The sequence below is a fragment of the Brienomyrus brachyistius genome, chromosome 11 (genome assembly GCF_023856365.1).
Source record: "Brienomyrus brachyistius isolate T26 chromosome 11, BBRACH_0.4, whole genome shotgun sequence".
Classification (NCBI taxonomy): Eukaryota; Metazoa; Chordata; class Actinopteri; order Osteoglossiformes; family Mormyridae; genus Brienomyrus; species Brienomyrus brachyistius.
This window is the reverse complement of record NC_064543.1, coordinates 27,045,825-27,189,442: the sequence shown is the minus strand read 5'-3', so window position 1 is coordinate 27,189,442 and position 143,618 is coordinate 27,045,825. Positions and strand designations below refer to the sequence as shown.

Sequence of the window (143,618 nt, the reverse complement as noted above, 5' to 3'; positions counted from 1 at the left end):
CACTTTGTCAAGTTATTACATAATACAACATTATTATGTAATGCGTTGTAACACAAGTACAGAAAAAGGATGATGAATGGATGATGGATGGATGATGTAGGGTTCTGCTAGGGAGAAAAACACGTGAGCACAGATGTTACAGGTATTTATTATTCAAACCAAGACAGACGTGCTTCTTCCTGTGGCTGTCAAGGAGCTGACAACGAGTCATTCTGCTCATCGAGCTATAAAATAACATTATACACAGACTCATCACAGGCATCTGCCATTTCCCTTCAAAACCACAGTTGAGTTCTTCCCTGAAAATTACTACAACTGCAGCAAGTTGCTGGTTTATTTGGAAAAAGAGGGAGAGTTTACAAAGCTTTCTCATTTTATATAGGTTGCCACATTAAACACTGCAACGTCGAGGGGGGAGCAGTGTGAGTAGTTGTTAACTAACATCATGCTTTTGAAGAGGCCCTTTAATGTTGAATGGTATTCGAAAGGAATCAGCCTTTATGCTCAAGCTACAGATGTGTAAGACATATGTACTTTATGTTATCTGTTTTAAGAAGCAGGGGGTAGAGGTCTGCAGCCCATCCCAGGCAGTAGTGTTAGGGACACTCTCAGGACAGGACACCGGTCTATTACAGGTCACTCTCAGGACAGGACACCGGTCTATTACAGGTCACTCTCAGCACAGGACACCAGTTTATCACCGGACACTCTTTGGATAGGACACCGGTCTATTACAGGTCACTCTCAGGACAGGACACCAGTCTATCACCGGACACTCTTTGGATAGGACATCGGTCTATCACCGAACACTCTCAGAACAGGACACCAGTCTATCACCGGACACTCTCAGCACAGGACACCAGTTTATCACCGGACACTCTTTGGATAGGACACCGGTCTATCACCGGACACTCTCAGGACAGGACACAGGTCTATTACAGGTCACTCTTAGCACAGGACACCAGTTTATCACCGGACACTCTTTGGATAAGACACCGGTCTATCACTGGACACTCTTTGGATAGGACACCGGTCTATCACCGGACACTCTCAGGACAGGACACCGGTCTATTACAGGTCACTCTCAGGACAGGACACCAGTCTATCACCGGACACTCTTTGGATAGGACACCGGTCTATCACAGGACACTCTCAGGACAGGACACCAGTCTATCACAGGACACTCTCAGGACAGGACACCGGTCTATCACAGGTCACTCTCAGGACAGGACACCAGTCTATCACCGGACACTCTTTGGATAGGACACCGGTCTATCACAGGACACTCTCAGGACAGGACACCAGTCTATCACAGGACACTCTCAGGACAGGACACCGGTCTATCACAGGTCACTCTCAGGACAGGACACCAGTTTATCACCGGACACTCTCAGGACAGGACACCGGTCTATTACAGGTCACTCTCAGCACAGGACACCAGTTTATCACCGGACACTCTTTGGATAGGACATCGGTTTATCAACCCATCAAGATGTAATTATTTATAATGCAAAGGTTTTTAAAGTAATCATAAATAACCTTTTATCCTTCAACCTTTAATCATAAATAACCTTAATGACTTCAAAGTCGGGGGCGGCATGGTGGTGCAGTGGTTAGCACTGTCGCCTCACACCTCTGGGACCCGGGTTCGAGTCTCCGCCTGGGTCACATGTGTGCGGAGTTTGCATGTTCTCCCCGTGTCGTCGTGGGGTTTCCTCCGGGTATACCGGTTTCCCCCCACAGTTCAAAAACATGCTGAGGCTAATTGGAGTTGCTAAATTGCCCGTAGGCGTGCATGTGTGAGTGAATGGTGTGTGAGTGTGCCCTGCGATGGGCTGGCCCCCCATCCTGGGTTGTTCCCTGCCTCGTGCCCATTGATTCCGGGATAGGCTCCGGACCCCCCGCGACCCAATAGGATAAGCGGTTTGGAAAATGGATGGATGGATGGACTTCAAAGTCAATGTAGTAAAATGTTGAACTTCTGCAAAACCGAAAATCTTACTTTGTTGGCCATTCTACTTTTGATTTTAATTACAATTTACTTGCTTTCTAAAACACTTGCAACCATATAATAATAATATAATAAGTATATTAATAAAATAAGTAAAGCTCTCAGACTGTCTTTACCAATCAAGGTCAATCTCAATTTGGAATTTATATTTTCTGGTGGAACAGCCGGAATGGACTAGACAGTTTTTTTTGTTAAGTGCCAAATGGTTATTGAAACGATGTCTCTGCATAGTGTCCTATCCTTCTCTAGAAGCCCATTTGTCCCTACAGCCACAAGACGTACACCCCCACAAGGGATATGCATGGAGACAAAAAGGTCAGGGAGATTTCCTCTGGCATCTCCAGTCTTGGAGTTCAGCTGTGCAGAGGAACTTATAATTACCTAGAAATCAGCAGCCCAGCACAAATGTTGTCCTAACCAGAGGAAAATGTCTTTTTTGTACCCTTCTGTGGTTTTGGCTTTGAAGAGTCTGAAGCTGTAATATCCGGACATGGGCCTGGGGTTGTGTTCTGAAAATGTCCACCTATTAATTCCCTGCAGAGAAGCCAGAGTCTCCATCACATGATCCATCAGTGACAAAACAAAATGACTGACACTAGGCACCCAATCGACTTCTTTGTTGACTTGAAGTGCAGTCCCTGAATGAACCGGCTCTTTGTGAACTGTACATGAATGTCAGTGCAGCATTTTGACCTTCAAGATGGAAAATCTCTGCCGTATAGTCATTCTCCATTGGCTCCGCTTTTGCTAGCAGCCCTTCAGCTCTGCCTCCCCAGCCTGCTTCCTATTTGTCATTTCCGAGATCTGTGGGTATTCATGTGGCTGGGGGGGGGGGGGCAGTTAATTTATAGGCAGTTAATGTCATGATATGACCAATTATTGGAAACTCTCAATACTGATCTAATATCTGGGAATATTATTTTTTAGCAGTCTACATTTAATTTTTCTTGGGCCTGACTGTCAGAGTAACATAATTGTCTGTTTGCTGCTTTCTTTATATGTTTCACCCCAGCCTAGAATTCCTTTGTGGGAGGGGGGCTGGGCTGCCAGCTAATGGAAGACCACCCCAAGTCCACCAACATCATTGACCTCTAGGTCCTTGGCTAAAGAAAGCATGGGACAGAGAGCCCTACTGATTTGCCTGATAGCTCGGAATGTTCTGGAAGAGACGATAAAAGAAGCCATTTCCAATTAACCGGTAATAAGAGTCATGCTCCTGCTGTAATTGGAAGGCAGCAGCTTGCAAATGGATGCATTCCTCCACTGGCTTTTGAAATAATGGTCCCCCAGTATTTGGCCTGCAAGCACGCAAGTGTTCTGACCTTTCACTGCCATACCTCTGTTTGTCTCTCTCAGTAAACCTGATGGTATATTTGTTAAATGTCTGCAGAAGGACTACAGGAACAGACCAAAGAGGTCAATGAACACAGTGCCGGATTTTAACAGGAGTTACAATAATATCCCGTTACAATACTTGTAAATAAACGTGAAGTATGCCCTGTGTTTCTGCATAGACTAAAGAAGGATTGTACACAGTTGATTTAACAGGTTAAAATCACTGAATGTGTTATTCTGTAACCAAGCAGCTTGTGAACTGCTTCAGTGATTGCATTTTTCAAACATTATGCTTTTGTCATTTTAGCATTCAAACAGCATAATGTGTATATATCTGTGAATCAGATGGTACAGAAGGTAGGCTATTCATAGGGCAAAAATCTAGCACCTTTCAGGAGGCTTTATAAAGACTTCTGTGCTGCTTCCTCTAGTTTTATTGCATTGCATTAAACACAATGTGTCAAACACATGTAGGACATAGGGAAGGTCAGCGTATTCCTCAGAATGCTTATGGAAAGCATCTCTTAATAACTAGACCTCCAATAAGTCGCATTGTGGTGGAGTTTACCTTTCCAATGTTTTATATATTAGATATTTAAAAAGACTATGGCGCACTTTGTACTTGCAGTTGGTTAATAAGGATGAATTACTGTAGAACGTAATGGAGAGGCAGAGAGAAGTTCAGAGACGGCTGAGAAAGTTTCACTGTGGTATATGGTTGTCTATTCTCAGTGTTTTAATTAATGTTAAAAAGTTATGTGCCTTAAATGTCTGCTTTCTTCAGAATCCGTGATTCTTTTTTGCTGTTGATGTAACACCATGAGTGACCTCCTGAATTCAAACGGCACCGCAGACACTCTGCTCCAACAGGCACTGTGTGTGTGCTGGATGTAAAGTCATACAGAGCAGGAGAGCAGGAGAGTATCGCTGGGCAGAGCCATAGTGGATGCAAAGTACCGTTGATCCTCCTGTTCAGGTACAAGTGACTTCAATTAGAGCTACGTGCTGAGCTGACTGTGGCAGGGGTCAGGAGGATGGGGGGTGGGGGGGCTGATCTTCAAAGTAACAAACAAGTTTCAGGGTCTGCTTCTCCACGTGTTTGATGGTGGAAAAACATGTTATTTACATTCTCGCATCTAGCATGCCCTAGGTGCCAATATTTTGCACGTTTAAAAGCTTACAAAACAACTCCAAAGCCATTTGATATTTACAAAGCTTGTTTTTTTTGGTGAAAGAAGGGATGGGGGGTCAGTTATAGCACTCACAGTTTCATGCGGAAATGATCGGGAGTTAATGGAGATCAAAGGAGGTTCTGAAATTTCATGCAAATTCTCTTACATTAATGTAGGTCTGTGCATTCATGGGCACCTTAAGCGTGCTTTCCAAGACTCAGGGCAGGAGTCCAGACACAAGAAAAGGTATTATGCAAAACACTGGCAAGGAATCCTTTTGTAGCCTTCGCTAAATTATTTATCTCGACATGTTTATACTTTTGGAAGGCATTTTGAAAATTGGTGACCGAGTTGCTAAAAAATGCTGGGGCTGTCAGTGAGATATTTCATCTTCTGTGTTTACCATTTCACTCCACACAAAGGTCATTTTCAATCACTGTTTTACGAAATTATGTCATAGTGTTACTTGCGAACTATTCTCCCTCTCTAGTTCTGAAATTACGCAGCTGTCGACCATTGTTATTTCAGGGAAATTTCTCATAAAGCATTGAGTTCTTTTTTTCTTATTAACAGAGTTAAATATCCCCGAGGGAGATACTTTTTAAAGATTTACCGAGACACAATTGATGATTGTGCGACAACAGAGGACGGCCACATCCCCTAATAAAACATCTCAGAAACTCTCTGACTTCATCCAGCTGCCCTCCCAACCCTAATGCTTCCAGCCCACATCCTCTTCTGTGAAAATTAAAACATACTTTTCAGCGTTACTCAATGGCTCAAGCGCCATGTCAGCCAAATAATCAAGGAGTCACGGGGCCATGCAGAAAAAAGGTCAGGAAGAATCGATTCTCCTTGGCGTGTTCTGACTTCCGCAGGTTGAGGGGTGTAGTTTGGTGAGGGGGAGCTCCTGTGAGAGGACTTGGGCTGCCCCGGGATCACATGTCCTCTTCATATCCACCCTTGATCACTCTTTGAGACATTTCACAGTTTGAGGATTCTGAGATTTCAGGTGTTTATATTTAAATGCCTACTGCAGTTGCGGAAATGGACCTGCCCGTTACGGGAAATGTACGTTCATGTTCTAAGTACGTGACTCATTTATTTCACATTTTAGTATAGAGCATGAGTATGTTTAGGTTCCGTTCCTTAAAGAGATGACATGCAGTGAAGCATGTCATCTCAAACTATGGTAATAGCATTAATGGAAATGAAAAATTAGTCTAACACAAGCATAGCTACTGTGAAATGTTGAAGATTAAATGCCATGTACATACTATATCAGTCCTCTAAACGCCTGGAGCCTAACCCAGGCGGGGTTACAACGTTGGGGTCCACCCTGGATGTAATGCAGGGTGAATATGAATATGGCTACACAGAGCGTTTGGGTCTTTTTTGTACCCTTCTTCCATTTTCCATTTTCTTGATGCAACTCCCCCCCCCCCCCCCCCGACCCCCCATTTTTATACTTCATACAGCCTAGCGTGTCGTATCCCATCTAAGCCCTGACATTTGGTTCTGCTTTGAGCCGGATATGGTAGTAAGACAGACCTCCTCCTTGATAATCGAAATACTGATTCAAAATTAAAGTTTACAATCAACACAAAAAAGAAGACATTTCCTTTTTGGCAACACTTTGAATACAATGTGATAATACTGTCAGCATGACTTTATAATCTTATATTTCAAAGTAGATAATGGTATGTTTCAGTTAGTATTACTAAATTAGAGTTATTTTCTAGAAAAAAAATATTTTCATGTTTACGGAAGAGGTGCTAGTTTTTCAAACTAATTTTTAACCATTATGCGAAATTTACTCTTATTGTATTAAATTATATAAATGTGTTCAAACATATACATGAACACAAAGGTTATGGAAGCAAACTCCTTGAAATTTTTATAGGTTTTTATGAACGGATTTTGCAAGATAAAGGAGCTACATCTTTGGGGGAGTGCAGCTCTATACTATTAACAGACAAGCCCTAACAGCACTTCTGCTGACAACATGCCCTGAACTGTAGGGGGCCCCAACAAAGAGCCAGTTAGCAATATTCCATTTTTGAAATTGATCAATACATGCTTAATTTGCTTCTCCAGATTAAAACAGTAGAGTAAGGATGAAACATGGACCAAATCTTAATCCCAACATGCCTGACTAACACTTGACCTGTGCCCACTGTGTAACTGAGCCAGCTAGCAGCTGACACGCGCCTACATCGTAAAACCATCAGTATTATTGCCTGGAGGTTTGGATGTAAATCTATCCCACACCATACCCAAAAGGACTTTGGATGCCTTTGGCCACATAACATGGGTATAGACATAAATCCAGACTTTAAAATTCATGCCACAGCAGCAGGGCTGACAAAGGGGATAAAGCTGATAAGGATTAAAACGCGCATGCAGGGCTGAGAGGCCCTGAGACAGGCCGCGCTACGGAGTCAGGGCCACTGGCTGTGAGCCAATCAGAGCTTGTGACCAAAATTTAAAGGTAGGAACTATAAGTCAGGCCAGAGGCGTAACAAACGCACTCTTATGCTTCATGCCTGAAATTCATGCGCTCTGCCCCACCGTCACTGATTGAATTACGCCTAATTGCTTAATTAACATCACATGGGCCACCAGCCCCACATAGTGCAGACTCTGTTATTTTCCAATAATGTCTTTCTGAATAAAATTCAGGGCATGTTTAGACATAGCAGAGGTAGGCCCAGGGTAAGACACTGGTTACAAAAAGTGAAGATTGCAGGTGTATTTGATAGTGTAATATCATTATAGTGAAACTGGCCATTTGGTCTAATACAGTGAGAGAATAAGCTGCTATGTGACACTGCAGCCTGTCCATGTTTAAAACCAGCTGAGCCCTGCCCTTGGGGGGCTTGTCCAAACCCACCAACGAAAACCCCCTTTTCCCGGCAGTATAACTAAGCTCGCCCAGCATTGCCGGCCTTAAAGTGGTAAAAATCTCAGCAGCTCTGACTGCCATTGAGACCCCCAAGATTATCTGCTTGGCAATAAAACCATACAGTCAATAAATTCAGCTTTTATCAGCTGAGACCCACTTTCAAGACATGGCAGTTGAAGTGAGTTAATGTGGCTCTTGGTGCGATCTTTTACAGTGCCTCACGCCTGGAGAAAAAACAATTATCAGAAGCCAACAAATGGGATGTTTTACAGTCCCTCTTGATCTGTTTACAGCTCTGGGCGGTGGCTGGGCACCCTGTTCATGTGGGGATCTTTCATGTAAGGCTGTCAATAAAGACTCAGTGCCCAGACCCAGGTCGTTAACTGGCCCAGATGCCCCTCGAAAAGCAGCCTCATGCCAACCCTGCCACTCCAGAGGGACTGCAGCGCAAGCCGCCAGGGGGAGAGGGAGTGCGGCTAGAGGAAATGGAGTCTGGCATGTTTACTCTGGGATAAATCCCCTCGGACCCTTTTGTGGGCTGTCATTAAAGTTTAATTGCCCGTACGTCTGGGAGTCCTCACAGCTCTCACCGGCGGAGCGGAATAAGTACGACCGCTTGGGACAGTTGACTACTAAGGAGAAGTCATTGAGCTTTTCTGCTTCTTTGAGCGGCCTGGCAATTCCGTGCATCCTGTACCGACTGCGTGCAAACCAGGCGACGTCCGTGGAGAGCTGAGAATATAATACTGCACTGGGCAGAGAATGAGAGCCTCTGACTAGTGTCAACGTGGCCAGGAAACCACAAGGCCAAATCCATCTACTGTACGCTGAAAAATATAGTGATGCTAAACAGCAGGCCTAGATTTCCTCCCAGAAAACACAAGTGTATCTGAGATTTGTTTCCGAGCCATTTGCATAATGCATTCTGATGGGTGGGTATTATTTTGAACATGTCTTCCCGTCTTTGTTGCACAGGATCCCAATGGGAATGGGCCCAGCTCTGAGCGGGCTTCCAGAGGGGGCAGGGGGGGGGGGGGGGGGGGGCTTTCAAAGGGAGATGATGGCCCTTTCAAGTCAGGACACTTCGATTGTGTTACAGATTGGTTCCAGGTGAGGCGGCTTTGGGGAAGCTCAGCAAGAGGAAAATTGCCCTCCGCGGAGAGCTGGCCGGAGTTGGGGAGGCTTCATGGTTGGGATGGCAGGCCAGGATTCCAGAACTGCGCACGTACTGCAGGATTTAGAGGGATGGAGGCCTCGCCTTGGACTGCTTGCGATGGTGGATCACGGTTAGGGGCTGAGGCTGTTTTGCATGAATGGTTAATATTTGGTGGGTATTTGGAAATCACAGCAAAACTGCTCTGCACAGTCTTCTAAGAAAATTGACTGTATTATTGTAATTTCACATTGGTCCCTTAAAAACAGTCATTCTTAGGTAAAGATATTGTTTGTTGAGGTAACATTTTCCATCCATTACAAAAGTTTTTTTTCTGTCTTCATTCCTCTCTGACCTTGTTAGCCTGTTGTGTACTGTGATATGAAACTTATTCCATTAAATACAGCTAAGAAGTTGTACTTAATTAACATCATTTAACAGAATCGTGCACAGAATTAGCGTAACTAAACACCTCAAATAGCAAGAAACGGATGATAGTTATAGTTACCCATGCAGCATGTTTTGAGTTATGGCTTTTCTCAAATTCCGCATCCCTCGGTCAGGTATCCAGGCAGCCAGGAAATTGACCATTTTTCCATTTATATAATTTAAATTAGCAATGATTACCTTTGTCTTGAATCTGTCAGCAGCCAGAAACTAAGTAAATCTTACTCACTATTGTGTAGCTAACAATTGTTTACGTAAACCTAGCAAATCCATGGTTAGTGAAATTTAAGTAAAAGTTTACCATAAGCAATGGAAGACTTAATGGAAGTAACACCTATCCCTGTTGTACATAAATCTGATTTAAGTAAATTATTTGACACAAATGTTGCAATTTATCTTGCTATGTTCGCGGGCACAACTGATGTGTTACTGGTGATGTCTTGCTTGGGTCAAGTTCCATTTTTAAGGGTGGTTCTGAGGAATAACTTCAGTTATAAAATATCAATGGCTTGTATTTTCACGGGTCTCAGTGGGTAAGATGAGCAGAGCAGTGATGCCTATGGGAAGAGTGAGGTCACAGTCGTAATGTCTGGCCTGGTGTCTCAGCGTTTACTGCCGGTTTACATGCATTGGAAGAGGGATCCCCTTTTCCTCCGAAGTCCAGGCCGCGTAACGAGACGAACAGTGCTGGTCTCAGCGCCTCCACAAGGTATGCTGTTATTCCACTCATGTTTGGATGGACTGTGTGGGGATCTGCCCCTTAATGAAAAGAAAACAGGGGCGACATTCCCATGACAGATCATGAATACCAAAACGGGACAAAACACCACCTTAGAGTTCACACTTCCAGCCCCAGAACAGCTTTCCTCTTACTCCTGCTACAGAATCTGATCTGGTACATGGCAGTGTGGTTTATACCTCCTGTGGATTTTGTTCAATTCTTCTCAACCCTTATAGTTTTGTGTCATTAGACAAACATAGTGATTTGCCTTGTACCCTGAGCCTATTTTCTGGATTAGGCCTATATAACTCATAGTGTCTCTTTTCTATATACAGTAGTGGCATTGTCCTCCATTCATTTGTATGTGATATGGTTTCAATAAACAGGAGGTTTTTCTTTCAAGGGCAAATTTAAGATTAGATAAACAAAAGAAATGATCGTTACTACTTATGAAAGGTGGCATAAGGTAAATTGTGTGTCTTGTACCAACAATCACAGTTAAATATAAGATAGGATAAGATAAGATAAGATAAAATAGGCTTTGTTGATCCCACATTGAGGAGATTTACTTGCTACAACAGGATACTATAACAATAAAATACATAACAAAATGAAAACATTATGAAACATTATGAAAAATTGTGCACATAATTGCACATGTTACACACATGCAGAGGACAATTGCACAGATGTTATGACATATATACAGATATATAGTAGATATAAACTGATTGTGTGATTGAAGGATGCACATTCATACAGGTTAAACAGTGAATATTGAAGCTGACCTCAGAATGCCTCAGGTCCAATGGCGATGGTTCTGAAGCGTGGAAGCTGAAGATCCCCGGACGGCCTGTGCCGCTGAAGGGAGATGCTCCAAGGTCAGGGGGCCCCACCATGTGTCTCTGGCCAGGGAGGAAGTGCAGTGTTTACATGGCATTCAGCCTCCTTTCTCCGGTTTCAAGGGAAACAGGCCTGCTTTCCCATCACATGCCCCCCCCCCACTCAACAGAGAGTGTAGCTTGTTTCTATTTTTACATCCACAGGGTGGGTTTTTATCTGCCATAGGACCCCCAGAGCGTGTCATATATATGTTCTGCTTTCTTTAACAAGACAGCCCCATGTAGTCTTTTTCACAAGATTTAATTTAAAACGTGTGACCCGTCCATAAATCCCAGGACGCACAGGCCACGGGCAGGGGACAGGCAGAATGACAAGCTAGTCCAGGCAGGACACACTCAGACACACAGCGCCTCTTCACTGAACGCTGGGAGGAATCCTACCTTATCACAGGAAGACGTACATGTGTACAGAGGCATGTACCAGACACACAATCCAGGAGGTTACAGTGCTGCCCACTGAACCAGTGTACTAGCAGGAGTGTCTTTTCTTAAAATAAAGTAATTATTATTCACTTATGGTTTAAACCTGGAATATTGGGAAAATGACAGTAAAGACAAAGTGACCTTTCATTGTGGGAGCTGGGAATTTGATTGCTGATGTAATGTTAGACTCAACATGTATGTATATATTGTCTTACGCAGGACAAATATCAACAAACATATGAGAAGAGCATGGATTGCTAGGGATGATTTATTTAAACTTAAAATTAATTAAAATATTTGCTGCATAAAAGTCAGAGTGCCCAGGACCTAGCGGGAACCACAATTGACTTCCCATTTCTTAGGCTTGACCAAAACACGTTCCTTTTCATCTCAACTTTAAGATTGTTTTGACATCTTACATAATACAATATTGCAAAATAATAACACTGCGGTCATTCTGTCACAGATAACATCCCCCATAATGGGTTTATAACTGTACTTTATGGTTTAGTCAAGGAGTGTAATATGATTCTTACAAGACTATGTACTATAACCCTACATATGATGCCACAGTTTGTGAAGTGAAGACCTTCTGAGTGGCTTCTGAGTTCTGTTTGCTGGACGTCAGAAAGATCTTCTCCATTTTCAGCACGTATTATAATATATTATGACTTTAAATTTCACTCAGTTGGAAGGTTTGCTTAGTGAAACGTTACAATAATTTACAGATCAACTTAAAGGGTTCAAAGATTAATTGGTAACACTTTGCTGTTTATAATGCTTTATTAATGGATTATAATGCATTATGAATCTCTTTATAAATGACTAAAACCATGGCCTTAAGTAATGTGTTACAGATTATTTATTTGTTTCAGTACCATAAATTCAGCTAAAAAAATGACACATCTGTTACCAGTTTAGTGGTTCTTCACTGTGGTTCAGGGATATTTATAACAAATTATTAATTAATTACAAATTAAATGGAAATTAGAATATAGTCCAGTAATTGTAGTGTAACATCCTTTGTTTACAGTACAATTAAACTCAGTAAAATGAAATTACAGGTAATCTTTATGTTTAATGGCAGATTCCGGGTCCTAGGAGAACAGAAGATATTTGTCATTTGTAAACAATCACACCATTTTCCCCACACCTTGCATCCATCCCACACAGTGACCATGGACAATGATCTGTAAGTGCATTGTGCCCTGGCATGCCCGACACGGCGACCGGTGCATTGTACCATTGCCATGCCCACCACAGTGAGCGGTGAATTATGGCACGGCAGGCCTACCGCAGTGAACATAATGCATTATGGCATGCCACATAAAACAGCATAGGATATATAGCATGTGTAATCTGTACACAAAACAGACATATGTGTGAGTTTTTTTTACTGTTCTGTAACCTCACTTTTGTCACACTGTGTGGTTTTCTCTTAGTTTGTTCTATAAATCTGAATTAATGATATGAGCCTGAGATAGAAAAGCACATTAATATGTGCCGTGCTGCTTCCTGGTGCCTGCTATGTTATTGGTTTATGTTTGTGAATTAACGCAGGGATGATTCTGTCACACCTTCTGAGGACATGTGAGCATCTAGAGCAGGCTTCGTCATTCGTAAGACGTACGTGCATGGGCCAAAGAGGGGCGGTGCCAGGCCTGTCTGCCATGCCCCCCCCCTGCGCAGGCCCACAGCTCCTGTGCATGTCAGGGAGCAGAACTGCCCTCCACCTCCGCCAGTATAACTCCTGCCACTCCCTCCAGTTTCAGGTCTGATTTAAGGACTGGCCACAGATGAACACAGTGGCCCCGGCTGGCCTGTCCAGCCTGCGGCTGCCCGCAGCCGGGTCTCCGGGCAGTCACTCCCCAGCCACCCTGTGGGAAAGCACCAGTCTCCTTCAGAGCAGTACAACAAAGACCTTTTGTTTTCTTCTGTAGTTTGTTCCATTGTAATTTTGCAAGATGATATGCTGAGACATTTGGCTGGAGTAGAAGGAGAGACGTTAGGGAAGATTTCAAAGAATACGTACTCATTTGGAGTTTTAAGTACACGTCTCACTATCTCCTTTGATGTATTTTACGGCCTGTTGTAAATTTTTATAATAATATCAAGAATAATATTACAAATCAACTCACTATTCCGCCTGGGTGCATCGTAAAGCTGCTAAAGATTCTGTGGAGGTAGTTTGACCTTCATTGGAAATTCCAACACACTGTCTTGGGACAGGAGTCAAAGTAACAATTTTTATTTGTGATTTAAACTCCAGAATTATGACTGCCCTTCTCTACTAATTGTCCAGAGAAAAGTAAAACAATTGGAATGAGTATGACATAGGAATGCTGTGTACATGGTCATCTTATGTATGTGTAACCCATTGTAGTTTTATACATTTATTGAAAGTTTGGCATCTTTTATTGTGTAATCTTATAAGTAGTTAGACGGCTTCTATCAACAGGAATAAAACATCCGTCAGCTGTGCTTCTTATTTAATGTAATGCTTGCTGAAATATTTGTTTTGGTTATATGATGTTCAGTTTTTGTTTCAAATGAGGTAACATTCTAGAATGCTAATAGACAAGCATTGACCTATAATGCAAGCAAGCCTATGCCAAGTCATGCAACTGGGGGTTCAGAATCAATCCCATCTGAGTTTAAAGTAAACACAACAGATTCCGTTTAGTTTACATAGACAAGAGAAACTTCATCCAAACCGTGATTGTTTTAAAGTAACGTGTTATGGAATTCTGATCCAGGTGACTGGGATTTAGGAATCTTTTCTTTTCTTTTTGCGTTTCCATCCTATCTAACTGCCCACTATAAATGGACAGAGACTGGCTCAGTGGTAGAGTTTTCTCCTATTGCTTTTAATTAATGAGGTTTGATTGGGATTGTGTAGGAACTGGCTGCCACTCCCACAACCAATTTAAAGTTCATATGTAAAAATTGGGGTAAAATGATCCAAGAAAAACAGCATGTAAAGGTTGTCCAGGAATCCTCACTTAACTGACAAAAAATGTATGATCAGGATAAAATGTTTTATAAGAGTTGCACCCATTGTTATGTTGGTGCCATTAGCCAGATTGGGTTCATGTGTGAATGTAAAACAATTTTAGTAATTGGTAACCAATTAATGTTTCATATACCATAAAGAGTTAAAGTAATTGAATAATTACTGGTATTTATAGTGTTTTGTTTACTAATATTAAAAATAAAAAAAACAAACTAAAACAAATACACCCAGAAAAAAATTGGTAACACTTTAATTGAGGGGGTAGAAGTAAGCTAGTAACTGAGTGTACAAATGTAGTAACTGCATGATATATATGAAGCATTTTGATTGATTAATAACAAAAGTGGGATCAGTGTGAAACTAAGTTTCTAGTTAAATTAATACATTAAGTAAGAGTGCACAATTACATTATTCGTGTCCATTCAAGTAATGTGTTACCAAAAAATGTATTTGGAATAATCGTGGGATATATCTATCAGCCATAATGAATGACTGTAGTATTGTGTGTAATTAAGAGTGCAGCTGGAATGAAACCAGCAGGCAGATACTGGTCCCCAGGAGACTCGGCCTGAATTCTCCTGAAGTGTAGAAGCGTTTGTGGCAGATCCGGGACAGGGCTTCCGAAGTGTGGGGTGACGCTGAGGCGATGTGCAACATCGGCCCGTATGATGTGTGACGGTGCTGCCTGATGTCTCCTGCACATTGGCTCAGCTGTGAGTCCCTGCTGATGTGAGGGATGATGGAATCTCCTCCATTCGCTTCTACCAGAAGAGCAGGACAGGAGGTGAAGTTAAACTCCTTCGATTTCTCATTGCCGCTATTCGCCCATGACTGATTGCGTGTCCTCTGTGTGCTTTTAGAGTGGCATTGATCAAAAGATTATTCTCTCCGTTTCACATGCTGCCTGGATTTCCACCTTCCAGTTGCCATATGTGTCACTGAAATTGTTTATGATTTTAACAGGTGTTCTGACTTCAAACTTGTTTTCTAAAGACTTCAGCAGATGGATACGTGTTGCATTCAGATGTGCTGCTTAAAGTGAAGGACAGGAGTCATTCAGAATTTGCAGCAATTACCATTTTTTCTGTAAGGTAGAAGAGGAGTATAATGTGAAGTATGATTCCCCAACAACCATGAAATTTAAATACATCCGTTTATTGAACATTGTAAGGGACATAAAGTTTGAAAGTTTGACAATGGAAGTCTGGAATGATTTAAATCATTATGCACTTCCTGATCGATTTAAAATTTTGTGACTATTAGCTATTGTGATGCTAATAATTTTCATTTGACAGTGAAATAGATTGACTTTGAATGTCAATTTGTCGAAAATTCCCAGGTCCAAACTTGACAATCGTGGTTTCCTTTCAATAAAGAGTCAGACTAGCTAATGTTTTTTGGGGAGGGGTGCAGATAAGATCGGCGTGCACAGGCTCTTAATGCTGACCGAGGTGGGTTGACGTGACCCCCACTGCTGGAGCCATGCCTCAGGTCTGTAACCCTTAACGACCGTCAGTCACGCAAGACAGGAACAGGAACACAGGGTCAAAGGCTACATTTCCTTTCCCATTAGCATCATTTATATAATTCTCCATCTATGCTGAACATGGAGCAAAGACTTGGTTGCTCATAGCACATACATAAGAACATAAGAAATTTACAAAGGAGAGGAAGCCATTCAGCCCATCAAGCTTGTTTGGGGAGAACTTAACTAATAGCTGAAAGTTGTTAAAATCTTATCTAGCTCTGATGTAAAGGAACCCAGTGTTTTAACTTGTGCTACACTAGCAGGAAGACTATTCCATACTCTAACTACACGCTGTGTAAAGAAATGCTTCCTCAAATTTGTTTTAAAATGTGAATTCCCACTTATGGCCACGAGTGCTAGTATTTAAACTAATACTGAAATAGCCATTTGGCTGAGCAGCATCCAAACCTGTTAGAATCTTATATACCTGGATCATGTCCCCCCTTAGTCTCCTTTCCTCGAGGCTAAACAGATTCAGCTCAGCTAACCTCTCCTCATAAGACATTCCTCTAAGACCAGGAATCATTCTTATAGCCCTATGTTGCAATGTCCTTCTTAAGGTATGGTGAGCAAACCTGCACACAATATTCTAGGTGGGGTCTTATTATTATATTATATTTAATAATCGTGGTGGGCATGGCAATGCCATTATTGTCACGCCCACAGGGGCGGAGCCCACCAGGTGCGTCGCAGCGATCCTCATTAACCAGCAGTCAAAAGACACAGACAAACCGGAGGACGCTGCGAAGTATTGTGCCAATGTCATTGAGCCTTGCTCAGCGTTTTCTTGTCTCTTGTCTCCCTGATTTCCCGTACCTGTTCCGTCCACCCTGTGTGTTTACCTTGCCTTCTCCTCGTCCTCTTCCCAGACCCATTCCCGAACCTGACCTGTCTCCCCAACTGAGTCCGGCACGTCCTGTTACCGCTTCCCCGTGTGCTCCTGTCCCGTGTCTCCGTGTTGGATGGATTCCCCGGCTTCTGGCCCCCGCTTTCGGACCACGACCATTCTCTCTGCCCATTCCCTTTAGAGCTAGCGCTTCAGTGCTTACATTAAATCTCGCTGCAGCTCGCATTTCTGGATCCCTGTCCTTCTTCCTCGGCCGGTGTCACAATTATTATATTATATAATCATAGCATCAGTTTCCTTGATTTAAACTCCACACACCTAGAAATGTAACCCAACATTCTATTGGCCTTTTTTATTGCTTCCACACAGAGGTCTTTCTCATAATCAGCTACCTTTACTTCAATACCTATATTTCTGCTCTCTGCATGGATTACCTTACATTTATTTATGTTAAATTTCATTTGCCAGGTATCAGCCCTCTACGCTGCTAGATCAGTATCTGCTACACCAACCACCTTGGTGTCGTTTGCAAATATAACCAGTTTACTGTATGTATTGGTGTTAATATCATTAATGTAAATTAGGAGCAATAGTGGTCCTAAAATTGAACCCTGCGGTACCCCACTATGAACGCAGGCCAACTGTGACATTGTGCCTCTAATAACTACTCGCTGCTTCCTGTCTGTTAACCAATTTTGGTCCAAGCTGCTACAGTTCCTAAAATTCCTGCAGCCTTGAGCTTAAGCAAGAGCCATTTGTGGGGGGACACATTCTTACAGAATGAAATTTTAAGATTCCATCTGCCCATTTATCTAGTCTGGCTTGTAGTGGGTATGGGCATATGTGCACATAGGGAGAGCATGCATACTCCACACAGACAGATAAGGGGTAGGGATGAAATTCATGATCTGTGAGGCAACACATCTAACCAAAGAACTCTTTATTTGGTTATCTTTAGCTTAGCTTTCCTCTGTGATGAATTGCTACATTCTTGGGGCTTCTGTGGTAGCAAAAGCCCAAAATGATTTTTAAAGAATGTCTCACCCCACACTCAAATGGAGATGGATGCAGCACTTCACAGATTGAGGTGACTGCTTTGTATTGGCTACAGCCTAAAGAGGCCCCTTTAAAGGGGGGGCCTGTCTGTTCCACCAGGAGTGAGAGGGAATGCAGGCAATATGTGAGAGAGACAGGTCCATCAATTTAAAGGCTGAAGGGCCCAGCTGCCGCAGAATTCTGAGCGGCTTAGCTCAGAGGCTGCGGGTGGCAAGCGCGAAGGGAGATGGGTGCTGAGGCAAGGCACCAGCATTTAGCAAATCGCATGAGTATGAATTGATTCTATGGATCTGATTGATCTGATTGACCATCTTCAATGCTTCAACTATGTGGAAAGCCATTTGTAATCTAATCAAATGCACTGGATACGTAAGCATTGCAGAGCTACACAGCTGAGAGTTAATTGCAGTTTTCTGAAAGCACTAGAGATGCCTAATTAATACTAGTTAATATCTTACATATTCAGAACTGTTAGTTTCTTCCTTAAGCAGTGCAGTTAGTCATGATGTATTCTTAATTTCTGAGGACACTTAGCAGTGATAAAAACCACCCAACCATCAAATCACATGAGAGAAAAGACCTGGCTTTGTGTTTTGGGAGCCCTTTAGTTATTTTGTCAACACAGAGTGAGTGCATGTCAGACAGTTCCTCAGGAGATTTGGTCACTTTTTTATTATTTAGAGTTTTCTTGTTTCAAATAGCAGCTCTGAATTTGGTGGCCTGGGATACTGAAGGTATGACACACACGATGATTTAACTGCATCCAAACCACAAGTCGTCTCTCTTATCCTGTCCTGCGCTGCCTCTTCATTACGGTCTGAACATTAACTTAAGGTTTTCCAAGTAGGTCTGACTTGCAAGTGGACCTCAGATGGGAGATCTTTTCATCACTGGTTTGGCTCTGTAGCTCTTACAGTGATGTGATCTGAAGTGCATGATCTTTAACTAAATGAAAGGAACATGTCCATTTTCTTGAGTTTCTACTCTTATTATACAAAAATCAATGTCGTTGTCAAGAGTAGTGTAGTGTAATAATGACATACTGAGTCTTGTGTGGCTTCTCAAGGTTTGTTGTTAAGGAGCAAAAGAGCAGCTTTCTCTGGACAGATGGCAAATTGGATCTGGACACCTGCCTCAGCACCCAGGGTGTCTTCTTCTCACTCCCTGAGGAAAGCAATGTACAGGAAGGCCCTGGGTTACGAGCGAGATGCATCGGAGGCTTTATGACTGTCTTTTCGAGCTGTACACAATCTTAACAGGAGGCTTCCTGTACAGTGAGACCCCTGCATCCATATAATTGGGCCACTGGTGGCCTAATGGTTAGGGAAGCATACTTTGCTGGTTTGAACCCCCAACCAGTGAGGTGCCCTGAACAAGAAACTAAGCACTACTCTGCAGGTACTGGATTAGCTGCCCCCCTGCTATGTCATGATGCCTCATATGGGTTAAATGCAGAGGACACATCTCATTGTTGTGGTCTGTGGTATGACAATTAAGCACTTTCACTTTTATCTACAGTTTCACTAACTGTGGTTTCAGTTTTCCACAGTTTACTATGGTCCAAAAAAACTGGAAATTCCAGAAATAAACAGTTCATAAGTTTCAAACTGCACACCAAAGTGAGTAAAACTGTACCATGATAAAAATCCACCAGCCCAATTGTGCCCAGTTCATGACTCATTACCCTTCGTCTCCATACCAAGGCTTCCTCACAGAACTCTCTTCCAGTCTGCCTCTAGCATTCTCACTGATCGCATTCACCCCCACATTGTGTCGTAGTATCCGTTATAAAAATGTATAAAAAGCATGATTCTCATTGCTCTATCATCTGTATCGTCTCCTGAGAATTAGGCTAAATTGTCAAAATCCTTTTCATTGGAAAGAACACAATATTGTACTTTATTATTACTGCATTTAACATTGGTACGGTGTTACTGTGCATTTATCAATTATCATATATTACTATTTGAACATCACATATATATGGGGTCTGTGGTTGGTTCACTGTTATCTGTGGGTTTGGCTGTCTAGGGTAGGTCTTAGAATGTATCACCCGTGGATGCAGGGACTGCTGTAATTAGTTTCAGTGTACCACAAAACGGTTCACTCATCACTAAGAAAGAGGAAGGCTGTGTGTTTCGTGAATGTCCTTGCTGTCCCAGAATGCACTTTTGCACTGCTGGACAGTGTAATTATAAGCATGTCTGTCAATGTCCACGGCTAAAGCAAAAAACCTACAGCAGAAGATCATGTCCTGCCTATAGTTTAAAACCATCATGAGGAATATCCTTTAGCTTTGGCATTTTGTTGGACACATAATGATTATTATAGCTGGAAAATACTTAAATTCATTTTGGAATAGTTCACACCCCAGAGACACATTATCTTAGTCTGCCACAGCACCTTAAAGCAAGGAACCTAAATTACCTCAATAAAACTTTCGTTTTACAATGTAAATTTTGCAAAACAGAAAGAAAAAATGTACAACACACATGATGTACTGTTTCTCTTAATCATGGAACGATATTTTATTTTTAATGTGAATCATGCACTTAATAAACAAGTTACATAAATTATTCAACATGAACCAGACCTTTCAAATTCAAGCAAAGCATCTCCTTTCCTAGCAAACTGTTGCTGCTTGTTTATCTGTTGTTTTTTCCAACATACTAGTATAGTGAGCAAAATTCTTAGGCAGTCAAAGAAAATATTTAAAGCTATTTAACAATGGAAATATGGTTAAATACTTGGTTTGTGATTGTAAAGTTTTTCTCAGAAAAAAAGGCAATTAAACATTAGAACAAATGCAAAAGAATAGTAACTTAATACAAACTAAGAAGAATTTCTTCTTTTCTCCAGAAATTTATTGATATCTTAGTTTAATTAATTAGTTTATAAAAGTCAGTGAGGCTCTGATTAGCAATACAAGGTCTGCTAGTGGTTGAGTGAAAAAAATACATTGATGTATTGAATGGTTGCTGTAAAAACGGGTTTTAAAACAGCTAAGTTGACACACTTTTAAAGGCGTAATGTAGTTTCAGACGAATGTAAAGAACATTTAAATTTTTTCTTTAACTGTGTAAGACTTTGCAAGACTCTCCAGGGGTTGTGTAGATGAAGGCAGTTCCAGAAAGAGAGAGAGAGAGAGAGCACTACAGGAGGGGTGTGTGGTGAGAAGGAGAGGCAAAAGGCAAGCTATCATGTCAGAAGTGGAGAACGATGAGGAGAGAAAATTGAGGAAAACGAGAAGATGGGCAGAAAGTGAAGTGTAAAGTTACAAAAGATTTCAGAGAAGAGGAGAGATGGAGGGAAAGTGAGAAACGCAATGAGCTTATTATAAAGTGTGGTTGATGGAAGTGTTCAGGACCTAAAACATCAGGACTGGCTCACTGATGCTCATAGTTATCGAGCGCATGATTTAAAGGGGCACTCATTCTGCAGAGGGCATACATTTGTCAAAACTATATCTGCAGATATTTGCCTCAGCTATATCTGCGGTGTAACCTCATATTATATCCTCTGAATATCCCTACTGAAGGCAACATCATCATCCAAAGCTTTCGACTTGTTTAAATCAGATGTACCTGACACACGTTCATTCTTTTTAAAACAGAATGATCCGCATTACACAACAAAAACTATTGAAGGGGGTTCACCTCAATCCTTAGTTTTTAGATACTTAAGTCTCCACAGATTAGTGACGGGGGTTCCCTAACTCTAGTCTGTTTTCATCTCGAGGTCCCTGCTATGATGGCCAGTGTAATCACTTTGATGGCCTCCAGTTTAGCAGAAATGAGCACCACCTGCTGATCACTGTAAAAATTACAACAGATCGCAGGCCATTGAGGTTTTCTTCAGGACATTTCCTTCATTTTCCGTAAGTGCAATTAGCTCATTCTTTTTCCATGGATATTCATCGAAGGCTGATGATGCGAAAAGAGATATTCCAGGCATGTCTTTTCACAAGAACAAAATTACCAGTTGTACACACTGCAGGCACTGTAAAGATGACAAGAGACACAGCGGGCTATATTTGGTCCTTACGTGAGCTATGCCTGTTCAGTGCTGCATCTGCGCTGACTTTTAGCCCCACGTCTATAGTGCATGGGAGTAAAAGCAGACCTTGCTCAGTAGTTTACATGACTACTTGGATGAATATGAAAATATCAGAGTACCTTAAAGCTAATTACCTCTAGCAGTAGCTATTTTTTGGCATTTCAATTCCAGAACTGGTCATTATATATATATGTATTTTCCATGCTTGGTGGAGGGTGATCCAATCATCAGTTTAGACGACATGGTGGCTATATCGTGTGATAACTTAAGCACCCCCTCCCACCCATAGGAAGCTGGTATTAGGGAAGTAATACATATTGCTGTCTGTACGACAGACTCTGCACACATCACTCAAACTCAGTGTCGCCGAACCCGGCGGTATGAGAAAAACAGTGTATCTCAGTGCCACTGAGCCCAGTAGTATGCAAAGGCCACCGGGTGTCAGTGTCGCTGAGCCTGATGCTATGCAAAGATCAGCGTGTCTCAGTGTCGCTGAGCCTGGCCGTATGCGAAGACCAGCGTGTCTCAGTGTCGCTGAGCCCAGCCGTATACAAAGACCAGCGTATCTCAGTGTGGCTGAGCCCGGCCGTATGCAAAGACCAGCGTATCTCAGAGTGACTGAGCCCAGCCGTATGCAAAGACCAGCGTATCTCAGTGTGGCTGAGCCCGGCTGTATGCAAAGACCAGCGTATCTAAGTGTGGCTGAGCCCAGCCGTATGCAAAGACCAGCGTATCTCAGTGTGGCTGAGCCCGACCAGCGTGTCTCAGTGTCGCTGAACCCGGCCGTATGCGAAGACCAGCGTGTCTCAGTGTGGCTGAGCCCAGCCGTATGCAAAGACCAGCGTATCTCAGTGTGGCTGAGCCCGGCCGTATGCAAAGACCAGCGTATCTCAGTGTGGCTGAGCCCGACCAGCGTGTCTCAGTGTCGCTGAACCTGGCCGTATACAAAGACCAGCGTATCTCAGTGTGGCTGAACCCGGCCGTATGCAAAGACCAGCGTATCTCAGTGTCGCTGAGCCCGGCCGTATGCAAAGACCAGCGTATCTCAGTGTGGCTGAACCCGACCAGCGTGTCTCAGTGTCGCTGAACCCGGCCGTATGCAAAGACCAGCGTATCTCAGTGTGACTGAGCCCGGCCGTATGCAAAGACCAGCGTATCTCAGTGTGGCTGAGCCCAGCCGTATGCAAAGACCAGTGTATCTCAGTGTCGCTGAACCCGGCCGTATGCAAAGACCAGTGTATCTCAGTGTCGCTGAGCCCGGCCGTATGTAAAGACCAGCGTATCTCAGTGTGGCTGAGCCCAGCCGTATGCAAAGACCAGCGTATCTCAGTGTGGCTGAGCCCAGCCGTATGCAAAGACCAGTGTATCTCAGTGTCGCTGAACCCGGCCGTATGCGAAGACCAGCGTGTCTCAGTGCGGCTGAGCCCAGCCGTATACAAAGACCAGCGTATCTCAGTGTGACTGAGCCCAGCCGTATGCAAAGACCAGCGTATCTCAGTGTGACTGAGCCCAGCCGTATGCAAAGACCAGCGTATCTCAGTGTGACTGAGCCAAGCCGTATGCAAAGACCAGCGTATCTCAGTGTGGCTGAGCCCGGCCTTATGCAAAGACCAGTGTGTCTCAGTGTCGCTGAGCCGAGCGGTATGCAAAGACTAGCGTATCTCAGTGTGGCTGAACCCAGCTGTATGCAAAGACCAGCGTATCTCAGTGTGACTGAGCCCAGCCGTATGCAAAGACCAGCGTATCTCAGTGTGACTGAGCCAAGCCGTATGCAAAGACCAGCGTATCTCAGTGTGGCTGAGCCCGGCCGTATGCAAAGACCAGCGTATCTCAGTGTGGCTGAGCCCGGCCGTATGCAAAGACCAGCGTATCTCAGTGTGACTGAGCCTAGCCGTATGCAAAGACCAGCGTATCTCAGTGTGGCTGAGCCCAGCCGTATGCAAAGACCAGCGTATCTCAGTGTGACTGAGCCCAGCCGTATGCAAAGACCAGCGTATCTCAGTGTGACTGAGCCAAGCCGTATGCAAAGACCAGCGTATCTCAGTGTGGCTGAGCCCGGCCTTATGCAAAGACAAGCGTATCTCAGTGAGGCTGAGCCCGGCCATATGCAAAGACCAGTGTGTCTCAGTGTCGCTGAGCCGAGCCGTATGCAAAGACTAGCGTATCTCAGTGTGGCTGAGCCCGGCGGTATGCAAAGACCAGCGTATCTCAGTGTGGCTGAGCCCGGCGGTATGCAAAGACCAGTGTGTCTTAGTGTTGCTGAGCCGAGTGGTATGCAAATACCAGCGTATCTCAGTGAGGCTGAGGCTGGCCGTATGCGAAGACCAGCGTAACTCAGTGTCGCTGAGCCCGGCCGTATGCAAAGACCAGCGTATCTCAGCGTGGCTGAGCCCGGCGGTATGCAAAGACCAGCGTATCTCAGTGAGGCTGAGCCTGGCCGTATGCAAAGACCAGCGTATCTCAGTGTGGCTGAGCCCGGCGGTATGCAAAGACCAGCGTATCTCAGTGAGGCTGAGCCTGGCCGTATGCAAAGACCAGCGTATCTCAGTGTCGCTGAGCCTGGCCGTATGCAAAGACCAGCGTATCTCAGTGTGGCTGAGCCCGGCGGTATGCAAATACCAGTGTGTCTTAGTGTTGCTGAGCCGAGTGGTATGCAAATACCAGCGTATCTCAGTGAGGCTGAGGCTGGCCGTATGCGAAGACCAGCGTAACTCAGTGTCGCTGAGCCCGGCCGTATGCAAAGACCAGCGTATCTCAGCGTGGCTGAGCCCGGCGGTATGCAAAGACCAGCGTATCTCAGTGAGGCTGAGCCTGGCCGTATGCAAAGACCAGCGTATCTCAGTGAGGCTGAGCCTGGCCATATGCAAAGACCAGCGTATCCCAGTGTCGCTGAACCCGGCCATATGCAAGGACAGGATGCCAGTTCAGTGCACACCGTGGACACTGGGGAAATTTAGAGATGCTAATTTGAATGGCTTTGGATTGTAGGAGGAAACCTACAGAAAATAGGGAGAATATGTGGACACCAAACATACACAGTGCAAGGGCTGGATTCAAGCCCACAACCCTGTAGGTACTACTACCACACCCGAATGACAGACAGAGATATCTGCAGAGTGCACATGCTGTATTGAAGTGTGAATGCTTGGGGCAGACCTGCTGGGGTATGTCCACCTTTCTTTGGTCATCCTAATTATTTGGAAACTTGATAAATCCCAGATACTGTTTAGTGACAAACCCACCTACCCTGCTTGCTGCTTTCAGGAAGCACAGTTTCTCTCACAATATACTTAAACACCTCATGGGGGCAAAGACATCGTAGACCCAGACAGAATGATATTTTCTCCCATGTAAACAACTGTGTTTGTAGAGGTCCTGTGTAATGGGATTATGGGATAATGATGGGAAGTGGCAGCTGGAGGCACACACATAGGAGCTGACAGATGCTGAAAATGCTCTTCAAAGGCATTTCCCTTGATGAGTACAAAGGTAAGGCAATAGATGTAATATGAGCATCCTTTAAACCTGCAGAAAAACATCTTGATCAAATTTTCAGCTTTTCTACTTCATAAATTTGACTTTGTCCAGCTTGCTTCTTTACCTTTTTTTCCTTTACACAATGAATGCTATAAATAGCCCAGCTGGCAAAAGCTGTCTTTTGATATATATTTTTTGTAAGCCCTTCAAATTCCTACACACTAAAGCTGTACACTGATCAGCCATAACATTAAAACCACCTGCCTGATATTGTGTAGGTCTTTCTTGTGCCTCCGAAACAGGTCTGACATGTCGAGGAATGGTCTCCGCAACACCTCTGTAAGTGGTGCCTCCATGGATTGAGTTTATTTGTCCAGTACATCCCACAGATTCTCATTTGGATTGAGACCTACGGAATTTGGAGGCCACCTTGAACTCTTTTTTATGTTGTTCAAACCATTCATGAACAGTTTTTGCAGTGTGGCAGGGTGCATTATCCTGCTGAAAGAGGTCACTGCCAAAAAGGGGTAGATTTGGTCTAAATAAATGTTTAAATAGATGGTTCATGTCAAACTAACATGAGCGCCAGAACCCAAAGTTTCCCAGCAGTACATTGCCCAGAGCATCACACTGCCTCAGCTGGCTTGCCTGCTTCCCATAGTGCATCCTGGTGTCCTTTTCCCCACACACATGATGTAACAGAAAAAAATGACTCATCAGACCAGGCCACCTTCTTCCATTGCTCTATGGTCCAGTTCTGATGCTCACATAGCCATTGCAGGTGCTTTTGGTGATGCACAGGAGTCAGCATGGGCAATCTAACTGATCTGTGGCTACTCAGCCCCATATGCAGCAGGCTGCAGTGAGCTGTTTGTTCTGACACCTTTCCATCATAGCCAGCATTAACTTTTTTTAGCAATTTGTGGTGTAGCTCTCCTATGGGATTAGATCAGATGGGCTAGTTTATTCTTCCCATGGGCATCAATGAGCCTTGGGTACCCATGACCCCACCGCTGGTTCACCGGTTGGCTTTCCTTAGATCACTTTTAGTAGGTACTGACCACTGCATATTAGGAACATGCCACACTGTTTTGGAGATACTCTAAACCAATCGTTTTGCAAAGACCAGCGTCTCTCAATGTCGCTGAACCCGGCCATATGCAAAGACCAGCATATCTCAGTGTTTCTGAGCCCAGCAGTATGCAAAGACCAGCATATTTCAGTCCCTTGTCAAAGCAAGAGCCCATCACAGGGCACACTCACACACCATTCACTCACACATGCACTCCAAGTAGCTTCAGCATGTCTTTGGACTGTGGGGGGAAACCAGAGTACCCGGAGAAAACCCCACGACGACATGGGGAGAACATGCAAACTCTGCACACATGTGACCCAGGCGGAGACTCCAACCCCTCCCAAAGGGTCCCAAAGATGTGAGGCAACAGTGCTAACCACTGCACCACCATGCTGCCCCTCAATTCCAATGCAAATCAGGAAATGAAACTGGAGCAGGGATTGGAAAAAAAACTATGGGGAACAGAACTAGAATTGAATTTTGAATTTCAGGGATATTTAAATTCCAACTCCAGTTCCGTTTCCTGATTTGGATTGGAATTGATGAATGCCTTTCAGAATGACCCCCACCCTGTCTTCATCTATCAGGGATAGCCAACATGGATTTAGGAGAGGTAGGAGAGGTAGATCCTGTTTAGCTAATTTACTTGAGTTCTTTGAAGCTACAAGAGAAATTGATCACAAAAAGGCCTACGATGTGATCTACTTAGATTTCCAGAAGGCCTTTGATATTGTATTCCCCCACAAATGGCTCTTGCTTAAGCTCAAAGCTGCAGGGATTTTAGGAACTGTAGCAGCCTGGATCAAAAACCGGGTAACAGACAGGAAGCATTGAGTAGTTATTAGAGGTACAATGTCACAGTGGGCCTGCGTTCATAGTGGGGTACCACAGGGTTCAATTTTAGGACCACTAATGTTCCTAATTTACATTAATGATATTGACACCAATACATACTGGTTAAATTTGCAGAAAACACCAAGGTGGGTGGTGTAGCGGATACTGATCTAGCAGCACAGAGGCTATAACAGAATCTTGATTTAATTAGCGACTGGGCTGATACCTGGGAGATGAAATTTAACATAGATAAATATAAGGTAATCCATGCAGGGAGCAGAAATAAAAAGTACAGATATTTTATGGGTTCCACTGAAATAAAGGTGGCTGATTACGAGAAAGACCTCGCTGTATATGTTGATGCTGTCTTGAAAAGGGTGCAACGTAGGACTACAAGAATGATTCCTGCTCTTAGAGGAATGTATTGTGAGGAGAGGTTAGCTGAACTGAATATGTTTAGCCTCGAGCAAAGGAGACTAAGGGGGGACATGATCCAGGTATATAAGATTCTAACACATCTGGATGCTGTTCAGCCAAATGTCTACTTTAATATTAGTTTAAATACTAGAACTCGTGGCCATAAGTGGAAATTAGCAGGAGAACATTTTAAAATGAATTTGAGGAAGTACTTCTTTACACAGCGTGTAGTTACAGTATGGAATAGTCTTCCTGCTAGTGTAACACAAGCTAAAACCCTGGGTTCCTTTGAATTAGAGCGAGATAATATTTCAACAACTCTGAGCTATTAGTTAAGTTCTCCCCAAATGAGCATTATGGGCCAAATGGTCTCCTCTCATGTGCAAATTTCTTATGTTCTTATGTTAGTGGTTTTAATGTTTGGGCTGATTGGTGTATGTTAACACTGCCTTTTCAGAAAATCCTTCCAAGTTCCACAGGTCTGCAAATAATTTTTATATATCACCTCAAACAATAAACAAACACCCTTGTGCACATTAATTGAAACAAGTTGAAGACAGACTGACCACAGTTAAGACACACATGACAGTCACATTAATCCATGCTTATCGCCTTGGGTCTAGATTTAGGACCTGGTGAATTGATAAAAATAGTATGGGAATAACCCACAATGGGGGGCCTATCCATCAAATAGCACAGACAATATTCATGCCAATGGGGAATCTGGCAAATTCAATTAAACACAGCATGTTATTGGACTGTGGGGGGACACCAAAGAACCTGGAAGAAAACCCACAACAATATGGGGAGGCTCCTGAAACCCAGAGCATTCACTTGAAACATTCATAGATTGCGAGAAGCACACAGCTCTAACCCCACCCAAGCAGGCCTGCCAGTCTGTGGGCACAGCGCCTCCTCTGTCCATCCACCCAGCCCTAACCCCACCCAAGCAGGCCTGCCAATCTGTGGGCACAGCACCTCCTCTGTCCATCCACTCAGCCCTAACCCCACCCGAGCAGGCCTGCCAGTCTGTGGGCACAGCACCTCCTCTGTCCATCCACTCAGCCCTAACCCCACCCGAGCAGGCCTGCCAGTCTGTGGGCACAGCGCCTCCTCTGTCCATCCACCCAGCCCTAACCCCACCCGAGCAGGCCTGCTAGTCTGTGGGCACAGTGCCTCCTCTGTCCATCCACTCAGCCCTAACCCCACCCGAGCAGGCCTGCCAGTCTGTGGGCACAGCACCTCCTCTGTCCATCCACTCAGCCCTAACCCCACCCGAGCAGGCCTGCCAGTCTGTGGGCACAGCACCTCCTCTGTCCATCCACTCAGCCCTAACCCCACCCGAGCAGGCCTGCCAGTCTGTGGGCACAGCGCCTCCTCTGTCCATCCACCCAGCCCTAACCCCACCCGAGCAGGCCTGCTAGTCTGTGGGCACAGTGCCTCCTCTGTCCATCCACTCAGCGTACTCTCTACCCTGTTGGCTGTGCAAACCAGCAGGTCCCAGACTTTAACAAGCATGCTTGTGTGATACAGTAATTAAACTCCTCTGCTTGAGGCAGAACCTCATCCCCCACTAGAAGAGGGCAATCCAACTATTTACGAGAACCATGGCCACAGACTTGGAGGCACTGATCCTCATCCCAGCTACCTCGCACTCAGCTGCAAACCACCCTAGTGCATGCTGCAGGTCACCGGCCAACGACACCAGCAGGACCATGTCATCTGCAAAAAAATAAAAAATACGATCTTGAGGCCCCTGAACTGGACCTCCTCCATGGCTATGCCTATAAATTGGTGGTGGAGTCCAACACCAACTAGGAACGAGTTTGACTTACTGCTGGCAATGCAAGCCAAGCTCTCACTGGGTTTGTACAAGGATCTGATGGCCCGCAATAACGGACCCCGTACCTCATATACCTGAAGCCCCCCCCCCCCCCCATCAGGACCCCCCGGGGGACACAATCATATGCCTTTTCCAAGCCCACAAAACCATGTTGACTGGTTGGGTAAACTCCCATGAACTCTCCGGTATCCCTGTGATGGTGAAGAGCTGGTCCAGTGTTCTACAGCCAGGACAGAATCCGCATTGCTCCTCCTGGATTTGAAGTTCACCCAACGGGTGGACCCTCCACTCCAGTACCCTGGCATAGACCTTACCAGGAGGCTGAGGAGTGTCATCCCCCTGTAATTGGGACACATCCTCTGGCCCATTCAGGCTCAATGTCCCCTGACTCCCTCGGGATGCATGAGCAGATATGAGTTAAAGATCTCCTGGACAGCAGCCTCCGCCAGATGCTCCCAGATCTATCCAGCATCTTCCCCTGCCCTCAGATCCAATTTACCACCGGGTGGTGATCAGTTGACAACTCAGCTTGTCTCTTCACCCAAGTGTCCAAAATATGTGGACACAAAATAAATCATCAAACTGTTGCGTATGGTAGTCTGGTTCCAAGTGCACTTATGAACACCATAATATTGAAACATGGTGTCCGTTGTGGACAGCACAGAAGTCCAATAACTGATGACTGCTTGAATTCTGATTGGGCAGGCCATTCCTCCCAATCACATCCTTCCAGCTTTCACTGTCATTACTGACATGAGCATTAAAGACCCTCAGCAGGACAATGCACCTTCCAGTGGCCGGATACTCTGAGCTGGTATTTGGTGCATAAGCAGAGACAATAGTCAGAGCCCGTCCCCTGACTCGAAGTCGAAGGGAGGTCACCCCAGGTCCTTTCCCACCAGAGAGGTTATGTTCCATGTGCCAAGAGCCAGTTTTGGTAGCTGACGATTGGTCCACCGAGGTCCCTCCCTTGACTGCCACCTGATCTCTATTGCACCCGACCCTGGAGGTGCTGGGCAAACAGGAGTGCGAACCCATCTTACCCCTTTTGGGCTATGTCTGGCTACCAGGGGCACACCGTCGAACTCCCGCCACAGGCCTGGATCATGGTTGAGGCCCCGGTCTCCTCAATCCAGGCAGGGTAACATGATCCTTATTTTTAGTCATAGGGATCTATGTGAACCGCACTGAGTCTGGCTGCTCACCTAGGACCAATTTGCCTTGGGAGACCCTACCAGGGGCAATTTTCCCCAACAACACGACTCCTAGGATAATACAGGCACTCAAACCCTTCCACCAAGATAAAGTGACTATTCATAAGAACATAAGAAATTTACAAACGAGAGGAGGCCGTTTGGCCCATGAAGCTAATTTGGGGAGAACTCAACTAATAGCTCAGAGTTGTTAAAATCTTATCTATCTCTGATTTAAAGGAACCCAGGGTTTTAGCATGCGCTACACTCACAGGAAGACTATAACCAGGGATGGACATAACTGGTACGCAAGAACGCATTCACCTTTAAAAATGATACGTGCTGCAATCAATCGTTTGTAAAAGCGCAAATGCGTATTTATTCTATGTGCATTGATTCTTGCTCAGATTAAAAATTAGACGGAGCTACCTAACATACATCATCAATGATTTCCTAAACAAGCAGAGCATTCATCTAGACATGGGCTGAAGAAAAGGAATTAAGTAACAAACAAGTTTTAATGTAACAATATAAATGTATTGCCCCAAAAGGCGCAAACACATAACATGTACCCAAATGCCTATATTTTCCAGTACAGTGAATACTTACCTGTATAGCATTTGTTACTCTAGCAGAATTTTTACAGCATAAAATTTAAAAGGCGGCATTTATTGACTGGCAGAAGTATTGGAGGGGCCTGGAGACCCTGGCCAATACAGGAGGCCCAGTATGGTATAGAGGCCCCTGAATATGAAAAATAATGTAAATGCTTGGCATACATTTAAAACCATTTGCCAATTTCTACAATGGTGAGAATCCCCTGGCTTGCCAAACTCTACAGGGCCCAGGGTGACATTGTGTCAGTTAGTCCAGAATTTATAGGTCTGCCCCTGCTGACTGCATTCATTATTTTCTAAATTCTGTATCCATCCACACCTGTCCAAGTGACACAATGATCTGTTGTGCCCTCCCGCAGAAAAAAAAAGTTTCGATTATTTATTAAATTTGGTCCTTCAGCGCCATCTAGTGGCGATATATGAACTAATCTACTTTGTTTTATTTCACGATGTCTTTAACATTTTACTTATGTTAGAAGAAATGTTTCTTTCGTGTAATTTATAGTTCGCGCCAAACACTTGTAAGGTGATTTCAGGGTTTCCTAAAAACTAGCACAACCAGTGATAACAATTTTTCCATCTTTGGCAGAATACCTTTTAAGTAGTGTTCTGGTAGGGTTGCAATTTCATCTCAACCTTCCAAACCCACACATCAGAAACCAGCCTTTTTCATCGCAAAGCAAAGAGGACAAGGCCAGTCAATTGCAGAGCACTCACAGGCAAGAGAAGCTTGGTGCCACAAGTGAATCTGAATATGAAACACTTGTATTAAGAGAAGAAATTGGAATAGAATCACACAGCATTTTCATGAATTTACGACTCCATAAAAACCTGCAGGAAAAACAGAAATGGCCTAAAACAGACTGAGTGATATACTCCAAGCCAATTTATCATAAGCCCTGTGCCTGCAGACTCCTCAATTAATTTAAACTACCTGGCCCAGACTGAACTAACTGACATAGCAATACATGAAGTCAGCTGGGCAGCTGAAGTATGAAGACTTCATATCTGGCTACCTTTTGGGCTTGACGATGCTGCAGTTTTTGTGGTGGGTTTCTTTCATCCACTTTCAATTTGCTTTCTTAAATTAGTATTGATACCATTTTCTTTTTATAGTCATGGATGTTTTTTGTAATTTACAAATTGTGAGTAAATAAGTAAGAATGTTAATTAGACATATTTATTCTGAAAGAAATTTATGATTGGGAAATACTATTACAGAAGTATCAACTGTTCCATTGAATTGATTTACTTGGTGTAACTGGATGCTCTATTTTTTTTTTTTTTTGCATATTGTGCTAAGTTTTTCATAGATTCTCTCTATGGTGATATTTGTGTAACGTTTCTGATGTGAAGGTATAAGGAATATTCATTTTGCCTTTGTTCCTATACCTATCTTGCACATTAACTGAGCACTTAGCCTAGCAGAACATACTAAATGTAAAACCATAGCAGGTATTTGCTTCTCATGTATTATCTGCCTCACTTGTACATCTCTTTAGACAAAAGCAACTGCTAAATAAACATTTGTAAAATATGAATTCACATTTTGGCATCTTTTCATATCTTATCATTCCTAGAAAAACCTGTGGACGGTAGGTTGGCTTGACGCCAAAACCCCTGGAAACCCTCATTTCTGTGCTTCCTTCCAGGTCTTTCTTTTAGCCAGGCTGTCATAGTTTCTTTAGTCCTGCTGGAGGTTAGGTTAGGTGTAGGGCAATAACTCTTCTCCATCTTCTCTTTTCCGAGCTGATCCCGAGCCGACACTACACCCTGTGAACCCTCACCTGGACATGTTAACTACATGACACCAACTGGGACTTTAAAACTATATGATCTCAATGAATGTCAATATAAATGCAGTTTCATGCTCCCCGGTCGCCCAGAAGAGGATGGGGTCCCCTTCCGAGTCTAGGTTCCTCTCAAGATTTCTTCCTTCTAGAGGGAGTTTTTCCTTGCCACTGTCGCCTCAGGCTTGCTTAGTGGGGTTCTGGCCGGTTAAATGTAAAGTGCTTTGTCACAATGACTGTTGTTAAAAGCGCTATATAAATTAAATTTAATTTTACCACAAACTGGCTTGACGAGACTCCATGCAGGTATCTGGTAATTATATACATTTCCTAAATGAAATACCTGTGCATAGACGCTTTGATATATTGGTAAACAACGAGTATTAATTTGTTTGGTGGATTTGTCTGTTTTTCATACTACTGAAGGAAGTATACTATTTTTAAAAGGCACTACATGTTTGCGTGATATGGTAGTTGGTTAGTAAGGTTAGAGTGAGTTCGTTTGTTCATTCTTGCACAAATACTCTTGTAATTCTTAAGGTAATGAAATCAATCACAAGCAGCACAATGTTTAGTAGTCTATACATATAAACGACCACGTATAAACTAAAAGTTTTAGGGACAATGTATATATAATTACCGATATTTTGAAATACCAAACCCAGAATCAGAATAATTGAAAAAAATCTTTTCATGTGGAATCTCGCTGGCCTTGACTCTTCAGCAAGTGCATTGGAATGTTGGTGGTCAACTTTAATCCTTTTTAAAAAGGAAAAAAAAATCACCATGAGCGATAGTTCATTTCACTTGTAGCATTGCTCGTCAACATATTTTTTATAAAGGAAGATGTTATTTAATGCCTTTATGTACTCAGGCAAACAGAGGACAGCTATATGGGGCCTTCCTCCATATAAAATGCTACCTCTGCACTTGGTTTCTTTCAATTGTCGGTGAAACCGGCGGGGAGGATCGGAGGATAAAAAGGAGGAGGCGCAAATAAAACAAACGCAATACAACTTTAAATTTATTAAATCCCACGCGAATACTACTCTCCCTCGTGGATATAAAGATATCAAAGGTAAAACCTGTCGACTAATAGAAATTACAAAAAATAGCAAAGTGAACTTAACCCGAATAATAACTGTGAAAACTGTTTTCCCCGTTTTTATAAACCGATCCCTGCTTAGTTTTGCCTTTCCGGGTATTATCGAAATTCGTCACCATCAGGAGTATAGTTATGCTGAAAGGCTTTGTTCGTCTCCCGATTGCCTAGAAGAGGATGAAACTGGAAGAAAAAAAGAGGATTTGGGGGGGGGGGGGGGGGTCATGGCGTTTTGATATTACGCGTTAGTGTATCTACAGAAATGTACTAAAAACGACACTCCGTGATTATCACTGGGGTTATCTGCCCGTGTGATCTGTTATGTCGTTGGAGGTCAGGTGATGATGCTGTTGACACCGGTGTATCCTGAAATATTGCCAGAGGCTTGAAGAATTATCCTTTTTATCTTCCAAGTAGCACTGAGTGTGGTAATAACTATGCTTTCTGTTTTGCCCTGCATTCAAATTGCAATACGTTTCTGCTAAATGAAGTCTTTGTTGTGCTCTGCTCCATACCGACCACTGCTGGTACCATTCTGCATTGAGGAATAGCGAAACATCCAGCTGTCAGTCCGTCAGGGCCTGCTGCTCTGAGAGGGCTGATCGGCCTGGGACGAGTTCATCCAAACGCCCATACACCGGCAATTAACGCTATTATCAGTGCACATAGGTCATCTGTATTGCTTAAATATAGTTTAGTATATACGTGTGTGTTTACATACACACTATATTTTGACGTGCTAATAACTTTACATTGGTGCTGACTTCGGATCGGATATGAACACAGTTCAAGATCATGGAATAAGTTAGTATACTGACATACGGTATTGATGTATACGAACAGAATGTCTAATCTCTTTCTGGGCTGTCCATAGATGCCCGCAGCAACGATTGGCAACAGTACTGTTCAATCCTCGAGTCCAGAAGTGGGTTCTGGACCTGGGTCTGTTTTCTCCATGACTGGCCAGTCATCTGGGGCACATACCGAGGCCATGAAGCAAGTGCTTTGCGTCATCGACAAGAAAGTCCGTAACATGGAGAAGAAAAAGGTACAACGACTCTGTTCGGTCATTACTGATTTAATTAAAGGAAGTTCAATGTGGTTTTTCTGAAACGGGGCTCTCTGTTTACGTAGAAGTAAATATGGCTTATTTGTACAACACAAAGCTTTATACAGTATCTTAATTCCTGTTAGGTTTCACCAAGGTGTTGCCTTAATCATGCTGTCTTTTTAGAGATCCGTTTTTGACTACCAGCAAACAAGCAGAAACGTTCGTTGATGTTAACATGGAAATTGAAATTGTGAATGTCCTATTATTGGGACTAAGACATTAATTCATCCAAACTTTTGAATTTAGGTTCTTCATGGGTCCAGTATTAGCGATATCTAGTTTTACTTGTGTAAACTTTCTGTAGTACTTATTGGGGATGCAGATAAAGAAATATGGGGGAGGGGGGTAATTTTGAAGATTATGGATTTTGAACGAACAATTACGTAATCTTTAAATGTAAATTACTCCAACTCTGTATTCATTATAAACGCGATTAAACAGTCGTATATACAATGTATGAAAATAACCAGTATGCAATTATGTGGTTTTTCCGAAGTGATTCTTTTTCCTATTGACTCTGTGCGGCGCACATGGACTGAAACAACATGGCTGCGGTGCCGCGTTCAGCGCACGCCTTTTAAAAAATACCGGCTAGCTACAATGTCCCCACAGTCTTGTCTGACCGGTTCACCATACGCGTGAGGAACCGTCATTCACAAAAATATATTTGTAAACCTGTCCCAATGGAAGAGTATCCGAAGTTGTTGATTTGGGAGCACATCGCGTCTCATAGCTCTTGGTAGGAGTCATTCCACAGGTGTGTGTTGCTGCCCGGAAGATTTAGCATGATGCAGCCAGTGCCGTCTGCTCCTATGCTCCATTTGTATCACGTTTTTTTTTTTTTTTAAACATTTAATGTTTCTGCGCGTGTTTAAAATGCGCCTTATTTCGTAGAGCTCACAGACAACTATGTCGGCATTTTTTAAAGTTACTAGAAATGTTGGTGAAGCCAAATTTTGAAAACTAATTGTTTAAGTTTAATCTCTGTAGACCAAGGATATAAATTCATCAAGTGTTTAATAACGTCACCTTGGATGTTTGTTTTGCCCATTGCCTTGGTCACTGATTGGTATTTGCTGCTTGGTACTTGATGCTATTAATATTCAGCATTTACCACTGAAGATGTTAGACCAACAAGTTTTTTTTCCATGAGTTGGGGCAGTTTTCCCTGTATTTTCTTTATGAAGTTCATGTGAAAAACACTGAATAATTATTGCAGGCAGCTTAAAATTAATCTTTGGTAAATGGGTAAAGAGTGTCACAGATGCACGATTGCCAGATATTTGTATATATGAAACAGGACAATTCACATTTAGCAGCACCGTTGGTTTCATATTTAGGTAGTATTCCGATCTAAGCTGATGCATGTGAAAGCTTACACTAAGTGGTCTAACTTGAGTACAGGAGATGAAGTAAGGTTGCGTCGTGGATAGTTACTAATGTGCAGTCACACTGTTTGGACAGAGCAAGCTTGATGACTACCAGGCAAAGAAGAACAGGGGAGAGCGTCTCAACCAGGACCAATTGGTGGGTTAAAAAGTCAAGAATGCTTGTTCTTGTAGTGCTTTATATTAATCTGTTAAGAGCAGTATTTTTCAATGGTCTACTCAAAGGTTTTTCTGTGTTCTCTTAAAGGAAGCCTTGTCCAAGTTCCAGGAGGTGGTGAATAACGTAGACTTCGCTCGGGAGTTACAGAAAAGCCTCTTGGCTCTGGGTCAAGATGTAAGTTTTGACGTTTTATACTTTGTATTGTATTTGGTGGGGTTTGGAGCCTCAAAGAAGTCAGTCCTACAGTGAATTAAATTTATTTTTTTTCATATTTGGGAGAAACTTTAGCCCACATTGTCTTAAATGGGGGCATTCACAAAATTTTGGAAGCACTCTTTAAAATTGTAATTGATATAACGTTTGTTTTTAATGTGAAATGAGCCCAAATTAAAATGCGTGCGGTGATCACCACCTTGTGCCAGCACGAGTAAATAAAAAGCATAATATTGCTGTTTGGGCGGCGGCCAAAGGCGGGGACCATGGCGGTCCGATCCTCGGCTGCAGAAGCTAGCTCTAGGGACATGGAATGTCACCTCTCTGATGGGGAAAGAGCCTGAGCTGGTGCGCGAGGTTGTGAAGTTCCGGCTAGATATAGTCGGACTCACCTCGACGCACGGCTTGGGCTCTGGAACCAGTCTCCTTGAGGGGGGTTGGACCCTTTTCCACTCTGGAGTTGCCCGCGGGGAGAGGCGCCGAGCGGGCGTGGGCATACTTATTGCCCCCAGGCTGGGCGCCTGTACGTTGGGGTTTACCGCAGTGGACGAGAGGGTAGCCTCCCTCCGCCTTCGGGTGGGGGGACGGGTCCTGACTGTTGTTTGCGCTTATGCGCCAAACAGCAGTTCGGAATACCCACCCTTTTTGGAGTCCTTGGAAGGGGTGTTGGAGAGCGCTCCTCCTGGGGACTCCCTTGTTCTGCTGGGGGACTTCAATGCTCACGTGGGCAGCGACAGTGAGACCTGGAGGGGCGTGATTGGGAGGAACGGCCCCCCCGATCTGAACCCGAGCGGTGTTTTGTTATTGGACTTCTGTGCTCGTCACGGACTGTCCATAATGAACACCATGTTCAAGCATAAGGGTGTCCATATGTGCACTTGGCACCAGGACACCCTAGGCCGCAGTTCGATGATCGACTTTGTAGTCGTGTCGTCGGACTTGCGGCCGCATGTTTTGGACACTCGGGTGAAGAGAGGGGCGGAGCTGTCAACCGATCACTACCTGGTGGTGGGTTGGCTCCGCTGGTGGGGGAGGAAGCCGGCCAGGCCTGGCAGGCCCAAGCGTATAGTGAGGGTCTGCTGGGAACGTCTGGCGGAATCCCCTGTCAGGGAGAGTTTCAACTCCTACCTCCGGCAGAACTTCTCCCATATCCCGGGGGAGGCGGGGGACATTGAGTCCGAATGGGCCATGTTCCGTGCCTCCATTGTGGAGGCGGCTGACCGGAGCTGCGGCCGCAAGGTGGTCGGTGCCTGTCGCGGCGGTAATCCCCGAACCCGCTGGTGGACACCGGTGGTAAGGGATGCCGTCAAGCTGAAGAAGGAGTCTTATCGGGCCTTTCTGGCCTGTGGGACTCCAGACGCAGCTGACGGCTACCGGCAGGCCAAGCGGAATGCGGCTTTGGCGGTCGCTGAGGCAAAAACTCGGGTGTGGGAGGAGTTTGGTGAGGCCATGGAGAACGACTTCCGGACGGCTTCGAGGAGATTCTGGTCCACCATCCGGCGGCTCCGGGCGGGAAAGCGGTGCAGCATCGACACTATTTATGGTGGGGATGGTGCGCTGCTGACCTCAGCTCGGGACGTTTTGGGTCGGTGGAGGGAGTACTTCGAAGACCTCCTCAATCCCACCGACACGCCTTCCGATATGGAAGCAGAGTGTGGGGACTTGGGGGTGGACTCGCCTATCTCGGGGGTGGAGGTCGCTGAGGTGGTCAAAAAGCTCCTCGGTGGCCGGGCCCCGGGGGTGGACGAGATTCGCCCAGAGTTCCTCAAGGCTCTGGATGCTGCGGGGCTGTCCTGGTTGACACGCATCTGCAGTATCGCGTGGACATCGGGGGCAGTACCTCTGGACTGGCAGACCGGGGTGGTGGTCCCCCTCTTTAAGAAGGGGGACCGGAGGGTGTGCTCCAACTACAGGGGGATCACACTCCTCAGCCTCCCTGGTAAGGTCTATTCGGGGGTCCTGGAAAGGAGGGTCCGCCGGATTGTCGAACCTCGGATTCAGGAGGAGCAGTGTGGTTTTCGCCCTGGCCGTGGAACAGTGGACCAGCTCTATACTCTCAGCAGGGTTCTGGAGGGTTCATGGGAGTTTGCCCGACCAGTCTACATGTGTTTTGTGGACTTGGAAAAGGCATTCGACCGTGTCCCTCGTGGGGTCCTGTGGGGAGTGCTCCGGGAGTATGGGGTACCGGGCTCCCTTTTAAGGGCGGTTCGGTCCCTGTATGACCGGTGCCAGAGTTTGGTCCGCATGGGCGGCAATAAGTCGGACTCATTTCCAGTGAGGGTTGGACTCCGTCAGGGCTGCCCTTTGTCACCGATTCTGTTCATAGTTTTTATGGACAGAATTTCTAGGCGCAGCCAGGGCGTTGAGGGCGTCCGGTTCGGTGGCCTCAGGATTAGGTCTCTGCTTTTTGCGGATGATGTGGTTCTGTTGGCCTCATCGAGCCGTGACCTTCAGCTCTCACTGGAGCAGTTCGCAGCCGAGTGCGAAGCGGCTGGGATGAGAATCAGCACCTCCAAATCCGAGACCATGGTTCTCAGCCGGAAAAGGGTAGAGTGCTCTCTCCGGGTTGGGGATGGGGTCCTCCCCCAAGTGGAGGAGTTTAAGTATCTCGGGATCTTGTTCACGAGTGGGGGAACGATGGAGCGGGAGATCGACAGGCGGATCGGTGCGGCGTCAGCAGTCATGCGGGCGCTGCATCGGTCTGTCATGGTGAAGAGAGAGCTGAGCCAAAAGGCCAAGCTCTCGATTTACCAGTCGATCTACGTTCCTACCCTCACCTATGGTCATGAGCTTTGGGTAGTGACCGAAAGAACGAGATCGCGGGTACAAGCGGCCGAAATGAGTTTCCTCCGCAGGGTGGCTGGGCTCTCCCTTAGAGATAGGGTGAGGAGCTCAGTCATTCGGGAGGGACTCAGAGTAGAGCCGCTGCTCCTCCGCATCGAGAGGAGCCAGATGAGGTGGCTCGGGCATCTGATCAGGATGCCTCCGGGACGCCTCCCTGGGGAGGTATTCCGGGCATGTCCCACTGGGAGGAGGCCCCGGGGAAGACCCAGGACACGCTGGAGAGACTATGTCTCTCGGCTGGCCTGGGAACGCCTCGGGGTCCCCCCAGAGGAGCTAGACGAAGTGGCCGGGGAGAGGGAAGTCTGGGTCTCCCTGCTGAGGCTGCTGCCCCCGCGACCCGACTCCGGATTAAGCGGGAGATGATGGATGGATGGATGGAATATTGCTGTTCCAAAGACGTGTGTAATCATCTGTATATGTACAGAATACCATCTATACGTGTGAGAGAAAGCAGGAGACCGTTCTAACTATTTAGGTTTTTATTTAGCTCTTAATAGTTTCTGTATGTATAATGCATTAATTTAGATAAATGAGAATTTTCAGCAGTCTTTCAAATTGACAAGTCTGCTATTTAACATCCTCTTTAGAATCTGTTGAAGGTCTATTAAAAATTTGAGAAATTTGTTTATGACTGTAAATGAAAATCATTCCCGTTAACAAAGTAAAACAAATATCAGTGCCCCTCAATTTTTATGCCATTCTGTGAGTTCTGGGGGTCTTTTTGTCCTTTGCCCCCATTAATTTGACTCTGCTCCTGAAGAACAGTGGTTTGTTAGTTAGCTTCTACTTTGAGGTCTTTTATGTTACTTCAGAGGTTTTTTATAGGATCCTGATGGTTGTAGCAGTTGTACATGTTGTTGCGGAGAGTCCCTAAAGCATTCCCTTGTAGATGCAGAAGGCGATTAAAAAATCTGCAAGACGAGAGCAGCTGCTGCGGGAGGAAGCGGAGCAGAAACGGCTGAAGTCTGTACTAGAGCTGCAGTTCCTGCTGGAGAGTCTGGGGGACGAGACTGTGCGACAGGACCTGAAGCAGGGCACCGACGGCTCACCTCTGCTCACGGATGAGGATCTAACGGACCTTGACAACCTCTACAAGCTGATGCAGGTGGAGCGTGACCCCAACAGTAGGTGAGCAGACTGTCTCTGCCAGCATTGGGCTCTCGGTGCTGCTCTGTCAATAGCACAGGGCTGATGGTGTTGTGGGTTAGAAATGGGACATGGGGCAAATTGGCCATCATCCCAGGAAGGGAGAATCTGCTATGGCTTTCAAGGTAGCTAATACAGAGAACATGTGACTGGACAGTATGTGATGTAATGTAAATGTGAGATCACTGATTGTGGACAGTAGAATGATGAAAGGAGCTGCATTATAATGGTTTTTAAATGCACCTGAAATGCCTGACAGGCTCACTGACCAATTCGAGGAGGCGTCAGTACACCTCTGGGAGCTACTCGAGGGACGGGACAAGGAAGTAGCAGGAACCACATGTGAGTATTAAAATATCACAATACAATATGCAGCTTTGTGGGTTTTTTTTTTTTTTTTTGAAGTGATTTAATTTTCTCCCCGCTCTGGATTCCCTGTTTGAAATGTATGAGCAAAATGGTATTTACTGTTAGGTGGTATGCTCTAAAAATGCTTCTAAAAAATGGAGGCATACTTGCTTTGCCTTTTAATCTGAAATGGAGTTTGGGAACTTCATATTTTTGTCTCTGCTAGCTAGGATAGCTGTGCATCCAGCTGTTGGTTTCACTGCAGGGCTTGTGGACCCCCACCTGCCTTACTGTCACGTTAGTTCATTCAACTGGAATTTTGTCTGCATCTTGGACCGATAAGCATTTTCCTCGGCTCCATGTTCAGAGTTTTGTTGTAAAAATAACTTGGCAGGCGTGATGGTTCTGGTAACGCTGTAAAAGCTGCGGTTTGTCTGATTCGGTTTTGCCCCAGAAAATGTGGCATTTGTTCACATTCTTTACTTTTTGCTCCTGAGCATCTTGCTGGACATGGTGATTTTGGTTTGTTCAGGATCCTTCCTTTTTGATGTTCCTTGCTACCTGTCGTATGCATCCTCATGTCGTTGCCGTTTCTTGTTCCACTGTCAGCCAATAAGAATGTTAGTTGCGAGGTTATATGGATGCAGAACTGTGAGCACGTACGTCTTTGACTTAAATGCATCATTGCGATGCATGATTATTTTTTTTTTGTAAAGCAACTCTTTGTAAGACGAGATGGGAAAACATGGGTGCCTATGGCTGTATGGTTGCCCTTGTGTACATGACCAGTTAGATTGCAGTTTGGTATTGCTGGTCAGTGAGCATAAGCCCCTTGATCAGTGACTGTCCTCTTCCATCAACAGTGTGGTCACAAGCAACGGAGGCTGCAGAGCCCCTTGGAAGTGACACTGGGACATCCATGTGCTCACTGCTGTATTCCTGACTACAACATCAGTATGTAATTATTCTCTAGAAAGGACATCAAGGATGTTGGCTTCTGTGAGGGTCTGGTCCATGCAGAGGGATCTGAAGCAGGGTTATAGGGAACTGCAGAATAAGAAGCTTTAGAAAAGTGTTAGGAAGGTCTCTGGTTAAGGTTCTCTCCAAAGGCACAGGGGACCTCCCTATAACGGGTTTGCCTTGATCCTCTCCTGTCAGCCTCTTCCCCTGTCTATTACTTGACAGTAGTGGGGTTGGGGGGGGGGTAATGGTGTCTCCTCTCATTTCTCCAGATTGATACCCTAATTGCTGGTGTCTGACTGTGTTTGCATTGTGTATATTCCATTGTATGTCATTGCTTCAATTCGGTTTTACATAGCTCCTTTCACAAGTCACCCAAAGGTGCCTTTACTTTTAGTGTTTTGTAATACATACCTGCATCATTTATTCAGAATAATGCTGCATGTGGTGAAACAGGTTCACAGTATTTCCAGTTTTAATTGTAACCTCTGTTGAAAGCTTGTGCCCAATACAGACCAGTCTGTCTGTCAGACTTTAAATAGCCAAAGTAACTCCACACAACTCCGTCTTTTTACCTTATTTTTCTCAAATTTTTTAAGTTGTCTTTGCTGGTGAGCTGTCAGTTTCGTTACTGACACTTACATTGTGTTTTATAGGTTGTCTGTTTTTAAAAACTACCATATGACTGGTTGGAATTTCATCCTTTCTCTGACGTGACATTCTGATGTGTGCTCTCCAGCAATGTTCCAATGGACTGTCTTGAGATTTCTCTTGGTTGTTAAAGTCCTGATACACATTTTTGGTATTTGCCTATTCGATATTTATCTGCTGATTTCCAATCCTGCTCCGATCTTTCTTTAAATATTTGAATGCACATACACGTGCAGTTGTCGTCTGTGCCCTCTTTGAGCAAAGCTTGTGATTTTTGCAGTATTCTTCCTGGTAATTCTGCATGTGCCTAATGTAGCTCTTAAGCAACTTTTGATATTTTTTTTTTAAAATAGACCAGGAATTGGACTGGTACCAGTAACTACATGCACCATTTGCACTCACTACTGACCCTCCAGGTTACTGAATTTGAGTTATTCATAACTTGACTGTGAACGAATAAATGGATATTCTTAAACAATTCGTAAGCCAGACATGTATAAACAATACTGAAAATGATTTGGATCACACACAATTGTATGAATATTTGTTTTTGGTGCAAGTGCGTACTATTTTATTTTTAATAAGAGTGTTTCTTTAAAAAACGTGGGTGGAAACCACTGCTGATATCCCGAACCCAACCCTGCTGAAATGCATGGGGTGCTGGTGGATCATCCAGTGGAAATGTGCCACCAACACTATTGGCCGATCTTGGAGGAGAGGGGGTGTCAACAGCAGTACAGCTAGCAGGAGAGAATTCAGAAATGACAGTCGAGACAGGTGGCCATGTGATTAGTGACAGCTAGGTAAACCCCTTAAGGCTAAATCATACTTCCCCGCACACGTACTAGCAGATGTGTCTACTTGAGCATTTATGACACGTTTGACATCATTGTCCGCCTCCATGGACAAACACCTGCTGTACGCAAAATTTGTGTTCGTGTAGCTCTGGACACAATGAGTATGATCAGTTCACTGGTGTGCACTTTAAATACCAATATGGATGCTTTAGATGAGCTATGGGGTAGGTTGCAAAGCCTACAGACTATTTACAAGGTGAAATGCATGTGCATGTGACTTGCGACTTGTCTGGAATTGAAAATTTCACGCCAGCCAGCTGACCGAAGTTGACATTCTTGTGAGCTGGCTCGCTGAGTTTGTAAAACAGAGAAACGGAGACACACCTCACTGCTGTGGTACGGGTGCAGGGAATAACAGAATAATTTGTTAAAAATATAAATACCATATGTGGAGGACTATGAATTTCCGTGGACATGCGGGGTGTGGCGCTTGTGCGGAGAAATATGAACCAGCCATTAAACTGATATCCTGGGTTCGAATCACAGTTTGGGTGTGCTGGGGCAAAGAATGTGTCAGCAGGCCAATGAAAATTTTGATGACTTCTTGAATGTCTTTTAAACTATCCAGCCAGGACATGGTGGTTGCTTGCATCCGATTACCTCACTAATGGGCCCCAGTTTGCTCATGTCATATCTGTATATTTAATACAGTACTGAGCCACGTGAAAGTGCCCCAGGGGACAGTGCCGTCACCATTCCGATATTTACATTTTCTGCGTTGCGCTTCTGGTGTAACTGGCTCGTTCAGTCTTTAAATGTTCTAATATGGGATGCATCAGTGAAGGAGGAGATGATTACAGAATTGTCTGGGTGTTTTATGAATCACTTGGAGCTTAATGTCAAAGGCAAAGGAGCTGGCTGTGGACTTCAGGCAGAGCCAGGAGCTGCTGGAAGCTCTGAGTGTAGAAATGCTACAGTGCCAAAGTTTCCTGTCAGGCTGGATGAGCGGCTAGACTGTCCTGACGGCAAAAAATCTACGGAATTGCAGAGGCTGCTTTCCGCAGACTGGAGTCCTTTGGTGTGTACAGTGTCTTGCTGTATTTCACCAGTGTGTTGTAGGCAGTGTCTCCTTTTTGGTCGCACTTGCGTTGAGGAGGAGCAGTGTCATGGTGAACGTTAGCTCTGTCATAGACCTCAATCTGGACTCGAAGAGCTGGTGCAGGGAGGAATGGTGTCAGGATTTTGAAATGGGCCCATGCTTTGAGAACCACTTTCAGCCATAGGCTTATCTCCCTGTGATTGTGGTTGAGCACTTCAAGCAGTTCTGCCATATTTTGTTTGCAGTGTTTCCAGTATCTGTCTCTAACACCACCAGCTCGTGATCCACCTGGTGTGACACAGAACCACCTTCCATTTTCAAAATTTTCACTTAAACGACCCGCATTATGCAGTTACACTTTTCTTTGAGTTGACTATTTTGGGAGTGTGTGGGGTGTTCTCTCTCTCCCCCCCCCCCCCCCCACCTGGGATCAGTTGTTTTTGCTGTTCTGCCAGCAATGGCTGTGAACATTTGAATGCCATACCTTATTCGTACAAAGCTAATTATCTATATTTTGCGTTCTCTGAATCGCTCCCTGGCTGTGGTTTGAACTTTTGATTGAAAATTTAAAATGAGCTTTAACTTTCTTTCTTTATGCTTTTGACAAACAAACCAAATTTTCAGAACAGTCCTGGTGCCACCTGGGTTGGCTTTGATCTTTGCCATGTTCTCTCTTGCTTAACTAAAGATGTTAAATCATCAGAAATGGTGACACATGGTGTATACATAGGGACACTACCATTTGCTCTTTGTAGAGGTGAATGCTGGTTGTAAAGGGCTAGTGCCTCTCTTCACCTCTCGCTATGCCTCCATGTTGTAATTCTGAAACATATCTTGCCTCCAGACAAAGTACTCAAAGACACCTTGGACAGGGTTATGTCGAGCGGATACTTTGACAGAGCCCATGCCCACCACAATGGGGTGTGTGAGGAGCTGCAGCACGAGGAGCCGGTGGCAGCTAAGGTCGAGACGGAGGTGCCGCCTGCAGAGCCAGGTAACATCAGCTTGGGGTCGCATCCTGCCCACGTGTGGCAGTACATTGGAATGCCTGGCCTGACTGTGCATTTCCCGTACTCTTGATCAGAAGGGGAGTTCACTGAGGAGGTCACAGAATCGATTGAAGTCGAAGGCCAAGAGGCAAGTGCAATTTTCCAGCAAAGCAAAGGGAAATTCAGCCCATTAGAGGGTGCAAATAGTCACTTGGTTGTCGCTTATGCTAATGCTAGGCTTTTGTCTTTATAGTTTGTAAACCGGCAGTTCATTCCGGAAAGTGCTTACAGCAGCAGAGACAAAGAACATGGAGAAGAGTGGAATGCAGAATCAGAGGTTTGTGCTCCTCTTGGGTAATAGATTTCGGAGCTGTGGATTCATTATGTATAATACAGGTTCATAGAGACCTGTAGCCTCGGTTTTAATTTGATTCAGGATGCTAAACCCTGAGTTTTTGATTAAAAGACCCCGAGGCCCTTGGCTATTCTTTTTATTGTATAGTAAGGATATTATAGTAATTCTTCGGTACCTTCAGGGCTCGATGTCAGGGCTGTGCACAGTACAGTCCCCCCGGTTATAGTGACTCCTTGCTGCAGGTCAGTACTGTCCAACAGCAGCAGCTGCCTGTGCAGGCAGGTCTCCCCGCCGCTGTGTCCGAACCCCACACACCAAACTCCGTCACGTCGGCACCCCCTGCAGACCCTGTGGTTCGAAAGCAGGCGGTACAGGACCTCATGGCACAGATGCAGGGTCCCTACAACTTCATGCAGGTGAGGATCTTCCCAGCAAACGCCACACTTTTTCTCCTGTGGCCATTTTTAATGTGTGGTACTACCAACTGCGGTGCAGGACTCCATGCTGGAGTTTGATGGCCAGGCCCTAGACCCTGCCATTGTGTCTGCCCAACCCATGAAGTCCACTCAGAACATGGACCTCCCACACATGGTGTGCCCTCCAGGTAGCGGAAAAACTTCATCCCAAACGTATGAAATCTATTTTTCAGATGCTTTTGTAGAAACAGTCTGTTTATTGCTTCTCCCTCCCAGTTCATGCAGAATCCCAACTGATCCAACCCAGCACCAGTCCTGTACTGCTAGAACCCCCCCAGGTAAGTTGGGGCCTGTATTTGGCATCTGACATCTTTTGTCTGGTCATCAACCAAGTCTTTTAACATGAAATTGGGGCCTCACCCTCCCCAGGTCTCTTTGATCTCTTCCACGTCTGAAGCTTATTCCTCAGCACAACCTCTGTACCAGTCCCCCCACACGACAGACCCCCCACCACAGACTGATGCCAGCAGCCCCATTCAGGTAGTCTGCTTGGCGGTCTGGTGTGGGCAGTAGATGTGGAGCTTGGACTGCTAGGTGTCGCTAAAGGCCTCAGTACCTCAATCTTCCTCTGCAGCAGGTGTTCCAGCCAGTACCAAAGGCGCTCCATAGCAGCGGCATCAATGTGAACGCAGCCCCATTCCAGTCCATGCAGACGGTAAGCTTCCCCTTCATCATTCTCTCTTGGCTTAACATAAACACATGGTCAGTGTTTCAAATCCTCAAATTCTCCAGCTATGCATCTGACGGCATCTTGGTTCTTGCACCGCTACGCGATGAGCTCGTCTTCGCAGGTTTTGGATGATGTGGGGGGGCTGCAGTTTCACTTTGGTGAGCGTAGCATCATTCCTTGCATTCCAGGTGTTCAACATGAACGCCCCAGTGCCGCCGGGTAACGAGGTTGATACCCTGAAGCAGCCCGGGCAGTACCCGAGCACCTACAGCCCCGGGTTCAGCAGCCAGGCGCCACACCCAGCCGAGCAGGCTGAGCTGCAGCCAGAGCAGCTGCAGTCTGGTAAGGGACAGGCTCGGCGTCGGAGTCCTCAGGGTGTCCTCAGCAAGGGGCCCGGCTCTGCTCCCCGGTTATAGAGCCTGCCCTTGATAGCTGGGTGATCTGAGTCTCTGGGAGCCTGCTCCCAGCTGACTGTCGTGAACACTAAAGTGAACATTACATCAGCAGATATGCTGCATTTTACACAAATCGGAACTCGAATGTCCTACCTCCTGAGGAACAGCTGTCAGTCAGAGCTCTGGCTGGGAAACTCAGGGCAATGTAACGTTCTCCGGCTTCACTGAGAAGCAGCCGCTGCGAGGTACGATAATACAGCAGCCTCCACAGGAGCAATGGCTGTAAATGATAAATAAGCAAGTGAAGGCTACGTATGTTTTATTTCCCCCCCCCTTCTCTGCCTTACATTTACAATAAAAACCCTGTAAGTAAAATGAAACCAATTTTTGTGTGTGGATTCTCAAAATGGATTGCAGGTATTATTGTTTGGCTATATGGATAGCTGGTAGCTAGGCTATATCTAGTTCTAGGCTATAGCTTACAGGAATAAAGCTATCCATGCTTACGCTATTGTGTATTACTCTTGGTTTACAATTCAGAAACGTATAATTGTATTCATGTTTGATTATAATTTTATAATGTTTTATTATAGCAGTCATGGCGATTGTTTACATTAGGCATCATGGCTCATGGAGTGACTAGGTTTTTTTATATAATTAACTCTGCTCTCAGACACAGCATGTATTCAGGATGAATGGAAGAAGCGTTTCTTTTGAAGCGTCTTGTTTTTGATAAACTCATTTGTATGATTGAAATAAGCAGCACTGCCTCCAGGCTAAGGGGTGGTCAGTCAGAGAAATTTACAGTTTGTCGATCACAATGTAGAACAAATACTTCTTGCCAAAAAATTTCCAGTTCATCTCGTTTCATCTTGTGCATTAAAACATTTGTGTGCAGCTTATTAAACCATCCATTTTTTATTCACCTCTTCAAATTTTCCTCCATGTGAACACTTATTATAGTTTGGCATGTTTGCGCCAATGCCCATAAGGTACATCGAGGAGTTGGAGGATATATACATGCATGTACAAATTGATGAATGCAGTAATGTTCTTTCAGTTCCTCCAAATCTATTGTAAAACTAGTATCAGATTAAATTTCATGCATCTGCTGTAAGAACTGATCATCAGTAGAATCGGATCAATACTGGATTCCAAATGGAGCAGCTACGGCTGGGTCTGATCATGACCTCACTGTTGCCCTGTCCAGTCATTGGTGCCTTCCACACACAAGAGCAAACCATTCCTGCCCCAGGAGGCCACCAGTCCATGTCCCAGCAGGCCCCACAGCAGAGTGCGGCTTTCGGCCGGCCGGGACAGTCCTTCTACAACGGCAGGGCGATGTCGCGTGGTGGGCTCAGGAACTCCAGAGGCATGCTGAACGGATTCAGGGCGCCCTCCAGTGGTTTCAGAGGTGCAGTATAGTTAACTTTTTCCTGATGCCATTTGGAGAAGACTATTGGCCAGACAGTAACAAAATAATTTAAGTCTTATCTGTATTCATAAAAGCCTGTGTCCAGTATACTGGTCTTAGAGTGTAGGTGAGGTTCTAGGCAAGGTTAAGCTTTTTTGTTTTTTCTGGAGTGCTGGTATCTTGTGGGGGGTCTGTTGCTTCATTATGCTCTCAACCAGGCCTCAGATATGCCTAATGGCAGTTTGTTTTGTGCAGGTCTTGTGGAGACGTCACTACTCCGTTTTTAAAATCAATATTAAAATTGAGGCAAATTCCTTGTCTACTGAATATCACATAAGGACTTTGTCCATTTGTGTGTTCACTTCAAAGAAAACCCCAACCCCATTAATCCATTTGTCTGTTGGTATCGCGCACTCTTATGTGAGCCCTTGATCATTTTTCCCCCACTGAAATACTTTTTGGCAGAATGCAAATATAAATAATTTCTGAAACGAATTTTGCTTTTTTCTTTAGTAGTATTATGTATGTGAATGATGGGGGTAAAATGATTGGCTTGACATTGGGAGGATAGCACATTTGTTCAAAGGAACAGGTGTTTAGCTAGATAGGACAGATGCTGTGCAAATGGCCTTGCTTAAAAATGTAGATGCACCCATTGCTATGTGACTGATGTATGATCTATATTAAGATTTTGTCCCCAATGCTGCTATTTTTCTCCACCCAGTTATTGACTAGTAAACAATGGACACGTACATTTTACATTGGGGATGAGGAGAATGTATTTTTGTTTCTAGCTGGGTAAAATTACAACTGAATTAGTCAAAATACTTGAATGTAATTCTGACAGTTGCAGGGTACATAGTCTAGTCCTGCTTGTTAATTTTAGGCACTTTTTTTCCTGCAGTCATTCCTCAGATAATCTTTTGATCCCGTACGCCATTGTTTCAGGTGGCTATGAAGCTTATCGCCCTCCTTTCGGCGACACCCCCGCCAGCGGTTATGGACCAGCCCAATTTAACCCCTCCCGCGACAGCAGCAGCTACCAACGGGTGAAGTGAACACCTTGTATAGAAAATGCACTTTAGTGGCAGCCCTGATGACAGTAGTGATATTGGGCGACCAGCCCAGACCTATCCAATTATGTTCCATTTTTTGGGGGCTTCTGGAATCATCCTGACCCCCTCTTCCCCCTGAAATGGCATCCCTTACTATAATTTCCAGCAGTATTGATCTAAATGCCATACAGAGTCTCTCCTGCCTGTTAATCTTCTCATGATGAATCATCCTGGGATCATTTCAAAGATCCTGCTGGTCCAGTCACTGTTTTGGCCTCTTAGTGATTCTGCTTCTACGACCATTAAAGGGCTTAACCTGCTGATTAGCAGAACGTGACTGTGCCCTTTCTCCTCAGGATGGGTACCAGCCGAATTACAAGCGTGGAGCTGGCCAGGGCTCTCGAGGTACCTCTCGAGGGAATGCTCAAGCCATGAGGTCCTGAAGGTTTGGACTGTCCTCAAAGGCCACAGTGAACATTCAAAGTGCATCTGCCCAGCCCACCTAGTTACTTTGGCCCCTCCTCCCCTGAGTGGTTCCCAAACATTCTCGATCTGAGTGAGCCCGCTTTTATGTATTTAGAAGAAATGGTAGATGTCAAAATTCATGTAAAGCTGCAATCCTTGGCAAACCTGTTTGGACACAATCCTGTAAACTTGAAAGATTCATTAATTTATTTTTTGTAAAAAAAAAATAAAACCTAAAAATTCCCCCTCACTGCTGGTCTACTTCCTGAGAGTGCTTTTCTGACTGGCCGCTCTTTCGTTTAGGATTCAACTTTTTTTTTAATTTTTTTTTTTTTTATACATTTTAAGCTCCCACATCCCACATTTGTAAATTTGATGTTGCCTCTTCAAAGTTTCAATAAAGATGTGTTGCATTACTGGCTGGTTTGTAATTCTGTGGGTTTCTGTTAGAGCCATAGGATTATCCGTTCCTCCTAATTAACTGGTTTTATGCCAGTAATACTTGGCTATTTATGCCTTGTTAGAGTTGGAATCCCATTGGTGCAATAACGTGGAATTTTTTTTAAATAGGTCAGTGTATTAAAACTATCTGAACAACAGGTTTTTCAGAAGCTTGCAGGTTCCAAAGAGCAAAATGGTTCAGACCAGTCATTTTTCAATCAGATTGTAGAAGAGGTAGGCCCAAGACATCTGATTGGTTGGCCTCACCTCCTCTACAAAATGACTGGTTCAGAAAGATAGCCAATCATTTTTCGTTCAGAACATGTTTAAGTAAATCTCCCATGAGCTATTTATTACAGAAGCCAGATTCTGCCACATAAACAGCTGATACTAAATCGAAACTAAGATCCTGTGTCAGAATTAGAACTTGGACCAATCACATTGCTTCATATACACAGCTCACAATATGGTAGTTAGCCTCATATTTCAAATTCAGTTTTCCAGCTGTAATATCTTAACAAAAGCCAGCTGGTTTTAAATTAGATTGATATCCAGTACACAGGCAGCCGTGCACATCCAATATTCTTGCGGTTTGAGCCCTTTCACTATTTCTGCTTAATCTTGTTAGCAGCTATAAAAAATTGGCAATTTCAGTTGTATTGAGAGGCTATTTTGTCTAGCATTTTCAGTTGACGGCAACCGTTGCATTTAATTTTAATACTCATTGTAATACCAAGTGTTTGCATGTGTTTTCACTCATTTGCAGTCAGTGGTGCTGAGTGCTCATTCATAGCACAAATTGTAGAATAAATGGTCTATACACATCTACACATTTATTAGTAATTACACCAATTATTAATGTGCAATAAGTACATAAAGGGCCTATTAACTAAAACTAAATGAGACAGAGTGGACTGTGCACACCCCTTGATTCCCTCTGTTATTCAGTTTTCCAGCTCTAATATCTTTTTAGCAGAACCAGGCCGGGGGGGGGGGGGGGTTAACCACAGACTGTTGATGTCCAGTTCACTGGCAGCCCTGCACACTGATCACAATCTATATTTTCAAGCTATGCCTTTGACATCTCATCCCATGTTCTGATTGCTTCTGAGAGGGAAAAAGAAAATCACGTAACACCCTGGTTGATAAGTGTCAGCACCATCAACCCTCCAAACCCACTTGACTAGCTTGACCAGCCCATGAAATTCTTGCAAAACATGCCAGTCCCTGGCCATGCACAGGTGGAACCCCTAACTAATAGCAAATTAAGCCAATGAACAATAGATTTAAGTAACGACGAAGGTTTCCCCATACAAATGAGGTATTCCATTGCATAGGTACCCATAGTGCTGTGCATGTGACTTTTTATTCGATATCCGATATTGTGAAAACTGACTACATGGCAGTACAGAATAAATACGCAGTGCTGCAGTGTAAGCTTGGATTTGAGCTGCTCACACGTCTCAGCCTCCCAAAGTGGCTCAATGATTTGCTGTAGAGAACGAGGCTGCCTGCTAAAGGCAGAAGCCTGCTTTGTTAGTATCCTGCGGGGACAGGCTGGTTTTGCCCCAGTGGTCCTGCAGGAGTGCTTTCCCCAACTGGGAAAAGGTGAGAAGAAAATGTTACCTGTCCATTCTAAATTAGGTTATAACAGTAAAATATTTACAATATCCATTCCAGTAAGGAATGTGTTTATAAAATTAGAAGTACTGGGTTACCTTCAAACGCTGTGACAGGCTCTTCTTTCTGGGTCTTTAACTTTTCCATGTACTCCACCGCCTGGAAAATTAAGAAGGTGTAAAGCCCAATGACAGGAGATAGAGTGTCTCGCTTAGGTATGAGCCTCATTTACCTGCTGAATCTCCATTTTTCGTGCGTTCAGTTGCACCTGCTGTCTCTCCAGCTCATTCCTCTGCATTTGAAGTTCAGCCGCTTTCTGGTTGAGGTCATTTTCCTCCCGAGCTAAGCGCTCCTCGAATTCCCTCATCTCGTCGTCAGTGTATGCCTGGTTTTGTTCCAGGGTCTGACCACAGACATTAGATCAACACTAAAGCACCACTGCTACAATCTTATTACCAACCTATAATATATCACAACCAAGTTAAGTTACTTGCTTCACCATCAAAGCACAGTGTGTGAATTAGAGCAGTAATAGAAGGTTTGTGACATAATACTGTACCTCCCAACTGTCTGGCTCCAGAAACTCCCTCTTTTTCGTAGCTACCAGGAACTCCTGTAAGGAGACGAGTCGATCCTTGTTGGTGTCAACCTGTGGGGGGGGCATCAATAAATGCAACTTACTGAAAATATACAAATTCATTAAAAAGCTACATAAGAACTGGAGATTAGTGTTCTGTGTTTACATGGAAGCCCGTTGCCACCAGATAAAAAGTTTGCTTAATTGCAACTGTTTTTCAGAAATTCAGTTATTAGGCTACTACAAGTCCTAAGCAAACACTGGTGTCAGAAGAACAACTGAATAACTCAAACCAAGGCACATGCCAACATGAATTCCAAACTATATTACACTTGTGAATAATGTGTGTTTAGGATATATTCCTAAATAGCATTCTCTGGAGGAGATGATGCTGCCTGAATTGCAGTTAAAATAAAAGAATTGTGAGAAAAAGAAGTAATTCCAAGACATAAAGCCAAAATTGCAAGAAAAAAAAGTTGAAATTCTGAAAAGTAAAGTTGCAATTGAGCAAATTTTTTTTATGTGGCAGAAATGGGCTTCCATAGTGCTCAAGCATTTCCCAGCCATTCAGATTAACACCACCTCATTCATGACATGTTCCCTCATTCGCAGTCTCTCTTCCTCCATCTCAACCATGTCATCTTCTTCATTGGTAGGGTCGTAGATCTTTTCAAGCTAATAAAATCAGAAACATGCAAGTTATTTTTTTCCAAACACCCTTGAGTTTCAAACCTTCATCTTATGGAAGAATAAACCAGGCACCTCTTTTGTGAACAGTGATTCCAGTTCTTGTTCATCAAGATATCCATCTCCATTAGTGTCTGTAAGCCAAAACAAACACAGCATGTTCGTTTTTGTTCTGGGTGTCTTACACATAGATGAACCTATAAGTGGATGTAAGAAAATTTCAGCCAATCCAATGTTGTACTTACCATGCAGACTGAAGAAAGTCTTGGGGTCAAAATCCTCAGGGTCCAGGCCATCAGCTTCTTCCCACACTTCTTTCAGCTGGTCTTGGCTGCCCTATACATCAGAAAGCATCAAGTGGCATGACAGCATGAACCTGCCTGTTATAATTAAGATGCTGTGGGTTGTTGTGCCGTTTCCTTTTGCCATCTCCAGCAGGCCTACTGCACTCAGCACACATTACCGGGTGGTTGACTTTGGGGTGATCAGCGTGCTTTTTCCTCATCTCTTCATAGTGCTGCTCCTCCTTTCTTCTCTCCTCCTCATCCAGCATCTTTAGATGCTCCCTTCGCTCATGTTCCTTCATCATTTCGTACCTTTTGAATTCTTCATGACGTTCCTTGTCGAAATTCTCAAGATCATTTGTTGCCTTTAAGTGGTTTTTGTGGAAAGACACAAAAAAATCAATAGTAACTCAAAGTACATTCTCATTTGTAAATTCTATGCAAAATTCTAGCATTCTAGCACCGTGATCTACCTCATGCACTGTATTGAAAAAAGTATTGGGACACCCCTCCAAATCATTGAATTCAGGTGTTCCAATCACTTCCTAACCCCGGCTATATAAAATCAAGCACCTAAGCATGCAGACTGCTACTACAAACATTTGTGAGAGAATAGGTTATTCTCAGGAGCTCAGTGAATTCAAGCATGGTACCGTGATAGGATGCCACCTGTACAATAAATTCATTTGTGAAATTTTCTCGCTACTAAATATTCCATGGTCCACTGTTAGTGGTATTATAACAAAGGGAGTTTATAGGCAAAATTCACTTTTGGTGAATTGGATCATTCAGGTTTTTGACTAGTAATTTAACCACTAAGTTGCTCCAGCAAGTTACAAGATTGTCAGTGTTCACTGGAAAGCTTTAGAGACAATGAAGGAAATATGGTTTGTTCTGAAGTTAGACCATCCATGGTTTAATTTTCCCATGAAACAAAGCTTTCCTAGCAACACTGAACAGAAATGAATCTGAGCATTTTTTCAATTCGTTATCGGACTATAATACACAGCATTACAAACATGGAAGTTTGCGATCCTACTGATTTAATGAGACGATCCAAGTCTTCCACTTCAAAAGTGTGTGGATTCATGTGGTTCAGGTGTTCAAACTGTTTAAGCAGGAGCTGGTGATCCACAGTCATCTCTGGGACAGATTCAAAGAAGAGACACGGAGGATGCTGGGGATATTGAGTGTTTCCTTACCTTTTCAGTAAACAGTCACAACCAAATGCTCATATCCTACACACACTTTAACTAAGCAATACTAGGTGTCAACTCCACATCTGGAAATGTACATGATGACATTGTCATACAGTATCACACCATTTAGCCTCATTTAAACAGAGACGCCAACACAAGTTCTAAGTTAAGACTTCACATTGAGCAAATTACACTATTAGTCACTGATGACCAGAGGCGGTGGTAGTTAGGGCTGAGCAAAATATATTGGTGATTGATAATATCAGACAACTAACCCGGTGTTGATATTTCATAGTGACTGACCAACGATTATTGCCATTGTCGGGGAAGTAAGCAAAGGCTACACAATATAACAGAGGGATGTATGATTTGGCTCTGTTTGGCCTTCTAGTCTACATTTGCAACGCTATAAAAAATGTAGTTATTATACTGCAGCGTTTCACAAACATTGTCTATTGCAGTATTAATGTGTTAATGATTCTTTTACGTTGGGGAGTTTGAGGTTGTCACATCACCAAATTCTATCTTCTTGTCTGCAGCCAGAATGTCTGCTGTTCAAGTGCAACTTCTTGGTGGGAATGTTGAGCCTCCCAACTCATATGGACAGTTGAGCAAGACAAGTGCATAACATTCTCAACTGCCCTGCAAGACGACAGCCTTGATCGCCTAGCTATGAATTCTTTGCAGCTTCTTTCGTCTATGGGAAGGAGCAGCCTTCACAGGCTACAGCCAAAACTTGAGATTAAAAAAATAAAGAACCATTAATTTTTATATGAACCTGACTGGGCTATTAATTAATTTTAAAAGTCTGTCCGTTGTGTTAGTGAACCTATTTTATTAAGGGCACGAAGCAGGGAACAACCCAGGTTGGGGGGCAGCCCATCGCAGGGCACACATGCACTCCTAGGGGCATGTCTTTGGACTGTGGGGGGAAACCGAAGTACCCGGAGGAAACCCCACGATGACATGGGGAGAACATGCAAACTCCACACACATGCAACCCAAGCGGAGACTCGAACCCGAGTCCCAGAGGTGTGAGGCAACAGTGCTAACCACCATTCCACCCCTCCTATTTAACTATCACAGCATAATAGTTTAAGTTTCTTTTCTTAGGTCACAATCCAGTTGAATTTGCTTTATTTCACAGTAGGGCTTGGCAAGTTTTATCTTCGTGGAACTGATTTATGGCCCATCATGTTTGTACATTCTGTTCACATTTAATAAAACAGAAAGGGCTACATTAATGCAGAGCTGCAACTATTGATCAGAAGTGACTAGTCAGCAGTGGGGGGGATGGATGACTCAATATTATCGTTTATGCAAAACTATCTACATCTACTTGACAGTACTGCTCCATTATTAACCACCCTGCACATCTCTCTACAGCAGATAAAGGACCGGATGGATGTGCCAGGACTGTGTGCTGCTCTGACACACATCACAGTCTACAGTCTGGTGGATCATACATACCTCCGCCACCTTCCTGGTCCTGCTTGGCTTTGATTAACATCCTTAAGCGGTTCACCTCTTGCCTTTTCAACTCATCCAGCCTTGTTCTCACATGATGGCTGACAAAGTCCAGCTCTTTGGCTAGTTTTCCTTGCTGTTTGAAATGCAAATTCCATACTCAACACTGTATAAAATGTAACTAAGAAAATGATTTCATGAGAAGAACTAAAATATTAAACAATAAGTAAAAATCTTTGTTCCCTTTCTCGAACTGTAAGCATCCAATTTACCCTCACCCCCAATACATGGCAAGAGAGACTGGGTTTGAAAAGGACTATATACAAGTATATACTGATTTATAACCTTAAACAAGCAAAATAGGTAAGTACCAAACCATTCAACATACCTTAATGTCATCCATGTTTGTGTTATGAAGCTTCTCTCTGAAATGCTGATCTTCTTCCAGAAAATCGATGACTTCCCTGAGATAACGGTCATAGTGCAGTCCAGTATCCTGGTACGAAAATTTTATTAAAATTAAAATTTGACACATTTTATACAAATAATGATATACTTTCACTGTTTATACGAATGAAAAAAACCCTGCATAAACAATCTCCCAAAAACAGAAACATTTATTACATACGTAAGATTTGACCTCATACTTCTATTTAGGCATAGCATGTAAGCAGTTGAAATTAATGAAGCCTTACAGCATCTAGATGTGTAACATAAGGTTACATCCCAAGTTAATGCAAGTCATTATAAATCACATCCACTCTTAATAAGATGTATTACCTATTAGAATTTCCCTTAGTAAATGAGTTAAATAATCAGAAATGTGGCATAGTTTGTGACTTTCACCTCATAGCTGGTGGCACTGGTAACATTTTCCTGTCACTTTATAAACCAGGGTATGTTGCATAGTGTTTAGGAAACCGCTATCAGGGCGGGTGTTATTTCGCAGGGCGCCCACAAAGCTTACCACATTCTGTGGGGGGCCTTGGAGGTTTTCCTGGGGAATCTCCTCCTTGTCCTTTCCCGTATTAAGAGGCACGGCCTCCAAGCCGAACAGACTCAAGAGTAAAAAACTGCAGGGGCACCAGCCCCAGGTCCGCCGCATCTGAAAATGCCCGCATCTCCGTTTTACATCAGGATCCCAGTACCCGACCCGTCTACCACTAAAGACGGCGCTGGAGTAAGCATGGATATAGTTTTGTACAGTTTGAAAATCACCTTCGGTATCAATCAATAAAAGGGCAAAGTAATGGGCACTTTCATTGTTGGATGGCAGATCTGTTATTTGGACTGGGAGTAAACATCTTGCAAAAGCGAAAGACGAATTCAGTACATCTCGCGCTTTTTCTGCATATGAAATAGCTGGATACATTTAATATTATAGGCTGCAAAGTATACTATGTTAATTTATTTATCAATGTCACTGACAGAGTAGGTTTTCTTCCTCTCCATATAATAACAAGAGTCAGAATAGTGCAAAAACAGGCTCCGTTAAATCCGCTATATGACGAGCGATCAATATAATTATTTTTCAACTACACATTGTATTTCTCCGCTTTATGAACAGTAATAAACAGGCGTTTGTTCAGCCGCCTTGTCGGGTTACAAATGCAGACTTACTTTTTCAGGCAAGTGGATATAAAACAAGTTTGTCTTCCAGCTTTTCCTTAATCTTAGGATTTCTCTTTTTCGCTGTAAAGGACCCCCTCTTGAATAGTAGTTAATTTTTAAACAAGCTACCTCTTAGCAGCACACTACGTGAAGCACCTAAACCAAACCTCCGCCTTTAACTAAATTAATTGGCTAAACTTGTGGTTTTTCCACCGCTGTGAAGTTTAATTTTGGCAGCCTATTGAGCAACTGCTGTGTCAGTTAAATGGCTGGCAAGTCCGATTCCCTATCAAGTTGCGTTGTAGTTACGAGTCCCGGCAAGTGCTGAGAAGGCACCGTTAAACCCTACCAAAAATACCTTTATTAACAATATTCCGCGTAATTCTGCATCTTGGAGATTGTAGTATTTAAATAGCACAAATTAATTTGGAATTAACGTTCGGTTTCGGTGTGAGATGCCTGCAAAATAATACGCCGTAAAAGATATTCATTGGAATGAAATCCTCATGAAATCGCATCTTACGAAATATTCGCGTTGTATTTTGAGCACTAGCATTTAGTCAGTGGCTGCGTCGCTTATTACTCCTGGGCTACATTTTTCTATTGTAAATTTGACTTTTTGACTAAGTTTAAACAAATCTTAAAATGGGTTTTGGGGATGTTCAAAACGGTTCGTGTTAATGATCTCTGGACCTTATCACTGATGGATCATACAAAAGCTGACACCAACTGAGATCACAAAGTTTATAGTTCAACAGAATGGTAGCACTGTACAGTTATGCTTCCCTGTTGTTTCCCTTCAGTCTTGCCTCAGTTATTTAGTATACTACCAAGATCAAATTTAACCGATTTGTACAAGGAGTGAACTGCAAGGAAAGCCCCGATTAATAGTATTGAAGATTTTGCAACTGAACGGTCACTACAGACGTATCAATCATATACTGCGGGTGTGTCTCTGTGGGGTCCACTTAATGCGATAAACAGACAGAAATCGTACGGCTAATAGCAGACGAAAACGATTCATACTCAACAAGCTCGCCTATTACTTTTCGTTGATCATAACCTTCTACCTGACGGCGCCGCCGTCGTGATGCCATTTCCGGCGGGGGGGGGTAACATCCTGGCAGCCTCGTTCTGATCTTCCTCTTCCTCTTCCTCTCGAACGCCATCATGGGTCGTATGCACGCTCCAGGGTAAGATTCGGTTTTATTTGAAAAATACATTCTTTATTTTATATTCTCAGGGTATCGCAAGCTACATATACGGAGTTGTACAATATTTTAAGAGGTCCATAAGAAAGTGTTTTTCATTCACCATCTATATCTCCCGTTACTTGTTAACGCTGCATGCCCCATGTGGCGTTTTCCTCAGGAAAATGGTCCGATTTGATTTCTGTGTAAGTCACGAATAGGAATTAATGTATTGGTCTGTTTGTAGTCAGGTTCGATGTCGCAGTAACGGACATTTCGTAGTAAGACGGACACTTATAAACGAGCTTTAGCCAGTTGAAAAGCTGACGAATCGGTCATGGGCGATGAAGGCCGCGTGGCAGTCTGTGTTCCTCGGGGTGGTTGGTGGAGGCGCATATTGCTGACTGTCTGTGCTGCAAGTCAGCTATAGCTGTCAGCACCCTTCTTTGTTTCTCATACAGATTTGTTCATTTTGTTTTTTACGAATTTGAGAAATTAAGTGAAATAACGTAACATTTCTCTTATGTTATCCTTACAGAAAGGGCTTGTCCCAGTCGGCGCTGCCATACCGACGCAGTGTTCCCACTGTGAGTTCCTAACATGCAACCATAGAATTCAGTGTTACCATGATCATTGTGTTTGTACAGTTATCAAGTTATTCTCTCTCTCTCTCTAGTGGCTGAAACTGACATCTGACGATGTGAAAGAACAGATCTTCAAGCTGGCAAAGAAGGGCCTGACTCCCTCTCAGATTGGTAAATCACCCTGATTGATTTTTTTTTAATTTTATTGATGGTGTGTGTGTGTGTGTGTGTGTGTGTGTGTGTGTGTGTGGGGGGGGGGGTCTGGTAGGTGAAACATCAGGGCTAATTGCACTGGTTTTGTCAGAAGTGTTTTTCCATCGATCTATTTGCCTTAGATTGAGTGTTGAATATCAGTAGACTTTACTGTTACTTACAATTACTATTAATGCAGTGTAGTGTCTGGTTGTAAATAATGTTCTGCTTAATCTTTTAGTTCTTGGTAATTTGAAAAATGCCCTTCATCCATTAATCATTGTAAATTGTAATCTTGCCTATTTCTCCAAGTTGACCAAAATGTGCATTAATTTCACTTTTTATTTACCTCGATATTGTCCTTCATTTTTAAGTTGATTGCACATTATAATACATGTTTGGTGATTAGTTTGATAGTTTGTGGGTGCTGCTGCTGATTCTGGTGCTGATGTAGTATGTCTACAAAAACTGTTCAGAGTAAATTTTAAATGCTAAGAGTTTGATGTGTGGGTCATTTTCATTGCTTAGAATGTAAACCTGCTTTTTATCTTGGTCTGCTCAGTCTTTAAGGCATTTCATAAATGTTTTTGAGTGACCCGGTTTGAATCAAATGTAGATTATAATATTTGTTTAGCTAACTATATTCAGTTTGAACTTCACTTTTTAAATGTTTTTAGAAGGGAATCTGCAATTTGTAAGATTTACAGAATGTTAAAGACTGAAGTTTGGATGGATCTGAACATGCACAGTAATGAGGCAGGGCAAATTGTTTCATTGTGACATTCAGAAAACTGAATATTGAAAAAGCATTGTTGCATCCACCAAAATCTACATTAATTTAATTTTTCATGTACTTCTGTATTGTCTGTCATTTTTTAAAGGTGGTTGCACATGCATCAGTCATTAACTCGGGGTATATCCAAAATTGCATACTTGCACAGTAGATGCTGGATTTTGTCAGAAGCTTATGACTTGACTGTTAATGCAATACATTTTGTGTGTATGCATGAGAACAGTATGCATGCATTCAAATACACGGTGGTCACCATCTTGTATATTACCAGACCCCATGGTTACCAATGACGTGGTTTGACCCCTCTGAAACTTAGTGTCAACCAAAAATGCATATTCGTGTCAATTTATGCAACTGGGCATTATTTTCTACTTAAATTTGTACAGAGACGGCACATCCTCCACATTTTCACAAAAATTTGAGTGAGTGACATTCCTCTTCTCTGGTTGTAGCTCCAGTGGCCTTGTGGGATTGCTTAACATCCACTGGTTGTGCATTTTGTAAACTGTAGTATGTCAACGGGATACCAGTCGCCTACAGTCTCATATATATATATATGCTGAAGATGTGGACACGCTGCTCACTTTCCATTCTGCATTTCGTCTGTTATATAGCAACCAAGTATGAAGTTTGGGACACACCTTTGAACTAATTTTGTTGCACTATAAACCGCTGATCTCAGTCTTCTATTCAGCAGCTGTTCCTTTCGGTCTTGATAGAGTGCAGTGTCTCTGATGCGTCTGTTCCAGGTGTCATCCTGAGGGACTCCCACGGTGTGGCTCAGGTGCGCTTTGTCACAGGCAACAAAATCCTCAGGATCCTTAAGTCCAAGGGTCTGGCGCCTGACCTGCCTGAGGACCTCTACCACCTGATCAAGAAGGCTGTTGCCGTGAGGAAGCACTTGGAACGCAACAGAAAGGTTTGCTACCCTGTGTCTAGCATACTAAAGCCTTTAATTCTGGAGACCCCAGATACCACATAACTTGTCTGAACCCATTGTTTGCCTTTGAAATTTCAATGTAGGATATTGAAATTAATTTATTGGTTTGTCTTTTTTAATAGGACAAGGATGCCAAATTTCGCCTGATTCTTGTCGAGAGCAGGATCCACAGACTGGCTCGTTACTATAAGACTAAGAGAGTCCTCCCACCCAACTGGAAGTAGTATGTACAAAGCTTATTTCTTAAACAGTCAGGTTAAGGAGTTTCCTTCTAAATCGCTCCTGTAATGTATAGGTCTCTGTGTTCTCTAAATGATTTTAGAGCCTAACGAGCACATTTCATTGTCCCATTCTCCACCTGTGAGAGATGAGATATTTCTGATGTGCCAGATCAATACTGGAGGTCAATTAGCAGAGTGGCTACAAAGTGCCATTCCTGCCAGTCCCCTTCGTACAGCTCTGTGGCCCTAAATTTATGATTCTGCTGAGAAAGCAGTTAATCCTGTGTTTAATTTTCTACATACAGGATTCAAACCATAGGCCTGTAGGCTGTTAAACTGGGACAGTCCCACTGCGTACGCTTAACGTTAATTATCTCACTAAATGAAATTTAAGGTATAGTTAACGTCAGTGTTTCTCAACCTTGTCCTTGGGGACCCCAAGACCTTCCATGATTTTGCTTGTTCTCTGCTCCTTGTCCACATTTTTGGTACTGGGAGATTGGGGGGGGGGGGCAAAAACATGAATTGTCTGGGGGTCCACAAGGACCATTTTGAGTGACACTGCTTTACGTTGTGAGGGCCGATGTGATGGCTGGGCTTCTTACCTGTCACTGATTTGATGTCTCTCTTAATCCACAGTGAATCCTCTACGGCTTCTGCTCTGGTGGCATAAATTTCTTTGCTTTTTTTGACCAATAAATCTTGTTTGGATGAAAACCTTGTCTTGTCTTATTTTGTACATTGGTTGCTGACTTGGTTGGTTTCTTTAATATAAAAATGGGTTATTCAAGCGTTGAGTATGCAGTTGTCATGCAGCCTACTTGAAGGGAAAAGTCTACATTTGTGTTAATGTAAAATGAGCTCTGAGTATGACAGGTTGTAGCCTATTCCTGTGTTATAACTGACAATCTGTATGCAGAGTAGCGCCTGTGTAGTACAGTAGAACTTGCATTGGGTACTCTGTACAGTTGGAAACCCTTCAAAGTTAGGGTCAGCTGTCACCCTTGACAGGTGATTAAGTCAGCTTCACAACAGGGGGTGTGACCCTCTGTGCTATAGGTTTGTGTCAGAAATCCTTAGGTGAAGCTTATTGGTGGATACTTAAGGACTGTGAAGATTCAGCAGCCTGTCATACCGCAATACTGAGCTGTACTACCACAGTCATCAAAAGAAAGTGTAGCCAAGTGCGTTCAGATTCAGGTCTCGACCCCTGGTTTGAAGCCTGTGGAAATACCCTGATTGGTGTAATTTACTGAGGATGCCCCCCTGCCCTGCCCAGTCTTCGACATGATAAACAGTCAGGCCTTGTGTATCTCCAGGGGCAGGAATGAGCAACCCTGATAGAGAGTGAGCTCTGGCTGTGAGGTCTCTGTCCCCATCAGCCTTTAGTTGTACTGGTGTTCAAGTCTAGGTTTTTTCTGTCATAGTTGGGCCTGTGACAGTGGCATCATCTGCAAATTTAACCATGCAGTTGCTGCTGTTTTGTCACAAGTGATTTGAGAGTACAGTGTATCATTACTGCTTTAAATTGTCAGAAAAGTACATCCATCTATCTTGCAACCACTTACCTTGGTCAAGGTCATGGGGGGGGTGCTGGATGGGATGCAAATTTTAAGGATCCAGATTAAGCAATTATTTGCACCCTTAAAGAGAGATTAAGGTCTATTGGTCATACTTCCATCCATGGGGAATCCGGAACCCATCCCAGAAGCTATGGACACGAGGCAGGGAACAACCCAGGATGGGGGGCCAGCCCATTGCACGGCACACTTACACACCATTTACTCACACGTTTACTCCTACGGGCAATTTAGTAACTCCAATTAGCCTCAGCATGTGTTTGGACTCTGGGGGGAAATCAGAGTACCCAGAGGAAATGAACATGCAAACTCCAGGCGGAGACTCGAACCCGGGTCCCCGAGGTGTGAGGCAACAGTGCGAACCACTGCACCACCATGCCGCCCCCTTGGTCATAATTGCGGTAAGTGTAATGAGACTATTGGCCACACGGGGGCATTATTTGACAAACTACAATGATTTTTTTTTTTTTTTTTAAATCTGTATTTTTAATCCGTGGTCCTTGCCCCTAGAGATCTACCACCCTGCATAGCCCTAATTTAACATGCCTGATACACATAATCAGCCCCTTCAGTAGCATCTCACTATTAGAACATAGCTGGCTCCAATACTAATCTGTATCACGCATGTTAAATTAGGGCTGCACTAAGCAGGGTGTTAGGTCGCCAGGAGCAGGGCTGCTGAGCACTGATCTAAATCATGGTAAATGCTTGCACATGAACTTTCATTTTGATAAGACCTAACTTTAGTTATTAAAAAAAGATATGCTGATATGAAATTGGACTTCATTCTGTAGGTCTGTTATTTTCACAATGCCACAGAGATTGCACTATATCCATGAAACAAGTAATGTTTTCACATTATTGTGTATTAATCCTTGAGGAAACTGCACTGCTTCAGTACATTCAAGGAAACACTACTATGGGATTGCAGGCAAATTTTAATACGTGTCTTACAAATGTACAATGCCTGTATGAGCCTAAAATAAGAGAAGCACGAAAATGTTTATGTTACTCTAATGCTACTTGATATATTTGGTCTGTATTACAAGAAAATCCAGCTTGGATTTTTGCTTAGCTTCCACTTGAAAGACATTTTGTTCTAATGCATTAGACTCTTATTAAGCCGCATGCACTTTACATGATTTATTGATGCAGGGTTATTGAGGAGAAAGTTTGTAAGGTCTGCCTGGTAATATCATTGTTATGTAAGCATCTCCAGTGAACCCAGGCATGCATTATTTAAGCTACATTTACATAAGAGACAAAGAGAAATCTCACTGAGTGTGTGAGTGTGTGCGTGCTCGTGTGTGTGCACGCGCATTCCAGAAGCGGCACTTTAGAGCACGCCACCCGCGCGGGGATTATGCAGTCACTGTGCGTGTGTCAGGGCTGCGGGCACTGCGTCTGATGCTGTCCTCTGCCACAATCAGAACGGGAGGGGGGCAAAGGGAGGTCCTTGCATTTAATTGGCTGCTCGGCAGCTGCCTCCTGCAAGGGGGGGGGGGGGGGGGGGGCATTAACATCGAGTCACCTTGACGCACCATGGATCACCGGCAGCAGAGCGACGGCCATCACGTCGCAAAGCCGTACGGGACAGTGCCAGGCTCCTGTCAAAAACATTCTGGAAGTTTTGTAAGGCTCTTGCTGGGACTGTTCAGCAGTCTGCCCCCCCCCCCCAGTCTGTGGCTATGGGCACAGCTGGAGTCTGTTGACACTGCCGCCTGGTCAGTGTGGCAAGCAGGAGGCCACATGGTGACATCAAGCATCTCTGGTCTCTATCACCTTGTCTTTCCTATTTTGAAAAGTGTCAGGCTTTACAGAGTGTGACACTCAAAGGACTACAGAGCCAGGATCCTGCTGCACTGGGGTGTTTCCCTCTCCTTCCTAAAGCGCCGTGCAGGCAGGTCTGCTCAGAAGATGAAGCACCTGACTTCCACGGCAGTCTGTGATTTTTGTAGTGCATCACTTTGCACACAGTTGAATACTCACTGAAAAATTCCGATGCGTAAAAAGCACTGGCTGATGGAAATTTTATTTGCCACTTGATCCCTTAAATGGCCCTGAGGATTTATTACTGTGTTTACCACTGGAAATGCACCACAACTAATTGGCTGATATGTGTAACGTATACAAATCCCATCTTGTGTGACTGTCACTTTTTACATTTTAGGAATATAAAGAAATCCAACTTACGAAAAAATTAAATGTTATCACCAAAAACCACAATGGGGATGCAACCAGACTTTAGGCAAACTCAGGGGTGATTGTCTGGACAAAACTGTTGTTCTGTCATTTTTAAAAACCCACATGAGACCAAAACACCACAATATCCTTCTAAAACCAAATGTCCTGTTCCGGTTGTAAGCTGAACTAGCTTAACTAGAGATAAACTAGAAGGCTTGTAGGTGATATTTCTCCATACATTTGCTACCCCCAAAAGAAATAATCAAGGTAAAGTTTCAGTAAACTGAAAATGCTAACTCCAGTGTAAAATGAGCCAGCTTGTTTGACATTCTCCTTATGCTTCTCCCTGTCTCCTAAAATAGCACCAGGTAACAATAGGAAAGCAAAGGCAAAGCTGCATTCATGGCGAACACAGGATAGGGCTGGTCCAGTGAAAGAGCCTTAATGCTGGGCCATCACACTGCACTGGTACATTTCAAGCTGCCCAGATGTAGCAGGGCATTCTACTTAAGTGCCTCTATAATGTAATATAAGCATATGTGTGTCTTCTATATACTTCAACTTTCATTATCATATGCATGCAGTGCAACACTCCAATGTCATCAGATGACAGAGAGTCTCATGTAACGGATAAACCCTGATATTGCAGTACTGCCACAGCCTTTAATGTGGAGGAACATTGTTGACCGATAACACATACGCCATACATAAGCCTGACATCATTTCTTTATAGTCAACATTCTTATTATTTAAATTATTCGTTTGTTGCAATATACCACAGAGTTCGTGCATTTTGTATCTCCAGCTTCACAGACAGTCACCAATACTTCGCTTAAGTTACATTAAAAATTCATCCAAAAAGACCACGTTCACTGGATGAAAAGCGTCCCTTGTTCTTCGGCTATTGCGGGTCTATTGATGATACTGCTGTTATACCGCGTCCACGAACGGGATACGGGACGGAGTCTGTACTGCAGGAAGACGTAAGTTTAACATCCTGACTGGAGGTGGCGATTGGCTAACAAAGGCTGGGGTAATTAAGCTCACTTAGCAAACCCTCGTACACACAAGAGTCATTTAGCTTAAAATCACTGCATATATTTCTCTAATGTAGATCAGCATTGCTGCAGGAAATAATGCAGCAATAAAAAGACGAGCTGATGACAAATCGTTTCTCTTGCCGCTGTCAGACAGCAACCTGCAGGCATCAGACAAGCCTGTAGTAACCAGTTACCCAGGTAGGTTATCCAGGGGCATAGCTATTTAGATTTATTCCAGTTCATCTCAGTTTTGACGTCCTTAATGTTTTAACGTGGCACTCGTTTAGTTTTAGTATAGACTAAGTATTGCGAGATGTGGTCACGTCTAAAGAATTCAAGGTTTGATACTTGCGGTTTCACAGCGATGCGTTTACAGCGTCTTCTGTGGTGTCCGGGACGCTGGGAAATGTGCGAGCTCATCACATCTCCATGCTTTTTAATCCTCGGCTCTACGTATTCTGTTTCAGGGAGAGGAAATTGCCGAATACGATGATTTTTAAATATCTGACACCGGTCAACTAAATATTTGAAGGACCTGCGAACGACTTCAGTACATATAAATCTCTATCTGCATTATGTGCATTGCCCTTGAAATAGGTAGAAAGGCTTTTGGATTGTTGCATGGAATATTAAAAAAGCCGGTAGCAAGGAATGCCGATCTTAGCTTAAGGTTTGCGAAAGTTTAACAGTATTAAACTATTCTCGCAATTAAGTCGAATCCTAGTATGTTTTGTATATAGTTCTCCGAACTGCATCCAAGGAAGCTGACATCTTTGGAAGTTGTGTTCCATTTTTGGTCGGCAAAGAAGAGGACAAGGAAAGACAGAACGCACCTTTTCCCACTTGGCCCTTCCCCTTTAATTGGTGCGTCGCCCTTGCTCTCACTGCTGGATCCTGCCCGGTTCCCTGGAGACTCCAGGGAGCGGAGGATGAAGTAGCGCTCCAGACCGGGATCATGGCGGCACCGATCGGCCGGGACACCCTACCTGATCACTGGTCCTACGGAGTCTGCAGAGATGGAAGAGTGTTTTTCATCAGGTCAGCATCCACTTTGCTGCTAAGCTTTTCCAACTTACTCACTTCCAAGTAATTTGCATTAGTAGACAGTGTTTGCGTTTTTTCTTAGTAACAGGTGTTTTGTTTTCCTTGCAGTGACGAAACTCGCACCACTACTTGGCTCCATCCTCGCACTAGTGAACCTGTCAACTCTGGGCATATGATCCGCTCAGGTACTGGTAAAAAAATCATTAGGCGGTCGATTGCGACACTACCATGTGCATGATCGAAGTAAGTGTCCAGACAAGGTTTCGTGCATTAATAGCAAGATCTCACGGGTTGTTTTCCCCTGTAGACTTACCACGGGGCTGGGAAGAAGGTTTTACAGAAGAAGGAGCCAGCTACTTTATAGAGTAAGTAGTATGTCTTTTTCGACGACTGTGCATTGTGAATGAATTAGGTTAATCTAATGACCGCGCTGCATTTTTCATTTATGTCTTATAAAGTTAAATGTAACGCCGATATATTGGTCCAGAGGCGAACTTCAGCATTTGTTGCAGTTATCCTGTGTTCATCAGAAAAAAAGCAGTGACCATTTCTTAGGCAAGTTCTGTTTAAATGGATCAGAGTTTACACTGGATACCAATTGTAAAATGATCTTTGTTTTTTTTTTTATTATTATTATTTATGTAGGTCTATTAAAGTTTTCTGTGTATCTGTGTCCAAGTCCTATTCAATAAGAAATTCCAGTTTTCTTCCTTCAAAGCAAGGACAGGGGTAATGGCATGGGGCTTTGGCTGTGCATACTGAGGTTCGTCTGAATTCTTTGGCAAAGCTGCCTAGTCAGTTAATGTGTCACGGCCAAAAAGAGAAAGTGGTTTTGAGTATTACCAGATAATCCCCCCGCCCCCCCAGCCAAGTGGCTGTGCCCCCCTCTTGAATCATTTACCAGCCACGCAAATGTAGAGGGTTGTGTCCTGAAATGCAACCTGGCCGTGTGTTTGTGCCTCTGCTATCGTGACGTTTCCGTGTTCACGTGAGTGCCCACATCTACTCGCACAGTGCAAAGATCGAGAGGAGGTAAACATGTGACCTTAAATTGCTTTCTGTGTCTGCCTTTTGCTGGGCGGCGCTCCAGTTCCCTGTGTTTTCTCATTTACTCCTAACAGTTCTGTGAAAAGGCCGTACGTCACTGCATAACCCAAGGACATGCAACATACTAGATTCAAATTATATGTGAAAGTTTTTTAGCCAACAACTCTGTGCTATTTAAGTTGTTGATTCTATGATAAGAACTGGGTGTCATATAGTGTCTTCAGTATGTAAACATTACTCCCAAAAACTACCTTCTGTAGAATTCCTGTTTTTAGTAAGATAGTAGAGAAATTTTGTTCCTAGTTTTCCACCCAGTGAGCATTGTTGTGGCCTGTCTTATGTCGGCAGTTTTTGATTCTGTTACTCTTGCCCAAGGTACACAGGGAATGAACTTTAGACACTATACATACTCTACGTTCTCTTTTGTGGCTACTGTAAGTATGTTGCTCTCTATGTATGTTTCCATGGAGAACATCAAAGCGCACGTAAAATATAAATTTATTGCAGAGGATATCAATTTTATTGTTTTTCTGAGGTTGTTTGTAGGAAAGTAAACCATTCTGTAGAATTTTATGGATGGAAGTTCCAGTCTAGTAGCCAGTTGTGGTAGAAAAGGGACTTTTTTTTGCTTGAAAACATTTGGCCTGCATGGATGCTGAATGCCATCAAATATCGGGGGAGGGGCTTAATTCACCCTCATATGTGAAGTGTACCACATGCATCTGTCTGTCAGACAGACGGACTAGGCAGAATTAAGATGTGGTGTATAGTATAAGGTTTCTGGTTCTCCATTGTCCTGGAGCAGTGAAGGATGCTTTACTGTGGCCCTATCTGACCCACTAGGGGGCAATGCAGAGTTTTAGTGGATTTCCAGCTTTGGATCAATTAATTATATCTGTCTAATATTCCATATGTAATCTAATATAGAGTCAGGACCATAAATATTTATATAGAGACAAAGTTTTCAGTTTTTGAGTTCTGTACATTAACACAATAAAGTTTTAAACAAGTCAAATGCAGTTGAAATGCAGACGTTCAGCTTTAATTCAGTGGGTAGAACAAAAACATTGCGTAAAAATGTGTGGAACTAAAGTCATTTTTCTACACAGTCCCCTCCTTTCAGTGGCTCATAAGTAATTGGACAAATTAATACAGTATAACTGCAAATAAAATGGTCAATTCTAATACTTAGTTGAAAACCCTTTGCAGGCAGTAACTGCCTGAAGTCTTGGACATGAGCAGATGCTGGGTTTTCTCCCTTTTAATTCTCTGCCCGGCCTTTACTGCAGCAGCTTTCAGTTGCTGTTTCTTTGAGGGTCTTTCTGTCTGTAGTTTAGTCTTTAGCAAGTGAAATGCATGGTCAGTGGGGTTGAGATCAGGTGACTGACTTGGCCATTTGAGAATATTCCACTTCTTTGCTTTAATAAAGTTCTGGGTTGCTTTTGCTGTGTGTTTTGAGTCATTGTCCATCTGTATTGTGAAACTCCGCCCAATCAATTTGGCTGCATTTGAGCAGACATGATGTCTCTGAACACCTCAGCATTCATTTGGCTGCTTCCATCCTGTGTGACATCATCAAGAAACACTAAAGACCCAGTGCCACTGGCAGCCATGCACGCCCAAGCCATCACACTGCCTCCACCATGTTTTACAGATGATGTGGTGTTCTTTGGATCCTAAGCCGTTCCAGCCCTTCTCCATACTTTTTTCTTTCCATCATTCTGATACAGGTTGATCTTCGTTTCATCTGTCCAAAGAATGCTGATCCAGAGCTGTGCTGGTTTTAGATGTTTTTTTGCAAAATCCAATGTAGCCTTTCTATTCTTAAGGCTTATGAGTGGCTTGCATCCTGCAGTGAACCCTCTGTATTTGCTTTCATGCAGTCTTCTCTTTATGGTAAACTTGGATATTGACTCGCCTACCTCCTGCAGAGTGTTGTTCACTTGGTTGGCTGTTATGAAGGGGTTTCTCTTCATCATGGAAATGAATCTGCAATCATCCACTACCATTGTTGTCCGTGGATGTCCAGACCTTTTTACGTTGCTGAGTTCACCAATGCTTTCTTTGTTTCTCAGGATGTACCAAACTGTGGATTTTGCCACTCCTAGTGTTGTGGCAATTTCTTGAATTGTCGTTTCTGTTTTCGCAGCCTTAGGATGGCCTGTTTTACCTGCATACTGAGTTCCTTTGACCGCATGTTATATGTTCACACCTCAGTCTTCCAAATGCAAACAAGACACCTCAAATCAACTCCAGGCCTTTTATCTGCTTAATTGATAGTGAAAGAACGAAGGAATTGCCCACACCTGTCCATGAAATAGCTTTTAAGTGAATTGTCCAATTATACATGTTAATAAGCTGAAATTCCTAAACCCTTCATCCAATTTGAATGTCAATACCCTAAAACGAAATCTGAGAGTCTGCACTTTATGTCCATGCCCATTGTATAGCTTCAGTTGGAATATATTTCAGTAAACAGGTAAAATAGTACAACTTGTGTCAGTGTCCAAATATATATGGACCTAACTGTATCAACTCAGTCTTTTGCTCTATTACTGTTTCTAATGCATCGGGGTGCAGCATGCCTCAGTATCCCCCCCCCCCCCCAATGCCCTGTGATTCCCCAGCATCCTGTTTAGGGTGCCCTGTGATTCCTTGAATCAGCAGTTATGGATCAATAGAGTGAAATTCAATAATTGTATATTTTGTGTAACAAACTTCTTGTTATTTAGTGTGCAGCTAGAGGTGGTCACTGACCAAATGTTATTCATTAATTATAATCCATCATTTGAACTGACTGCCAACTATATTTTTCCCACTTAGTATGCTAATTAAATTCTAAAACCGGTGCAGGGTCGGGGAGAATTAATAAGCTGATTTATTAATTATTATCTAAATAATGCATAGAATTCTGCTGACTAATTTCTTGATCACAGGTCTTGGACAAAAATCGAGATCAATAAATGATGGCTGGTCTTTGAGTGTTTTCCCCCAGCGTAGTGTGTGTATTGCAGGTGCTGTCAGTGCTGCACTACCTGACTGCCATTTTGAAGCACTGCGGCATGGAGGTCCGTCAGCCTGACAGTGCTTGGCACCTCTCTGCGTCGGTCATGTGACCACCCAAGGAATGAACAGGTCATTGTTGCATACAGTTTAAAGGTCAATATAAATGATTTTAGAATTGCTTCCCAGTGACACGTTTATAGTTGCTTACATGAAGGACTTTATTGTACTCTGCTCACTGGCTTTCTGGGGACTTCAGTGCTGCCTGGAGATATATAGAAGGTCTGAATGTCAGGGCCGTAAAATAAACTGCTTATTTGTTGCTATTGGTGACTTAGGGCTTTTTGTTTGATCCTGAACTCTGATGAATGACTTTGTTTTCTTATAATTATATAAAGAAGACTTTTTGGGAAAAGTCACGTTGTAGGCAGGCTGTTCTTTTAGACTGTTAATTTGGTTTTGGGGTGATTTTTTTTATTTTTTTTTTTTTACAGTATTTTTTTGGAAATATCCATGCATAGTAGAATAATGCTAATATCTACCATGTGTCTCCTTTACCTGTTGTGATTAATATGATTGATTGCTTGTACGTTATTGCTGGAGTAGATTTGTTTCTCTGAGTGAAATGGTTTTCTCTGCTAGAATGTGGTCCATGTGATAGCTATGAAGCGAGGAGGTAAATCAGCCTGCACTGTAGTATTACGTTAATGGCCTGGGACTTTGTAACTGCTCTAGAGCTGGAGATGTAAATATGACTGATACCTGCTATAGGTAATGCAGTCTTCAGGTGAGAGTTATAAAAGGTGTCATGGTTGACAGCAGTGGCTATCAAGGTGGGGGATAGGGGGCTGACTCCCAGAAGGCCTTGCGCCCTGGGCAGCCACAGTGAGGTTGGGGCGCCTCTCCGAGTGGCTCCAGAAGAGCATAGGCAGCTGCGTAAGGTGCCCTTGGGTGCAGGATGTAATGGAGTGCTGCAGATAAGACAATAGGATTGACTGCAGCTCCTCGTCAGCTCACAGTACTGAGGGAATTCGGCACAGCTAGCTGTTGTCACAGTATAGGCCTTTGTAGTTCTGCTGGTGTTTCTACAGTGTCATGAATGATGTTTGTATAACTTGGGAGCAATATTAACCTATGGGGTATGTCCTTTTTACAAGCACTTAACATTATTATCAGCAGTTAATTGCCCAAAGCGACCTACAAGTCAAGAGCAGGGAGCAGGGTCAACCAGTCTCTGTAGCAATTGGGGTTAAGGGCCTTGCTTAAGGACTGACTGGTCAAGCCAAGGATTTGACTCCTCAACCTTCTGATTACAGACACAGTTCTAACCAGCAGAGCCACACATTTTTCATGCTGGCCTGTAGTTAGGGCTGCCACTAGAAATTTTGAGCCCCATGAAAGTATATCATATCGGGCCCCCAACCCAGACCAATTAAGTTATGTTCCAGTTTATTTAGTCACTCAGGGGTCTACAAGTAGCCTAATCATTCAAACTCAAATGGCCCTTTTTAAATAACTCTTTAGGTTATTGGGTGGAGAGGAGCGAAGAGTGCGGGCAAGAGGCCTCTCCATCTGTTTGGTGTGTGTGGTTGCTACAAATGTTTGTCTGTGTTCAATGAGTTTTGGTTACTTGGTGAGTGTTTATTTTGCTGTGGGTAGACCTTGCGGTTCCCTTTCAGGCTCTCTTCCTGAGGTCATACAGTTGTGGCTGCTCCAGCTACTGCTCCCCTCACCTGTCAGCTCCTGGACAGCTAGGGGGGGGGGGGACTCTGCCATCTGATGCAGCTTATTTTTGGTTTATGGCAGCCTGACATGGCTTATGGTGACATTGCCTCCAGGGCAAGTTTACACCCGGGGGGGATCCTAACACTGACCATGGGATGCTGTGAAACGTGATGCTTTGAAATCCAACCCAGCTGCCAAATAAAAAGCTATATAAAATATATAAGCAATGTATGCTTGCATTAAAGTGTATAAAAATGAGCTTTAAAAACTTGTGCGTACAGTGTGCCTGATCTCCGTCTGTAATGGACAGACTGGTGGGGTCCTCTTTTGTTTTTAGCCGTCACACAGTTGCCTGAGTATATTGAAGCAGGCCTGGCCGGGTCCAAGTCCACATGTTGCTGCCGTGGCAACCGGCTGTTGCTCGTGCAGCAGATCGCTGGACGTGCGCAGACCAGGCACAATGAGCTGATTGTTCGAATGCCTCCAGCGCACAAAAATCGCATCCATTTACATTTATCGCAGTCTGGTTCTTGCCTTGTTTCAGAAGCTGGCATTTATTTTTGTTTTTTTCAGTCTTGCACAAAAGCAATCTAATTAGGTCTTAGACTATATTTTAGTTTGGTTGCTGCTTCGGCCAGGATATTAAAATCTACACAGAAACTATGCAGAATTCCTTAGTTCCTTCTTTGTAAGTTACTCTTAAAGATTAATGATGAAATGGAAAAATAATCAAATGCATCCTCTCTTATGGAGCTTAACATAGGATAAGATGAGAGTATTCCCATGAAGTGTAAATCATAAAATAACTATATTCTTGTTTTCTAACGAAACTACCACACAGAGAGCAGTGGGCTGTCATTACCGTGAAATGGGATGAGAAAACAATGAACACACAAAATGCTTTAAATTGATTCTATGTGGTGCCCTGTCACCATTGCTTTGATACCAAAGGCTCTTCCTGCTGCAACGCAATTAATGCACAGAACCTAATCGTCTATTACACTTTGTTTCGCGACCCGACCTGTTCCCCTCGATCTATGATTGGTTTGTGGCGGTGCGAGCTAATTAGCCAAGCGCATTGGGTAGCAGAGTGCTTTACATGCAGATCAGGCAGCGAGCCCCTTTGCAGGCCGTCTCCACGCTGCGCTAATGAGGCGCTGCTTCCTTTCGCCACCTGCCTTTACGCATGTCTGCTGTAACAACCATAAGCGTTCGGAGAGCGGTGAGATTAGTGCAGGTCTCTAGGTGATCTCTTAAGGAATGGCCCTCTGATGACCTTTGACCTTTTGGATGTGCTCTTTCATTGGATATAGCTCTTCATGTTGATGAGTTTAACCTAATGTTTCACCAAACCGATCAGTCCCCAGCAGTTCATTTAGGTGTGGTGTATTCACTGGCCATGAAAAAAAAAAAATGTTGGAGTTTTCTGACTGAAGTGTTTTAGAGACTGGCTGCATGTTTTAAATGATTGTCCTTTAGTGTCTTTTGTTACTCAAGCTTTTGTTCATGCCTTTGGCTGGAGCTAAAGAATTAAGCTCGACCTTAAAACCATGACTCAAACTATGCCTCTTACTGCTGCCAAAGGGGCACATTGTGAGCCTCATTTCCCTGTGAACAATAACAGCAGCTGTGGTATATCCATCTGTTCAGAGGCCGTCGCTCTTGTACTGTTTTTCTTTCTCTAACTGGGTTTGTTTGTACTTCGTTTTGGGAGAAACAGTTTGTAACGTATATCTGGAGCCACTGTAAACACTCCAGCAGATAACTTAGAGTAAGCCAGATATGGTGTCCTTCAAAAAAGCAGGGTGCAGTTAACATTCATACTCTATGTGGTTTTAATCTGGCCCCATAAGTCTCATCTAACCAATTAAAGAATTGCTAATGGAATGATTGAAGTAGTTTGATGGAAGCAGCACACAGAGCCTCTGCATTATTTACAAGACGATGGAGCTGATGGGGATTGTGTGTCATTAAAGGTGTATGTGGAATGCAGGGACGAGCAGAGTAATGGGGATGTCACTCTTTTAAGCACACTTTTATGCTTCCCTGCACCCTCCTGCTCTCACTTGCAGCAGTTCTGCTGGTGTGAGCACATTTCAAATGGATCCTTGAGAGTTTCGGTGTCTCTCAGATGCTGGTTATGTGGGATAATGTGTCCGGGGGCAGGCACACATACCTTATCTCTCCCCATTAAGGAAGCTGAGGATCAGCCACACTGAAGCCCTCAGATAATGGTCTTCAGTTATTTTTGGCAGAAATGTCTGGCATGTCGCACCTCGTCCTGAGATGAGTGAGTGAGTGAGATGGAAAAAGAGAGAAGTTTGCTCTGTGTGGACAGCCAGCTCCTCCTTCAAGCCGGACAAGCTGATGGAAGACATCAAGCTAGCCTCATTCTACATAGTCAGTGCTTAGCCTGGTAATTGGAACAAAATCTCTAATGTTTGCCTCCTACTGAAGGATCCAGCCACCACACCTTTGCCTCTTTTTCCCACCACAAACCATGGCACAGGTGCCTATGAGTCACCTGTTAATGCTCACTGGTCATGTTTAAGTGCCGTTCAAAGACATTAGTGATGGTTCTAGATACTTAACTCCTTTCAGTGATGTTGGAAATATCACTGAGTCCAAATGAGTGGAAAGAATCGTGCTTTTGGTATGATGTGTTGCCAAATGCGTGAGGTGTGTTGTGGGGATGATAAACAACAAATAGTGGAAAATGAGCCACTGTAAGCTGTCGGATCCTTTGCATTCCAGCATTTAGCATTAGCTGTGCTCTGAATGTGCACATGGAGCATCAGGTAACATACGAAGAATTAATAATGCCATGATTCACTTGTCTGAAATTGCGCTTGTGTGCTGTTCTCCTAGACTCTTCTTGCATATTTGGATGTTAACTATTGGTTATTAAACAGGGCTGCATTATGCAAAACCTGGTGGGGGGGTGGGTGTGGTTCTGGTGGTAAAATCCATTGGGTGGATTAATCATTGGGTCAGATTTTGGTTCTTTCCATTTTTTTTCCACACGTGATCAGAATGCCCCCGCGACCCAGTAGGATAAGTGGTTTGGAAAATGGATGGATGGATGGATCAGAATGCACAAACTCCATAGGTCATGAATAAATGGCGTGACTTGCACATATATAGTGTATTTTTGGAAATTAACTCCTCCCCCGAATCCCCAGCATTCCATTACCCAGTGGAATACTGGCTGGGGTTGGCAAGCCCTGATTAAGGAGACTGACTCTTCTGTGTTTTACGTGTCATGTAGGCTGTCAGCAGGGACCGATTTCTTGTTCTTGTAGCCCCCAGACAAGCGAGCAGGTTACCTGCTTCTGGGCAGTGGATGGGCACAGTCCAGCTCCGTTCAGCCGTTTCACACCCTGGGCTCCCTTCCCTGCAGGGCCTCAGACGTCCTGTCACATTTACGCAGCGACATCTGCTGTCAATTTTCCTTCCCTAGAATTAAATAAGGAGGGTTACACAGATTTTCAGTGCCTGGCAACTTTCGGAAATGTAGCCCTTCCCATAAGTATGTTACATGGTGCCTGTTGAAGTGTATCGCTGGATTGATTGGGGGGTGGGGTGGGGTGTGGTGGGGTGAGGCTTCAGCGATGGGATGGGGGGTTATGACAGTATAATAAATGGAGTAAAAGACACAAAGCAGGAATTGAGAAACCTACACAGTGGGTGGCTATGTCTCCCAGTGGGACATAGTAGGCATTCCATCAGACTCTCCGCTGCCCACTGCGAGTTTATAAACATGAGACGGGCACGTAATAAGGCGCCTGGTCTATGCCATGGTGCAGTCTGCAGAAACGGGGCTGCAGAAGATCCAACCTGTGCAGAAAGGCAATGGTGATGCTGCTTCCAGAATGGGTACCTGCTGTGGCTGTCTTTCTACGGGACGTGGGGGGCAACCAAACCCATGTCCTGAACAGAAATCTCCTACATCCCAGCAGACCACTGCGAAGGATGACGGCGGCCCCACCGAAGGGGTCCCCAGGTAAGATTTTAGTAGCAGGTGCTGTGTAAATGTATGCTGGTCTCCTTATCTGCTGGTAGACTCGGCTGGGGAGCTATTAGGTTTGACCCTGATGGAGAGATGAGGTGTAGAAACTTCAGACCATGTAATGCTGATAATCATCTCGTATGTCACCTTCTCAGAGACCTCAGAGGGAAACATCTGTCCCTGATGCCAAAAATGGCCAGAGAAAGAAAATAAAAAATCTATTTCCTGTGAAAAACTGCACATGATATTGGCTGCAAGCTCTTTCAGACACTGTTAAGTACCACAGAGTTTGGATAGAACTGAATCTTCGGGTTTTATGCCCTATAAATTCTGTCCTGGTTTCATAAAACAGGGGAAGCACACTAATGTTATAGACACAAAGACAGAATGGGACTGTTGAGGAAAATCGGTTTGCAAATGGACATGCTGGGTCATCCCGGCCATGTCCTCACTGTTTTGTCAATAAAAAGCAGGCTGCTCACTTGCCTGTTCATTTTCCACACTGTAAACAGCAACTCAGCACTCGACGTTGGATATTTCTCCATGTTCATACTGACCTGGCCCCTGTTCTCTGATTGAGATTCTGGTCGTTTCTGGATTTTCTTGTAGAATATCTTGATTTCAGTTGACTAATAAAAAATATAGCTAATGTTTTATTTGAGTCTTCAGTGATTTTGTTATACTATGAACAATGTACAGAACAGCCAGAGTAAAAAGGACGATGGGAACAATATTCTGTGAATTTATGAAATAGTGTATTGGTTTATATTTCAGTTTTCATTGAATTTGCTTATAAATTACTTTACAACATTACTATATGTCAAAAGTCAGATTTTTTATTGGAATAATTGAATTCAAATTACAGAGGATTTTTTTATAAGGATGAAATGCAAATGCTTTAAAATTCATTACAAAAATCAAATTCTTGCATGCATTAAGAAATCTGTATTTAATTTCCCCTGTAGGCAAAATTAAGCAAGGACTTTATTGTGTTTGAAATTGAAATGAATCATAATTAAATTTGCAGCTATACTTCAGAGCTACTCACAATCCCATTTGTCTGTGAGTCATTTAAAATAGCTTCTGGATGAGGCTGAAGTCGGCATTTGGGTGCATTGCAAATGCTGTTTTGTGGAATACATTTGGTAAGAGGAGGAAAAATAGAGGCCAGGGCTGTGAGGTAAGCGGGCGGGTGGAGAGGCTGGGTCTGTGAAGTAAGTGGGCAGGCAGGCGGTGATGCTGGGCTCCTGAGGTAGCCGGACGGGCTTAGAGGCGCGGTCCGTGAGATAAGCAGGTGGGCGGAGAAATCGGGTCCGTGAAGTTAGCGGGTGGGTGGGGAGGCTGGGTCCGTGATTCTAGTGGGCAGGTGGAGAGGCAAATATGCAGAGAGGTCCAGTCTGTGAGTTAGGTGGGCGGAGAAGTCTGGTCTGTGAGGAATGCGGACAGGTGGGCAAAGTGGCCCGGTCTGTGAGGGATGCAGACGGGCGGGCGGAGTGTCCCAGTCTATGAGGGATGCGGACGGGCGGACGGAGTGTCCCAGTCAGTGAGGGATGCGGACGGGCGGGCGGAGTGTCCCAGTCAGTGAGGGATGCGGGCAGAGTGTCCCAGTCAGTGAGGGATGCAGATGGGCGGGCGGAGTGTCCCAGTCTATGAGGGATGCGGACGGGCGGACGGAGTGTCACAGTCAGTGAGGGATGCGGACGGGCGGGCGGAGTGTCCCAGTCTGTGAGGGATGCGGACGGGCGGACGGAGTGTCACAGTCAGTGAGGGATGCGGACGGGCGGGCGGAGTGTCCCAGTCTATGAGGGATGCGGACGGGCGGGCGGAGTGTCCCAGTCTATGAGGGATGCGGACGGGCGGACGGAGTGTCCCAGTCAGTGAGGGATGCGGACGGGCGGGCGGAGTGTCCCAGTCAGTGAGGGATGCGGGCGGAGTGTCCCAGTCAGTGAGGGATGCAGATGGGCGGGCGGAGTGTCCCAGTCTATGAGGGATGCGGACGGGCGGACGGAGTGTCACAGTCAGTGAGGGATGCGGACGGGCGGGCGGAGTGTCCCAGTCTGTGAGGGATGCGGACGGGCGGACGGAGTGTCACAGTCAGTGAGGGATGCGGACGGGCGGGCGGAGTGTCCCAGTCTATGAGGGATGCGGACGGGCGGGTGGAGTGTCCCAGTCAGTGAGGGATGCCGGCAGGCGGGCGGAGTGTCCCAGTCTATGAGGGATGCGGACGGGCGGACGGAGTGTCCCAGTCTATGAGGGATGCGGACCGGCGGGCGGAGTGTCCCAGTCAGTGAGGGATGCGGACGGGCGGGCGGAGTGTCCCAGTCAGTGAGGGATGCGGACGGGCGGGCGGAGTGTCACAGTCAGTGAGGGATGCGGACGGGCGGGCGGAGTGTCCCAGTCTGTGAGGGATGCGGACGGGCGGACGGAGTGTCCCAGTCTATGAGGGATGCGGACGGGCGGACGGAGTGTCCCAGTCTATGAGGGATGCGGACGGGCGGACGGAGTGTCCCAGTCTATGAGGGATGCGGACGGAGTGTCCCAGTCTATGAGGGATGCGGACGGGCGGGCGGAGTGTCCCAGTCAGTGAGGGATGCGGACGGGCGGACGGAGTGTCCCAGTCAGTGAGGGATGCGGACGGGCGGGTGGAGTGTCCCAGTCTATGAGGGATGCGGACGGGCGGACGGAGTGTCCCAGTCTATGAGGGATGCGGACGGGCGGACGGAGTGTCCCAGTCTATGAGGGATGCGGACGGGCGGGCGGAGTGTCCCAGTCAATGAGGGATGCGGACGGGCGGGCGGAGTGTCCCAGTCAGTGAGGGATGCGGACGGGCGGGCGGAGTGTCCCAGTCAGTGAGGGATGCGGACGGGCGGACGGAGTGTCCCAGTCTATGAGGGATGCGGACGGGCGGACGGAGTGTCCCAGTCTATGAGGGATGCGGACGGGCGGACGGAGTGTCCCAGTCTATGAGGGATGCGGACGGGCGGGCGGAGTGTCCCAGTCAGTGAGGGATGCGGACGGGCGGGCGGAGTGTCCCAGTCAGTGAGGGATGCGGACGGGCGGGCGGAGTGTCCCAGTCTATGAGGGATGCGGACGGGCGGGCGGAGTGTCCCAGTCAGTGAGGGATGCGGACGGGCGGACGGAGTGTCCCAGTCTATGAGGGATGCGGACGGGCGGACGGAGTGTCCCAGTCTATGAGGGATGCGGACGGGCGGACGGAGTGTCCCAGTCTATGAGGGATGCGGACGGGCGGACGGAGTGTCCCAGTCAGTGAGGGATGCGGACGGGCGGGCGGAGTGTCCCAGTCTATGAGGGATGCGGACGGGCGGACGGAGTGTCCCAGTCTATGAGGGATGCGGACGGGCGGACGGAGTGTCCCAGTCTATGAGGGATGCGGACGGGCGGGCGGAGTGTCCCAGTCAGTGAGGGATGCGGACGGGCGGGCGGAGTGTCCCAGTCAGTGAGGGATGCGGACGGGCGGGCGGAGTGTCCCAGTCTATGAGGGATGCGGACGGGCGGGCGGAGTGTCCCAGTCAGTGAGGGATGCGGACGGGCGGGCGGAGTGTCCCAGTCAGTGAGGGATGCGGACGGGCGGGCGGAGTGTCCCAGTCAGTGAGGGATGCGGACACAGACAGGCAGAGATGTTGGGGCCACCAGGGCAGCCAGTCAGTCACACTGGAAGAAGCTTCTGAGGCTGTCCAGATGGGTAGCGGCAGGTTAGGACTCTTGCTTGTAATTCTCAAGGGCGTGCTTTCAGCCCCCTGCATTATGCTGCTTAGGCACTTGGCGGGGAGGGAGGAAAAAACAGCAATAGTTGCTGACGAGGTCACGCAGCGTGACATCTGGTGGTGTGTGTGTGGATGTTCACTGATTGTGTGCTTGTGACTGGCCGGAGCCCCGCCTTCCAGCGCGCCTGTGGGACACACTGTCGATTCCCCCATGGAGCCTGAATGGGCCACATGCCGGCTGCTTGTCTGCAGTGCCGGTGCTGTGCTGCAGTGTGGCTGAGCCACGGCTGCCGGGGAATTGGGACGCAGTGGCCAGTAGGATGGCAGAGATCCCTGGAAGATGTGAGGTTGGGCCAGGGGGGGTTGACAACCTGCCTGCACCCTCCTCCTGTGCAGGGTCTTTTATTAATGATCTGCAAGGCACTCCAGGACATTGAGAGAGAAACAAGCAAGCTGCTATTTTCTTTAGCGACGAGGCCTAGCAGGGGTGCTGATGCAGGTAAGAGGCCCTCTGTGGGCTTTCCCTCACGAACAAGAATCAGGACATGCTTTATAATTTATCATTAATTAGCCCTTCATCAGCTTTCCAGTTGCAGTATCCTGGCACGTTTAAACAGTCTGTATTCTGCTTTGTTGCTATTGAAGAATCATTAATCTTGATTAAACTATATATTTTTCTGCGACAGCCAGTAGGGGTCAGTAATGTACTTGGTACTGAATGATACAGAAATCTCACCAGTTGTACAGCAGATGGCGAATTTCAGGCTTCTTACTCACAAACATATGCATGCTTTAGCAGCTGCTTGGATGCTGAACTGTATGTGTGGCTCTAAGTGGGGCTGGTAGACGCTGTATCTATATGTGTGTCTGTCTGTCTGTCTACCTGTCTGTCTGTCTGCCTGCCTGTCTGCTGGCTGCATGTCTGTCTGACACTAGTTCTCATACTAGTCTATTTTCGCCAAAACGATTTGCTCTTGTTATTTTTCTTGCCATAGCTGCAGCTTAACAGATGACAGTAAAGTGAGCATCTCATCAAAGGTCTTTGTATGATGTAGGTTTTTAACTGCTTGTACTCTACATGTAAGAGGGACGACAGCTTTTAATGCAGACTGCAAAAATCCAGCTGTCTATGATTTGAAGGCAGCAATGAATGCGATCCTTCAATTTACAAATGTCATCTGTTTACCTCAATCCACCACTTGGTTGTAATTATATTAGATATATTACTTTGCAGCTGAAGAGGTTAAAGATGCTGTTTTCTGCGTTATAAAACTTCGGTTCGAGTTCGGTTGTACATTTGTTTATAAATGTCACACCATCCACAGGAAGAGGTCACCAATGTGTGGGTAATGGAGAGGTCTTAGCTGGTTGGTTTGCAGACCACCTTAATAGATCACGGCGGGCAGCTTGGAGTTCGGTTGGCCATGGGTGCAAATCCGCAGGCTTATGAGGTCCTTTGTGTTGTTTCATGAAGGTTAATGTTATGAGGAAAAATGAGATCATAAATGAATATGGAAGATGGGTGTCACTGGGTAATAAACACAAAACATAAGGTAATAAATAATAGTATAGGTCATGTGATGTGTGTGTGCTCAAAAAACTCAAAATACCGCAAGGAGAGTGGGCGTCCTGCAGGGAAAGTGGCTGATGTGTTATTTCGATGTCTGGTCAGACTCCAGAGAGGTGTCCAAGCATCTCAGAGCAGGGTGCCTTCCCATCACTCCCACGCAGCAGAGGGTTAGTAATGTGATGTGCTTACACATCCAGACGATTCTGTCACATGCCTGTTGAGGCACGGTTGGGGAGGGGTGGGGAGGGGAGTGCTGCTGAACTGATCCATGTGACATGGGGATGGGAGCACGGAGGGTGGGCTTTGACTGGCCTTTTGAGATGGGTTTTGGGTTTGCTGAGGTCTGCCCAGTCAGACATCAAGTTCAAGGCATATAATTTCAGCTCCAGACACAAAACCGAGGTCTATTGAAGGCAGATGGGCATCCCCCCCCCCCCGCCTTGGTTATGTTCTTGGTAGCTTCCCAGGAGAATATTAGCACCTCCTGGTGGTGGGCTGCGGTTCTGCCAGCAAGCCCTCTTTGTGAACGTAGGCCTCTGTGGAATGATTGGGTCAAAACGGCAGCCTCTCATCCCCTCAACTTGGCATCTCCTGCCCTTGTTTTGGTTTTCCGAAGCCCAGGCCCTTAACATCGCTCCCTTTGGCAGATTTGAGCAAGACATTATGTTGGAAAGGCCATAACCGCAGTAGTGATACCGCCTTCTATTGCACGCTATAAATATGCAATGCTAATTAAATCCTTATCCTAAATGCACAGGGCCTCTGTGGGATACAGTGATAAGGCAGCAGGCCCCCTGTGCCGAAACGTTACAGAGTGAGTATGGAGCGTGGGAAAGAAATTGGAGGGGTCAGTGGAGTCCGACCTGCCTCTGGGAGGGGTCTCACCTGTTCTGCCATTGTAGATGGGGGGGGGGCAAGATCTGTGGCAGTAATGTGTTTGCAGCAGACAGCCTTTCTCCCTCTCTGTCTTCCTTTTCTCAGTCTTTCTCTTGCTTTCCTCTCTTGCTCTCTCTGTCTCTCTCTCTCTCTCTCTCTCTCCCCCCCCTCCTTGCTGAGCCACTTCAAAGATGGGGCAGAGCTGAAACTGGGAGCCTCAGTAGAAACGATGGCTAGGGAGCAGGAAGGAGCACGGAGGAGCAGGGAGGTGCAGGGACAAGCAGGGAGGAGTAGAGAGGCGCTGGAGCCATGGATACAGTACACCTAGGATGGCCACCCTGGAGAGGAGGAGGTCAGCTCCCCCGCATGCCTCCTTTATGCTCCCCAGTGTGTCCGTTTGTGCCTGCACCCCCCTTGAAGGGAGTCCTCTCTCCCCTGTGTGGGCTGGTGATTAGCGGCAGGACATGCGTGTTTTTTCGGGTGGGCGGGCTGCTGCTGATGTAGTGCCCCTCCGCCCCCCCACCAGTGCTTTCATGGGAGGAGTGAGGAGGTATTTTTTAAATGAAACTCCAGCCCTGCTTCTGAGCGGATCAAAACCTTCCAGGACAGCATGTGGAGCCAGGACTGTTCCGGACACGGCCCTGCCCCTGGACACCCTTTCTACCTCGCACCAGACAGGTCTGTACCCACGGAGGATGGGTCTGTACCCAGACAGGTCTGTACCCCGGAGGTCTAGTCTGTACCCAGGCAGGTCTGTACCCCGGAGGACCGGTCTGTACCCAGGCAGGTCTTCACTCCGGATCCCTCATTGTACTTTGGATTGTGTTCCTGCTCTGCACTCCGGTTCCTGCTCTGGACTCCAGTTCCCGCTTTTCCCTCTGCCATCTGTCCTGCCTAATATTCTGGCTGCTACTGCTGCAGGTGTCGAGGTGTCTGTCAAGGGGGTGCCGTAGGTTGTTGGACTGCTTATAGATGCCAACTCTGTGTGAGTGCGTGTGTGTGTGTGTGTGTGTGTGAGGAGGATAGGGACACCTCTGTCCTCCCTGGATCAGACAGGCTTGTCCATCCACGACTCTGCACCGAGGTCTCTGTCCTGCCTCATGCTTCCCATAACTTCCAGAGGGTTTGAAACTGTCGGGTCTTGTGTATAAGTAAAGCTCATTTGTATCATGTGTAGCTGTACTACAGTTATGTTATTCTCTTTATGTATAATCAAATTGTATAGTATTTTGTTATTGATCTTGACTAGAAATTTAAGCAATATATGCATTTTTTTAACATAATATATCATCACTGTTAGATGTGAACAGAAACTTCTGTCTTAGCTAATGCATGGTAGGGTTAGCATTTGCTAACATTCTCGGCCAATAATGCTGACATGTTTTCCTTTTTGCGGCACTATGAAGTGCTCCGTTTTCAGCTCGCACTAGAGAGAGAGCAGAAATGGGCTGTTTTCTGTGAGCCACGAATAACTGGCCGAAAAGTATAAATTGTCAGGGAGGTCTGCATGTTATAATGCAAAATCACAAAATAGTATCAAAGATATAATTACATACCCTAGATATGATAATATGATCTTAATATAATTCACTGTTTGGAATTGGTCATTGCATGGATATTTGAAAAGTTTAATCAGTCTTTCAGTGTAAAATAATTTGAGGAAAATACAGTTTGTATATGAATCCATTAAATTGTGCTGTTTGCAGGTAAACTACAAAAAGACAACAGAGTATTGTTCATGATATGAGTCTGTGTGGGAAATCAGGGTCTCACTTTTTATGCGTGTGTGTGTGGATTAGGTTTATATTACATTGTGGGGACCAAATTTCACCCACAATATGATGAAATCCTGTTATTTTGATGTTTTGGGGACCATTTTTCAGGTCCCCACAAAAATTTGTGAATGCAATCAAAAGACTAAAACAGTAGAAAGTCTTATATTTTATTTGGGTCCTTATGGTCATGTTAGGGCTGGGTAGGGTTAAGGTCGTTTTGTTGAGATTAGAGTTTTCCCCTTAGAAATGAATGGAGAGTCCTCACAATGTTATAATTGCAAACCTGTGTGTGTGCGCGCGTGTCTGCGTGTGGTGTCACACATGCCTTTTTTGAGATTAACGTCAGCAAAAAAAATGCTTTACCACAGCAGCTGTGACCTGATTTTTATTTAAATACCGAAATCGTATCTTATCTCCCCACTGATGAAGGAGGGGAAGCTCTTCCTTACATCTAAGCACCATGGTATCCTATCTGTGTGCTCTTCCTCTCTTCATCCCTCTGTTCTTGGACTCGTAATACGGTATTATCATTATTTTATGTAACCTGTATTACAATATGCAGTACTCCGCACTGGAAAAGACGTCTGGAGTAAAGTTTCATGACATAGCAGCAGCCTGCCTCCCGATTCTGCAAGTTGGTTGGCCGCTTCAGGTGGGGTGTGGTGTCAGGAGTCTGTTTCAGGAAGTGTGTGCCTGCTGACCCATACAGTAATTCAGGTTTAGGATTAGACTTACATTTAGCAGAACTGTATATTTATGGACTGCATGAGGAGGCCAGGGTATGAGGGAGAGCCTGCGGTGGAAAAGGGATGCAAGCTTTACACTCCCAGAGATGGTGTAATATTCAAAGCCAGCAAGCTTTCCCATAACGTATGTTAACAGTACAATACCTGGTAATACTCTTTTCACTGCTTAATCATGCGTGCCAGGTTCTTTTTATAAGTGAGGCTTCTGGCTACAGCTTGACCTTGTAAGGGAAGATGGATGGAAGGTGGAGGAATGATTGTTTCCATTAACATTCAATATAACAGCTTAAACATTCTCAATAGCTAAATATGATAAAAAATTAAATGTGATGTTTGCAAGTGTACCCAGTTTGTAGTCTATTCTTGTACTAGACATTAGTCTTGCTGGTTTATTTTATGAGGCTTGTCAGGTTATTTTGGGGTTATGGGATTCTGCCTTGGTCATATGTGGAACAGTAGGGAAAGCATAGAGATTTTTGAAGAGGAGACTAGAGTCTCAGTGCACATATGTGAGTGTGCTCGATACATCACAGGAGGGGCAGAATGTGAGCGTGCTCGATACATCACAGGAGGGGCAGAATGTGAGCATGCTCGATACATCACAGGAAGGGCAGAATGTGAGTGTGCTCGATACATCACAGGAGGGACAGAATGTGAGCGTGCTCGATGCATCACAGGAGAGGCAGAATGTGAGCGCGCTCGATACATCACAGGAGGGGCAGAATGTCAGCGTGCTCGATACATCACAGGAGGGGCAGAATGTCAGTGTGCTCGATGCATCACAGGAGGGGCAGAATGTCAGCATGCTCGATGCATCACAGGAGGGGCAGAATGTGAGCATCACAGGAGGGGCAGAATGTGAGCGTGCTCGATACATCACAGGAGGGGCAGAATGTGAGCGTGCTCGATACATCACAGGAGGGGCAGAATGTGAGCATGCTCGATACATCACAGGAAGGGCAGAATGTGAGTGTGCTCGATACATCACAGGAGGGACAGAATGTGAGCGTGCTCGATGCATCACAGGAGGGGCAGAATGTCAGCATGCTCGATGCATCACAGGAGGGGCAGAATGTGAGCATCACAGGAGGGGCAGAATGTGAGCGTGCTCGATACATCACAGGAGGGGCAGAATGTGAGCATGCTCGATACATCACAGGAGGGGCAGAATGTGAACATGCTCGATACATCACAGGAGGGGCAGAATGTGAGCGTGCTCGATGCATCACAGGAGAGGCAGAATGTGAGCGCGCTCGATACATCACAGGAGAGGCAGAATGTCAGCGTGCTCGATGCATCACAGGAGGGGCAGAATGTCAGCGTGCTCGATGCATCACAGGAGGGGCAGAATGTGAGCGTGCTCGATACATCACAGGAGGGGCAGAATGTGAGCGTGCTCGATGCATCACAGGAGGGGCAGAATGTGAGCGTGCTCGATGCATCACAGGAGGGGCAGAATGTGAGTGTGCTCGATGCATCACAGGAAGGGCAGAATGTGAGCGTGCTCGAAGCATCACAGGAGGGGCAGAATGTGAGCGTGCTCGAAGCATCACAGGAGGGGCAGAATGTGAGCTGGCTCGATGCACCACAGGAGGGGCAGAATGTGAGCGTGCTCGATGCACCACAGGAGGGGCAGAATGTGAGCGTGCTCGATACATCACAGGATGGGCAGAATGTGAGCGGGCTCGATACATCACAGGATGGGCAGAATGTGAGCGTGCTCGATGCACCACAGGAGGGGCAGAATGTGAGCGTGCTTGATACATCACAGGATGGGCAGAATGTGAGTGTGCTCGATACATCACAGGAGGGGCAGAATGTGAGCGTGCTCGATACATCACAGGATGGGCAGAATGTGAGCGTGCTCGATGCATCACAGGAGGGGCAGAATGTGAGTGTGCTCGATACATCACAGGAGGGGCAGAATGTGAGCATGCTCAGTACGTCACAGGAGAGGCACAATGTGAGCGTGCTTGTTACTATGAAGGGAGAAGATCTTTGTGCGTTATGTGAACCACGAGAAACCCTCTCAGTAGTATTTCTTGGCCCTGCGATGTTTTATTCTTTCCAGATGTTATTTTCAGGGTTAGAGGAGGTTCACCAGAGACTTTGAAACCAATCCCCTTGTGTTGCATGTGTTTCTGTAGCTGGAAGCTGTGAACGTAATAGTTGAGGGATGACGGGGCGGCATTTTTGTGCAGTCTGCTGAAGCTTGTTTACTGCCCTGTACTGAATCTTTATTTTCTCCTGGAGCCCCTTGGTTTTCTCTCCTGTCCCATGTAGTTTGGCCTTTCATGTCCAGATGAAACCTCCCTTTTCCTATGACCAGTAAAAGGATCTCTCTGGACCGGCATGTGGAGCCTTTAGCCTGCTAGCTCTTTCTCCCTCAGTGTGTATTGTGTATATGTGGGTTGTTGTGGGGGGGGGCACTTCAAGGGTAAACCCATGGGAATTCTGGCTATTTCATAATGTTCCTTGTGTTTGCTGTGCACCAATTAAAGCTCCTTTTCATACAACCCAGAAATATGAGTTCTTGTTGTGGGTATATGAGCATTCGAAAAGTTCTCGGTGTTGAAATCGCACATATATATGCATAATATCACTGCCCAGACTTAATATCTCTTCTCATGTGACATGCGTTCAATGTGCCTATGGCAAGTTTGTGATGCATGCAGAATTTGGGAAGAATGCCATATTAGTAAATGCAATACATATATTACTGACTGCAGGTCAGCTCTGTGCGGAGCGTGTTTATGCGCCTGGGGTGTCTCCTTGGTTGTGGCTTAATATTGACGTGAGTTTGGGCTGGCTGTTGAAGATGAGCATTCATGAAGGTTCATCTCCTGTTCTCTGACTGTGATCTTATCACTGTCTTCATATGATAGGAAATAAAAAGCCCATTCATTTCACAAGCCCAGCTTTGCATGCATAGGCTCGTGCCCTTGGTCCTGGGCTATTTCCCTACCTCCCCCTCAGCGACCTTTGCTTCTGCTACTTGGTGACTGCCTGTTAATTATTGATGGTCGCAGGGCTCTTGTGTATGCATAACGTCTGGCAGGATTATTCAAAGGACTCTGGCATTTGGCCGGACACCGTGAAATGTCGCTAATGCGGTTCAAATGAAAGTTGCTTCTGCAGTCAGGAAGAGAGCATTCCAAGTTATACAAAGTACAACATTTACAGGATCCTTCCGCTGAGGAGCTCATGGACAAACAGCAGCTACCAACAACTTGGTGTATATATTCTCAGCCCTGCTGTGTTTGTTTAATGCGAGGCACAGTAGTACTGGCTTAAGTGTTTGGTTAAGAGTTGACCGCTTAATGCAGAAGTTCAAACACTTCATGTCTTGTTTTGAGAACCTTGACACATGATTTGGTTAATGACTAGAAGGGTTTTTGGGGGAAGATTTTCGCTTTACAGAGACAGATGGGGGCCAGGTGGGCACTGGAGTAAGACACCACAGGTGTAAGGAGGTGCTGTGGGGGGAAATGGAAATTATGCAATTCATCAGACACAAGTATTGCATTTTGGGAATCAAAGAGGATTTAAAGCAGTGATGGTTACTGGTTTTGTTCCTTGTTTCTTGTTACTGGGGTTGTAGGAAAACAGATCCCTACGAATCACTTATAAAGAGTGACATGTAGAATAATTTAGCATAGATAAATCACCTGCCCCCCCCCCCCCCCAACACACACAACAAAGGCAAGGTGCTATTATATGTGCATTTTAAAGTACAATTTATTACACGCAAACCTAACAGCCTTTATACTGCCTTTACATCTTTGCTTTTTATGGCTAGTGAAGGAGTAAGTGTGGCACCTAAGATGAAGAAAGTGCTTATTAGCAGCCATTTAAAGTGGGAGAATGTGGGTCGAGCCCCAGTGTGCTCTCACTTTACACGGCCGGGAACAGAACCAGCATTCCAGGTTGGTTCACACGGCGGTTTGGTGGTACAGGCCAGTGCACCAAGTGTTTAGAGTTATTGGCCACATCTCGATTTGGCTTGGCAGTTTTTGGGGTGTTTGTGTAGTTATTAAGTGGGAACTGTGAGGCTTAAAGGATTCCCCCTCAACTCTGTTTCTCACCTGCTGTATCATCTACTGAAACGTTCCCAGCATGCAAGTGACCTGGGCCCTTAGTTTTGAATTGCTCTGCTATTCACACCAAGGAAACCCGGCTCCAGTAAAATTTCACGTGGTTGCAATGAAAGTGTAATCCTTGTTAGTGATTTATGTCTTGTAAATATTGTTATGGTGATTAATTTTTTGTAGGCGTTATGAACTTTACCCCTTTATTTGATTCAGTCAGGGTTTATGAAATGTCTTACAGAAAAGGAATAGGACTGATACAGTTTTTATTTATACAGATTTTGATTTTTGTTCTGCTGTCAGATTGCTGACACACACTGAAATGTGAGCAGACTTAAATGACTGTATGTGTGTGTGTGTGTGTGTGTGTGTATATATGTTTGCATGTTCGTTTTGTTGCTCCTCAATCCCTCTATGAGCAGTTCTTCATCAGAGATGGATTTTCTTTTTCTATAGTACTTTTGTAAGATTGGTAATTTTTCTACAACAAGCTTGTCCTTGAGCCCATCCAGTGTGTGGTAACCCGCCTTGTGCCTGGTGCTGGTTCTTTCCCCCCATGACCCTGACAGGGATTCCTGGGTAGAGTATAGTGGGTGGGTGGATGGATGGATGGATGGATGGATGGATGGTAGGTTGTCCTTGAAGATACAGAGAGTTTAACCAATCTGAGAAATTTTATTTGCTCCACTTTGACACTAACATGAAAATGGTAATTTGTAATTTCAATGGTGCCAAGTGTGAGAAATTCAGAAATATAGTTTGTGTCTCACCAACAATGACAAGTTTTCCATCAGCATATAATGTGTGTTGGGCATCAGAGAGATTAGTAGAATGGATGGTTTACGAAGATTGCATACAATACAGTCACCTAGAGTCCAGTCAGCTCATCCAGGCTGGGGAGTGATGGCCGGTCTCATCACTGCCACGTCTTCAGACGATCTGCTGAATGAGATCACTTTGCACATCAGGCCTGGGATAAACGCTGACATTCTGACAGCTCTGACAGCACAGAGTGGCGGACTAGTCACAGCATTCGCTTTTTCTTTTAAGATGGGAACGCTGAGTAAGGAAGGTAAAACTGTTTCATTGCTATAGTGTCAGAAAAGCCTTTTTTCTACATAGTGTAAGCCAATGCTATATGTCACATCTAGATTGAAGACATTTTCGAGCTTGTTGGCCTGACAGATTTGAGGGCTTTTGGAAAGACCTCTGCATGAGCCCGTTGCACGTATTCCTCTATCCATGACCCAAAAGCAAACCTGGAGCACATCAGAGAAATCACCGGCCACGTCAGCTCACATGGGACGACAGGCTGTCAGCAGAAAGGCTCTGAGGGCAATTTGGAAATGCTCAAATGACACATTTTTTGTACAAAACATTCACAATCATGGGAAGAATACACAAAACCACAAGCACCTATAGCCCCATGTCTTAGCTATTCATTTGTAAATAAATACAAAATAAACACTTAATCTGTTCCATTCTGCTGTGATTGTCAAAAATCAAAAAGACATCATTGTCATGTAGGAAGTTTACGGATCTGTCATACGGACGTGTCATACGGATGTGCATGATGTGTGATCATGTGGGCTGTTGGGTGCTCATATAAGCACTACGCGGAGCACAGAGTATGATTACGGACTGGGGCATCCATCTGTTTGTCCGTCCAAGGGCAGTTTGTCAGGTAACCATGAAGGGCTGCTTTTCTGTGTGCCCCCGCTCCCATCCTGGTACCAAAATGACTGTCTGTCATTCCTCTAGAGTCTTCCTGCCATCTCTCTATCCCCTGACTTGGGCTGCTCTCTACAGGCCCATGTGTGGATCTGGCTGCTTCGCAGCGCTTATTCCTGCAGATGTGGGAATATTTTAACCACCTTGAGGAATGTTGGACTAGTTTTCCAGTTTTTCAAGTTTTAAGGTAAACCTGACCAATGTAATTAAACAAATGTGTGACGTTCCCTTTAATCTATGCAGTTAATTATTTTAATAGCTTTTGTGGCCTGAAAGTTGGAGCGATAAGGCAGTGTAATTTGAGATCAAAATGCATGAAAAATGCGCTCCATCAGTTTTTAAATTGTCAGAGAATCAATTCAGTGTCTGACTGCACAGATTTTTCCTTGTAATGTTACTGTTGGTTCATATAAATACAGAAAGCAAATGGCATATTGCCTTTGTTGAACATTACTTTGAGCATGATGTTAGCCCTATCTGACTAAACTATCCCTGTACTATTGAAGGTCCTGTTGGCTGAAACTATTCGGATGAATCCGCAACGAATAACAGGCAAGTAAGGCTGAAGCAGTGTGAGCTCTGTCCGAAGTGACCTGCGTGTGGTCGCTCTCCTTCTCAGTCGTGATATTTAACTCACTAGCCTGAACATGGGCCTGACAGTGGCTTCTGCAGGCCCGCAAAGGGCCTTCTTTAATAACCTTGAACCAAAGTTTACCTCACCAATAAAACATCTCTAAGTAGGTAAAAGATTCTAGTTGTCATAGGACAAAAAATATAATCATTCGTAAATAAGAGTTTAAATATAAATATTAGTGCAAAGCATTTTATAATGTTTCTATGCTGCAAACATCGATGTTATGTCTTGTGATTATAAACGCTCCTTCTGGGAAGAACCATCCTCTGAGTCTTTTGTGTGATTTCTGTAACTGAAATCTGTTGACGAATATGGTGATCGTTTTGACAGTAATTCATTCTTCCATCCATCCATCCATTTTCCAACTGTTTATCCTTCTGGGTCGCAGGGGGTCCGGAGCCAACCTAGGATGGGGGGCCAGCCCATCATAGTACTTCATTCTTAATTCTTGCAATTAAAACAATTTGTCCAGAATGTCTTACCTTATGAAGCCTGTGCTTCCCTCATCCTCTATTGCAGTCTTACAATCTTCCTTCGGTTTCATGGCTATTCAGTTGCTATAATTGTCAGGCTAAATTAGGCTTCCATGGCTAGACAAACATTTCTTACTATATATCGTTATACTATATTGTCAGGGACTGTAATGCTGGTGGCTGACTTTGTTAGCTCTGGCTTCTGGAGCTGCTGCCATTGACTCTGATGCTCCATGAATGACATCTATACATGTGTGGTTTCTACGGGCAGCAGACTGTTGTCTCAGAATTTATTGTAAGCCAAAGTAGCAGACCTTGAAACCTGAAAAAAGACACAAAAATACAAATGCTGCCGTGGGAGTTATTTTGTACAACACATGCTTTCCGTGGATTGGTTGTTAGAGAAACCTCATGTACAGTGCATCTTCACATGTGCGTCGCTATGGGACAGGAAAATATGGTGTTGCTGTCCTGAAGGACGGTTTCATTTTGAAATAGCGCTGCGCCAAGGACAGGCTGACGGGCGAGCAAACAGCGTTTCAAACACGCCATTCTTCCCAAAAAAAACACTGTGCTAATTAAATTACGGGGCAGCGTACACCTACACAAAGTGGAGAAATCCGCAGATGACGCTTGGTTTTGTTTCTTAAGAATCCATCTTTTCATTCATTCAAGCAAACATTCGCTGTTTTTTTTATGTTCCTGTTACTTTCCCCCATTAAACTATGCTTTTGTCTTTTTTCCCTGTTTCCTTCACATACAAAATTATAAAATGATCTTGTTTGAATTTTAAAAGATAATTTATTACTTGTAACTCTTTCCAGTTTGAATAGAGCTACCGTGCATGTTTATGATAACACAGACGCTCCAATTTACGAACTTTCAACTAACGAACTTTCAGACATACAAACGAAGAGGACTGTAAGTCCAAATTGTGTTTATTGGGCTCCCGCTTCCTGTCTGCAATATCAATTTTTTTTTTCTGTGCGCCAATTCCGCCTAGTACGACTTCTGCGCAGCATGCGTACTCCCAGCATATCTTAGTTATCTGTACTTGCGTTTACCTTTAAAATGATGTTGAATAACGACTTACGAACATTTTAATTTACGAAGGACCGTTCGGAATGTACCTCATTTGTAAGTAGAGGAGCGTCTGTACTGGTCTATTTATCAACTCCCATGTTAATTATGTTAAATATTTATGAGTATGACAGGAAAAAAAAACACTAATAATTATTAAAATTTCTTTTACGGTGGCTGAGATGATATTACTTTATCCAGCTGTGAATATAATAGATCGCAGGCATGATGGAGTATGGAGTATCTTCCTTCGATTTGCCATTAGGGGGCGACAGCTGCTGTGCTCCTTAGACTCTAAGATATTAGCTGCCCTCCTCATTGTGTCATGGAGTGGGACAAGGTGTCACGTTTTCAGGGAGTCTTAGCCCTGAATCTCACATTAAAATGGCCCCTAATGTCTGTTGGTGACCCAGAAACCTGATTATACACTATATGAACAAAAGTATCGGGACACACCTCTTCATCATTGAATTCAGGTGTTTCATTCAGACCCATTACCACAGTGTAAAATCAAGCACCTAGCCATGCAGTCAAGTGTACCAACATTTGTGAAAGAATGGGTCGCTCTGAAGAGCTCCATGAATTTAAGTGTGGTGCTGTCATAGGATTCCACCTTTGCAGTAAGTCATTTTTTGAAATTTATTTGCTGATAGATACCACTTAGACTACATCCGTTGAGTATTATTGTGAAGTGGAAGCATCTAGAAACAAGAAAAACTCAGGCACAAAGTGGCAGACCTCATAAAGTAACACAGTGGGGTCACCAAGTGCTGAAGCATGTAGTGTGTAAAAGTCTTCAGTCCTCTCTTGACTCAATAACTACAAAGTTCCAAACTTCCTCTGGCATTAACCCCAGCACAAAAACTGTGCACCGGGAGCTACATGGAATTGGCTTCCATGGCCAAGCCGCTGCATGCAAGCTTCACATCACCAAGCGCAATGCCAGGCATTGGATGGAGTGGTATAAAGCAGACTCTGGAGCAGTGGAAATGTGTTCTGTGGAGTGATGAATCATGCTTCTCTGTCTGGCAGTCTGATGGATGAATCTGGGTTTGGCAGATGCTAGGATAACATTACCTGCCTGACTGCATTGTGCCAACTGTAAAGTTTGGTGGAGGAGGGATAATGGAATGGGGTTGTTTTTCAGGGGTTGGGCTAGACCCCTTAGGTCCAGTGAAGGGAACTTGTTTTGTTTCAGCATTTTGGACAATTTTATGCTTCCGAATTGACTGTGTGGAAAGCCTTCTCAGAAGAGTGGCAGCTGTTATAACTGTTAAGGGGGGATCAGCTCCATATTACTAAAGATACCTGTATTTAGAATGGGATGTCATAAAAGTCCCTATTGGTGTAATGAGCACGTGTCCCAATACTTTTGTCCTTCTAGTGTATGTAAGCAGACGGATTTTGGTGTTGCTTTGCTGATATCTTCAGCTTACCGAATTGATTCTTCATGGTTTCTGATAAGTTCTGCTACCAGTTGAAGTATACTGTCCTCTCTCCTCCCCCACAGTCTTCAGGAGGAAGCTAAGAGTCTCCATGATGAGCTGCATTGAAATACCCTTAATAAATATTTATAATTTTGTAAATTATGGGCAAATGCACCAGTCAGAGTGCTGATGTGACCGGACTTGAGCAGCAGTAGTAGAGTGCTTGAGGAAGGGCTTACTCTGATTGCACCGTAAGAAAGACAGATGCTTTACTTATTGGTAATGATTTGAAAGTATTGAAGTGAATAATAATATATATTACATTTGCCTATGTGACAATGAACACAGTCACAGTGTTTTTTTGTCAGCTCAAATGTTCAAAATATTACTTTTTTAACTTTCTGACCCTAACTATTCCCAAGTCTTCTGCTGTTCGGTAACTAAAAGTTACTTATTATGGCAAAGTTAATAAAATTATGCATATAAAGACTTGCATGTTGCTCCAGTACTAAACAAGGATCATTAACTGGGTTTCTGCAGCAATTCAGTTCAGATTTGTTCTTTCTACATTATGTTCTGCAGTGGAGTAAAATGTACTGTACAGTGAGTCTGTCATCCAAAGCTGCAGTGATGTGCACTTTTTCTTGTTGGTTTTATCTGTATTACCTTGCAAACTGGTGTATATTAATTCAACAGTAACAGATTCTTGCCAGTAGCAATAGGTGTAATACAGCTCCGCTCCAAACATGAAAAATAGTAGCCGGTTTTCCATCTGCTATGTGTTTTGTGGAAGACATGCAGTAAGCAAAGTGTGTATTGAGGTAATAACTTGAAACACCCCCCCCCCCCCACACACACACACACAAACACCCTGTTGCAGGAAACACCCTGAATAGTCAGTCACATGACACGCTCACATACACATGCTCTCGGTCACACTCCAAACCGGCCGACTCATGTTTACTGAGGTACTGATTAGTCCCTAGCATGAATAGCTATAGAAGCTTATAGAAGATATGCTGGTAGGTAACATCTAATAATCTGCAGAATTTGCCTGTAATCCCCCTCACTCAGGGCCTGGTGCTGTCTCTGTAGGATCTGGCTTTTGAAGTCCACCAGCCATGCGCAGAATGTGGTCCCCCCCACTGTGTGTATCATAACAGGAACCCAATGCTCAGCACCGCTGACCTGTCTTCCTGGCCTGGCCGCTATCGACATCCGCAGCCTAGAACAATGCAGGCTGAGAGCAGGGACACAATAGCAGCTGGGGCACAGCTGTGCAGCTCGTTCCCAAGCAGAGCTGAGAGCACAGGCTCATCACATTGTCTGGGGTCTGCCTTGCCGATCCACAGTACGATCCAGGCTGTCAAGGGTGGTTCCTCTACTAACTTGGGGTAGTTCTAACCTCATAATAAACATAAAAATATCACAAAATTAAGCTAGCTAGGATGCTGGGATTTAAGACAATGCATTTAAAGATGTATCGTTACTAATGTTATACTAATGTCTCCAGCTAGTTTGCTTAAAACTTTTCAGTGTGGTGAAGTGGGAGCCTTTCTGACCGTGCTTCAGCGTGCCATCCTGCCCCTCCCTTTTCCATGTGGCCACGCCCCTTCTGCTGCATGCCACCGTGAGAGGCAACAAGCCACTGTGTCACTTTTGGTGATCTATTGTGGCGAGCAGGCTGGTTTCACTCTTCGCTGGCCGTGTGAGGAAATGCCGGCCCCGTGGCCCGAGGCCCCTGCCATGGATCGCTCGCTCGCACGGTGAGTACGCTCCCTGTGCGGCCAGTCGCCCCGGGGCGCTCCGGAGGTCTCGCCGAGCATGTTTGCCGCTGGGCAGTCTTTGAAGTCCTGCATGGGCTGTCCATTGATATTCCCGCGTAACAGGTCGGTATCAGCAGCAGAAATGCGCTTTCATCTCTCTGTTTTGCTCGCTGCCTGTGTTACTAGCAGTGTCGTCTCATGTTGTGTTTGTACTGAAGTAACAAAGGGGGATTCTCGTGCTCTTTTGTGGTTGTCTGCTAAAAACAAGAAAAATCCCTTTTGAAAAACTCCAAATTGTTTCTAGCTAAAAGCTACCTGAGAGGTATAAATGGGCATGGCCAAATGCAAATGCCAAATGCTTGATTCCTTAAGAGGCTCTGCTACCACAGTAGGGGTTATACGCCCTGTGAAAGTCAACAGACCAAGAGGATTGTATGCTGTGGGGCCTTAGGTTTCTCAGTGGTCCTGTCTTTTGCTTAAAAGCCCCACATGTAGCTTGTAGTTTCATAGCATAAAAATGGATTTACTGTCATTAATTTCATTTTATAGCATAAATCGGGACACCTTCCCCATGGATTTTTAAGAGTTATTCTAATTTAAATTTGTAGGACATCAGTGCATGGCTCTGTTAATAACGAAAGCATCTCATAAGACATATTCACTAAGTGCTCTTTTAGCCTTATTCGCATCTGGATCCTGTATTCAACTGTGAGGTCCCACAGACGGACATAGCTGAAAGCTAACAACCTGCTGGTGAGTCATTGACCGCTGATGCTTACCGGAATGATTTATCTTTATATTCTCCATGACCTCGTTATAAATATCCCATGAAACCTTGTTCCTCAGCTAATACGCATGAGCGAAGCTGCAGTAGACGTTTTGCACTCGGGTCGTCTCCCTCGTGTAAATCTGCTGAAATGTGGAGCTGCGCTAGGCTCTCTGAAGCTCCCTGGAACAGCATCCCCCCACCTGCGGCTCACATTTAACGCTCTGCAATCGATGCCGTTGAATGAAATGCCAATGAGGTATAATGACTAAAAGTTTTATATGGTTGGCACTATATAAAATATAGTGTAAATATAATAAAATTCTTTTACTCAAACAGAGACATTATATATTGTTTCAGAATATGTCACTCTCTGTTATGGGTTTTTAGAAGAACTATACTGTTAATCTAAGTCTTGTCTCAGAGAAACTATGATTGTAGTAATGTTACATAAGTATTTCTGGGAATCTGTATTCAGTTTTCTGCTTTAAGATTTCAGATAACCTAAGCTTTGGCAAACATGTAGTGCTTATACACACAAAAGGCACATGCATCAGCATGTATAAAAGATATTAAAGGCTTTTGACGTTATAGTAATGGAACAAATAGTGTGTGATCATAGTTTTTGGTGGGGCTTCTCCTTTAAGCAAACTTGCCCCATATCAGATACAATATTTACTTTGGCCATGAGTAAATACCACCCACTTTCCTGAAGAGGAAACAGTTTTTTCCCCCTGATGAGATCAGTGTGTTGTTATAGTGGTGCAACTGCAGAAGAGCTCATTAAAGAACACAATATGGGTATTTCTGCTAACTTGTCCACAAAGTCCTCTTGGTTCTGGATGCAGAGGCTTTCCACGCATTCCACTGCTGCCTGTCATAGTCTGCAATACTAGAGTGGAGGTGCTGCTTCTCATTGGCTCGGAGCGAGGCCAAACCAGGGGCTTCATCCAATAAGCAACCGAGAGCCCTACCGTCCATGAAAGGAGTCAAAGGAGTGTCACAACACCCCACACTCCTAGGATCAGCAGCTGCAGTGCAGAGGAGTGATGAATTCTTCCCTTAGCAGCACCAGATACAATCGATATTAATGCTTACAATCTTTTCTTGTAAGCAATAAATTATGTTGACTGGAATTGAATTTCAGTTTTGTGCTATCCTTAGTGTAAGTGTGGCCTCTGGCTACTTTGACAGGAGTTAATTGGGCAGAAGATTCTTTTGGGCACTGGAACAGGTACTAAACCTGGAATTTATTTTACTGGAAGACGACCGGACAACTGCAATCAGCTTTATAACTCTTGGCACTTCCTGAGCTGTTGGTAAGAGTATTGTTGTTAGAAAGAATTAAGCAAGAAGGTTGGAAGAGAAGCAGAGGACTAATAAGCTCCATGCAGTTCTCTGGAATTCCGATGATACAGACGGGAACAAGAATTTGGCATCACCGCTGGGATTTTTAAAAGCTTACCAGGGTAAGACATTATGATACCTGGACTCGTGACTGGATGTGGCTACTGAATCAGGGCTGTTCTGAAGCCAGGAAGGTCACGGGCACCAAGAGGAGGAGGACAGCTGGGAAGAGGGTAATCGGGCATGAAGGAACAGGTCAGTATGTGCGGTCACTTCCCAGAGGCTGAGGTGGGGAGGCCGGATATCGGACTGAGTTACCATGGGCGACCTGCTGCAGAAAGATGGCATTTACAGGTGTCTCAGAGTAAAAGCCCCGAACCTTGCAGTAGTGTAAACACAGAATGGCCGAGGCTACAGCTTGTTTTCCGGCTCCATCAGATATTACTGAAGGCCCATGTTTTTCTGGGAAGTCTATAGTGATGCACGTGGGCGGACCTTGGATTCTCGCAGAGTTCAGGGGTTGTCCTTTGCCAGGAATAACCATGGAGAAGGACTGAGATTCTGTTCTGCATGTTTTGTTTGAGGAATTTGCTCAGCTGTGGTGGTAATGTTATGTGAGCTGACCCCGGAGGAAAGCAGCAGCCCAGAAAAACTACAGGGTACTGGGTGCTGAGCATTGCGCCTCTTTCCCTGCTTTCATTGATGACCTGCCATCACTGAGCCCTCCCTGCTGGTGTTAAGGGACACGTCTGTGGTCTGAATAATGAATGGGTGTGAGGGCAGAGATCTTACTAGGCGATAAGTCTCTAGCACATGCTCATGACAGTCTATGGGGCCAAGATAAGCAGCTTTTGCTCATATCACAAATATCCCATGATACTTACTACCAGGACTGCTTTAAAAAAAACTTCAACACAATACTCCAGGCTTATTTACTTTTCAAAGACATTGAATATGGAAAGCTTCAAACAGATGTGGCCTTCGGCTGGATCCACCCACTTACTGAAAGGCCGTTTGGAATCCATCTCTGCTGTCAGGAGTCCCAAGCCAGTTCATATGACGGTCTATACACTAAGTTAGTGGAAGTGGTACTGTTTAAGACACTGTTAAAAATACATATGGATACGCAAAGACCATCATTCTTCCTGTATGCATATCAGCATCTACATCAGTTTCTTAGCTTTCTCATTTACTTGATATGATGTTTTTACTGGGGCAACTGTATCTCTTTCTGCCAGCTTTCATCAGCCTGTTGTCTGTCCCATGTGAATACCTAAGGACTGCCACACAAACAGTCTCAAAATAGAAGGGCAATTCAAACAGATTTGTTAAATCAGGAGCGCACTGGTCCATCTGTCTACAGCATGTGCTGTTGTCCACAGTCCGAAAATGTGCTGAGCTTGAGCCGGGGGAATATCTGATGTGATAGATAAATGTTGTTAAACGTCATCAGTGCTTTAGCAGTGTGTGTCCACAATATGGGGACAAAGTCAGTCCTCTGGTCACTCAGGTACTAGACATGCAGTATGTCGACGAATGTTGGCCCTCTTTAACACCATAGAGCCTAAATCAAAGGACACCAAAATCCTGCTTGTCCTGGGGTTTAAAATGCAGCATGTGTGTGGAATCATTCCATACTCTTTGTCCATTGTTTCATCAAGACTCTTGATTGACCTTCTCCACACAGAGCGGTCAGGAGTGTAGTTTGCACAGTACTGCTTGTTCAGTTGTTTTCTTTTCAGGTCTTTGAGTTGTGTTTATTTGCGGACCTGAATTGAAACCAGCATGTGAAAAGCTGAACTTAGATCTCATTTCATGGTCTTGATGGTCCAGTGTGAATTTAAGAATCCAAATAAGTAAATGTCAGTGAAATGAATATACAATTGCAAAGCAAGGTTGCTAAAATTCCTGTTGTGTTATTGTGATGTGTAAGGGGGGCTGTGAAAACACTTGTCAATTTAGGCACATTCTACAAATGTTTTAATGAATTGAAATTTTAAATTTCCCAGAATGCGCAGCTAAATGAAGAGAGTGTACCATAGAGGTCTCTGTGGAGGGGTGAGGAGTATGCTAAGGGGATGTTGCAACACATCCTGTTTTCACAGTATTTTTGTGTGCAAGTCTGCCACATTAATGTTAGTTTTTGGTCATCTGTTGCTTCTGAAATGCTTAATGTTAGACTGCTCAGTGATTTCAATGCAAATGTTCTCTCTGAAGCTTCTCTGAAAACTCTTCTGAAACCTTCCCTTTGCTTTCAACTGGTGTCCCATTCAGCTAGCAAGCAACATTTTGTGTGCTGTAACTGACTGTTGCCCTTGCTTTCTAGATTTTGACCAACACATGTTCTTGTGTTTCAAGCTGTCAGCTGTGCGCTACGCTTGTAAACTGTCATTGTAAGAGTTAAGGAACATGCCTGCTGTCTCTTGTCACCTTCCCATTGCAGAGCTGTATCTGCTAAGTGTCAGCTTTAGTTATTGTCCTGTGGAGGCCGCGTTTCCATAAATGTGAAAAGCATCATTAGAACCTCAGAATGCTGCACCAAAAGTCACCATGGTGATAATACCACACTCCAGCTTCTTCCATTTAACAGTCCTCACGTTTGTTTACAACTCCATTGCCACCGAAATTATTTTTATTGGAAAAACTGACGAAAATTAGAGGTGGTCAGTGGGCGAATGGCCGGATGAGCTATTCTTATCTGTTTCCTGTTTTATGGGAGGGTCGTCATAAAGTGGAAAATTCACGATTTGCAGCAGACACCTGCGGCACTGTTATTGTGGATAAAGACCATTTTTAATGCTCATTATCTGAGGCAGACACCTTTACAGCCATTGTACGAGTAAACATTATATAAAAAGCGGTTTCTGTGTGCATCAGGAATCCAGCCTGATGTGGGTCTGGTCGGTGCTGTTACATCAACCCAACACAAACATTAAAAAGGTTTTGTGATGGTACCGAGTCAGTGACAAGAAGGTACAAGATAAGGAACTGATTTAGTTACTCTGAGACTGAGGGGATTTCATATGGACCATCATGAATAGAGCAAACAAAGCTCTGAACAATGTGTCTTGTTTTTCAAAATCTTTCCAGGCAGGAAAAAAAAACATTTATTAGGGCTAAAAATAAGCGTATTACAGTAGCTTAGATGAAGATACAATGAAATTAAAATTAGGCAAGGTCTAACGATATCTCCACACTTTTGGAAACAAAGATAATTACTAGTCATTAATGCTATAACACACTCACCCAGCAACACAATGGATATTTCAATGTTAAAGAGCATTTCTGTGTTAAAGAGACATTGCATCCCACCCAGCTAAGTTTCGTCCCCACGTTTTACACTGATACCCAGTCAGATGATCCTCTGCATTCCTTGTGTCCATGTATCTTTTTTAATGACTGAATTAGCGTGATATTTCCTGTTCTCTGCTGAATGTGACAAGTGGATGCGAGAGACCCGTCTGGCTGGGTGGTGCCTCATCATATTCAGGGCTATCAGCCCGACATGGGGCACTGTGGCCTTCCTGTTGAGGTTTATGCTGTGCTGAGGCTCGTTCATGGTCCCCCCCTCGGTAGGGTGCGTCCTATGGAAGGTAAAAACAACTAGCTTTTCGAACCGAGGCTCAGCACAGCTGGTATGAATCTGCACGGAAACTTGCTGGGTTGGATTCCTCTGTTGTGACGAGGTGTCTTTTTTCACCAAAGGCCGGTTTCTGACCTGCGACGAGCTCAGGGAAGCAGAAGAACCCCAAAATAAAAGAGGCAGCAAGCCAGTGTATGTAGAACAGAACAGGAAATGTAAGGTTGCGTATAACAGTAATATCTGGCTTAATGAAGGTACTGAAAATTTCATCCTGATCCCTCTGTTCTGCTCTGAGAAAGTGTGTTTCAACAACCTAGCTGCAAGTATGGATAAAACAAGCTGTTGGAGGCTGTTGCTGGAGGGTTAGTGCAATCGGCAATTAAAAGAGGCTGCCGGATAATAAAAGGTTATGCATGAATGAAGTGTAATGGCAGCAGTCCGTGCTGTTACTCCTATCGAGAGGCCCCTGCTACGGCAATAGGTCAATGTATTGATGTATGGATAGATGGATGGACAGACAGACAGATGGATGGATGGATGGACAATCAGATGCATGGACAGAGGACAGACGGATGGAAACAGTCAGGACTGAGTTTATGTTTGATGAAATCTAAGTCCACATTTTCTAGTGTGAGTTTATTTGTCTTCAGGGACAAATAAAGTTATTTGAATTGAATTGAATTATAAAGAGCTGATAAGGAAAGTGCAGCATATCCCATGTGTGACATTGACTGTCAGTGAGGTTTAGCCTCTGCTCAGTCTGCCCAGATTGAGGGAGCAGCTTTTAGCGCCGCAGCCGGTGAGTGAGCTGCTATTATTGGAATCCATAAACTTCCAGCATTTTCTGGAATCTGTGCCAAGGCCCCGGTTCTACTGCGTGAAATAGTTGGAGCTGGCTTAGCCGGACCGCACACTGCTGGGAATGTCGTAGCCCGTCTGGAACCTTAGTGTATTCCTGCAGAATTCCCAGCTTGAGGCCGAACGCGGAATAGATTAGATTAAAGTGACAAGCTGGTGCAGGGTGATCCAGAGAGAATGTGTGACAGGAAGCTAACTCTGCCTTTGCGATATTCCTGCTCCCCCCCCCCCCATCCCTCTCTCTTTACTCATTCAGCCATAACCAGCGAACGACTACGTTTCAGCACCCAGTGACAGGAGAGATTTCCGGTGAAAACATTGACTTTATGCTGCAAGAGAAGTGAGTATTTTCTTTATTATGCATTTATTTTATCGATAGTGTGACCTTGTATCTGATGGCTCTCTGCTGCTCCCATTGTCAGTAATTACTTTGGAAGGTATTACATTAATGTATTCCACACTTCAGCAGCTATAAGTCATGTCTCTCTCCAGTTATTTGCCAGTATCTGGCCAAAAATCAACTGTAAATTTCAAAAGGCGACCACAGCTGTTTAGTAGGCACCCCATTATTTGAAAGTGCGATGTTTCGGGAGGGAGGCCATGTTTAACTTTTGGGCTGTTTGACCATAGGAGAAGGAGATTAAGAGAGCAGGTGATTGGTCAGGTGGAATGGCCGTCTACAGATTGGCACTCTTAGGTCTTAAAGGTGCAGTATCTTCCAACATTCAGATCTTTCCTACAAAAACAAGGAGGCTGTGTAGAGGACAGCAGAGTTTTATGCCTCAGAGAGCCTGGGGACCTAGCTGATTTCTGGCAGTCCGTTAGGCATCCGGGTGCAGCCCTGCAGATAATCCTCCCCCGGTGCTCCCCGTTCCCCATCCTTTAGTATCACCACATATCACATTACCGGGGTGAAATCAAAACAGAATTTTGGTGTAGAACTATGGGACCTGACCGTCCCCTAACATGACAATTTAGTGCTTGGAACTAGTATGACCACAAGTTTGTCTAGTCTGCCCCATATAAAGCCACTTGATCACCTGACTGGGGTCATTCATTTGCTATAGGAGTTCTAATAAAAATGCAAATGATTGGTTAGCACACCAGGAGTGAGAAATGTGTTACAAATAACATTTGCTGTTGTTATTGTTATATATTCCATGCCATCACAGTGGTTGTAATGCAGTGGGTGTAAGGCAGCTGTTTCTCACTGTATACACTGGAAGGTGACCAGCTTTAGAATAACAGCCACACACTGCATACACTGGAAGGTGACTAGCTTTAGAATATTACACACACACTGCATACACTGGAAGGTGACCAGCTTTAGAATAACACCCACACACTGCATACTCTGGAAAGTGACCAGCTTTAGAATAACACCCACACACTGCATACACTGGAAGGTGACTAACATTAGAATAACACCCACACACTGCATACACTTGAAGGTGACTAGCTTTAGAATAACACCCACACACTGCATACACTGGAAGGTGACCAGCTTTAGAATAACACCCACACACTGCATACACTGGAAGGTGACTAACATTAGAATAACACCCACACACTGCATACACTTGAAGGTGACTAGCTTTAGAATAACACCCACACACTGCATACACTGGAAGGTGACCAGCTTTAGAATAACACCCACACACTGCACACACTGGAAGGTGACTAGCTTTAGAATAACACCCACACACTGCATACACTGGAAGGTGACCAGCTTTAGAATAACACCCACACACTGCATACACTGAAAGGAGACCAGCTTTAGAATAACACTCACACACTGCCTCTGTAGATGCGTTTATATTCATTGACTTGTAAGCAAGTGACTTGTTGAGTTTTCCCTCAAAGGCCCACTAAATTATGGTGCCCTGCCTTCCCAGGGAGGTGAGGTCTGGTTATAAGCCACGTAGATGAAAAATGGGAGGTGGGTGTGTAGGCCAGTGTCACACAGCCCCATGAAGCCAGCCCCAACCCAGGCGGAGACAGGCAGCCTTTTTAATTAACAGCTGGGTGTCTGTGCTTGTCTGTATGCCTTTGTGTGGGTGTGTGTCTGTGTCTGCAGAGCTTGCTGAGGAGGCCACCTGAAGGGCCTCATTTGTATAGCTGACTTCATTACTTGCTGAATCCTAATGACTTTAAAGCACCCATGAGTCCCCAGGAAGTTCCAGTGATTTGTCTGTTTACTCTCTTACCCTGAGGCCTTTCTCTGTTAAAATATTGCCGTCAAAATACCGGAACATTCTCCACTGTTTTATTTCCATTGACCACACTGCTGCCCAAGGCAATTTACAGGGCTGCCGCGGTCAGGTGCAGCGAATGCAAACGATGATGGAGAAGACTGCTGCTGTAGAAAAGCAGCACTGTTCTGTCCCACTCCGCATAAGTGTGTATGATGAGGCACCAGCAGCAGGGATGCTGAGGACAGCTGAGGCTTTGGGATGTGTCTGCGGATGCCCCAAAAAAACAGACAACACCCAACAATATCATTTACCCCCTGGTAGTACAACTGGCTGACATCCTTCCTCAGTATAATACAAGAAAATTGGATGTATTTGAGAATGATCTTGATCAGGTTAAAAGAAAAGAACCTCCCCCTCTATTGGTTAGTTAAACTTTATTCAAAAAGTGATTTTTACATAACTGATTGCAGTAGTGATTACTCCAAAGCTCCATCTGTCCAAGGTAGAAACTGTTATCCTTGAATGTGTGTGCAGCGCTTCCAGGTTGAATGTTTGAGGTGCCCGTAATAATGAATTATATGAGCCTGGTTAATATTGGCGGTTGTAAAGAGCTTTGTGATAAATTACTTGTGTGTAGCCTATTGTTTACATCTCAACTCTGTACTGGAAAAAATGGTTATGTAAGATGGATGGATATTACATTGTTGTTGCTTACTAGAGAAAACACCTGTTAGCAGTCCCACATACATCTGACGCCTCTGATTCTGTGTGTTTTATAGAGGGTACAGATATTGGCTCCTTTGGCCCTACACTCCCACATTCATTGATGAATGTCTGCTAAGACGCTAATGTAGCAGAGCCCAGGTGCATGCTGGGAGGAAGTGATGGTCATTGTTGGGTGGTGTCCTAGTTGGCCAGGTTCCTGGACTTAAGTCTAACTTACCTGATATTTCTCTCTCTTTCCTGACAAAATATCCGTAGCACATTTTCTAGTTCTTGTAAACAAAATGAAAATAAATCAGGAAAACGATCACAGGGGATGTGCCGAGCGTCACCCAAACGTGCAAGCTCCTCGAGGGGGCTGTAATTCAGAGTGAAACAGCAGCTTCTGCTGCTTTTCTCATTGATTACAACGGGAACACGTGTCTGCGTTTCCACTCTGTCCTCACCTTAAGCACAGCTGTAAAAGACAGTCATCATTGATTTTGGATCAACTGAAACCTCAGTTGACTTATTGAACTTGTAAAACTCATGAGATTTTGTGGTAATTGGTGTCAGAAAGTGCACAGTTAACCAACCATTCATGTTGAACATCTGAGTTTAACTGAAAGATTGATTTCCCAACAGATCAATTTATTAGTTAGATGGCTGCACATGACAGGTGTACAACAATGACTCAATGATGAGCTGAAGCAGCAGGTCTTTTGTGTGGACAAAATAAACATCCCTGGGATGACTAGATCACAGCCAATGCAGCCTTTTCTTCTGCTATTAACCCAGATTGGCTCAGTATTAAGCTTTGGCCAATTGACCAATAGAATTAACCGATATTAACGTTCCATGAAAGAACTGGCATTGGCAGAAACTCTGCAGGTGAAACACCAATGGTGCCTCTTTAAACACTGACGATGAGAAAAGAAGCTCTCTCACTGGGGGAAATGCTGGGAACTGTCCTTCTTGTGTTGTATCTTGCAGCTCTCACAGGTCATTAAGTTTGGCCAAAGAGTTGTTAGTGATTAACCGTAAAGGGAAAAAGTATATTTACCAGACAAAACTTATGGAATGCAAGTACTTTTTTGTACATGATAATAATTTGTGATGTTTTTGTTATTCTGCTGAGTAGCATCAACGATGTACTAAATCTGATCGTGTAATGCATTCTGAGAGTTCATGTTATTCACATGTTCTAAGTTACAAGGTTATAACATGGCTTGTTATATTTATATTTTTTTCTATGTATTGACCTTTGTGATTCTCTACAGTTTTACAGATTGACTCTGTTATGTCAGTCATAAACACCTGTTTAAATAAAGCTATTGGTGTCTGTTTATTTTTGACCATATAAAATAATATTAGTTATCAGAATCTTTAGCTCGATACAGTTGTATTGCTACTGAAGAGTATTCCGGAGTATTCCTATCTGATGTGGATCTCTCAGTTTATGGATCACCGGCAGGCTGAGGGGTGAATTCCCTTGCTTCCTTGCCGAGGCCTTGCTTTCTCCTCATGAATTCATGGGCTGTTGGTCAGATATCTAGCTCTACTACGCCAGCTGTACTATTTTTCACTGACTCGCATCATTAACAGTATGGCATAGTACCTGGTAGTTCAGCTTAAGCATGACATGGGCAATAAAGAAATTCTGTCATTTGGGTCGATAGAAGAATCTTTGTTACTGCATATTTCGCATCCTTTCAGCTTCTGGAAGTTGGGATTTAAAGTAACTCGGATGCCAGGAATGCAAAACTAGCTATGTGGTGTAGATTGTGTTCTTACATGACATCTTTGCGTGGGAGCTCAAAGGTGAATGAAATTTTGTTTTGTGTTGTTTCTGTTTGCTTATACACAATACCCAAAAAAGGGGACGGAGCGGCCTACAGGATAGAGTTGGCCGGTCTGGTGTCATGGTGTGAGGACAACAACCTCACCCTCAACACGGAGAAGACAAAGGAGATGATAGTGGACATGAGGAAGAGGAGGAGGCCTCACCAACCACTGTTCATCAGGGAGCTTGAAGTGGAGAGGGTGAGCAGCTCTAAGTACCTGGCTGTCTATATCATTGAGGACCTCACCTGGACACTGAACACCACACAGCTGGTTAAGGCTCAACAGCGGCTGTACTTCCTGAGGAGGCTGAGGAAGTTCGGTATGTCAACCGAGATCCTCAGCAACTTCTACAGCTGCATTGTGGAGAGCACATTGACCAGCTACATCACCATGTGGTACGGCAGCACAACCGCTATGGACTGCAAATGCCTGCAGAGAGTGGTGAAGACTGCAGAGAAGATCATCAGGACTCCACTGTCCTCCTTGCAGAGTATCTACCACCACAGAGTCCAGAGGAGAGCTGCCTCCATCCTCGAAGACCCCACACACCCCCAGCATGGACTGTTCACACTTCTACCCTCATGATGGAGGTACAGAAGTGTGAAATCTAGAACCTCCCAACTCAACAACTCCTTCTTCCCCACTGCCATCAGACTCCTTAACAGCCAACAGGAGTATGATTAATGAACATCATCATCTACCTCATACTGCAATTTTGCACATTAAGCTCTTTGCACATTACACTTCAAAGTATTTCATTAGTATTTTTTCTATTATATTGTACCCCTCATTTTGTGTGGACAGCAAAGCAAGAATTTCATTGCACAAAGAAATGCACTTTTCTACTGTACAGATGACAATAAAGGCTTTGAGTCTTGAATCTTGAATACATGTTCATTTGAGAGGTTCGTCTGCGTGGAGTTTCGCCAGGAGTTCTGTTGTCTGGCTTAATATGCGCTTGTGGGCATCTGCGCCCTGGGGTGGACTGATTTGCTGTTCGGGGCTGTGCTTCCTGGGATTGGCTCCAGGGCCTGTGCACCACTGCATTGGAGAAGTGGCTGAAGAAAATGATGGATATACCTTATTTTTCGGACCATAAGAATCACTCCCCAAAAGTGGGGAGAAAAAGTCACTGCGTCTTATGGTCTGAATATTGCTCTGCTCACCCTCTGGGGTCGAGTGCATCGTCGGCAATGCAGCATGCTTTTCTCATCTATTTCAGTTTATATCTCGCTGAAATCTTAATGTAGAATCATGAAAAAAGCGCTTACTAAATCCGTAATCTGTCTTCTTTTCAAAACGTCCATTGTCGGAAGTACAAGTACAAAATTAGGTTAAATCGGCAAAAAATTTAACCATGTCACCTTTCTTTGTTTTACTTGCATGGGGAGTGTGTAGTACCGCTCACACCTGAAGATCACTATTCACATTCTAAATAGCCGCATTTCCATGTATTCAAACCGCATTTGCATGGTAATTAGATGAACAGTGCTGCGGTGAAACACGATCCAGATACATCACCATCAGCACCATAAAAGGGGGGGGGGGGATGTGGCCAGGTGTCAATGGCTCATTCATACACATGAAAGTCTATCCTATTCTGTTACTGAAGTGTCTCCTTGTTTTTTGTACTTTTGTTTTATTTTATACTGACTTTATTTGTTAATGACAGTGATAATGGGTCTTAATGTTGCTGTTGACTACTGTTCACTTTACATGGTTGACATAAAATATTTTAACGCTATTTGGTTCAGAATCTTTTTTTCCTTCATTTCCCTCCTCTAAAACTAGGTGGGTCTTATGGTCCGAAAAATACGGCACATGTTTATCATTCCTACGAGTCCCTGATTTTAGTATATGCTCTTCATACTGATGTTTGTTTTTCAGTAGCATCAGTTCTTTCTGTGATGCTTGATCTTATATCACCGTTGATAGTTTGTTCCCTATGTGTCACTCCTTATGAAGCACTCAACAATTTTCAGGGTTTAAAGACAATAGTCCTTGAGCTGAGGATGACCACAACTGCCCTCGACCATTTCCTGTTTCCTTTGTCTCCCTGTAGTCCGAATTCCTGCATGTCCAATCCGAAGTCCAAACAGAGGACCCCCAGCATGGTGAGCGAGTCGTCCACAACCGTGACCTCATCCACTGGGGACCCACCTTCTGTACCAAAGGTGAGCAAGTGGTTCACTGCTTATGGTGTGCTGGGGAAATTGCAAACATTCCATAAGCTGGCTATTCCCATTGTGTTTATCAGCTCTTAGGAATTTCTGTTTACTGCCTTTGGATCCTTAACGAGAATCATGTCATTTACGTCATTATTGTTCTTGCAATTGAAGAAAGAAATACATTTATTTACGCGTTTCACTGCGGTTTCCTGTCTCTCTGGTTTAATGGTACTAAGGAGTTCAGCTGAGTCAGCTGGTCTGAGGAATGGCTGGGGCCTGTTTTGGATGACTTGACCCATGGGCGTTTTATTTGCTTTGAGAACCTCAGCCATGTTGACACAAGTGACACAAGTACGTAGCCAGCAGGATGAAATGCCATGCGCCAGATGGCTATTAACGAGAAATCCAGGGCCTGGTAGGCTGATGTCATCGTCAGAAAGAATCGTGTCTGGAAATCTCATGTTTGATAAGCCAGTGCTTGGAGCCATGCCCACTCTGCTACATCACATTGGTAACTCATGGGTGAATTTAGCATATAGCCTGAAATGTTTTCAGCAGCAGAACAATTCTCAAGTGTAGCCTGGCATTTAATTTTTTTCTTTCTGTTTTTTTTGGCACTGTTCTTTAAACTAGGGAGGTTTTTCAAAGGCCTAATTTACCATTGTAAAATCCGGGAATTCATAATATGTCTTCTGCTTATTTTGCAATTGGAGCTCCGTTGAAGGTCACTGCAATTAGCCAACCCAAAAAAACTTTCTCCTACTGCCCTCACAGATTGCATCTAGGAAAAAGGCATCTCCTGAGCCAAGTAATTTGGCAGGATTTGTAATAAAAATTTGACTATTGATGAAAAGGGAGTATAATGTTTGTCTAAACCCATATTATGTTAAATATGGGTTAAACTTGTTTCAGTGAATAAAAGTGATGGAGAGGACTGCCTTTAATGCATGCACAGGGTAAGGAACACCATGTCTGCACTGCTGAAGCAGCATAATGGGGTGATGCTGGCAGTTCTTGCCACGCTAAGTAAATGCGCACTGTAGCACAGCGATGCATAGAAAAGAGGGCAGCTCATTTTCTGTCAAATGATTTGCCTGCATTGCTGGTTTTGTAAACCGCATGTACGGTTGATCTTTAACTGTATTCCCTAAGGCAGAACCTACGTGTGGAATAAGGTATTCCTTACATATTACAGACAAAAATAATCCAGTATTATTAAAGCAAATTGACTTCTGCACTTTACAGAACCTAAGACGGTACTTATTCTTTTCATTTATCAGTCTGAATCTAATGGTACTTAATTGCACTTTAATAAGCATTTCGAAAAGCTCCCCATTGGCGAATCATGCTTCTTAACTTCGAGAAAGTGGGTGTGATTTACTGAGCATGTTAGCAGGCTGTTCCGCATAAATCAGGAGCTGCATTGATGTTTCCAATGCCTTCCAGCAGCATCCCTGGCACACCCTGCAAGGTTAATCTGCCTGCGGTGGATAAATAATCTGTTTTTATTATCAGCAGGCCCTTTGTGTATCGTAGGCCTCCAAGTCTAGCGGGAAGGTGCACAGCTTTGGGAAGAGGGACCACGCCATCAAGAGGAACCCCAATGTGCCTGTGGTGGTGAGGGGATGGCTCTACAAACAAGTGAGTCTACCGACTGCCACTCAGACGGTACTCATTGGTTGTTGCAGTTGTTCTTCAGCATCTGATTGGTCAAAAGCCTAAGTCTTTTACAAAGCCTAATTGGCCATAATCTGGATGTATACACCTGTAAGTGCGTCGTTTTCTGTCTGTAGAAAAGTATATTCAATACAGAGCTGTATTGCACTGTCAGTGAGAAAAAGATTATATGTGCTGTGCAATTATTTTCATTTGACATGTAGTATATTTTACAGACATCCCTTTAGAATAAAGCATGTTGATCTGATCACTCATCATTCAATGTTTGGATTAGGTCTTCACGGTACAACAGAATTGTAAAACAACCAAAAATAAGTTTGTGTTCCACTTTAAATGCCAATGCACAGTTAGCAGTCACAGAGTCAGTCTCCAATTGACAAACTGATGAAGTCTGCTTTATCCGGCAAACTTTCTCATTCAGTGCTTGCAATACGAAATTAATGACAGGAAATACACTTCAAAAGGTTATTTGTCTCCCTCTTTCCAGGACAGCTCTGGGATGAGACTGTGGAAACGAAAGTGGTTCGTGTTGTCTGACCACTGCTTGTTTTATTACAAAGGTGGGTAACACTACAATGCTGATATGGGGAATTGTCTGTGCTGATTAAACAATCATGCTGATGAAAACACTAGTGCAATGAAAGAACCCACAGTCTTATTGAAAGTGTGCTGGACTGAATATCATAACATGAGGAGGGGAAGGACGAATATTACGACAGCGATGTCACTGCTTGGCAGTGACCAAAGGTGTCTATAGTATTAGCCTATCATACTTTCAGTAGTCATCTTATTAGTGTTGGATCACAACCAAGGTTAAGCGCAGCCCTCAGAGGGAGGCAGCCACCAGAGTTAGCATTGCCCGGCAGTGTGGCCTTTTGAAAGGGTGTCATTATTATTTTCTACTATGTTGCGTTAAATCCTATTACATGGTCTGCTGAAGAAAAAGTAATATTCTAAATGCAAATGAAGGGTCTTTCATAGATCCTCATCCCACTTTCTAACTCAGGCCAAACGCACTTTCATACCATGTCAGTCCCTGTGCTTCTGCCTCCAAACATACCAGCATAAAACAAACGAAAATAAAATACTGCGTGAGAAAGTAATTCTAAATGTGTGCTGTGCTGGGTGGGTGGGTTGGGGGGCGGGGGGTCGGTTGGGGGGCGGGGGGTGGGAGCGTCTTTCAACCCTGAAAAAATCCTTGTCCTCAGGTGCATTAGGGCTGAAATTCTTCCAATCGAACCGTGGCAAACCACGTAAAACACTCCGAGGTTATCACACAAAGACAAGACCTTCTCAGTATATTACTGATATTTTGTTTCATAGTCAGGAATACTTTCACGTGGCTCATGCAGGCCGTATTTAGACACAGACATGCCACTCTGCAGGTATAACAATTGAGTTTCACAGGAACAGTTTTATTTTGAATGACACATAAAAACTTAATTTGCAAGTCATAGGACCCTTGAGGTGAAATTAAACCATCTTTGCATTTTTATGCTTTATTTATGATCCATATCTGGCACCATAGTATTATAAAGTATTGCATAGCAGCTTTATGATGAGTACCATACAGAAAGTGTCTTGCTTTATACATTAAATATCTCCATGCAGGTATGCACCCATGGGCCCTTATAAACTCCCTCTAGGACAGTGTCATGGTGAAGGCAAGCTGTGGTTATAACTGGATGCAGTTCTTCCTGGATGTTGCAGAGAACATTACAAGTATTTTGGGTATTTTTAGCAATTCTTGCCGAGCTTCCCCAAGATTTTTCCATCGTCCTGTTCAAACACATGGCAATCTCCCTCCATAAGCTTCTCATTCCTTACAAGTGTGTGAATGCACTTGAACAGTATTTCCCCACCTGGTCTTTGGGGACCCCCAGACAATCCACATTTTTGCTCCCTCCCAGCTCCCTGCCACTCAGTCCACATTTTTACCGGGAGCTGGGAGGGAGCAAAAACGTGGACTGTCTGGGGGTCCCCCAGGATCAGGTTGGGAAATACTGCAGTAGAATATTAGGGAGCTGTGGGGTAGCGCTGAGTGTCACTGTCCCCCCGCAGACAGCCGTGAGGAGGCCGTCCTGGGGAGCATCCCCCTGCCCAGCTACATCATCACTCCAGTGGAGCCTGCCGACCACATCAGCCGCAAGTACGCGTTCAAGGTGAGGCCCCAGACATACATCTGGCATCGGGGTCCTGGCCCCTTGCCCTCATTGGGCAATTAAAGCAGTGAGAAGCAAAGCTGATCCGCCCCCGAGCTGCTGACAAGGCGGAGAAACTTGATCTGAGTGTCTGTGTGTGAGTCTGTATGTGTGAGTGAGTAATTGTCTTTGTATGTGTGTGTGTGTGTATGTGTGTCTGTGTCCTCATTGATCTCCATCCGATATCCCTCTGCTCTGTAAGGCCAGCATGTCACTGCTATCGCAGTGATAAGGAGCCTGGCTGGCTGCAGAGTTTATCACTTCTGAGTCATGGTGTCTTTGGGCCCTGCTGTTGGAACATTTCACGGGCCGGTCCCTGTTGGTGTCACTTCCGGCTCCTGAGGCAGCAGGTTTGCCTGATCTCTCCGCTGTGACTCTTAGCTGCTTACTCAGTGTGCGGCCTGCTCGACAGACTCCTGTATTTCTGCAGCACTTTTACTCTGCCTAATATCAAATGGCTTCTTTAACAAAGCACAAACCAGATTCTGGTCATTTAAAAGTATTTTTTGGAATACAAACTGTTGTAAGTTATGTAAATGAGCCTAATCTTCACGTAGTGTAGAGGACCTTGCAGCATCAGCATTGAGTAATGTGCTCTGCTACATGGTGTTTTTTCCTGCTGTTATGCTTTAATGATTGTAGTATTACAATATGTGAGACCTGCGGTAAAAGCAATAGCTACTGTCTAAGCTGGTGCTGATCTTTCTGCTTGATATCTCATGTGCTAGTTGCTTAAGTTGTTTCATACTAATTTAATAAACTATTAGTTTAAAACACCGAACCGTAACAGGGGCCACATGTTGAACTTACTGCTCTCATAGTGAGATATTCTACTAAACTGAGTTTCTGCACAAAAAAGAGGACTTATCCAGTTATTAATACATTGTGACAGACACACACATATAATGGATCTATATCTTTAAGGGGACTCTTATTGTTTTCTATAACCCTAATCCTAACTATGACGCCTTTAGGTAGGGATCAGCACATAAGAACATACAGACTTTGCTCTTCCAATCAGCGAAAGCCTGCTACCCCAGAAAATGTATAGGTACAAGGTATAGGTAATAGGTACCTCCATTGTCCTGTTTAAACACGTGGCAACCTCCCTCTATAAGGGGAATTAGGCTCTTCTAATTCCTTACAAGTGTTTAAATGCACTTCAGCAGTGTTTGCCACCTCGGTCTTTGGGAACCCCCAGCCAGTCCACGTTTTTGCACCATCTCTTTGGTCCAAAACAGGGACCTTAAAATACAAATAATCATAAGTAACCAAACAAAGTATTTTGGCATTATTAGTTTTTTGATTGACCAAAAAATGGTCCCCACAACATCAAAATGACAGATTTTTGTCACATTGTGGGGACATTTGGTTCTTTCATTCCATATATTCCAGGTTTTGTTGTGTGTGTGTGTGTTGGGGGGGTTTGCATAGATCACATTTGGGGACCAAAGAGAGGAATATCCCTGCTCTTATAAAGTAAGTGTGCTACTCTTTTTCTCTCTCGCCTTTCTGGGCAGCTTTTCTCGTGTCGGTGTGCCTGTCTGTACTGCCCCCACCCCACCTCTCTCAGCTTTCCATCCACCGAGTCTCTTTTCCAGCATTGCAGGGAGGCAGATTAATTATGCATTAGGCCCCACAGTCCAAGTAACACCTAGGTGAAAAGTTCTAGGGCTCTGTACTACATGTTAATTATTTAGACCCATTAAGTACTTACTGTCTCCGGTGGCCAGCAATGATTGTATTTTACTGAGCCTGGTATTGTCGAGTGGGAAGTGCATTCTGTCACTTTCTCTGATGACATTTTCTCCATTTTCATCCATCCATCCATCCAGCAAAGGTTTACCTATGCCTTTTGCCTATACCTTTTTGCTTGTACCTTTTCTAGGACAGCAGACTGGTTCGAAGAGTATGTCGTACTGAAAACAAATATGTTGTCATTATGTGCCTTATTTATAGAAACTGCCTGATTTTTGCTTACCATACATTCACACCACAGGTGACGAGAGTGTCAGCGATCGCTCCGGCTGCTTTGCCCGCAATGCTAACGTATGCTGGGGACGCTCTCTGACATAAAGTAGGCAGAATGGGTGGGATCAAGGCCGTTCAGGATGCTGCGTCCTTTACCTTTTTAAGGGGTATGCAAAGCGAACAAATGTGTAGCTTATCTTTGTGCTGACTGCTAATACGGTATCGTTTGTCTAAGCAGACATCATTATGTCAAGACTAATGTTATATATAAGTAACGTTACCGATACACAATTCGCATTGTATTGCGTGTTCTTGCGCTAAAATTAGTTTGCGGTTTTCTTTTTTCCCAAAAATATATTATGCACTTCACCAGCTCATCTGGAAAACCTATAATTTCAGACACCTTGGTCTATGCAAACAGGGACACGTCATAAATAACTGGGATCCCCGCTATGGCAACAATCAGTTTTATGGGATGTCATCAGGGTATAAACCGTGAGACATAATGCTTCTGGACTGGTAATGTTTTACTCTCTAGACACTGCATTTTCCCCTCTCTCCCTACAACACCAAAAATCAGTTTGAATCCTAAGAGTATCACTCACCTGATGCAAGTTATATCTCGGGTTAGTTGCAAAGTTGTTTTAATATCACACTGTCGCAGCACTTTTGCATGGAACCGTTGTCAAAGTGTCATTAACGAACCACGCAAATTGGGGAAATTTTTATTTTGTGTATTAGCTTAAGTATACACTGTATCTTAGTACTGAAAGACCTGTTTAACACATACATTATTAACGTGTCAATATGGTATAAAAGTGAGTTTTTTTAAATCCGTATTTTTATGCTGCCAAATTTTTATGGTATCTGAAGGGAAAAATGCCCTGTCTAACGGTTTATACCCCGACAGAATTCCATACTATGTCTTCTCCATCGTATTTGGGGACTGTTTGGTCGGAACGAACGTTTTCATGCTTATATTCTGTGGAACTCTCTTTAGCGGAGCATCTTTGCATTCCGATTGGTAGTTTACAAAATAAACTCTGCTGTATGAGCCACTTATTTTCTGCAGTTGACTCTCCGCTGGCTTCCCTCTCCTGCAGTGCTGTATATTTCTGCAGGCCTTTGATCTTTGAAAAGAGACAGTGGAATAACACCGGACAGTATCAGATATACACACAAAACAATACTTTTGCTGACCACAAGTGCCTAGAAACAGACCCAGGGAAGCCAGGCCGTAGCCAAAGGCAGTACAATAAACATGCTCTTGCTAAGTTGAAGCAGGCTTTCTAAGAAGCAAAGGGAGTGTCTCATATCGATCAGAGTGCAGAGGCTTATAGTGTGTGGAAAGGTATGCTGTCTCTGTTTAGTTATTTGGGTGGTGGGTGGTGGGGGCGTCTTTTGCAGCCTGGTTGTCCTGCTCAGCACTTTCTCTCTGAGTCCCGGCTCGGGCTGCACTGGACCTGCAGAGCCGGGCTGAATAGACTCAGTCCCAACAGGCTTTTTTTCTGGCATCTTCACACTAAAAGAAGGGGCTGGATTGTCACCCAGTGCCAGCATAGAAACAGTGCAAATACTGCAGAGGGCCTCGCTCTCCATCTCATTTATCATTCCAACCTATATTGCATGCACACCCGCTTTTAGACTGAATGCATTAGACCCACTGCCCTGCAGAGCCACCCCTAGCCTTTGCACTGTGCTGCCAGGGACTGACTCCAGCTCACACCCTGACCTTGTGTCAGAGAGGCACTGATGGATGGATGGATGGATGGATACTACAATGTTATGGTTGTTATTTTGATCACATGAACCTTAGAGTGGCTCTGCATATGCAGTTTAAGCAGAGATGGTGTTATAGATGAGTGTCATACTTTGTGTTCACTCCACCCCCTCCGCACCCCCGGCCCCTTTTGTAAAAAGTTTAGGGGAAATTGTGTCCAGCTAGAACTACATATTTCTGGGTCACAGGCAGAGCAGAGCGTCTAGCAGATGGGAGGGGGAGCCTGGGTAAGGCGTTGAGGTGTGTAGGACATGAAGCCTCGCAAACAGGAGGCAGCAGGGGGCAGCAGGGGGCAGCAGGGGGCAGCAGCCTCCCAAAGTCTCATCTGGCCTCATTCATCTAGAGGAAACCTGTAATAATTTCAGCTAGAGGCCAATGACAGAATAACTGGTACAGTCTCCTTGCTTAGGAACAATGATGCCTTCATCAGTTATGACAGCGTACTTATTACACCGCAGTTTCTTTGTGGACTGCTTGTGTGGAAGTGAGCCGCTGTCTCCCACGGCGACTGAGCATATGACACTGATGCCCCACCCCTTCCCCACAGGCCAGCCACACGGGCATGCGAGCCTACATTAATAACAAGGAGGCCATGGCAGGCTCCCGGACTGAGCATGGCGGCATGCGCACCTACTTCTTCAGCGCCGACACCCAAGAGGACATGAACAGCTGGATCCGGGCCATGAATCAGGCGGCTCTTCTGCAGGCCCCCAGCACTCAGAGGTCAGAGGTCAACAGTTCTTTGTCAGTACTGCTTTCTAAAACAAGCTATTTTAAGTCATAATGGTTCATCCATTATGTCATGAGGTACAACATGAGGTTAGGCTAATTCTAGCCCTCTTAAGTGCACATGGCCAACATCTTTTCCATGGCTCTGTTTTTATTTTGATGTTGTCTTTCTGTGTGGGATAGCTGTGATGGAATGGTACCAGAACCCCCCTTTGAACCCCAGCCCACCCCTGACACTGATGTTCAAGCTTTGCATCAGTTTGACTCTCATTTTCCGCTCGGATGAGCTCTGGAAGAGGACAGAGATGTGTTCAGTGCTTTGGCTGCCTGAGAGAGGAGCATGGGAAGCTAACAGTTGCTGGATGACGTCTGCATTGAGAGGACTTGCGGCTTTGTGCCCACAGTCTCTCGCCGCCGCTATGTCTGAATGGCTGTTTTGATGTCGGCTCATATGGGGGTTCTGTTCTGCTCAATACAAGTGTATTATTACTCTGTCACACTTTTATAAATATGTAGTCTGTTACAAACACAAATGAAATTGTGAGGCAGTTCAACATAGTTTACTTGCACCTATCCAGAGGAAACCTGCCTGGTTTACATACAAAATCTGAGTTTTTATGGTTGGTTTGTTGGTTGTCTGGTTCGTTGATTGTTTGGTTGTCTGGTTAGTTGGTTGGCTTGTTTTAGTTAGTTGGTTGATTGTTTAGTTGTTTGGTTGATTTGTTGTCTGGTTGGCTAATTGGTTATTTGCGTGGTTGTCTGATTGGTTGATTTGTTGTCTGGTTGGTTAATTGGTTATTTGTGTGGTTGTCTGATTGGTTGATTGGTTGTCTGGTTGGTTTATTGATTGTTTGCTTGTCTGGTTGGTTTATTGATTGTTTTTCTGGTTGTTTTATTCGTTGTTTGGTTGTCTGGTTGGTTTATTGATTGATTGGTTGTCTGGTTGATTAATTGATTGATTGGTTGTCTGGTTGGTTTGTTGATTGATTGGTTGTCCTGTTGGTTGGTTTGTGGTTGGCATGCCAGTCACCGCCACCTGTGCTCCCCACCCTCTAGCCTTCAGGGGAAATTTTAAGGGGAACTACTACCCCCTGGTGTCCCACTGGGAAAGCATGTGGCTCCTCTGTGGCAGTGTCGTGACCCACATTGCTTTCCCAGCAGTGCAGGAACAATGCGACATTTCTCACCCTGCCTCTGCCGTTCCCGTGGCAGCCTCCCCCCACCCCCAAGCCGTCACACTAGCTCACTGAATAGCTCTCTCCTCTGCACTCTGGTGTTCCTGCAAACACAGCGGCTCCAACATGAGTCTGCTTTTTATACATTTTTTTCTTTAATTTGTGGTGCACAAATTGCTTGGATTCCTGGAAGTCCAAGCTCTGACAACATAGTGGCAGTCCTCCTCAGGTAGGGGGAGCTGTCACTAGCTAGGATCAGAAACGGAACATTCAGGACCAAGCCCCATGCACTAGTGTTGATCCAGGAATACTAAATGGAAATACTTCTTGGTGAAACCATTCCTGTAAAGGGCTCACGCAAGAGAACTGCATAAGGTAACACCATATTAACCACAAATTAAAACAGCACTCTTTCAAATTACATTTCGTCCCCTTTGGTGTTAACTCTGGTGCTTCAGTGTACCATCACTCCCTCTGTACCCAGCTTTTTGGTTTATTGTCTTTTGCTTTGCCTGGTACAGCAGTGATCATTGTTCGTCGGAATTGCTATGATGATGTCAGAGCGAGTCGCCAGCCTCCCTGTAAATATCCTTAGTCAAAGGGAAAGGCCAGTAGCTGTCAGAGAGCACAGGGTCGCATGTGCATGGAATGAAAACCTCTGGATCTGAATCACTGGCTGTCAGTACAATGATATCAGTATTTGTGTGCTGATTTGTGTTGGGAAAGGCTATATTTCAGTGCCACAAGTGATAGAAGATGCCTCTGGTGCCTTTTACATCTGACGTTGATAATAAAAATAGCAAATCTGTGAACAGTTGAGGATTGATAGCTTTTTTTTTCTCTATTAACGAGTTGCCTGACTCTTTAAGGCTCATTGGCTGATTAGAAAATTAGAAAATGGGAAAATTCGTAAAAGGCTCATTTAACAGAGATTGATGTTGCTTGGTTGACTCATCATCATGCTGTTTTCCTATCTCTTAAGCTGAGAAACAGCATTTTCTAAAATACCCAAAGATGTTTGCTCATGTGTCACATGCTTTCCTGTCACAGAGAGCTGCAATCCAAAGAAAACAGGATCCTTTCCTTCTGTGTTATCAGGATGTCAGACTGGATCGCAGCAGTTTTCATGAATGTCCCCAAGGGGTCCCATCTTCAGAAATAATTTATTAATTATCTCATCCACACAACTAATTGTGCAATTAGGGACTAATTAGTAGGCACTTAAGCAGAACAATGAGTGTAGACATTAAATTTTCAAGGGATCAGTGTCATTCACTGAAAGAGCAAAGGCAGGATTACATTTAGCCATAAAATTTCCTTTTTTATAACAAAAAATAAATAAAATTTAAATAATATTATTTGAATGTACCAGGTAGCAGTCAATAATGTAATAACTGGCAACAGTATAATCATTTATCTATTCTTAATGTAATAAACATTGATAATGTAATAATGTACCAGTAATGTAAGATTTTCTGAATAAAAGATCTAATAACTTTTCATGCCGAATATAATATGACAGTGGGGGGGAGGGGGGGATGACTTAAAAACTACATGAAGGAGTTCCTGATGGGGGGGGGGATAGCTGTCCAGGTGCTGTAGTGTTTCCAGGGTTCCACATGTGAAGAGCCTTGCTGGTGAGTTATTGGTGGTTTTCCCCAGTCCCCTGTACCCACTTTCTCCTGCAGTATCTCTCCTCAATGTACTTCTTGAAATCACAGAACATCCTGTATCCTAAATCGTCACCGGAATCAAAGGCAGACTTTTATTTGATATGCCCATGGTTTAACACTTAAGCATCCGACACTTCCATAAGTCATAATAGAAGCACGGAACATGCAATCAGTATTTTCCATCCCGAAACTGACCACAGCAAACAAATATTTGTAAATTGTACCATGATGGAGGACTGTAAGTATGAACCCTTGTAAGGCAGTTAAGATCTTTGTTTGGTGCTTTGATAATTAATTTGTTCATCCATCTGAGAATAACAATTCACTTGGATAATTTGAAAGTATGTTTGGAATTCCCAGTGCAGGTCATTGAAGCTGTTTTTTTTTGTTTGTGAAGGTCCTCTTAACGACTCATGTCCATTTCCTGGTAATATATGGCAGAGCAAGAAGTGATTCTGCTCCACCTAGATAACGTGTCTATTTTCATTTCAGTATCCTGCAATGACTAGTTTCATAACATGGCAATTTAATTTTTTGCTTTAGAAATATTGTGTTTTTATGCCTAGTCGACCGGTACTTTTCTGCTTGATCCTTAGACTTTAATACTTTATATTTGTTACCTCGTTGGTGACATTACTTTCTTGACGTTCTTTTCACAAAATTTTGAGAAACCAGGGTGTCTTGTATCCTGTGCTTCCTGAGGCAGACTTTTGAGCCTGAACTCCATCATCACATGTATTAGTGAAATTTCACACTTATGTATCATGAGATGGATGAGTCAATATGATATTTTAATGTGTAATAAGTATGAGAGATTCTTCCTTGTTTTCTATGCTATACCGTGTACCGACTGTCACTGCATTTGCAGGGAGTCTGAGAAACCGAAGCAGGCGGGACCTTTTGAGCGACAGGCAGCCCCACAAACCAATCACGTCAATAATCACAGCAGGACCGCATCTCAGCCGGAAGGCTTGCACCAATCTGAGAGCACGGAGCCGCCCGACGGCAACTCCTTCAGCATGGAGACGACTGAAGAGGCCAGCAAGGAGCGGGACCCCACTTTCCTGAAGGACACACCGGAGGGCCAGAGCCAGCTGCAGCCCCCCGCAGTCTCCATAGAAACGGGAGGTCGGCCCCTGGATACAGCAGTCCCCCAGGCACCACCCGCGCACAGCAGCCGCCTGTCCCCAAGCGTCCTGCGGCTCGAGCCCAACCCCAGCGGGACGTATATGAAGGGTGGGGCCGCCTGCTCCGATGCGGAGAAGCAAGTGCAGAGGAAGAGCACGCTGGCCCAGGTGGAGCACTGGGTGAAGGTGCAGAAGGGAGACCCCAAGAGGTCAGGGGCCCGAGGCAGCCACCATACGAAGCAGACACACACACACACACACGCACATGTAGGGTATACTGTACCTATCCTTATGGGGCCCGCTCATTCACTTCTATGGGAAAAATGCTAACGCTAACTATGACAACCTTAACCCCCACCCTGCCCTAACCATAAGTAACCAAGCAAAATACAAGAATTTTTGCATTTTTAGTTTTTTAATAGCAGTTACTGATTTTTATAAAATAGAGTTTTCCCTTAAGGGGACCGGGAAACCGGTTATGGGGACATTGTGTCCCTATAAGGACAGGTATACCCGCTGACACACACACACACACACGCACACACACACACGCACACACAGACACACACTCCCATACACAAACACGCACGCACACACGCACACACACACACACACACCTTTCTCCTGCAGGCCACACAGACATAGTTTACATTACATCCCTACATGAAAAAAATTACTTTTTAACTTTATACATTTTTTATACATTTTAAACTCCTATAGAAGCCTGTAAATGTGGTTAAAATGGCTTCATGTTTGTCCCATGATCTTTGGACCATGTATGGAAGCTCATGAATCATATCTCAGAATATGGCGAGATGTTTTTATGCACTGGGGAGAAATCATCAGGGCACTGCTCCCCCTTTTTCACTGAAAATCACTAATTAGTTTGTAACAAGCCGCACTATGCCTCACTTCCCCACAAGCCTATTAATATTTTTGGAGAAGAAATTACTTGATGTAAGGACAACATCACCCTCTGCTGGGTTTAGTGTGCAATAACACTAACACTGATGGAGGATGTTACCTGTAGATCAATGAAAGGCATTTAAAAAGACGTGGTTGAGTTGGCCGGAAGCATAGGGTTTATATGAATAAGTTTAGCGTTGGCACTGCGCTCCACTTCATAGTGCGGTCATTCTGATTTTCAGCCTCCATGCCTCTGATCACACGCTCCCACGGCGGACCCCCCCGGCACAGGCCAAGGCCCACGCGTTCCAGGCATACCAGTCCTTACCGAAAAGCGCTCAGCCTTCCCCGGCCGGTGGATCCTCCCCAGTGCAGCATCACCTGCCCAGCGACTACAAGTATGCCCAGGACCGACTGAGCCACCTGCGCATGTCGACGGGGGAGCGGGCCGCCAACAGGGAGGGCACGGTGTGGCAGCTCTACGAGTGGCAGCAGCGACAGCACTTCCGGCATGGCAGCCCTACGGCGCCCAATTACAGTGTCTCCCCCGACTATGGCGAGCCCGCCCCCTACAGGGCGGCCCTGGACGTGCCCCGCTCCATCTCGGTGCCCCCATCCCCCTGCGACATCCCACCACCGGGGCCCCCCCCAAAAGCCCTGTCACCCCGGAGACCACACACGCCAGCCGAGCGGGTCACTGTCAGGCCACTGGACGAGAGGTCGGTGGTGAGGGTCCCGCCCTCCAGCTCACCGCAGGAGATGCAGCGCTCCAAGAACAGCAGGGTAAGCGGTGAGAAGGAGCAGCACCCTGCCCCTGATTAACCTCTGCAATGCCCTATGATGGTGCCCTCTGCCGTACACGAGCATTTATCCACTACTGCATCCTGATGAGTTTTCCCAGGAAGCTGAGGGTGCGGGACATGCTGGGTGGAGGGGTAGCTTGTCATGAGACACATAACAAAATAATTATGATCAGGGACAAGTTAGCAATACAACACTAGCAGACAAATGCGATAAGATAGATATTCAGTCATGACAGGTGGCGAAAGGACAGGTCTGGGCTGATACAAAAACTCATCAAGGAACTCAAGGATCATTTCATAAATGTTCTGATCTCTGGCTTGGGTAGCTCAGCCTGCTTCTATTACTAATAGTAAATAAATGTTCAGCAAAACAGGTCTATGCGTGAATCTTTACTTTTGGTGTTGTATACTTTTAGTCCATCTAATTCTGTATGAAATGCAATAGATTCAAATACACAAGGCATCCATCCACCCATTTTCCAACCCGCTTATCCTACTGGGTCGCGGGGGGTCCGGAGCCTATCCCGGAAGCAATGGGCACGAGGCAGGGAACATCCCAGGATGGGGGGCCAGCCCATTGCAGGGCACATTCACACACCATTCACTCTCACATGCACACCTGTGGGCAATTTAGCAACTCCAATTAGCCTCAGCATGTTTTTGGACTGTGGAGGGAAACTGGAGTACCTGGAGGAAACCCCACGAAGACATGGGGAGAACATGCAAACTCCACACACATGTGACCCAGGGAGGAGACTCGAACCCGGGTCCCAGAGGTGTGAGGCAACAGTACTAACCACTGCACCACCATGCCGTCCCCTACACAAGGCATGTAAGGTAGAATTTCCTCTAATATTGGTCTATGTTTTTGGTAATCTGGTCATCCATGTCTGGTTGAGTTAATCTGCAACTCATCCCAGGAATGAAAGGGACTAAGGCAAGATGCAGCCACAAAGGACGGCCGCCCATCGTGAAGGTCATACACCTTCTCTGGGACACTCTCACACAGAAGGCAGTTTTGTGCGTCTTCAGATTACCTGAATGGCATGCCGCGTAATTATGGAATAGTAGCCGTTTAAGTACAAACAAAATCACTTTTACAGGAAATACAAATACAAATTGCACAGAAACTGACATCCTATATTTGAAGAAGAGATGCTGATCTCGCTCTCTAGTGTCACACTGCATGACTCCCAAAGTCCAGTTCATTTGACCAGTGTGATCGCTCCGCACTGATACCACTTTAAGTATCAGTACTACAAGGATACCAATGCTGAAAAAACATTATTTATGTTCAGGGTAAATTGTCTACTTATGTCACTGATTTTCAGGAGATATTTATTTCAAACGCATTTAAATTGTTACTCTTATTATTATTCCTTACTAAGTCATATAAGGCCAATTTCCCCATGGTACTGAAGTATGAATACTTGTGTAACAAAACTTCAGTAGAATTGAGTCACTTCCTAATGCCTCACTTTACCTGTAATCAATCATTTCCCTCAGAGTTGCCGTGAGATTTACCTGTAATCGTCATTTCCCCCAGAGCTGCCGTGTGGTTTACCTGTAATCGTCATTTCCGTCAGAGTTGCCATGTGATTTACCTGTAATCGTCATTTCCCTCAGAGCTGCCATGTGATTTAACTGAAATCTTCTTTTCCCTCAGAGCTGCCGTGTGATTTACCTGTAATCGTCATTTCCCTCAGAGTTGCCATGTGATTTACCTGTAATCGTCATTTCCCTCAGAGCTGCAGTGTGATTTACCTGTAATCGTCATTTTCTTTAGAAGCTGCCATGTGTGATTTACCCGTATTCTTCATTGATCCCACAGTTGACCCCAACACACAGAAAGTCAATACCACCCATGGGCTACATGACGCATACAGTCAGCGCACCTAGTTTGTACGGGAAAACGGTAAGGCCCTTTCATATTGTTGGCAGAGTAGAAAAATCGTAATGTTATATATTCTGGAAAGTTCCATCACCTCTGACTGTATGTGTTTTAGCCCGCACCACTGTCTAGTCTAGAATGTGTGTGTTTAAAAGCAGCATATTTGCTGGTAGAGGGCCCCTCTGGGAGGGACACGGCTGGGCCATGACACACCCCGGAAGGTTCTAATGGCCCAGGAGCTGCCGACGCCCCCCTTTGTGCTCCGCTGCACCCTCTGAGGTGAGGGCAGGGGGCTGCAGACTGTACATTAAAAAGCTGCTCTCTCTGCCCTCCCCCTTGGCTACACAGCTGGAGGAGCTGACCCTGCTCCTCGTCCAGCTAAGGAGGCACCAGGCTAAGATGGCCGACGTGTGCAGAGACGCGCTAGCCCTTCCGCACTCGTCCAGTGGCCCCTATGCCCTGGTAACCCCGCCCATGCCCCCTGGCCCCACCTCCCTCACTGCATCATGGGTCTGTATGGCTGAATGCTGTCAGCCCTCCTTCAGTGAGGGCCCCGGCCACCCCTTTCCTGCTTGGACCTGGCCGCCTTGTTGCCATGTGCTGCCTGTCCATTTCACACCAGCCTGGCCTGAAGCTGTTCATGCACCATCACCCATCCAGCAGGCCTGGTGCTCGCTTTGCCAGTGCGATCTGGCTTTGCCAAATTTCTCACTGCTGCCTGTGCCGAGCATGGATCATATGCCGTCCCCATATTCGTGGTTTGCTCTCACTCACACCCTTGCTGTTGACCTGCTAACAGTGATAGAAGCGGACGGTGCCTCTCAGAGCGAAAAATAAGCTCCATCTTTACCCTAGAGCTTGTGAAATTCTATCTACACTCAATGTCAATGAAGTAATATCGCTATGAAAGATAGGATGACTTCATAGCCCCAGAACTGACCATAAAGGATGCAGATAATGCAGAAAATGAATCTGGCTTCCCTTTACCCTATTGCTGCTACGATATTTGGATTATGAGAATGAATTAATCTGGATGTTTCCTGTAGTCATGGTAACTCAGTCTAGCTGTGCCGTTGACAGATGCCTCTCGAGTGTGTTGAGAAACAGGTAGCGCTTGTAGATGTGATCCTTGCAGCTTCATGCCATGTGACATGTCTCTTCACTCCCGGCTCGAAGGCTGACGATACTTACATGCAGCTGAAGTCGGACCTGGAGTATCTAGATCTGAAGGTGGGACTGGACAGCCTCGCTGCCGCTCGCCGCCATTCTGCGCTCCTCCACCCAGCAGCACGCCTCCTGCCTGCCTGTCCCTCCCCTCTTAACCACTCACCCAGCTAAACTCACTCACTGGGTTACCCTTAAAGAAAGATCCTTCCCGTCGAACATAAAATATTATGATCACACAATAAATTGTAACCAATATGATTAATAACCGGTATTTATTAAAATGGTTTAACAGCTATAAATACTTAGTTGTATGGTTTATACCGAATGGAATCTCAACCATGATCTTAATTCCCACAGTCTTACAGAGTACTTCACACATAGCTCACACCTGATTAAAATACATGCAAATAGACAGAGAAACATTTTAACATGTTGTGGCTCAGTCAAAAATCACGACATTTGCCTGCCTTGCGTGTCTTGCATTGTAATCTGTGTGCATGTCAGGTAGTAGTACATAGGTAATGAGTCTCCATCCCTGTTCCATATCACAGCTCTGCAGTGGATGCTTGGGCGCTGTCACTGCACTTTAGCCGCGGTTGCCGTAGGGATACAGGGGACCGCAGTCACACTGCAGTCAGTAGGATCAGAGTACAAAGGCGGCTCTCTCTGCAGTCCTACATAGGCGGTGACAGCACTTTGTTCAGTGGCAGTGGGTTCAGCGTGTGACTGTCTGATAAAATCCCCCCCCAGCATAATGCTTTTGTCCTTTGCTGTCGCTTCCTCCCCAGGCCTGACGATTTATTTTGAATGTTGTGCTCCTTTTTCCCTATTGCCACTAAGAATACAAATCGAATCATTTACATCTGTCCTTGGTGCATCTGTGCAAATGCAGAGCACTCACTCTTGCCAGTCGGACCTTTGCTGGATTTGGTGATTACTGCGGACTTCCAGTCGTCCTGCTCTGGCTGCTGTAATTGCCACAACCCCCTGAATGATTTTGTTACAGTATTATTTTATTTAGGACTAGATGACAACTCCAGGCCCCATGAGCTTCAAGGAGTTTAATTAAATGCAAAATGTTTTTTAGTGTGTTGCAAAACAAAGTTAAGTCCCTGTGCCTTTTACTCTGTTATTCATGAAAGCTATTCGTTAGCATGAAGACCCTTATTCCTTTCAGTAATCTAGCTGCTAATGCACGATCACATCAAGATGACTATTGCCTGTGAGGTTATCTCTTTTATTATAATATTTAAGACATTGTTGTGACTTTTTTAGGTAGCCGGGCGTGAAGCACTCAAAGACAAGGTGGCTAAACCCGTCAAAATAGCTGAGAGCGATGTTGATGTAAGTATGACTTTATGTAATGTGTTTTGGATGGATTACCGCCGTCGAGAACAGAAACTCCTTATCAGAGCAGGAATTTAGCAGATGCTGCACTGCATGCAATAGCATATATATATATATATATATATATATATATATATACTGTATACACACACACACACACACATATTTATTTATTTATTAGGTTTTGAGCTCTTACATTTTTCACTTTGATATTTATCTTGCTTTTAATTTTTTTTCATGCTATCCAAGGTTATATTGTTGTAATCTAACTATTTATACTGGTGAATTTGTCAGATTTATGAATATTTCATGTAACTGAGAGAACAATGTAATGCAGCGAAATATTAGCTGCATAAATATTTATTTTACAGAATTATAAATAAAGGTATGGAAAAAACTACCAGCTTGGACAGAAAGACTGTAAACCAAAGTCTGATAGCCATGTTTTCTTCCTTGTCTCTTTGGTTCATTTTTGTCTTTAGACATCACTAACTCTGAATATCTGACTTTTAAAATATGGCTGTAGAGAAAGTTTTAGAATATTAATCTTTGATAACATTATTAAAAACAAATCTGTACAGTGTTTGATAGCGACAAGAAGATGCCCTGGTTCGTTATAGCGATGCCTGAACAAAGAATGTTCTCTTCGTTCTGCTGCCCTGAGACCTGAGGCCCAGATAAACCCAAACCTCTCACACACCCTGCAGGTGAAGTTAAGCAGACTCTGCGAGCAGGATAAGATACTACAAGAGCTGGAGGCACGGATCCGCATGCTGAAGGAGGACAAGGTACGCAGATGGAGCCCATGTGACAACCTACTTTTTGATGCTTTTTTTTGATGCATATACAGGCGGTGAGCCTGATCACCATTGCCGATGGGGCCACACAAAGGCCAGCGTTGCCATGCTCATGGGGAGTCTATGGTCCGTGGCTGGGCTGTTTTCTGCTCTGTGCTCTATACAAACCTGGCACTCCCTCACCTCTCAGGACAAGCTGGAGTCGGTGCTGGATATATCCCACCAGCAAATGGAGCAATACCGCGACCAGCCGCCCCATGCTGAGAAAATTGCCTACCAGCAGAGGCTACTGCAGGAAGACCTGGTTCACATCCGGGCTGAGATCTCCCGAGTGTCCACGGTGCGTTGGATCTGGGCACCACTTAGCTAAACCATACCAAGCTCACTATTGCCACCTAGTGATAGAAACCATGTTAAACCAATATTACTTATGAGTCACGTGAAGTTCAATGTAATTACAATTATCAGTTTCCTTATCTTTTATGTTTTAATATATATATATATATATATATATATATATATATATATATTTTTTTTTTTTTTTTTTGTAAAAGTATGATTATTTTGTATGTTATTGATCTTATGGTGCTGATAGATATACTCTTCAGATTTAGTCAACTAGCAAAATAGCAATTTCTGAAATAGACCAAGGTTTGGTTGTCTGGCCTGGGTGTTCTTACTGAAAAGTATTCGGTTGCACAGGAGATGGAGAATGCCTGGAATGAGTACAGTCGACTAGAAATAGATCTGCACCATCTGAGGGAGTCGCTGATGGCTCAGCTGAGGCGCACAATCCTATCTCAGGTGGGGAGCACTCTAAGAGTGGGTCAAGTGCATTCAGTCACCACGGGGAGTGAGGGACATGTTTAGGTACAGACAGGAGTAAGGGACACAAATAGGTGCAGACAGAAGTGAGGAACACGTTTAGGTGCAGATAGGAATGAGGGACACGTTTTTTTTCAGAGAGGACTGAGGGACACGTTAAATTATGTACAGGAGTTAGAGACACGTTTACTTACAAACAGGAGTGAGAGACATGTTTACTTACTGACAGGAGTGAGAAACACGTTTACTTACATACAGGAGTGAGAGACACGTTTATTCACAGACAGGAATGAGGGACACGTTTACTTACAGACAGGAGTGAGAGACACATTTACTTACAGACATGAGTAAGAGACACATTTACTTACAGACAGGAGTGAAGGACACGTTTAGTTACAGACAGGAGTGAGAGACATGTTTACTTACAGACAGGAGTGAGAGACACATTTACTTACATACAGGAGTGAGGGACAAGTTTAGTTACAGACAAGAGTGAGAGACATGTTTAGTTAGACAAGAGTTTAGTTACATACAGGAGTGAGGGACACGTATAGTCAGACAGGAGTGAGGGACACGTTAAATTATATAAAGGAGTGAGGGACGCATTTAGCTACATACAGGAGTGAGAGACGTTTACTTACTGACAGGAGTGAGAGACACGTTTACTTACAGGCAGGAGTGAGGGACGCATTTAGCTACATACAGGAGTGAGAGACGTTTACTTACTGACAGGAGTGAGAGACACGTTTACTTACAGGCAGGAGTGAGGGACGCATTTAGCTACATACAGGAGTGAGGGACACGTTTAGTTACAGACAGGAGTGAGAAACACGTTTATTTACAGACAGGAGTGAGGGACACATCTTGTTACAGACAGCAGTGTGGAAAGAGGAACTTGTGTGACCACGTTAGCACAATGGACCAAATCAGCCAAATTCATTACACTGCAAATCTGCAGTTGGAACTCTCATCAGCAAAACCAGAAACTGAACTGAATAATTTTCCTTTACACTTAATTTATACTTAAGTAATATTGTTTATATACATGTATCCTGCTCTGTAATGGACTGGTGTCCCATATAGGTTACACCACTACCTGTGCGCCTGGGACCAGCTCTAGCTCTCCTTGTGATCCTGAGATCAATGCAGGCTTTCTGTGTCCCTATAGCAGGAGAAAACTGAGATGAAGAAGGAGCTGTGGAGAATTGAGGATGTCATGGCGGGCCTAAGCTCCAGTAAGGCCAACTACAAAGTCACCATAGACTCCGTGAAGAACCCCGGTGAGGATGCTGCCCGCACAAGCCCGCTGTCATGGTGATGCTGCTGTCATGGAGATGCCACCCAGCTTCCTTAACTCCACTCTATGTCTGCTTCACTGTCTAGAAAGGAAACTCGTGCCTTCGATATCGCTGCCCTCAGTGCCTTCTCTGTCCTTGAGTGAGCCTGCGAGCCAATCAAAAACCCCCCAGAGGAGCCCCCAGAGGAGCCCTCAGAGAAGTCCCCACCTCAGCCCCGTGCAGATGGAGCTATTTCAACCGCCTACGCAGTCCCCTCTCTTGTCCCCTCTCTTGTCCCCTGTCTTGTTACCTCAGGACCAGGGACCCCACCTACCTGTGAGTGACAAATGCCGCATGTCCCCAGGGTGGCAGGCTGTAGTCCCCCAGGATAAACAGAGAGGCTGCGTTGTGCCTTCCAGGAGCTGGATGAGGATGACGCCCCTCCCAGGCCGCCCCTCCCCCAGATCTACAGACCTGACGAGATGCCCCCTGCCGTGCCCCCCCTGCCCAAGGAGACCACAGCCATCAAACCCATGTCCGTCCGTGGCCTCAAGCGCCAGTCCGATGAGAGGAAGCGCGACAGAGAGTTCGGCCAGGTCATCAACGGAGACTACAAGGTCTGTCCCACATGACCGATCCAAAAACAACCTGCCACATGCATTCAGCTAGCATCTACCACTGAAGTGAATGATGCTTTGTTGTATATTTGTGTGTGTGATGTTATAATTGTAGAGGGACATGGTAGCTCAATGGGTGGCATCAGACTTCAGTGTTGGGGTTTCATATCCCACCATTACACTGTTTGTGTGATTTCCTCTGTGTTCTGTGTGTTGGGTGGGTTTCCTCTTGTAGTCTATGTCTTGAAGTATATGTGTGAGTCTAAGTATATTGTGAAAATGGAAGATGGAGGGCTGACTGAACACAGCACAATGCAGACCTCAGGTACATTTTTGCTTTTGTATCCCAGGTGGAGTTGAGACCCTACCAGAGCGAGCCAGAGCTGTTTGGTCCTGGGCAGGCGAGTGCTGCGATGCCAGGGACTGGAAACGGCTACCAGACATTGCCCAGCAGGGGTGAGTCTGGGCCTGTTTGTTTGCGGATTTGTGTAGCTGACAGCTGGGTGCCGTTTCGTACATCGCCGGGGTGTGTGGGCTCCTGCGTCATCTGCCTTTCTCACAGGCCTGGCTGGCTCCACATCCAGGCTGAACCAATCCACCAACATCTCATCGTATGTTACACTCCGAAGGGGAATCTCAGCGTGCAGCCTCAAGGTGAGTCAGGGAATAAAGGGTTATTCGAGCTGCAGAAACTGAGATCCATTTAATTATAAATTAAATGTTAAAAGTTAAAGAATCTGTACCTCAGGACACCTTGTGTGCAGTGTAATCAAAAATCACAGAAATACTAATACAGTTCGCTCGGTACGACTGTTTTGTTTGCTTTCCGTTGCTGTTTGTTCTTCTTCTTGCCTTTTTTATCCTGTTCTATTTGCTACCTCCTCCCTCCCCCTGTCCGGTTTTGAGTTTGTTGTCCCCTCTTTCCCTGTTCCTGCCCCCCTGCTATGCATCTTGCTGCAGAGCACTATGGTCCTGGATTTGTACCAATCACCGTGCCTCTCTCACACACGTTCATGCTCCTGTGCCTGGTCCTGTCCTGCACCTTTGGATTCTTGCTGGGACCCTTTTTGTTGCCATTGCTTGTGTTTAGCCTCTCGTACACTCTGACTGACTACTTCTGCTGCCTGTGCTAATACCCCCCCCCCAGGAGAGACCGAGGAGCGCGCTGGAGAGACTGTACTCGGGGGAGCAGCAGGGGGGTCGCATGAGCGCCGAAGAGCAGTTGGAGCGCATGAAGCGGCACCAGAAGGCGCTGGTCCGGGAGCGTAAGCGGAACCTCAGCCAGGGGGAGCGCTCGGCTGCCTCCTCCACCTCCTCCCGGGCCTCGGCCCCTGCCTCACGGCCCCCCTCCACAGACCAGGGCTCAGTACGTTAGAACCGCTAAAATGACTAAACTCCTCCGCCAACAAGGCCAGCATAACAGAATAACATGTCAGTTAAGCCTGCTTCACAGTTAGGTCATCCTCTGCATTGAGGGATCTGGGGTTGCAGGTGATTGCACTGGGGATGCAGGCCAGCTGTGAAGGGAGGGGCACTCTCCGTTTAGGGAGAAATGGCAGTGTTCCTGTTACACTGGCGTAACAGAATTAATTAAGAGAGGGAAGGACCTTCATCACGCTTCCTTTCCCATCACAGACACTTGAGATTTTCAGACACCTAGTGGGAAGATACATCCTCTACCTGCTCTTTCTGCAACACCGAGCTCCACAGTCTGACTTTCAGGCCCCAAGAGAAGGAGGCCAACAGTGTGAAGGATTTGCCAGTTCCTTGGTGGGCACAGATCATTATACATTTCGGTTGCTTTTGATTGCATAGCATATATGTTCCCCAGTGAACCGCAGTCCGTGTCCTGCTCTCTGTACATTCGGTCTGTATAGGTTTCAGATTTGTAGATCCTGCTGTGTCTGCTATCTTGCCTCAGGCCCGCTCACTCCACTGTATGACGACGGATGGGCTGGTCGACCCCCTCCCTGAACACCACAATCCGGCCGCTCAGGTTTGGGGGGGGGGGTCGAAGGGTCCATCCAAACATCACTGAAACACCCCCGCTTCCTCCCCATCTAAAGTAGTGGAACATATTCCCAGAGTGGCTAAGCGATGTTGCCGTGACAATACTGTGAGGTAATCAGCCAGTTAGCTTCCGTCTTTCCGGCTCTGTCCTGTCACCTCCTCCCACGCCCAGATCTCCCTCTTCCTGGCCACCAGTCAGTCGGTGCCCTGACACACCACTCCTAGCTCGCTAACTCCCATGCTTTTAACTGGGTCCATCACCCGTTATATTGTCTAACCAACTGTCCCTCTCGCCAGGCCTCATTGTGCTGCTTTTTACATTTTATTTTTTTAAAAAGACTTTACTAGAACTTTGGACATAACCAGAACTTACACTCCTGCGTGCAGCTTGTCGCTTATAGCCAGCGGTCGCATTGATCGCCTGCAGTAAATAATGCATGCGTGACACATAACACAGGAAGTTACATGCCTGTAGTGATAATCTACGCAGAGTGCCCTGTTACTGACCTTTATAAGCATATTCACATTTTTACTTCGTAAACTGTCACCAGGTATGCCCTCAAAGATGATGGCACTGCTGATGCACAAAACTGGGGGGTTAGTGCCACAGAAAATGGTGAATCTTTTTGTCCATAAGATCCTATAAGTAGATGAAGCCTTTGTTAACAGTGAGTGCCTTTCATTAGTGTCCTATCACTGATAACCAGAACTACATTATTGACTGTATACCTACCAATTAGAGTTTTAGACTGCAAGTACAATAAGTGATGCACAATATCTTTTTTTTTTATGTAGACGTGTGCACTTATAAAATAAAATACTTTGCTAATCAATGGATGCTGGCTGGTTTTTCATTCCCGATAATTCATAAGTCTGTATGCGTTTCATTTCTGCAGAGGGCCGCCATTTTGTCCTGTAGCACAATGAGGCCGGGGGCTCAGATGGATTTTTTTGTAAGCGAATTTATGCAGATCCCCCCCCCCAACCAAACACACACAATTGACTGGTTGATTCATTCTGAGGACCCATCTCGAGTATGGCAAGCTGCTTCCAAATCAAACAGTACTCACCATATCTCAGAGGGACGTGTGCTCTGTGTGTGTGTGTGTGTGTGTGTGTGTGTGTGTGTGTGTGTGTGTGTGTGTGTGTGTGTGTGTGTGTGTGTGTGTGTGTGTGTGTGTGTGTGTTTGTGTGTGTTAGCTATTTACTGACTGACATTAAATTAGTGTTCAAAAACCCAAACTTAATCTGAAACACTGGCTTGTTTGCCAGATTTATAACAATAAATACAATTAAGCTCATTTGACTGACACCTGTTTGTTATGAACAGTATTCAATGATGTCAGAAATTCTGGTTGATTTGACTGCATGTGCAGAGCAATTGGGGTGTGATGAGTGTTTACTGGAGGTCAAGAGATTGAGCTGTGGTCAATAGAAAGGTGAAAATCCATCATTCATCTTCTGGAGCTCTCTATCTCTCCTCTCTCTCTCTCTCTCTCTCTCTCTCTCTCTCTATCTATCTACGTATATCACTGATTGAAACTGAAGTGCTATTTATATCTAGTATTAAATAAGCATAATACCACTAGTTGTCATAGCAACAGGTCTACAAAACACCCAGGGTGATGCCACCAATGTCACGTACCTCCATTAAGTTTATTCTGTACTTTACAAGACTAAAAAAAGTATTTACGCTAAATTTAAAAGGGAAAATGCATGAAAAGTGACTTTGTAGCAGCTCAACATTATTCCAAATTTGTCTGTGGGAAGTTATGAAGCAGAGCTAATATAAGCTGGACTCGATAAATGGATACTTTGTTAAATGCTTGTTTTTCTGTTGCAGTTGCATGATTCAACAGTCACACAGGGTGGGATGACAATGAATAGAACGTCCAAAACTATGTAACAGACACATCAGCGCACAAGTATAAACGCTTATGACAGAATAGGCCGCTTGTGTAGGTCATGGTGCAGGCTCAACGCAAACGTATTATACAGCCATAAGAATGAACATTTCCACTTTGCTCACTGGTTTTGTATATAAAACCACAAGATCACAGTAGCAGAGAGCTATGCTGCTGCTAGCTTCGGGGGCCTTGGGTGGGCACTGTATTGTACTGTAAACCGAAGCAGCATCATCTACCCGCACAATGTGGAAGTGCACAATCTCAGAAATTGGCATCTCGGGAGCACGGGTACCCAGAGCATGGCATGTGCTGTTCCAGCAGGGGGCGCATGTGGGGCAGGATGGGGGGGTGACACGTCTGTTTGTCTGACCCCACAGTGGAAGCGAGAGCAAGACTTCGACCTGCAGCTCCTGGAGCGCACTGTCCAAAGAGATGAGCTCCCCCGCCCCCATTCCGACGAGTGGCTGACCGCCGTCGCCATGCCGATGAGAGGGCGGGACCTGGAGGACCTGGATGACAGCCTAGACCTCCACCATCAGGCAAAGACCCCACGCTCACTTGGTCACATGACTATGTGTACATATACATATGCTTAACCCTTATGCATGTAACTGGGCCTGGGGCTAAGATTTATGACCCACTATAAACCACTTATTTCGTTCCCTAAGGGGAAACTCAATTTTATAAAAATCTGACTGCATTTAAAAAACTAAAAATGCCAAAAGTCTCATATTTTGTTTGGTTACTTAATGTTAAGGTTAGGGCTGATTAGGGGTTAAGGTTATCATTGCTGGGATTATGGTTTTCCCATAGAAATGAATGGAGAGTCCCCACAAATATAGAAATACTAACATACAGTATATGGTGTGTGTGTGTGTGTGTGTCTGTGTGTGTGTGTGTGTGTGTGTGTGTCTGTGCAGCTCTCCCTGCCCCTGAAGCTGCCAGTCCCCCAGCACTACATGGACCCCGAGCAGGACGAGCAGCTCACCCAGGAAGACAGAGAGACGCGGCACCGTAAGGCACAGCGCATCAAGACCGTCCTAGGCCTGTCCAGGTACCACACCTCACTGCCATGGCGCCAGGGGTTCTGGGATGTGACCTGATCTACACCTGGGATACCATAAGAACGCCTGCAGCTCTCGCCAGAAGGGGCCCGACCGGCACCGCCAGGGTTATTGGAATGTCTTAGCTATGAAGGTTACAACTTGACTTGGCATGTGTGTGTGTCTGTAAGTGTCCAGATCATGCTGTCTGGCGAGCCAGACAGGACGCCCATGCCGGGTACTGAGGCCGCCCCGCAGGAGCACACGATGGCTGTGACCTACGTGCTGCCGTCTGAGGCACTGCAGAAGGGCAGGCAGGCAGCAGGTAAGCGCTCTGCAGTGAGCAGTAACGTGAGCTTAACAGCAGGCCCTGTGCGCTGCAGTTATTTATAGACAGAGTCAAGCATCTCGTGTCTCGGAGTGGGGGGAGGATTCTGCACAGCCAAGCTGTGACACTGCAGAAAGTTATATAAAGTGCTCAGAATTTCATTTATTTTTATGGTAGTGACACATATAGGGAATCCTCCGTTTGCCTGAGATATTGTGTGACAGCTGTCCTAATCTGTTACTTTTTAACACTTACCAATTTTAAATTGATTAAATTCCTGACCTTTATTCTGACATTCCCAGCCACTGCAAACCATGATTTTATAAGAAACGGACAGGAATACCATGGTGTTTGTCATTTAATATTTGATGCAGCTCTTCTGTCTTTCAGTCAGCCAGCTCTCTGACATCCCACACTGTCAGTCCTTTAGCATGAACTAATTCTAACAACTTTCTTTCCTGGGGAGGGTTACTGTGAAATATGGAAACTGCACACATATACATTATATGTATATGTATTAGAGATATGAGAGTACAAACACATAATAGGAATCAAATTGTAAGTAAAACTACATATTCAAGGTAAATGAGTGTATTAGAAGTAAATATCGAGTGTGGTAGAGATGACGGGGTTTGCAGTGCCCCCTCGTGGCCGCTGCATGCCTAACGCCACTCTGTCCCTGTGTGCCTCCCTGCAGCGCCACAGCAGGTGCGCGATTCCCCCACCCCCCCTCCTGCACCGCCACCTCCCCCTCCCCTAAGCAATGGATTTCACTACACGTTTGTCTAATAAGAGCGATCAAAGTAAGGACTAACCGCTCGTCTGACACTGCCAGTGCGTGCAGGGCTTTGCTGATCTGCTTCAGCCGCCTTCGCAGCTTGCGCTCGCTGCTCGTCCAAGCATGCGCCATTCCCGCCGTCCCTGCACACAGCCCCGGCTTAACCAGGCAGCATGTGCTGCTTGGGCTGTTTGTCTCTGTGCCAGCACTAGGAGGAAGGACATTCTCCTGTAAGTCACAGAGACTGGAGCCCACTAGTACCCACCTTGGCAATGAGACAGATGAGTTTTAAATGCCATGTAACTGTGCTCCCATCTCTCCTCTCTCAATCTCGTACTTGTCCTGTATGTTGCAGTATTGGAACCCGGTAGAAGATGAACATGGAACTGGAGAACATAACGTGTAGGCAGACTCAGTAGACACACACATGAACAATATACACACACACATATACACAGAGACACGCATGCGTATGCACACACACACCCACAAAATGACATGCGAATACATGCACATGTACACACTCACACAGACACGCGCGCACACACACACACACACAGGTTTGTAATTATGTCTTTGTGGGGACTCTTCCTTCATTTCTATGGAGAAAAGTCTAATCCTACCATGACGACCTTAACCCCTACCCAGCCCTAACCTTAACCAGAAGTAACCAAACTAAGTATGAGACTTTTAGCATTACATTTTTGATTTCATTCACAGATGTTTGAGGGGACCTGAAAAATGGTCCCAACAATATCAAAATAACAGGCTTTCATCACATTGTGGGGGCCATTTGGTCCCCACAATGTAATAAAAATATAATCCACACACACACACACACACACACACAGACTGAGTAACCGGCTCTGCCTGATTAATCCTTCTCCCAAGCGTATCACTGGCCCCCCATCTGCTTACACAGTGTACTGGGTGCACAGGGGTGGGCTGCTTGCTCCTGCATGCTCACCTTTGTGCATGAACACTCATGTCATTTTTGTCATTGGTCTCATTCGGGTGCCCAGCTTCTGCCGGCTCCCTTCATCCGCCCCATGATGCTTTGCTCCTCATGTATCTTGTGTATTTTTCATTTCTTATTCTCTGCTTTTTCATATACATATCCGCCAGGCAAAACAAAAGTGAAATGTAATTGTGACACTGTGTTAGTGCTCCTTTTTGGAAACATCCAAAAATACGCAAGTCAGGGTTGCCTGGAGCCATCGCAGGCAGTGTCGGCACAGACAGACACTCTTTGAATAGAGAGATTTCAGGCCAGGAACTGTGAGGTGGCAGTGATAATGATAGAGCACAAACTGAGAAAATATGTAAATAATTTTAATTAATCAATGTACATTTCCATTACCTGCATATAATGTTATATACTCATATTCTGAGAATTACATGAAACTTTACTGTTTAATTCCAGTATTAGAGCCGGAGATGTTGACTGGGCCGCTGCAGATTGGGCTCCCTAATTAAGGGCACGGCAGCACGGCTGCTGGTATCGGAGCCCCCTGTTTCATGCTTGCATTGTGGCCACAGCCCTTTTCTCAGGGGTGCAGTGGGTTTGCACAGTGACTCTGAAAATAAAAACAGAAGCATCATTTTCCTCTTTACCTGCATGGTCTTGAATGCTCCTGAATGAATGAATATTAAATAATACATTTTATACTGAGGGAAGCAGCTCTAAGGCACAGAGTTAATACACTGGGTAAGGTGATGCATGAAACAGTGATGATGGTGATTCATAGAACACAGTAACTGTGGTGATTCATGGAATATAATGTTCCACAGAACACAGTGAATATGGTCATTCATAGAACACAGTGACCATGGTGATTCATAGAACACAATGAACACAGTGAGTCACAGAACACAATGATTCAGTGAAAACATTGTGCTGATTATTAAAAATAATTCAGATTATTTATTTTACATTGAGAGAGGCATCTGCGAGGTCTCAGAGTGTAGAGGTGAACATTGTGATTATGGTAAGGTGACCCATAGAACTCAGTGTTCCATAGAACGCGGTAGACATAGTGATTCATAAAACATGATGTTCCACAGAACACAGGGACTGTGGTGATCTACAGAACACAGTGAACATGTTAACGCTATCCATAATGCACAGTGAACACGCCAAGCTAATTCATAGTGCACAGTGAACACACCAAGGTGATTTATTGTGCACAGTGAACATGACGAGGTGATTCATAGTGCACAGTGAACATGATGAGGTGATTCATAGTGCACAGTGAACACACCAAGGTGATTTATTGTGCACAGTGAACATGACGAGGTGATTCATAGTGCACAGTAGTGCACATCGTCTCCTTCTGGCTATTTACTAAAACCTCCTAATAAACCTGTCAGCCCATTTTCCTCGTCATCTAATTGTGAATTATCTTAGAATTAAACACATAGCTCCAATTCACAGAATGAAGTTCTGTATGTCACATTAAATTGAATGCAGTAAAAGAATTTAAAACAGTGAATGATTTTCAGATGAAAAGTGAACGCTAAGGGTAGCTGAGTTGTGGCAGTATATGCGGATCTGTCGCATGTTTCCGTGGTACTGTAGTAATATGCAGACCTGTCGCATGTTTCCATGGTACTGTAGTAATATGCAGACCTGTCGCATGTTTCCGTGGTACTGTAGTAATATGCAGACCTGTCACATGTTTCCGTGGAGCTGCAGTAAGCGCTGAGCCCTTCTCTCTGGCATTTGCCCCCACAGCGAAAGCAGTTGCTCAGCACTGAGATGCTCTTAAACAGTGAGCAGCTGCAGCCGGACACCAGACGCATGGAAAGAGGAGCATTTTAAAGAACCTTGGCATTATAAACTGATATGTGGTTCTTTCATTGCACAGCATTATGCGATAGCTGCAGGATTCATTTTTATGATCTTTTTACTGGTATTAAAACTCAACTATTTTTAAAAAGCAAACAAAACTCTTGCCTGTGAGACCGCTGTGAATATATTAGCAGTGTAAATGTCTAACAGTGATAATGTTGTAGAATCATAATTTTATACACATGTACTGATGCACTTTTAGCATACATTGTATGATGTGCAAACTGAGCAGTTAGAGTTTTAACCCCAAGATGAGAATAATTTGCTGTGTTTTGCAGTGTGCTCTTAATTTTAAGGGAATTTTTTTGGACAAAAAGATTTGCATCAAATGTGAATTGTATTTTTGTGAAAAGAAAAAAAATATATGTTCTTACATCAGATTGCTGAAGATATTATTTTTGTGTAACCCAATACCCAGCTAAAGCTTCATGCAAATTTTTGCCAATTGAAATGTATTTTTTTTGCGTGGGAGGAAAAAAGCTTAATATTTTCCGGGGAAAAAATGAGCAGAAGAACAAACATGTGAAATGTAATTTTTTAACATAAATATTAAAGATATTAACCAGACATTTTGACTCTTCAGGTATTTAATAACTATACTGTCATTATGCATTCTACATGCGCATTACAAATATAAAATCTACTGGAAATTTTATTGATGTTCAACTGGTGTTCAATTAGTGTTGATTCCCTCCGCCTCAACATGTAGGTGGCAAGCTCCACATGCCTAAGCTGTACTGAGTAAAGCACAGAAATACTATGTGCTAATTATGCTGCCTTTCATAATTGGAGGTGATGTCTGCTGTTCTACTAACTTAATATATATATAATATATATAATAAATAACTATATATCTGCCACTAGAAACCCACTAAAGACAATTCCCAGCCATCCGTCTTTGCCTAGTAGATTATACAGGATTATTCCCCAGTGTGCATTTCAAAGACAATAGTAATTATATCTTGTCTGCACTTTAAGATTTAGCACAAAAAGTTTTATGCCTCTACAAAAAAGACCTGTACAGTTTCCCCAACATACAAAGATTTACAGACACATGAAAATCATTTTCAATTCTAATGTATATATTTAAATGGAATAGATTTTCAGAGCCAGAAGATACCAGTATTGTATTAAACACACACACAGACACATACGTACAGACAGGTTTGTAACTATATCTTTGTGGGGACTCTCCGTTCATTTCTATGGAGAAAACTCATTGCAACATGTTGAGCTTAACCCCTACCCAGCCCTAACCTTTGCCATAAGTAGCCACAAAGTATGAGACTTTTGTCATTTTTACTTTTTTGATTGCAGTCACAATCTTTATAAGACTGATTTTCCCGGAAAAAAAATGGTTCCCCCAATGTCAAAATGACAGATTTTATGATATTGTGGGGACAGTTAGCCCCTGGATCTAGACTGCACGCACACACACACACATACACACACATACACACACACACACACACACTTTTAACCTCATCAGAAA

General features: G+C 44.6%; 4 protein-coding genes, 1 long non-coding RNA gene and 1 other non-coding gene across 24 annotated transcripts; 5 read left to right on the top strand and 1 right to left on the bottom strand.

Moving 5' to 3' along the window:
* The first annotated feature begins 33,752 nt into the window (after positions 1 to 33,752).
* LOC125751685 (caprin-1-like) lies at positions 33,753 to 50,869 on the top strand. Of its 2 annotated transcripts, none has more exons than XM_049030842.1 (18): positions 33,753 to 33,893; positions 34,792 to 34,965; positions 36,493 to 36,555; positions 36,664 to 36,750; positions 40,523 to 40,761; positions 41,039 to 41,121; positions 45,479 to 45,628; positions 45,719 to 45,771; positions 45,877 to 45,960; positions 46,221 to 46,394; positions 46,474 to 46,582; positions 46,671 to 46,732; positions 46,824 to 46,934; positions 47,032 to 47,109; positions 47,313 to 47,466; positions 48,730 to 48,933; positions 49,882 to 49,982; positions 50,345 to 50,869. In XM_049030842.1, exons 2-18 carry the CDS (start codon positions 34,792 to 34,794, stop codon positions 50,429 to 50,431), a joined length of 2,013 nt encoding a protein of 670 aa, XP_048886799.1. In that variant the 5' UTR covers positions 33,753 to 33,893; the 3' UTR covers positions 50,432 to 50,869. The 2 variants fall into 2 exon arrangements, with proteins under 2 accessions (XP_048886799.1, XP_048886798.1); XM_049030841.1 differs by having other exon boundaries at positions 47,029 to 47,109.
* Positions 50,870 to 52,211: 1,342 nt separating this feature from the next.
* On the bottom strand, positions 52,212 to 59,224 carry LOC125751687 (nucleobindin-2-like). Its single transcript, XM_049030843.1, has 13 exons — positions 58,349 to 59,224; positions 57,696 to 57,833; positions 57,117 to 57,224; positions 56,732 to 56,864; positions 55,102 to 55,205; positions 54,242 to 54,427; positions 54,024 to 54,114; positions 53,854 to 53,912; positions 53,674 to 53,766; positions 53,074 to 53,163; positions 52,747 to 52,917; positions 52,613 to 52,673; positions 52,212 to 52,492 (listed from the first exon to the last, which is right to left on the bottom strand). The coding sequence occupies exons 2-13, from the start codon at positions 57,831 to 57,833 to the stop codon at positions 52,431 to 52,433; spliced, it is 1,296 nt and encodes a 431-aa protein (XP_048886800.1). The 5' UTR covers positions 58,349 to 59,224; the 3' UTR covers positions 52,212 to 52,430.
* Positions 59,225 to 59,394: 170 nt separating this feature from the next.
* LOC125751691 (40S ribosomal protein S13) lies at positions 59,395 to 62,976 on the top strand. The gene is made up of 6 exons (XM_049030850.1): positions 59,395 to 59,532; positions 60,068 to 60,116; positions 60,206 to 60,284; positions 61,848 to 62,017; positions 62,161 to 62,261; positions 62,899 to 62,976. The coding sequence occupies exons 1-6, from the start codon at positions 59,510 to 59,512 to the stop codon at positions 62,930 to 62,932; spliced, it is 456 nt and encodes a 151-aa protein (XP_048886807.1). The 5' UTR covers positions 59,395 to 59,509; the 3' UTR covers positions 62,933 to 62,976.
* Positions 62,369 to 62,497, top strand: LOC125704325 (small nucleolar RNA SNORA19). Its single transcript, XR_007381092.1, has one exon. It is a non-coding gene; the product is annotated as a small nucleolar RNA SNORA19 (small nucleolar RNA).
* A 4,539-nt stretch (positions 62,977 to 67,515) lies between the features above and the next one.
* Positions 67,516 to 142,693, top strand: LOC125751680 (pleckstrin homology domain-containing family A member 7-like). Of its 18 annotated transcripts, none has more exons than XM_049030831.1 (30): positions 67,811 to 68,101; positions 68,216 to 68,292; positions 68,415 to 68,472; positions 104,593 to 104,676; positions 111,141 to 111,252; positions 112,783 to 112,887; positions 113,411 to 113,483; positions 114,985 to 115,085; positions 119,423 to 119,598; positions 123,321 to 123,788; positions 124,728 to 125,268; positions 127,120 to 127,203; positions 127,528 to 127,641; positions 128,356 to 128,409; positions 129,622 to 129,690; positions 130,401 to 130,481; positions 130,681 to 130,830; positions 131,193 to 131,294; positions 132,487 to 132,595; positions 132,699 to 132,928; positions 133,012 to 133,209; positions 133,560 to 133,665; positions 133,772 to 133,863; positions 134,357 to 134,575; positions 134,845 to 134,979; positions 135,131 to 135,205; positions 137,504 to 137,665; positions 138,047 to 138,180; positions 138,361 to 138,494; positions 142,010 to 142,693. In XM_049030831.1, exons 1-30 carry the CDS (start codon positions 68,019 to 68,021, stop codon positions 142,030 to 142,032), a joined length of 4,149 nt encoding a protein of 1,382 aa, XP_048886788.1. In that variant the 5' UTR covers positions 67,811 to 68,018; the 3' UTR covers positions 142,033 to 142,693. The 18 variants fall into 18 exon arrangements, with proteins under 18 accessions (XP_048886786.1, XP_048886784.1, XP_048886788.1 ...); XM_049030815.1 differs by having other exon boundaries at positions 67,967 to 68,101; positions 132,484 to 132,595; XM_049030829.1 differs by lacking the exon at positions 127,528 to 127,641 and having other exon boundaries at positions 67,516 to 68,101.
* LOC125751694 (uncharacterized) lies at positions 104,694 to 109,106 on the top strand. Its single transcript, XR_007400730.1, has 3 exons — positions 104,694 to 105,877; positions 105,923 to 105,967; positions 106,013 to 109,106. It is a non-coding gene; the product is annotated as an uncharacterized LOC125751694 (long non-coding RNA).
* Positions 142,694 to 143,618: the final 925 nt, after the last annotated feature.

What these genes read in the sequence shown, in the direction of transcription:
- LOC125751685 (XM_049030841.1), top strand. Translation starts at nt 34,792, where the DNA reads ATGCCCGCAGCAACGATTGGCAACAGTACTGTTCAATCCTCGAGTCCA. An exon ending in AGTGGAATGCAGAATCAGAG is followed by an intron (nt 45,961 to 46,220) that starts GTTTGTGCTCCT and finishes TCCTTGCTGCAG; the next exon opens with GTCAGTACTGTCCAACAGCA. An exon ending in GTCCCTACAACTTCATGCAG is followed by an intron (nt 46,395 to 46,473) that starts GTGAGGATCTTC and finishes ACTGCGGTGCAG; the next exon opens with GACTCCATGCTGGAGTTTGA.
- LOC125751680 (XM_049030815.1), top strand. Translation starts at nt 68,019, where the DNA reads ATGGCGGCACCGATCGGCCGGGACACCCTACCTGATCACTGGTCCTAC. An exon ending in ACCCACCTTCTGTACCAAAG is followed by an intron (nt 111,253 to 112,782) that starts GTGAGCAAGTGG and finishes TGTGTATCGTAG; the next exon opens with GCCTCCAAGTCTAGCGGGAA. An exon ending in GAAGGGCAGGCAGGCAGCAG is followed by an intron (nt 138,495 to 142,009) that starts GTAAGCGCTCTG and finishes TTGCCCCCACAG; the next exon opens with CGAAAGCAGTTGCTCAGCAC.
- LOC125751691 (XM_049030850.1), top strand. Translation starts at nt 59,510, where the DNA reads ATGGGTCGTATGCACGCTCCAGG. An exon ending in CCTGACTCCCTCTCAGATTG is followed by an intron (nt 60,285 to 61,847) that starts GTAAATCACCCT and finishes CGTCTGTTCCAG; the next exon opens with GTGTCATCCTGAGGGACTCC. An exon ending in ACTTGGAACGCAACAGAAAG is followed by an intron (nt 62,018 to 62,160) that starts GTTTGCTACCCT and finishes CTTTTTTAATAG; the next exon opens with GACAAGGATGCCAAATTTCG.
- LOC125751687 (XM_049030843.1), bottom strand. Translation starts at nt 57,833, where the DNA reads ATGCGGCGGACCTGGGGCTGGTGCCCCTGCAGTTTTTTACTCTTGAGT. An exon ending in AATCACTGTTCACAAAAGAG is followed by an intron (nt 53,767 to 53,853) that starts GTGCCTGGTTTA and finishes TGATTTTATTAG; the next exon opens with CTTGAAAAGATCTACGACCC. An exon ending in GCCTGTCACAGCGTTTGAAG is followed by an intron (nt 52,493 to 52,612) that starts GTAACCCAGTAC and finishes ACCTTTTCCCAG; the next exon opens with TTGGGGAAAGCACTCCTGCA.